The following is a 144,179-nucleotide window of genomic DNA, read 5'->3' on the forward strand; positions in this document are numbered from 1 at the left end:
CACACCCAGGGAACATATTTAACCCCTCCCTCGCACCTAGTGTTAACCCCTTCCCTGCCAGTGGCATTTTTTGAGTAAGCAATGCATTTTTTACAGCACTGATCGCTAGAAAAATGCCAATGGTTCCAAAAAAGTGTTCGATGTGTCCGCCATAATGTCGCAGTACCGATAAAAATCGCTGATCGCCCCAATAACTAGTTAAAACAAAAAAAAAAAAAAATTTGTAGACGCTATAACTTTTGCAAAAACCAAACACTAAACGCTATTTGCGATTTTTTGGAACCAAAAAGATGTAGAATACGTATCGGCCTAAACTGAGGGGTTTTTTAGTTTTTAGAATATATATTTTTGGGGATATTTATTATAGCAAAAAGTAAAAATAATTTTTACATACGCAAGTCCCGCCCACATATATAAACATCGTTCAAACCACACATGTGAGGTATTGACGCGTGCGTTAGAGCGAGAGCAATACTTTTACCACTAGACCTTCTTTGTAACTATAAACTGGTAACCTGGAAAAAAAAGAAAAAGGTCGCCTATGGGGATATTCACGGAATTCATTTTGGCCCCATTGCAGGAGTGTTTCCAATAGTAAAGCGTGACATGTAAGGTATCTATTTACTCAGTGTAACATCATCTTTCACATTATCCCCAAAAATTGGGCTCACTTTTGTGTTTTGTTAATTTTTAACCACTTGAGCCCGGACCATATTTCTGGTCAATGACCGGGCAAGTTTTTGTGATTCGGCGCGGCGTCGCTTTAACTGACAATTGCGCAGTCGTGCGACGTGGCTCCCAAACAAAATTGGCAACCTTTTTTTTCCCACAAATAGATTATTAAATGTGTGTGTTTACTTCTGTCTTTAACACCTCCCCTTCAGGCTGGAAAGCATCAGATCAGGGGAAACAAAACAAAAAAAAAGCTCTCATTCCATTGCAGCTTGGTTCCTACATGTGTGATGAACTGAGCATGCTCAAACACTTAGAAAAAAAATATCCTTTCTTTTTAAAAGGTGAAAAACACTCCTTGGATGCTCATAGAGCGCGGTTTCGGTTAATTGCAGGTGTGCCCAATTACAAGCTCACCCAAACTAGAGACTGCAATTTGTTCATGTGATTTCAATTGCTTCATTACTAGCACTGTTATAAAAAGCAGGGATCGATCAGTCCTCAGCTGCCCTCAGAAGGGGCAGGCTGGCAGAAATGCTGTTGCTAAACACAAATGTGGTTTGTTGCATGGGTTTTGTTTTATTTTGCCAATGGTTTTGGTTTATTTTTAAATGATGTTCACTTTGATGTATTTGTCTATGTGGCCTTATTTTATGAAAAATGTGTGAAGCTATGGTTATTTAGAATTTTGAAATGTATTTTTGTTTGTGTTTGTTTGTCTTTTTTCGCTTTCCTTGTTTTGTTGACCAATAAAAATTACTTTAAAATTGTTAAGTTTGTCTTTTGTTACTTTTTCATGCTACATATGTTGACAGCTGCAGCTGAACTAGGTTAGGGCCTAACAAATTAGGTGTGATTTTTGTCTAAGCTTCTTTCCTGGTGTGTAATCATGAAATGTTTGCCATGTTTATTCCCCATGACTTTAAAGACAAAAACTGGTAAGTATTTTATTTTTTTCTGCAGTGGTCCTCAGCCCTCAAGTACCCCCGACAGGACATGTTTTGTGGATTTCTCTTATCAAGAATTGCTGTCCAGACTGTATTTTAAAGCACATGTGCAAGATGAAGGAAAACCTGCAAACATGGCCTGGGGGGGGGGGGTGCTATTGGTGGACAGGCTTGACGTGCTGATTTACAGCACTGTGCTTAAATCTAGCGCAAGGCAATCCTATTCAAATTGTGGGTGTTTGAGGGAAGCCAAGTGAGTGTTAGAACCCCTGCTTTGTGTTTTTTTATTTTTGTGTTGAGCTTTGTGTCCCTTTTCTTAAAATTGGCTTCACTTCCTGTCACACAGCTGAACAGGAAGTGAGGTTAAAACCCTACCAGTGTCATTTCTTGGGGACACAGGTCAATCTAACTAGTGTCCCCATTAAGCAAATTGCACTCCAGCACTGTTGTGTACACCCCAAATCATGGGTCTTCAAACTACGGCCCTCCAGTTGTTCAGGAACTACAATTCCCATCATGCCTAGTCATGTCTGTGAATGTCAGTGCATTACAAGGCCTCATGGGATGTGTAGTTCTACAACAGCTGGAGGGCCGTAGTTTGAGGATCCCTGCCCCAAATGATTATTTAGTTTGGGGTTTAGTAAAGGCAAAGCCACTCTGCAGTACAAGCATAGTTGCTGAAAATCAGAGAGGAAGCACTGATGGTTTTAACATCCAATCCTGTAGAAGCAAAGTTGTTTTGTTTTCTTTCTTCCTTGCTTTGCACTTGTAGTGCAAAGTGGATTTGCCTTTAGTAAATGGACCCCAAAGTCCCTAATAATTTGGGGTGTACACAGCAAAATGCTAGAGTGCAATTTACATAATGGGAAACTATTTAGATTGATCTCTGTGTCCCCAAGAAAAGATATTAGTAAGGTTTTACCCTCACTTCCTGTTTGGCTATGTGACAGGAAGTGAATGAATTAGAAAGGGTGAAGACACCTCACAAATGTTCTCACTATCAGGGGTGCAGACATCCCCAAAAAAATTTGCAGATAATACTTATTTGCAAATTATTAATTTTTTAGTTAACATTGGGTGGGGTGCCCTAACACACACATTCCTACATATTAGCAACGCTCTATCCTGGCCTATTGGCATGGTTATATTTTCTTAGGGCTCTCAATAAAACTCTATGAAATTTGTGCTTAAACTAGAACCAGGGGCGGACTGACAACTCATGGGGCCCCTGGGCAATAGAAGATTATGGGGCCCCTCTGGCTTACAGATGACCACCACGCCAGGAGGTAGTGCAGAGGCAGGGCAGCTAAAATCTTGGGATATTCACATTAAAAGCATGTCATTTTCGGACATATCAGGGACAGATCTAAAAAAAACACAGATTTTTACATACTGTCCCTGGTTTTACTGAGCCTGGCAACCCGGATGGGGCCCCCTAGTGGCATGGGGCCCTCGGGCAGTGCCCGAGTGACTCAATGGTCAGTCCGCCCCTGACAAGAACTATAATCAACAAGTTTTATTTTCTTTAATTTTGGATAGAGTGAGGGAGGGTTATAGGCCCTGTCAGTTTATTTTGTATTATCTGTGTCCAATTGGGGAGATTTGCCTTCACTTCCTGCCCCATAGCCAAACAGGAAGTGAGAGAAAAACTATGCAAATTAACCACTTCCCGCCCAGCCTATGGCCGATTTACGTCCGGGAAGTGGTTACACAATCCTGACAGGACGTCCTGCAGGATTTCATGCCGCGCGCGCCTGTGGGGGCACGCAGCGCGGCGATCGGTGATGCGGGGTGTCAGTCTGACACCCTGCATCTCCGATCTCGGTAAAGAGTCTCTCGCGGAGACGGAGACTCTTTACCACGTGATCAGCCGTGTCCAATCACGGCTGATCACGATGTAAACAGGAAGAGCCATCGATGGCTCTTCCTCACTCGCGTCTGACAGACGCGAGTATTGGAGAGCCGATCGGCGGCTCTCCTGACGGGGCGTTCGCGCTGATTGTTTATCAGCGCAGCCCCCCCTCGGATGACCACACTGGACCACCAGGGATGCCCACCCTGGACCACCAGGGTGTGCAAAAAAAAAAAAATATAGAAAAAAAAAACAAAAAGCATTAAAAAAAAAGAAAAAAGATGCCAATCAGTGCCCACAAATGGGCACTGACTGGCAACCTGGGAAAATCAGTGCCACCCCATAGTGCCCACCTGTGCCACCCATAAGTATCCATTAGTGCCACCCATAAGTGCCGCCCATAAGTATCCATCAGTGCCACCCATAAGTGCCGCCCATGAGTGCCCATCTGTGCCGCCTATGAGTGCCCATCAGTGCCGCATAGCAGCGCCGCCAATCAATGCCACCTCATCTGTGCCCGTCAGTACTACCTCATCGATGTCCATCAGTGCCATCTCATCGGTGCCCATCAGTGCCGCCATATCAGTGCCCGTAATTGAAAGAGAAAAACTTATTTACAAAAAAATTAACCTAAAAAAATAAAAACGTTTTTTTGTTTCAAAATTTGCAGTCTTTTTTTAGTTGTTGCGCAAAAAAAAAAAATCGCAGAGGTGATCAAATAACAACAAAAGAAAGCTCTATTTGTGGGGGAAAAAGGACGCCAATTTTGTTTGGGTACAGTGTTGTATGACCGCGCAATTGCCATTCAAAGTGCGACAGTGTTGAAAGCTGAAAATTGGCTTGGGCGGGAAGGTGCGTAAGTGCCTGGTATGGAAGTGGTTAAGGGAATCCAGTGCCCCCCCAGAACTAGTGTGTGGGTCCCCTGAAAATTACTGGGCGGGTCATACAAAAACAGGGTGTGGCTTTGACAGGAAGGGGTGGGTCATTTTTCTATTAGGAGGTGCAGATATGTAGTCAGGCCTAGGGCAGAACAAAACCTAAATATACTACTGCATATTAGGGCTTATTTAGACCAGATCCGATTTACAGCGTTTTTTTATATTGTGGGAGGAAACCCACGCAGGCACAGGGAGAACATGCAAACTCTATGCAGATGCTGTCACGGGCGGGATTCGAACCAACGACTCTTTTGCTGCTAGGTCAAAGTGCTATACACTACACCACTGTGCTGAACGAACATGATTGCAGCTGAAAGCATGAGAACGTTTATTTTTTTTTTCAATACCATGCTTTCCAGCCTTATTGACCCCGCCTCTCTCCATAAAGAGGACCTGTCACACACTAGTCCTATTACAAGGGATGTTTACATTCCTTGTAATAGGAAGAAAAGTGATCCAAAATAAAAAAAAGTGTCAAAAAAGTGCAAGAATAAAAATATGAGGTAAAAAAAAAAAAAAAAAAAAATAAAATAACGCCCCTGTCCCTAGAAGCTCGCACTCAGAAGCAAATATGCATGTAAGTCCCGCCCACATATGTAAACACCATTCAAACCACACATGTGAGGTATTGACGCGTGCGTTAGAGCGAGAGCAATAATTCTAGCCCTAGACCTCCTCTGTAACTCTGAACTGGTCACCTGTAAAAAAAAAAAAAAGCATCGCCTATGGATATTTTTATGTCCCGAAGTTTGGCGCCATTCCATGAGTGTGTACAATATTAAAGCGTGACAAGTTAGGTATCTATTTACTCGGTGTAACATCATCTTTAACATTATCCATAAAAAATTGGGCTAACTTTACTTTTTTTTTTTTTTTATTCATGAACCGTGTTTTTTTTTTGGGCCAAAAAAAAGGCGTTTGAAAAATTATTGAGCAAATACCGTTGGAAATCAAATAAAAAATGACCGCTAACTTTATTCCCTAGGGTGTCTGCTAAAAAATTATATATAATGTTTGGGGGTCCTCATTAATTTCCCAGGAACAAAATATAATTTTTACATGAAGGAGAGAAGTGCCAGAATAGGCGCGGTATGGAAGTGGTTAAAGTGAAATAATAAAAGTGAAATATTCCTTTAAATTTGATACAGGGGGGGGGGTACACGCATGTTTCCCGTGCTTAGAACTGTCCCTGTACAAGATGTCATTTCTGAAGTGAAACAAAAAAAAGGAAGTTTAAAGTACTCATGGCTATAAAGAATACAGTCATTGCTCATTAAAAAAAAAAACAAAAAAAAAAAAGGGGGGTCCCTCCAAATTAAATTACCAGGCCCTTCAGGTCTGGAATGGATATTAAGGGGAACCCCGCCGTAAAAAACCCCCCAAAAAATGGCGTGGGGTCCCCCCAAATATCCATACCAGACCCTTCAGGTCTGGTGTGGATTTTAAGGGGAACTCCACCCCAAATTGAGAAAAAAAAATGGCGTGGGGTCCCCCCAAATATCCATACCAGACCCTTCAGGTCTGGTGTGGATTTTAAGGGGAACTCCACCCCAAATTGAGAAAAAAAATGGCGTGGAGTCCCCCTAAAAATCCACACCAGACCCTTATCCGAGCACGTTGACCTGGCCGGCCGCAGAAAAGAGGGGGGACAGAGTGCGGCCCCTCCCTCTCCTGAACCGCACCAGGCCACATGCCCTCAACATGGGGAGGATGTCCCCATGTTGATGGGGACAAGGGCCTCATCCCCACAACCCTTGCCCGGTGGTTGTGGGGGTCTGCGGGCGGGGGGCTTATCAGAATCTGGAAGACCCCTTTAACAAAGGGGACCCCCAGATCCTGGCCCCCCCTATGTGAAATGGTAATGGGGTACATTGTACCTCTACCATTTCACCCCAAAAAAAATGTCAAAGTGTTAAAAATGACAGTAGCCGGTTTTTGACAAATCTTTTAATAAAATCTTCTTTTCTTCTTTCCTTCGGGTTTCTTCCGCTGCTTCTTTCTTGGGTCTTCTTGTCCACATCTTGCCCGACGTCTTCTTCTATCTTCTCCGTCCGTCCTTCAGCCTTCTGGTCCCGCATCTTGCCCGTTGTCTTGTCCTGTCTTCTTCTCCGTCCGTCCGCCAGCCTCCTCGTCCGCATCTTGTGTCTTCTGCAGTCTTCTTCTCGGTCCGCCAGCCTTCTCGTCCCCGGACCCAGCGTTTGAATTTGATTTGGCCGCCGTGTTCCCGCTCCTGGGACCCGCCCCCCTCTGACGCCACAAGTAAACTCCTTAGAAGGTCATGTGCGTCAGAGGGGGGCGGGGTCACATGAGTGTGACACGGCGGGAACTTCTTCTCCGGGCGGCGCGATTGAAATTGAATTCCCCCGCTGTGTGACGCTCTGTGATCCCGCCCCCCTCTGACGCACATGACCTTCTAAGGAGTTTACTTGTGGCGTCAGAGGGGGGCGGGTCCCAGGAGCGGGAACACGGCGGCCAAATCAAATTCAAACGCTGGTTCCGGAGAAGACACAAGATGCGGACGAGAAGGCTGGCGGACCGAGAAGAAGACCGCAGAAGACACAAGATGCGGACGAGAAGGCTGGCGGACCGAGAAGAAGACCGCAGAAGACACAAGATGCGGACGAGGAGGCTGGCGGACGGACGAAGAAGAAGACAGGACAAGACAACGGGCAAGATGCGGGACCAGAAGGCTGAAGGACGGACGGAGAAGATAGAAGAAGACGTCGGGCAAGAAGACCCAAGAAAGAAGCAGCAGAAGAAACCCGAAGGAAAGAAGAAAAGAAGATTTTATTAAAAGATTTGTCAAAAACCGGCTACTGTCATTTTTAACACTTTGACATTTTTTTTGGGGTGAAATGGTAGAGGTACAATGTACCCCATTACCATTTCACACAGGGGGGGGGTCAGGATCTGGGGGTCCCCTTTGTTAAAGGGGTCTTCCAGATTCTGATAAACCTCCCGCCCGCATACCCCCACAACCACCGGGCAAGGGTTGTGGGGATGAGACCCTTGTCCCCATCAACATGGGGACATCCTCCCCATGTTGAGGGCATGTGGCCTGGTGCGGTTCAGGAGAGGGGGGGGGGCCGCACTCTGTCCCCCCCTCTTTTCTGCGGCCGGCCAGGTCAACGTGCTCGGATAAGGGTCTGGTGTGGATTTTTAGGGGGACTCCACGCCATTTTTTTTTTCAATTTGGGGTGGAGTTCCCCTTAAAATCCACACCAGACCTGAAGGGCCTGGAATGGATATTTGCCGGGAACCGCACGTCTTTTTTTTTTTTGTTTTTACGGCGGGGTTCCCCTTAATATCCATTCCAGACCTGAAGGGCCTGGTAATTTAATTTGGGGGAACCCCTACACATTTTTTTGTTTGTTTTATGAATGAATCCCTTTAGAATTGTCAGAGCCGACAATTCATTATAGCCGCGTGTGAATTTTTAAATGACTTTTTTCCTTCTGAATGTCATTTTGTGCAGGGGGAGTTCTAAGTGCGGGAAAAATGCGCTATTTCACATGCTGACATTACACCCCCCCTAGGTACGAAATTTAAAGGAATATTTCACTTTTATTGTTTCACTTTAAGAATTATTAATTTCACTGCTCCCGAAAAAACGGCCGTTTTAAAAAATAAAAAAAGCATTGATACATGTTCCCTGGGACAGGACTGAGGTCCCCAAACACTTTTTAGGACAAAACTTGCAGATTAGCCTTTAAAATGAACACTTTTGATTTCTCCCATAGACTTCTATAGGGAGTTCGGCGCGGCTTTACATATTACTTTCAATGCGCCGGCTGCTACGCTGGTTCATGCGCCCAATTAAGCCTCCACCCGGAGTACTAATTAACGCATGAACCAGCGCAGCGCACAGAGCATAGTAAATCAGGCCCCATGTCTCAACAAAGACTCACTGGACTTGCTTTGTTAAGCATAGAAAATGAGAGAGCTAGAAGACTCAACATTGAAAGCATTGTAGATGACTTTGCTGAAGCAAAAGCAAGGCGTCGTCATTTTTAATGACCGTAGTAAGTTTGCAGTTATATCTGTTCTGTTATAAGTTACACTATACCAGCCTTTCTCAAGCTTTTTACCCCAGAGGAATCCTTTAATACATTTTCAGGTCTTGGGGAACTTTTACTAAAACCTATCCATTAGGGGTCATTGGGAGGAATGAAGTCTATATTGGTGGTCAGTGGGAAGAATGTCTTTCTTACAGTGGTGGTCAGAATGCCACCCTTCAGATGGCTAAATAGATCAAATTGCCCTGGATCAAAGCAAATGCCATCATATAGGAGGTCAATCAGCCACAGCTCATGGAACCCCTAACAACCTCTGTGGAAACACTAGGGTTTCTCTGAAGCTTTGTTGAGAAAGGCTGCCCTAAACACTTTTTCAGTTTTGTTACCAGTTACACTAACCCATTTTTATGGTTGAACCTTGCATGCTTGGTTCCAAGTTAAACTAACCAGTTGAGTTGAATGCTTGCTGTTATCAATAAACCATGCTAATATATATACACATTTCTATATTACAGGTCTTTCTTCACAGAAACAAAGTTAAATGTGTGAATAGTTTTAAGTTCTAAAAAAAGTTGGAAGCTATTGTTGGCCCTGTTGTGGACCCTTTTTTTGAAGATTTTGTTCTACCTTTGTGAAGATTTTTTTACTTGATGTGATTGTAGCCTCGGACAGTACTCAATTTTCTCTGAAGATTTTTTTGTAAGTTTGTGTGTCTATACATGTACACTGTTTTATATTTTCCAAATTAATCTCATTCAAAATGTTATTTTTTATATATTATAAATAAATAAATGTGGATCTTTGACTATAACTTTGTCCAATGGATGTATATATTTTTGATTTACGGTTGTTCTTCATGATATTTTGCAGGTTCCTTCTGTGACCTGTTGTGACCATGTCCTATCCTAAAGCTTCCTCTCGACAGTTATGGTAAGTTGAAATCAGAAACAAATGTTTTACTTAGTTATACAGTGTAAAAAAAATAATGTATCAAAATATTGCTTTTCGGGGGGGGGGGGGGGGGGGGGGCCTTCACGATTTCTTGCACCGGGGCCCAGAAGTTTCTAGTTACGCCTCTGACAGGAACTACAAGTCCCAGCAGTCTGTGTGTCTTGTATACAGGAACTACTAGTCCCAGCAGTCTGTGTGTCTTGTATACAGGAACTACTAGTCCCAGCAGTCTGTGTGTCGTGTATACAGGAACTACTAGTCCCAGCAGTCTGTGTGTCTTGTATACAGGAACTACAAGTCCCAGCATTCTGTGTGTCTTGTATACAGGAACTACAAGTCCCAGCATTCTATGTGTCTTGTATACAGGAACTACAAGTCCCAGCATTCTGTGTGTCTTGTATACAGGAACTACAAGTCCCAGCATTCTGTGTGTGTCTTGTATACAGTAACTACAAGTCCCAGCATTCTGTGTGTGTCTTGTATACAGGAACTACAAGTCCCAGCATTCTGTGTGTGTCTTGTATACAGGAACTACAAGTCCCAGCATTCTGTGTGTGTCTTGTATACCGGAACTACAAGTCCCAGCATTCTGAGTGTGTCTTGTATACAGAAACTACAAGTCCCAGCATTCTGTGTGTGTCTTGTATACCGAAACTACAAGTCCCAGCATTCTGTGTGTGTCTTGTATACAGGAACTTCAAGTCCCAGCAGTCTGCGTGTATCTGTCTTGCATACAAAAAATACTAGGAATACAGGGGGTATAGGGGGGTCTGGTGTTATCTAGGAGCAGGGCTTTTTTTCAGGGGGAACTTGGGGGAACTCAGTTCCACCACCTCTGGCTCAGACCCTTTGGTGCCCGCTCACCACAATCACTTGTAAACACAGAAGTCTGGTTTCTGTGTTTACAAGTGACAGCTTTGTAACCCCCCTGAACTCTAAACTCTGTATGTAATGAAATTCTGGTATTTAATGCCCCTTTAAGACCCTTCTACAGTTTGTGAAATCTGAACGGGTCGTGGTTGAGTTCCTGCACCTATTTTCTGAGAAAAAAAGCTCTGTCTAGGAGTATAGAAGGTATGTGTTTGTGTGACTCCAGCTTGTGGCACAGCAATCAATGTACGCTGGAGGGATGATTTCAAATTGCCCTCTATGGAGATGGTTCACATCTCCACGCCGAACGCCGTACGCCTGCCGCCTGAAAACAAGTCCCGGACCTTTTTTTCAGGCGGTGTTCGGCATAGGAGATGTGAACCATCTCCATAGAGGGGGTGAAGGCTGCATTCACAATCGCGGCGTTTTGTACCGCGATTTGCGGCGACAAAACGCAATTTGTCGCCGCAATTCGCAGGACAAAACGCCGCGATTTTGGACGCCAAGGTGTGAATGCAGCCTAAAATGTCCCTTATTCTCAAGTTCCAAAGTTGGGAGGTATGCACTGGTCCACAACATGTTAATGCTAAATAGCAAGGAAAGTGCCAAAAATAAACATTTACCATTACCAACCAGGGTGTCTGCAGCTGTCCAGGCATGCTGGGAGTTGTAGTTTTACAACAGCAGGAGACACAATGTTTGGGAAATACTAAGATCTGATCTTATGTACTAACTTCTAAACTAGTCTAAAATGCAGTTAAAGATAATGAAATAACAGTGGTGATTGGTGAATACTTACACTGATCAACAGTTTCTCCTCACTAGCTGAAAAATTACTCGCAGTGCAGCTTAACCACTTAAGGACCGCCTCCTGCACATATACGTTGGCAGAATGGCACGGCTGGGCACATGTACGTATATATACGTCCTGTACTTGTACCCAGCCGTGGGTCGCGGGCGCGCGCCCACGGCGCGCTCCCGCGACCCGGTCCGAAGCTCCAGGACCGGGACCGCGGGTCCCGCGGACCCGATCGCCGCTCGAGTGCGGCGATCGGTCCCCGGAGCTGAAGAACGGGGAGAGCCGTGTGTAAACATGGCTTCCCCGTGCTTCACTGTGGCGGCGTATCGATCGCGTCATTCCCTTTATAGGGAAGACACGATCGATGACGTCACACCTACAGCCACACCCCCCTACAGTTGTAAACACTAACACAGTGAACCCTAACTCCTACAGCGCCCCCTGTGGTTAACTCCCAAACTGCAACTGTCATTTTCACAATAAAGAATGCAATTTAAATGCATTTTTTGCTGTGAAAATTACAATGGTCCCAAAAATGTGTCAAAATTGTCCGAAGTGTCCGCCATAATGTCGCAGTCACGAAAAAAATCGCTGATCGCTGCCATTAGTAGTAAAAAAAAAAAAAAATGCAATAAAACTATCCCCTATTTTGTAAACACTATAAATTTTGCGCAAACCAACCGATAAACGATTATTGCGATTTTTTTTACCAAAAATAGGTAGAAGAATACGTATCGGCCTAAACTGAGGAAAAAATAATATTATATATGTTTTTGGGGGATATTTATTATAGCAAAAAGTAAAAAATATTGCATTTTTTTCAAAATTGTCGCTCTATTTTTGTTTATAGCGCAAAAAATAAAAACCGCAGAGGTGATCAAATACCACCAAAAGAAAGCTCTATTTGTGGGGAAAAAAGGACGCCAATTTTGTTTGGGAGCCACATCGCACGACCGCGCAATTGTCTGTTAAAGCGACGCAGTCCCGAACTGTAAAAACACCTTTGGTCTTTAGCCAGCATATTGGTCCGGGGCTTAAGTGGTTAAAGTAGATGCGAAATTAGACTGGCATAGATCCAGGAAGTGCTCTCCGTTTCCGCGTGTTGTTCGCGCGTCTGCGCATGCACAAGATCGCAATAAATATCGCATTCGCACTTGCGAAATTTCGATAAAATATCAGGAATATTCGATTTCAGAATGAGCCAATCAGAGTGCTCCTACAGCAGTTCTCGAAATTCCGCAATCAATTTCGCATTCGCATTTTGCGAAATTTCGATAAAATATCACGAATATTCGATTTCAGAATGAGCCAATCAGAGTGCCCCTACAGCAGCAGTTGTCGAAATTTCGCAATTATTTTCGCATTCGCAATAGCGAAATTTCGCAAAAATTTCATTTCGATAAAATATCACGAATATTCGATTTTAGCGAATATTTCTCGAATATTCGGCTATATATTCGTGATATATCGCGAAATCAAATATGGCGTATTCCGCTCAACACTAAGGCCCCATACACACGAGAGGATTTATCCGCAGATACGGTCCAGCGGACCGTTTCCACGGATAAATCCTCTCAAAGATATCCGCTGATTTCGATGGGATGGAGTGTACACACCATCGCATTGAAATCCGCGCGGAAATCCTCTGCCGATGACGTGTCGCGCCGTCGCCGCGATTATGACGCGGCGACGGGCACGACGCTGTCATATAAGGAATTCCACGCATGCGTCAAATCATTACGACGCGTGCGGGGAATCCCTTTGGACGAATGGATCCGGTAAGTCTGTACAGACGAGCGGATCCATCCGTTGGAATGGATTCCAGCAGATGGATATGTTGTGCAGCACAGCAAATATCCGATCTGCTGGAATCCATCCCAGAGGAGATTTCTCCGCGGAAACAGATCCGCTGGCGTGTACACACCATAGGATCTATCCGCAGAAACCCATTTGCTGGGATTTATCTGCGGATGGATTCTATCGTGTGTACGGGGCCTAATCCTCCTTGGGGACATCCTGACGCAAAGCCGTCTCAATATTATATGTCCAAGATCTTATGGCATTTGATACCGATGTGAGGGCGATAGCTGGCTTACACGCTGCTCCCGCGGCTAAATAACTCCTCTTCAGCTCCAGGTTGGTTCGCCTGTCTAGAGGGCTTTTGAAGGAAGCGGAATCCTCCAGCTTTTTTTTTTTTTTTACGAATCGCACCACCGATGCGTCTACCACTGGCATGGATCCTGTTAATGGGTATAGTTCATTGAACCAGCCCCATGAAAGTTTTCTATCAGTTTTTGACCATTCATTCTGAATGACCTGACTAATGTCGCCTCAACAAGAAGAGAACCTGCCTCCCTTTGAGGCTGGGAAGTAACTCGTAGACTCTTGGGGAGGCTCTTCTGCGTCTTTTCAGGTGATTGCAGTTTTGACTGCCTGGAAGAACAGCTTTACCAAGGAGAGACTGAAGCCAGAAGGTTGACTCCTCTGAAGAGTCTACAGGTGGTGAATCTCTAGCTGGTCAGCCTGACAGTGGCAGAGGTGTACTGACTGCTGCAGGACCAGGGAGATTAGGTTCTGTATCCTGAACCTGGGACATCTGCTGAAGTGGTTGAGCGGGGACCCAAGTCACAAGCTCGGAGAAGGAGTCCTTCATTGTTCACTTGAGCAGGTCTACAGCGTGCTGATTTTCTAGCTCGCAGCTGGACTCATAGTCCATAAAACAGTCCTTACAGACCACTCTGTCTGGTAGTGGTGTGGCCCCACCTGTCCAGCATTTCTTCTTTGAATAGGTCCTAGGAGAGGGGGAAGGATCTTGTCCTCTGGATCTTAATCTCTCTGATCTATGACGTGAAGAATGGGACCTGGGACCGGTGGCGTGAAGAATGAGACCTGCGGTCTGATCTGTCGTCATCACGGTGTCTTGAAGATTTTCTGGACCTCTTGGAGTGGGCAGGGCCACGGTGTAAGGAACTCACATTAGACCAGTTAGCGCACTTTTTTTTTTTTCTTAATACTCAGATATAGTTGGTCACATACCTAATAGGGGTGCGAGGATCTTTGTTGCAAGATAAATGACTAATTGCGGAGTTAGGCAGAAGGATCAGCTGCGGAAATTTAGTAAGAAAGGGGAAATAAAGGAACTATGGAGTTTTTTTGACACTTTTTTTTTTTTTTAAATAACATAAATTTTTTTTTTTTTTCCTCTATCACCATTTTTCCTTTTGAGAATAAAAACAAAAAGGTACCTACCACAGAGCAGCATCAGTGAAACCTAGCAGGGCACAGCTGAGGAGACTCTGACAGCTAACCCTGAATCTGAACTTAACTAGGCTCAGGTGGATGGGCTAATAATCCCATAAACCACCATTGCAAAGTGACTCTGGAAGAAAAAGGGCTAATCTGGCCCCTCTTCCAGAATCCAAGATGGCCGCAGTGATGTCGAGTGATATACAAAACAAAACAAAACAAAAACTGTAGCCCACTGCTGATTTCTGGGGAAACAATCAACAACTGCAAGCCTGTCAGGACAAAAGGCACCTGCCCCATCAAACTGACCGGACTTAAAGGGAGCATCACAAAATAAAACAACAAGCACACTTTTTTTTTTTTTTAAAAGGAGACCTAACAGGCAAGTTAAAGGAAGGGATGGGAGAGGGGAGAGACAAAAAAAAAACAATCTATGCCTAAAAATAAAATGGAAACCACCAGCCTGGAAAGATGTGAGCTGATCCTTTTGCGACTCCACTGCATTCATCATGGATGCGATAGCAGACTGCGTTCCTGTGAGGAAACTCTGCGAAAAGACCCCAACAGATCCACAGAGGGGTTCCCAGTCTTATTAGCGCTAAGAGCGGCCCAAGAAAAGGGACTGCACCTGGGAAAGGCTAAACCCGGCGGAAGCTGCCGACTGCAGAGGTATGGACATACATCTACTCTTCACCAGCACAAGAAGGTATGAGGAAAGAAAGGAGAAAGAAGAATGTTGGGGGAGGGGCTATGCCTTTAATTTATTCTATTCACTAGTCCTGAAGGAGGAGTCGAGGCGGAGCTCTATCACAAGTATGCTGCCATGGAGGCACCAGGAAAACCCCATTGAAAGCCGAGCAATAATTGAAGGCAAACAGTGACCGACACAGAATATGGTCTGACTCCTGTCTCAAGTTTATGGACGTACGATCTTGGGAATAGCAGCAATACAAGCCACGGCGTTAATCACAGTGATAGTGATTACCCTACAGGAAGCTACATATCCACAGTGTAAAGCTTCAAGTTTGTCTCCGTGCTAGCTGCGCTTAAAAAGATCCCTCTGCATGATCGAAAACGGCTCTGGAACCGTCTTTAAATTGTCTAACAGGATACACAGACGCTGCAATTTTTTCCTCTGTGGATTTCAATTCCCAATAGTAGAAGCAAAGACCTCAATGACTCAAGACTGGTAAAGTACCCACTGTGGACCAGTGTCTTTTTCTCCTATATTATGTGAGAACGTATAACCTGGAGTATATTTAAACCATATGTCGGATCCTTAGTGACCCTTTGAATACATGTCGGTTACTCTGCCTTAAAAGTCAATAGAGATACCAATGTCTGAATTTATGCACAGCGGAATTTTTTGCATTTCTACTTTATGAGGACGTATACAGGCAGTTTCCTGTCCCCACCACGATTGCCACAGATTTGTGAATACATGTCAGTCACTTTTGTCCAAATAAATCAGTAGAGATACTAATGTTTGAATCTACATACAGCGGACTGCACTTTATATCTACTATATGAGGATACATACAGGTTTCCCTGTTAGCTCAGCGAAGCTGGCCCCCCTACAATCAGCACAAATAAAAACTCAAGTGTGTTTCTTTAGTGCTACGTTTGTGCTGTTTTGTGCCGCAAAAATTTACGTTTGTGCTGCTTTTATTTTGAAGATATTAGCAATTGTTTTTTCCAGACTATGACATCACACAGCCCCCCTACAACGCCCAAATGACACGAAACTGGTCTCGTTGGTTAGTGCTACGTTTGTGCTGTTTTGTGCTGCTATTATTTCTGTTCTATCTTTTATTGTTTTTGCGTTATTAATGATTTATTAAAGGTCACCAAAGGTCACACATCCCCCCTACAATGCCCAAATGACACGAAACTGGTCTCGTTGGTTAGTGCTACGTTTGTGCTGGTTTGTGCTGCAAATTTTTTTATTTGTGCTGTTATGGTTTTAAAGTTATAACAGTTTATTTATTTTTTTCAAACCCCACTCACTTTGCCCACCTTACAATCAGCACAAATAAAAACTCAAGTGTGTTTCTTTAGTGCTGCGTTTGTGCTGTTTTGTGCTGTTTACATTTTCTTTCTATCTTTTATCGTTAAGGTCACCAAAGGTCACTCAGCCCCCCACAACACCCAAATGACACAAAACTGGTCTCGTTGGTTAGTGCTACCTTTGTGCTGCTAAAATTTATGTTCTATCTTTTATTGTTTTTGTGTTATTAATGATTTATTAAAGGTCACCAAAGGTCACTCAGCCCCCCTACCACCCCGAAAGGACACAAAACTGGTCCAGTTGGTTAGTGCTACGTTTGTGCTGGTCTGTGCTGCTAAAATTTTTAGTTGTGCTGTTATGGTTTTTAAGTTATAACAGTTTTTTTGTTCTTTTCAAACCCCACTCACTTTGCCCCCCCCCCCTGTACAATCTGCACAAATAAAAAATCAAATGTTTTAGTGCTTTGTTTGTGCTGCTAATATTTTTATTTGTGCTGCTATGGTTTTTAAGATATAGCAGCTTGTTTTTATTTGATAACAACCCACTCACTTTGCACCCCATGTTATTAAATCCTAAAAACAAACACACTATTTGTTAGTGCTACGTTTGTGCTTTTTTGTGCCATAAAAATACAAATTTGTGTTGCTTTTATTTTTAAGATATAAGCAATTTTGTTTTTTCCCAGACAATGACATCACCCTGCCCTCCTGTCCCATACCTGGTTAGTGATCTCCTGGTTAGACATCAGCAATTGGAGCACAGCGAGGTATGGGTGCCTGTGATCAGTCCAGTAGACTGCGTGGTGGCAGCAGAACCGGCTGGTGGCATATAAGCTGGCACTGAGCTTGGCTGGCAGCATACTGTGGGTAAGCAGCTGGAAGCAGGAGACAGGTGAGACCTTGCTGGACTGAAGAGCTGTAGCAGGCTTGATGAGCAAGATGCAGGGTCAGATGAGCTGGGTCCATAATGGTCGGGCAGATCAGGCATAGACGGCAGACAACAGGATAGTCGGGTCACAAGCCAAATCAGCAACGGGAGTTAGATCATGCAAGAACAGAAGGCAGAATCCAGAGACAAACCATGGTCAGGGCAGGTAGCAGTCGAACTCTGTTTTGTTTGTTTGTTTTTAAGATTTAATAACATGGGGTGCAAAGTGAGTGGGTTGTTATCAAATAAAAACAAGCTGCTATATTTTAAAAACCATAACAGCACAAATAAAAATATTAGCAGCACAAACATAGCACTAAAACATTTGAGTTTTTATTTGTGCAGATTGTACGGGGGGGGGGGCGCAAAGTGAGTGGGGTTTGAAAAGAACAAAAAAACTGTTATAACTTAAAAACCATAACAGCACAACTAAAAATTTTAGCAGCACAGACCAGCACAAACGTAGCACTAACCAACGAGACCGGTTTTGTGTCCTTTCGGGGTGGTAGGGGGGCTGAGTGACCTTTGGTGACCTTTAATAAATCATTAATAACACAAAAACAATAAAAGATAGAACATACATTTTAGCAGCACAAAACAGCACAAACGTAGCACGAACCAACAAGACCAGTTTTGTGTCATTTGGGTGTTGTGGGGGGCTGAGTGACCTTTGGTGACCTTAACAATAAAAGATAGAAAGAAAATTTAAACAGCACAAAACAGCACAAACATAGCACTAAAGAAACACACTTGAGTTTTTATTTGTGCTGATTGTAAGGTGGGCAAAGTGAGTGGGGTTTGAAAAAAATAAATAAACTGTTATAACTTTAAAACCATAACAGCACAAATAAAAAAATTTGCAGCACAAAACAGCACAAATATAGCACTAACCAACGAGACCAGTTTCATGTTATTTGGGCGTTGTAGGGGGGCTGTGTGACCTTTGGTGACCTTTAATAAATCATTAATAACGCAAAAACGATAAAAGATAGAACGGAAATAATAGCAGCACAAAACAGCACAAACGTAGCACTAACCAACGAGACCAGTTTTGTGTCATTTGGGCATTGTAGGGGGGCTGTGTGACCTTTGGTGACCTTTAATAAGTCATTAATAACGCAAAAACGATAAAAAATAGAACGGAAATATTAGCAGCACAAAACAGCACAAACGTAGCACTAACCAACAAGACCAGTTTTCGTGTCATTTGGGCGTTGTAGGGGGGCTGTGTGACCTTTGGTGACCTTTAATAAGTCATTAATAACGCAAAAACGATAAAAGATAGAAAGGAAATTTAAACAGCACAAAACAGCACAAACATAGCACTAAAGAAACACACTTGAGTTTTTATTTGTGCTGATTGTAAGGTGGGCAAAGTGAGTGGGGTTTGAAAAAAAAAAATAAACTGTTATAACTTTAAAACCATAACAGCACAAATAAAAAAATTTGCAGCACAAACGTAGCACTAACCAACGAGACCAGTTTCGTGTCATTTGGGCGTTGTAGGGGGGCTGTGTGACCTTTAATAAGTCATTAATAACGCAAAAACGATAAAAGATAGAAAGGAAATTTAAACAGCACAAACATAGCACTAAAGAAACACACTTGAGTTTTTATTTGTGCTGATTGTAAGGTGGGCAAAGTGAGTGGGGTTTGAAAAAAATAAATAAACTGTTATAACTGTTATACGCTTCCTGAAGACGGTTTAACTGAAACGTGACGTCGAGGCGGTATCCGAGCGCACACGCATAGCCACGCACTTCCGGTCTCACTGGTTGATGGACAACTAGCGGTGGAACGCACGCTAGTGGAACAGGACGCGGCCATCTCTTATCTAGTCTTACTATCCCTACAGCCTCAGTGCCGGGAACGGGCACCAGCAACAGTAAGAGGCCATTTGGCATTGTAATTTTAACTTTTGTATATTAAATGGTTTTACACTATGGTGGTATCTCTTCTCCTTTCTTGGTACACCATTTGCTGCAATCGCTGACATTGGAACCCAATGAGACCCTGCTGATCCTCATTTAAAACAAGCCTGATCGACCATATTTTAAGTAATCTGGTCAACACCGTGTGGTAAGGAGCCATCCATTATTATTCTGGTGACCTATAGGTGAAGGCGGATCACTTCTTTCTCGCACTTTGGCTATTTTGAAGATTCACAAGCACTTTAGCATTTGCACTTTTCTCTGCGATTTGGGATTGGATTATTTGCATTTTGCACCTGGACTTGATACAACACTGGATCCATTTTGCACTTAACTATTTATTTGCTGGACATTCTTTTACATTTTTTTTTTTTTTTATATTTTATTTATTTTCCACAGCATTTGGCACTATTGTACTTATAGAGTTTAGACTATAATCTGTTTGGTTTTTCACATAGATTTGGGTACACAGTTACACTGTGTACTACTCAAACGCACATTGTGACACGCATCCACTATTTTGATATAGCGCCCCTCACCTCACTATATGTTATAACTTTAAAACCATAACAGCACAAATAAAAAAATTTGCAGCACAAACGTAGCACTAACCAACGAGACCAGTTTCGTGTCATTTGGGCGTTGTAGGGGGGCTGTGTGACCTTTGGTGACCTTTAATAAATCATTAATAACGCAAAAACGATAAAAGATAGAACGGAAATAACAGCAGCACAAAACAGCACAAACGTAGCACTAACCAACGAGACCAGTTTCGTGTCATTTGGGCGTTGTAGGGGGGCTGTGTGACCTTTAATAATTCATTAATAACACAAAAACGATAAAAGATAAAAAGGAAATTTAAACAGCACAAAACGGCACAAACGTAGCACTAACCAACGAGACCGGTTTCGTGTCATTTGGGCGTTGTAGGGGGGCTGTGTGACCTTTGGTGACCTTTATTAAATCATTAATAACGCAAAAACGATAAAAGATAGAAAGGAAATTTAAACAGCACAAAACAGCACAAACATAGCACTAAAGAAACACACTTGAGTTTTTATTTGTGCTGATTGTAAGGTGGGCAAAGTGAGTGGGGTTTGAAAAAAATAAATAAACTGTTATAACTTTATAACTTTAAAACCATAACAGCACAAATAAAAAAATGTGCAGCACAAAACAGCACAAACGTAGCACTAACCAACGAGACCAGTTTCGTGTCATTTGGGCGTTGTAGGGGGGCTGTGTGACCTTTGGTGACCTTTAATAAATCATTAATAACGCAAAAACGAAAAAAGATAGAACGGAAATAATAGCAGCACAAAACGGCACAAATGTAGCACTAACCAACGAGACCAGTTTCGTGTCATTTGGGCGTTGTAGGGGGGCTGTGTGACCTTTGGTGACCTTTAATAAATCATTAATAATGCAAAAACGATAAAAGATAGAACGGAAATAATAGCAGCACAAAACAGCACAAACGTAGCACTAACCAACGAGACCAGTGTTTTGCCATTTGGCTGTTGTAGGGGGGCTGTGTGATGTCATAGTCTGGAAAAAACAATTGCTAATATCTTCAAAATAAAAGCAGCACAAACGTAAATGTTTGCGGCACAAAACAGCACAAACGTAGCACTAAAGAAACACACTTGAGTTTTTATTTGTGCTGATTTTAGGGGGGCCAGCTTCGCTGAGCTATAAGGAAGTGCATTGGTATGTCCAGATAAGCATTCCTTTATCAGTTACCATGCAAACACTACAGACTCAAATCCAACTTCATTGCTATGGAAGACATGAGCAATACACCAGTACAGATGCAAGTTTCAGGAAGTGGAAAACAGTTAAAATAATGGCTTTAATTTCAGTTAAAGAATACAGTACAGAAAATGTGCTTTACTTAAAGCGGTAGTTCACCCTGACCCACATGATGTTACCATCGAGACAGGCATTGTAGCGCGAGCTACAGTATGCCTGTCCCGATTTTTTTAACCCCGTACTCACCTCGTAGTCGTCCATCGTAGATTTCGGCTCCCGCGGGGAATGGGCGTGCCTATGGAGAGGGAGGATGATTGACGGCCGGCCCTGGCACGTCACTCTCCCCGAAGACAGCCGGAGTAGGTCTCGGCTCTTCACGGCGCGTGCGCACAGGCTATGCGCACGCGTCGTGAAGACCAAGCCTATTTCGGCTATTTCCGGAGAAGCGTGACGCGCCAGAGCCGGCCGTCAATCATCCTCCGTCTCCAGAGGCACGCCCATTCCCCGGTATCTTCGATGGACGACTACAAGGTGAGTATGGGGGGAAAAAATTCGGGACAGGCATACTGTAGCTCGCGCTACAGTGCCTGATTTAAAGGTAAAAGAAAAAAAAAAATTTTTTTTCCTGTCGATAGGGTGAACCCCCGCTTTAAATGTACATCAAACCAGTGATGCTGGTAAAGTAGAGGGGGATCTTTCTAATATTAATAGCTATACATATGTGGACCTGATGGTAAAAGAAAATCCCTTTAAAAAAGAAAACAAACAGGAAAAAGTTCACAGTGGTTTGTATAAACAGGATGCAAATTATAGCTGTGACATTCCTAGTCTGACCAGCCCGCAAGTGCCATCTTTAAGTACTAAAGTAGTAAACAAGCATTTACAAATAATGTGAATTGTACAAAGCTACATGAATAATGAAGATAAAGATCGGAGTGTACAGTAACACTGGCATAAAATAAACCATATTGAAGCAACAGAATAAGTTTGAATTTCAGATTAAAAGTAAAGAACAGAAAATAGTAAGCATTGTAGCAAATACATTTCTTGAAATGAGGAAAAAAAAGTCGCCAACATCTAGATGGAACAGACCAGTACAAGTTACACAATTTAAAATAAAAAAAATGATTATATACTATAATACAAGTCCAAGCAGGCCAAGAGACCCTCATTTTTTCGCCTGTTTCGTAATCATGCCTCGTGGTGGCGTTACTGGTCGGCTTGCATTGGGCTTCTTTTTCTCTGTAGGTTTTAAAATCTGAGAAAAAAAAAATAAGTTTACATTAATGATTCCGTGTAAAAAAAGAAATCGTTTAACCACTGAACAAGCCAACTACTGTGCAAACATTTTTAACTGAAACAACTGGAGTTCTATGAAATGCATATGTTCAAGACCCTACCATTTTTCAATGTTTCCAAAATAAAAGGCACAAAGTAATGTGTGAGTGTTAATTATGCAAGACTACACAGAAGCAGCATGGCACATTAAGTAAACTATTTTCAAGTGGTTGTAAAACCCATACATATTCCCACTGAAGTGACAAGCCTCAGGCGATACAAAGATGAAAATTCCTACAAGTTCGATCTGTTTTTAGAAAGCTATAGAGAAGGCTGCAGATGAACAGGTCCAAGGCCATGTCTCCGCTTGCTACAGGACATTCTCTGATCTGATATATGAACACAAGCAATGACTTTGTCAATTCTGGTTTTAGAGTGGTCATTCACTGGCTCATTTAATAGACTTCCCCTTTGAGGACTCCATAAGAGTACTTGTCACCTGCCAAGCTGGTAGCTTGGCTCTGAGGAAGGGGGTGCATCCCCGAAACACATCAGCTTTTACCCCTTGTGATACAGCATGTGTCTGCACTATTCCACACTGGTTTTATGGCTTATTTGAGAGTTGCACTTTGCGATTACCCATTTTTTTACTCCATTCAATAAATGTCATTGGCAATTCACTAGGCGTGCACACCTTCCATTTTGCTTTGTTTTCGTAGTTTCCACCGAATTACCCGAGGAAAAGTTCAGCAGCCACCTAGTCTTGGAATACCGATGCCCTTGTTGCTCTTTAACATAGAAGGCCTCTAGAGCGTTGGCAGTGACTATCCCCATGGCCTATGCTTTCAGAGGATCTAGTGTTTGGGGGTTTAAGCAATTTTCTAGCAAAAGGGGGGGGGGGACCCACACACAAAAGTGTCAGATACCTGGTCATCCTCTGGTTCCATCCACCAGCCCTTAGGTCACTATAAGACAGCTTTCCTGGTGCCTCCATGGCAGCATACCAATGGTCATGGCTCCGCCCCCACTGACCCACAGGACCACGTAACTCTCTCAATAAAAAAGAGCTCCCCCCTCAGATAGGCATTCTTTTTTCTGTCCTCATCCCGCAGGATCATATTTCAGCCCTACCTCACCATCCATGGTGTAACCGTTGCAGGTTCATGCTCTCCTGCAGGACGGAGTCCTATGGCTTGGGCTGCTAAAGGCGCCAGATAAGTATAGGAGCCCATTTTTTTTGAGGATTTTTTTTGGGGCACTTGTGTTACCTCCAGGAGCTTATGCTATCTCCTCTTCAGGTATTTAGGCTGACTATTCCACATCCCGGGGGGTGCTCCTCCAGTAATAGGGCTTTACCACTATGTATTAGGATTTCCAGCTCTTACCGCCTGTATGTCTCTCTCCTCGGTGGGACGCCGAGCGTCTGTCCTCCCCACGAGCTGCAAGCGCTTCGCGCGGGTCACATGACGCAGTTTGTCATCTCGGGGGGGCGGCGACGCGGCCGCGCATGCGCACTGCGCGTTTGGCGGCCATCTTGGTACTCCCAAGACTTTAAAAGCAGCCTGTCTTTTTCAGTTGAGAGCAGACTGTCAGTGGGATAGCATCGCCAGCACTTGTCTCCTGCTGGATTTCCTCTACCAGAGCAATATGGATCCTTGCCAAGGTACTTTTTGGACGGGGCAGTGGTAAAGGAAGTGTGTGTGTGGGTGTTTATCATGTATATATATGTGTATATGTGTATATATATATATATATATATATATATATATATGTATATGTATCTTTAGCTGCACATTATTTTTTTTTTTCTCTTCTTCTGCTCTTCTTGCACTGGTCTTTGTATATCAGGGGAGTTAGTTTGTTTCTTCTTTTTTTTTATTTTTGTTTAAAACCAGATAGTAACCATAGGAAATTCTTAATTTGCCCTTAGCTGTCCTGGACATAGTCATGCCAATAAAAGATCCTCAACATTCCACTAGGTAAGGGCTGCTACAGAACAGGTAAAGTATTAGTAATAGTAAAAAGAGCACTATCACAGACATACTATAAATCCTATATTCTGGGATTTTGTCTCCGCAGCCCGCAACGAGACGCATCTTACAGAGCCTCCCGCGACAGAAGCTCAGGAGGCCATAGGAGTTCAGGCCATCCACACTCTTCAGGCCGCAATTCCAGCAGCCATCGAAGTTCTTCCCACCAGTCCTCTTCCAAACCTAGGGGGGATGACTGTTGGGTCTGTGGGAAAAAAGCCCTGCCAGGCAAGTTAGCCTGCGGCCAATGCTTCTTGGAGGCTACTGCAGAAAAACAGGTGTCCACAAGCTCGATAAAAGACCTTATCAAAGAATCCATCAGGGAATTGGCTGCAGCACAAAGCACTCCTTCTCCTCCTTCTCCCTCGGCTGAGCAAGAGATCGCGGGTCCATCCACCCCATACCCGGGGGAAGAGGGCCTGGACGAGGACTTGGTATCAAATGAGGAAGAGATTTCAGCCTTTGACTTTGGTCTGGTGGAGCCATTTGTAATGGCAGTCAAGGACGCCATTCAGTGGGAAGAAGAGGGCCTGGAGCCTCCGTCCAAAACAAAAAAATACTTTCCGCATTTAACAAAGAGGGTGTCTAATTTTCCACTTATGGAGGAGATTAAAGGGATCATTCTAGGAGAATGGCAGAAAGTTGATAAGAGGCCTGTCGCCTTTAATTGTCTTCAAAAACTGTATCCGTTGGCCGAATTGGATGCTAAGATCTTTGAATCCATTCCAACTGTGGATGCCTCAGTCATGAGGCTGGCAAAAAATTCGACCCTACCACTAGAGGACTCGGTCTCCTTCAAGGATGCTTTAGACCGGAGGATCGATGCAGATCTTAAAAAGATGTACCAAGCAACTGGCGGGGCTTGCAAACCGGCGGTAGCCTTATCGTCTGTTTCCAGAGCCACCAGGGTGTGGACTGACAACATTGAGACAGCTCTCAGAGCAGGCATAGACACCGAGGAAGTCATTAAGGCATTAGATGAGTTAAAGCTGGCATCAGATTTCATGGCAGAGGCAGCGATAGATGTCTTAAGAAGCTCCTCCAGGGCCATGTTGTATTCAATCACGGCCAGAAGAGCCCTATGGTTAAAACCATGGGCAGCAGACCCATCTTCGAAGCAATCGTGGTGTCGCATTCCGTATGATGGGAAAGCACTTTTTGGGGAGAAGATGGATTCGGCAATTTCAAGAGTCACAGGAGGAAAGAGTGGTCTGATCCCTCAAGATAGAAACAGAAGGAAGAGATTTTTTCCCAGGCCTGGAGCTCAGCAGAGAGGAAGGGACTCAAGATCCTATCGCCCGGGTTATAGAAGGGGCTGGAAGGGGTCTCAAGCTTCTTTCCTTAAGCTGGGGAAACCAAAACCCACAACTTCTGTGGGTGATTCCCAAAAGTCTTTTTGACTCCCCTGCCACCCAGACCAGCCTAGTGGGTGCAAGACTCAAGGCCTATGCGCAGGTCTGGGTGGAAGGGTGCACCGACCCATGGGTGGTGTCCACCATCCTCAGGGGACATTTTTGGAGGTTCAAATCTCGCCCTCCTCCATACTCTTTCCAAGACACCAAGATCCCGGCGTCCAAAGAGAAAAGGGCAGTATTATTTCAGTACATCCAAATACTGTTACAACAGAAGGCAGTGTTACCAGTCCCAGCTTCAGAGACGAACTCGGGATTCTACTCTCCCGTCTTCTTAATTCCCAAGAAGACGGGGGGATGGAGACCCGTACTGGATCTAAAAAAACTGAACAAGTATATCAGACTGGAACGCTTCAAGATGGAGTCTCTGAACACAGTAATCTTATCAGTCCAGCCCGGGGACTGGATGGTTTCCATAGATCTCCAGGATGCATATTTGCACATTCCAATAAACAGCCAGTTCCAGCACTTTTTACGGTTCAAGGTGGGCGGCCTATGTCTACAGTTCCAATGCCTCCCGTTTGGAATCTCATCAGCCCCCAGAACGTTTACAAAAGTACTAGGGGCCATTCTAGTGCCTCTTCGGGAAAAGGGGATACGAGTACTATATTATTTGGACGATATTCTAATCTTGTCTCAGCAAAAAGACCTCTTAGAGGAGCACACCCAAACAGTACTAAGCACCTTGTCCAGATTCGGTTGGTTGATCAACATAGCGAAAAGCCAGCTAAAGCCAACACAGAAAATGGGTTACTTGGGGGCCCTATTCAACACCCCGGAGAAATCAGTTTCTCTTCCACCGGAAAAGGTTCCAATGTTGGTTCAAAAAGTAAAACGAGCAATGAGTTCCCGCTTCATGTCAGCGTCAGAGTGTCTGAGCCTCATAGGCTCCTTCGCTTCATGCATCCCAATGGTAAAATGGGCCAGATGGCACCTACGGGAATTTCAGCTAGGGTTCCTAGCCCAATGGGGGAAAGAACATCTCAAGCAGAAGATAATTGTGTCCTCTTCGATGAAATCCAGTCTATGGTGGTGGACAAGACCCTCCAATCTATTAACTCCGCGACTCCTAGGTCCAATTACATGGACCATTCTTACTTCAGACGCCAGCCAACTAGGTTGGGGGGCACACACCCAAGACAAATTAGTTCAAGGGAAGTGGCCATTCAGTGCGGAGGGAGTGATATCCAATATACTGGAACTAAGAGCGGCCTGGATGGGGTTTCTACATCTAGCACCTCTTCTCAGGGGCAAACTGGTCCTTCTTCAAATGGACAACCGTGCGGTGGTGGCCTACGTCCAGAACCAAGGGGGCACGCACAGCAGGGCATTATTCAGCGAAGTAACTCCAATAATCTCGTGGGCAGAGAAGAATCTGTTCGACATACGGGCATGCTATATTCCGGGTCCAGAGAACCAGTTAGCCGATCACCTATCAAGGTCGTTCTGCAACAACAACGAATGGTCTCTAGACCAAGAGGTCTTCAACAGGATCTGCCAACAGTGGGGGACTCCCCAATTAGATCTTTTTGCCTCACCGCTCAACGCAAAGACTCCTCGGTTCTTCTCAAGAGCACCATGTCCGACAGCAGTGGGTACAGATGCTCTGATCCAGCCTTGGACATTCCAGTTGGGATATGCCTTTCCCCCAACTCCCTTGATTCTGAGATTCCTCCAGCGTCTGACAAAGGAAGAAGTAACCATCCTAGCGATCATTCCATATTGGCCAAGGAGGCCGTGGTTCCCGCTATTGGTCAGTCTATCCCTGGGCAATCCGACAGCTCTACCTCTCAAGAACAACCTGCTGACTCAGGGCAGTTTCATCCACCCGAATCCAGAGATTCTGGATTTGAGGGTCTGGATATTGAAAGGAGGAGGCTGGGGGATATAGGGTGTTCACAAGAGGTCATCCGAACCCTTTTGCTCGCAAGAAAGTCTTCCACGAACACCACTTACTACAGGATTTGGAAGAAATTTGTGACCCTAGCGGAATCCAACCAGTTCAATCCACTGTTTCCGGAGGTTCATAATATTTTGTTATTTTTACAGTCAGGCCTAGACCTAGGTTTAGGACACAGCACTCTAAAGGTCCAGGTGTCTGCCATCTCAGCCTTAACAGATGTCAGATGGGCACTTAATCCACTGGTGGACAGATTTTTGAAGGCGGTTCTGAGACTTCGCCCGCCCAGGAAATCTCTATACCCCAAATGGGATCTGACAATTGTGCTGGAAGCCCTAACACGTTCCCCATTCGCTCCTACAGAAGGTTGCTCACTAGAGGACATTACCTGGAAGACAGCCTTCCTGATTGCAATCACATCGGGGCGCAGGGTGTCGGAAATCCAAGCCCTGGGAGCCCAAGAGCCTTACATCACATTCTTTCCAGACAGGGTAGTACTACAGCCAATACATCAGTTCATTCCCAAAGTACCTTCGGTCTTTCATTTCAATCAAGAATGGGTACTTCCAACATTTGAAGGAGAACAAGCATCCACAAACCTGCATGAGCTAGATGTGGCCAGATCCTTAAAACATTATCTTAAGGTGACACAGGAATTCAGAAAGGACCAACGCCTCTTCATCATGCCAAAAGGGGCAAGGAAAGGAAAAGCAGCCTCCAAGTCAACAGTGGCAAGATGGATTGTAGGACTCATCCAGAAAACCTATCGGGCTAGTGGTCTTCCTATTCCCAAGGCAATAAACGCACATTCAACGAGAGGAGTCGCCTCGTCCTGGGCAGCCCTGGCAAGGGTCTCCCCGGAAACTATCTGCAGGGCAGCAAGCTGGTCTTCCTTCGGCACCTTTATGTCCCACTATAGCCTTGACCCGGCAGCCCTCACATCGAGAGACTTTGGGAGAAAATTGCTAGAACGCTCTACTCTATAATTATTAAATATATTTTTTTTTTGAGCAGTACCCTCCCTGTAAAGCGAGTTATTTGACCATTGGTATGCTGCCATGGAGGCACCAGGAAAATGGAAAATTGAATACCTACCTTTCTGTAATTTTCCTTTCCTGGTGCCTACCCATGGCAGCATACACCCTCCCTTATGGACTGCTCTGCGGTCTGAGGGCTAGTAACTAGAATGCCTATCTGAGGGGGGAGCTCTTTTTTATTGAGAGAGTTACGTGGTCCTGTGGGTCAGTGGGGGCGGAGCCATGACCATTGGTATGCTGCCATGGGTAGGCACCAGGAAAGGAAAATTACAGAAAGGTAGGTATTCAATTTTCCATTATAAGGCCCAATGGAAGAAGCATGGCATGCAGTGAAGCACTACACATCCGACACCTGTTCTCCTGGATGTTAAGTACATTTTTTGCAGGCAGGACTTTTTATAGAAAAAGTAGGGATGCACTCCCAAGCCTAACATTAAAGTATTACTTGTACATCTATCAGTTTCACTACAAATGCATTGAGCTCTGTAGACTGAACTGACAACTTTCATCAACATTTCAAATTTCCCGATATAAAAGCTATAGAGCAGATCACTTTCGTAGAAAAGATCTTTCAGATGGACACAATGGGGGAGATTTACAAAAAAACTAGAGCACCCAGGAATCTGGTGCAGCTGTACATGGTAACCAATCATTTAACTTAAGCTTTAAAACCTGGAAGCCGATTGGTTTCTATGCAGAGCTGCACCAGATTTTGCACTCTCCAGTTTTAGCAAATTTCCCCCGATGCAACCATGTGTGCAGCCCAAAATAAGAAATAAGGTTTACAACATACCTGGAAAGAAAAAAATTAATATCCATCTTCAACCACCTACAACAGAAAAAAATTGATTTACAATAAGATCAGGAGGGAAGACAAACAGCAAAATCGGCACACAGTCATTATCCTTTAACCCATAAAAACTGATCAGACAATATGGATTGGGGGGTAGGCAAACCTCAGTTTCTAGTGTCACTCATTGCAACCATTTTTGAACCACCACTTTTAAAGCCGTTCTTTGCCATTGACAAAACAGTTAAGGGATTTTTTTAGTCAAAGGGGTTGTAAAGGTTTGATTTTTTATAACCTCTTACTGGCTCTGTGCAAGGGTTTTGCACAGAGCAGCCCCAATCCTCCTCTGAGGTGCCCTGCCGGTGCTCCTGGATGCTACCCTTCATCGGGCGCCCCCACTGAGTTGCTCGCCATAGGGGCACGCTCCGTGTCCCATCATCAATGGATGCAGCAGTGTGACTCACCCCCGCCTGTGCCACTGGGCTCATAAGCATCGCTGGAACGGATGGGATCAGGTAACAAAAAAGGGGGGCTCTGGGGGGTAGCTGCGGCAAAAGTTTTTCACCTTAATGCATCAAGGTGAAAAACCCATGAGATTTTACAATCCCTTGGAAACAAAAAGGTTATACTAAACAGTGGTGTGCAATTTATGGCATTTATATGGAGTTTTTTTTTGTTACTCGAAATGGTCGATCTGCGATTTTTAGCAGTATTGCAACATTGTGGCAGACAGGTTGGACACTTGACACATTTGAGACCATTTACAGAGCGATGAGTGCTATAAATATGCACTGATTATTATGTAAATGTCACTGGCAGGGAAGGGGTTAACACTAGGGGGTGATCAACTGTGCTCCCTATGTATTTTCTGTGGGGGGATGGGACTAACTAGGAGAGATGACAGATTGTGTTTTTTGAAGCTCTGAATTTCAGGCACCATGCGCCGAACCTTCAGAGCGCATGTGCCGCTGACTTCAGCGGTTCCATGCAGGGCAAATATCTCCTATACAATACAGGTTTAGGAGGAGATGTCAATTAGAACTTTTTAACTTCTTTTAACCAATTAGAGAAACAAACACACACACCTCAAAAGCATAAAGACAGAAATTGATACATGCAGTGGGCCAAGTCAAACAATTTTAGTAGATAAACCACAAAATGTATGTTTAAAACAATGACGAACAGACAAACGTCAAGACCAAGAGAAGTGCACCTTATGCAGACCCATGAATAAGACCAAGATAACAGCAGCATGTGGCAATTATGCAATAATAAATCTAGTGTTCACTGTTATACCCTTCAGTCCAAAAAAACAAAAAAAAAGGTCAATGCTCATGGAGTAAAATGTGCATATCCCCAAAGTCAGTCTACTGCATAGCTGGAACCAATAGGGATAAGGGTAACTGGTTAAACAAATTGTGCCGACAGTGTCCTGATTGTGTTTGGACAACCCAAGAAGGGGGGGAAACATTTTCCAATGGTCTAGAGGAGGCATGTCAGACAGAATGGTTGTGTACACATTGTAGAGCCACTAAAAACACTCAGTGGCATATCCACTCCAGTATGGCCTCCCTCGCATTGTAGCATATGGCTGCAAAAAGCAATGGGACCATTTGTAATCCAAAGGTTGTAAATATTGCAGTTCCCAATTTCTTGGAGGGAAAAGTTCACTTATCTGATTGAGAAACCTGGCCAACTCCTTGATGGTGCAGCAATCAGTATTACATTGCAGGGTGCATTCAAAAGCACTGACAATTGGATGTAGTCACAAGGTCTACAGGGTCATAAGGCTAAGACTCTGGCAAGTCCTGACCAGTTGAACCAGTCGTCGCCAGCTGCTTCAGAGGCTCGGTCAAGTGCAGTCCTGTGCAAAGGCAGTGCTTTAAATGGCAGATATCCGCATGGTCATACTTGAGTAATGGACAATGAGAAAAATATTAAATCTCCACAAGAGGGAGACAAAGCACCAAAAGCCAACTAGTTTGGAAACATGACATGGTGGCAAGAAAACCTCATACTATTAATTAATGGATTTATGATTAAGGCCCCTTTCACATGGACAGGGGGATCCCAGCGGGGTTGTTTTTCCCCAGGCAGACCACTAATGACTATGGGCAGGTAGATATCTGCGGAGATGACACCTGCCTGCCATCAGAACCACTCAAAACAGATGGTTATACGGTCGCCATCTGTCCAGCGGATCAGATGAAAGACAGGCAGATCCATTTGATCTCCCATAGAGGACAGCAGAGCTCCGACAGGTCTGTAATAGTGAACAGAGACAGCTGACACCCACCGGCTCAGCAGGGATCTCCCACTGGGTGGATCCACTTTGTGTGAAAGGGGCCCTCAATAAACAGGTACTAAATATACATGCAGTGAGCTAAAAAGTGAAAAGAGAAATTACACACACTTTAAGGAGTTGTAAAGGAAAAACATTTTTTTGCTGAAATGACTGTTTACAGGGTATAGAGACATAGGGCCAGATTCAGAAAGGAGATACGACGGCGTATCTCCAGATACGCCGTCGTATCTCTGAGTCTGGCCGGTCGTATCTATGCGCCTGATTCATAGAATCAGTTACGCATATATTTCTATTAGATCCGACTGGCGTAAGTCTCTTACGCCGTCGGATCTTAACTGCATATTTACGCTGGCCGCTAGGGGCGTGTACGCTGATTTACGCCTAGAATATGTAAATCAGCTAGATACGCGAATTCACGAACGTACGCCCGGCCGACGCAGTACAGTTACGCCGTTTACGTTAGGCTTTTCCCGGTGTAAAGTTACCCCTGCTATATGAGGCGTATATGCGGCGTACCAATGTTAAGTATGGACGTCGTTCCCGCGTCGAATTTTGAAAAATTTACGTTGTTTGCGTAAGTCGTCCGTGAATGGGGCTGGACGTCATTTACGTTCACGTCGAAACCAATACGTCCTTGCGGCGTACTTTGGAGCAATGCACACTGGGAAATTCCATGGACGGCGCATGCGCCGTTCGTGAAAAACGTCAATCACGTCGGGTCATGGTTAATTTACATAACACACACCCACCTCGTCACAATTTGAATTATGCGGGCTTACGCCGGCCTATTTACGATACGCCGCCGCAACTTTCTTTTGAGAATACGGCACTTGCCTGAAAACATACGCCATTCTACGTGAATCTACCCCATAATAGTTAACGGATTCCTTTTAAAAATGATTAAAAATAGATAAAAATCAATCATATAATGTACCTGCAGTTTCAGTTTCGTTTTTGCATGTTTCCTGCTTCTCTGCTGCACAGAGCCAATACAGGGCAGTGATGGTTTGGAAAACGAAACTGATTGGTGTTGAGGGGTATTAGACACACAGTAATCACACCTCCTTGATTAGTGACCACAGAGAGAAATCTCCCATGCCATTTTTCATCAGGAAACAGACAACCAGAAAGTGTTCAGAACAGAGAAGGATTAGAGCAAAAACGAACAATGAGGACATGAAACCAAGACTGCAGTAAGGTAAAGGAAGCTATTTAGCTAAAAAAAAAAAAAATTCCTTTAGTGACCCTTTAATCAAAAAAACAAAGCTTAATCATTCAAGCCAGGAGCCTTGGCTGCCTCAAGCTCCCAAATCCATCAGGCTTCCCACTGGAGGAAAAATTGGTCGAAGTCCACCACCTTGTCATGTGGGATCACCCAACATTTCAGGCCTCAAGGGTCTGGTATTAAATTCTGATATGTTCCTGGAACCGTTTCAGTCCGTTTTTCCCCCCCACAAAATGAATTACAGGAGCAAATGGTCACATGTACCACCCTCAAAGTTTGTCTCTTGCCTATATTGCAGGAGTCTCCATGTAGGTAGCTGTAAGGAGTCACCCTCAGTCATAAACAAGCAAAACTCACAGAAAGTCATTCCCACTTGCCTTGGGAGGCCAGAGGGTTTCCAGGTAATATGATGTACCAGGTCACCCAAAGAGCAAGCCCTCATGTAGATTAGTTGTGGATCCCTGGAAATAAACTTACTGACATATCCTCCCTTAGAAAGCATTGTGCTGAGCAGATGCCTCTAAATTGACTAATATTTTTGGTGTATTGTAAACAGTATTGTGGGGCCTGGTTTATTGTCCCTGACCCCCCAAATCCCCCCCCCCCCCCCCAGTTGAAAAATGAGGGAGTTGCTATCACTGTTCATTGCCCTACTATGCTTTAGCAAGCCACTTACTATGGCTCCTCAAATGAGATCTATTCCTCAAAATCCTGACTTCCTGTTCAAAATCACTATCTTCCGTACAATTATGGCAGGCCCTTAGATACTGGCCAACCAAAATAATTCCGATTAACGTCATCTACAGATTTGTGGACCTTTGGTAGTGCATAGAACACTGGCACCCAGTCTACTTGGAGGGTATTCCACCTTCTCCTTACCATTGACCAAGGCACAGTCAAGGATGGCACTTTTTTTGGTCCCTTTCCTGGTTAATACTGGGAATGGTATTCCATTGTCCATCACCAAGTATACGATGACACATCCTTAGATATCCAACCCGATCCATGAGAACCATCCCCTCCCCCCCCCTGCAGCCTTGTTGATCAAATCTGTATTTGACTATAAGGACTAAGGCTGCCCCCTCATGCTGTGTCAGGTTATACTGTGGGGGGGGGGGGGGGGAATGTTCCCATCGCAGGCTCACGATATCTTTAGTGACTGCCTCAAAGCAAATCACCTCCGAAACTGCAGACGGGGGGGGGGGGGGGGGTGTTGACGGACCCTGGATCTATTGTATAGTCCCAAATCCCTTAGGCCCCATACACACGGGAGGATTTATCCGCGGATACGGTCCAGCGGACCGTTTCCGCGGATAAATCCTCTTGAGGATTTCAGCAGATTTTAATGCGATGGAGTGTACTCACCATCGCATTGAAATCCGCGCCGAAATCCTCTGGCGATGACGTGTCGCGCCGTCGCCGCGATTATGACGCGGCGACGTGCGCGACGCTGTCATATAAGGAATTCCACGCATGCGTTGAATCATTGCGACGCATGCGGGGGATCCCTTCGGACGGATGGATTCGGTGAGTCTGTACAGACCAGCGGATCCATCCGTGGGATCCGATTCCAGCGGATAGATATTCTGTGCATGTCGACAAATATTTATCTGCTGGAATTCGGAAATATCCGCGGATAAATATCCGCCGGAGTGTACACACCATAGAATCTATCCGCTGAAACCCATTCGATGGGATTTATCTGCGGATAGATTCTATGGTGTGTATGGGGCCTTAGTCTCAGGATTTTCCTTGAAATGGCCTGTGCGTCAGTGTTACCACAGATCTCAAATTCACCATAAACTCGACAGGATCTTCAGTGTCAGCTTTCTGATCTACATGTCCCTCATCCCAGAGGTCAGTCGGGTCCCCAAGCGCACAATATTCACACCTAGTTAGGCCTGACCAAAACCCCAAGGGTCCCAGAGGGGTATTTGTCTTTTTTCCCCTATCAAGTAGGACCTGAAAATCTATTTCCTTGCAAAGAGATGACCTTAGAGCGGAGGTCCACACAAAAAGTGAACCTCTGCTTTTTGGAACCCTCTCCCTTTTTGGAACCCTCCCCCTTCACATTTGGCACCTTTCAGGGGGAGGGGGTGCAGATACCTGTATAATACAGGTATTTGCACCCACTTCCAGGAATAGACTCCTGCGGTCATGCGCCCCAAAAACCAATCCTATCCCCCCGCGCTCTGTGTTTTGGGAAACAGGTCCCAGAAGAAGCTGGTGCAAGATGCGGACGAGAAAACCCAAGAAAGAAGCAGAGGAAGAAGATGGAGGAAGAAACCCGAATGAAAGCAGAAAAGAAGAAGATGGAAGAAGAAGAAGCGTGGAAAGAAGACATTAATAAAGGAATTGTCAAAAACCGGCTATTGTCTTTTGTTTACATTTTTGACACTTTTTTTTGGTGAAATGATAGAGGTACAATGTACCCCATTACCATTTCACACAGGGGGGGGCGGGATCTAGGGGTCCCCTTTGTTAAAGGGGTCTTCCAGATTTCGATAAGCCCCCTGCCCGCAGACCCCAACAACCACCGGCCAGGGTTGTGGGGATGAGGCCCTTGTCCCCATCAACATGGGGACAAGGTGCTTTGGGGGGGACCCCAAAGCACCCTCCCTATGTTGAGGGCATGTGGCCTGGTACGGTTCAGGAGAGGGGGGGGTCGCACTCTGTCCCCCCCTCTTTTCTGCGGCCGGCCAGGTTACATGCTCGGATAAGGGGTCTGGTGTGGATTTTTGGGGGAACTCCACGCCAATTTTTTTTTAAATTTGGGGTGGAGTTCCCCTTAAAATCCATACCAGACCTGAAGGGCCTGGTATGGATATTTGGGGGAACCCCCACGTCTTTTTTTTTTTTTTACCGCGGGGTTCCCCTTAATATCCATACCAGACCTGTACGGCCTGGTAATGGAATTTGGGGGGACCACACACTTTTTTTTATGAATGAATTTGCTCAGAATTGCCGGGAGCCGACAATTCATTATAGCCGCAAGTGATTTTTTAAATGACTTTTTTTCCGTCAGAATGTTATTTTGAGCAGGGAAATCACGGGAAACACGCGCTTTTTCACATGCTTACTTTACACCCGCCCTAGGTACGAAATTTAAAGGAATATTTCACTTTTATTGTTGCACTTTAAGCATTATTAAATTCACTGCTCCCGAAAAAATGGCCATTTTAAAAAATAAAAAAAGCATTGATACATGTCCCCTGGGCAGGACTCAGGTCCCCAAACACTTTTTAGGACAAAAACTAGCATTTTAACCTTGAAAATTAACACTTTTGATTTCTCCCATAGACTTCTAAAGGGAGTTAGGTGGCGGCTTTACATATTTAATTGCATTGCGCTGGCTGCCCAATTAAGGATTCATCCGGCGCGCCAATTCAGCCATGAACCGGTGCAGCGCATTGCTTTCAGTAAATCAGTCCCACAGTGTATCTAGACATTTTAGAAATTGTCACCAGCGGGATCCAAAAAGCCTTAAGTTCTGGGGTATTGAAAAAGTGCCCAGACACTGGAGGGGTGGACACTACATACGCCAACTCAGTCGTAGGGAATCTGTCTGGATTTTTGAAACCAAGGTTATGTCGCCCGCAGGTCTTAATGTAGATTTTAATTTAAATTGTTTTATTTCTAACAGATAAAAAAAAAAAAAATTGTTTTGCTTTTTATTGTATTGTGTATTTTACATTTTTATTGTATTATAAATGCATAAGTGTTTATTGTTTATTTACGGTGGTTGTGGATGACGTCTTTTTTGTATATTCTTTATATATATATATATATATATATATATATATATATATATATATATATTACATATTTTAAATAGTTTTAATTAATATTTCTAAGGTTTTTTATATATTTACATATTTTTAATTATTGGTATGTTCCCCTTTAACGTTTACGTTTAATGTTTACGATTTGCATAGATTGTGGCCAGTCTATGTTATTTAGTGGTGAATCATATATCATAAGCACCTTAGTTTATTTAATTATATGCATAGCAACCCTCTCTTCATTTGCATCCACTCCCCTGGTTTAATATGATGTTATTGGGATTAGTAACGGTCTGTGATTGGCCGACTCTCTCAGTGAGTTGCAGTATGGTTGCCATGCCCCTGTATTAGTTGTTATGAGCAGGACGTCTTTGTGTCATCCTACCTTGCGCTGATGAAGTCCCGCCTATGGACGTAACGCGTACGAGGGGGAGGAGTCACGACAGACGTCACCCACAGCCATCGCTGTTGCAATTGTTTTCTATGCTGTCTGTAAGCACTCGCGTCTGAGTGCCAACTTTGTGAGTAGTTTCGCTTTTGTTTTATCTTTGCAATTAAACACTCCTTATACAGAGAGCACTAAATTGTCTTCATTTATGTTTCATATGCATGTTGGAGACAAAGCTCAGGACCTTGATCGACACCTTTGGTATGCTTAATCGATTAGATGTTCTAAGTAGTTATACTGGGAATGAGTTACATGCCATGTGACCTATTATAGGTCGAATCAGTGAGGTGAGAGGCCACTGTGTGCGGTGGAGGGATTTCTGGCCACGTTTCATCCACATTGCATTCCGTCATTTTCATTGTGCCTTTTCACAATCACTTGTGGACTGTTTCTTCTCATGGACATTATTTATTAGTTTATATTTACATTTTAGGTTGCGCTGCACTGCTTTTATTGTTATATTTCTTGAGGGATTTTATATGAATTTACCTTAAGTGCTGGCTTGCAACCATTATTTACTGTTACATTATTTTCAGCGCTGAATTATTTTTCCTATTTACTAATACACTTTTGCACACTGGTATTCCAATGTTTCTCTTCTCCCTCTTTTCCCCCCATCACTCAGCTAATATGACCCCAGTGCTGACAGAGAGGAGGTGGGTTAGTAGTTAGGACTCTGGTGGCTAGAAGGTTGTAATGGTGCATAAGAATATTTTATGAGTATTATCAAATGGCAATTTAAAGAATATAAAAAAATTGTAGTTGGTCACATGACCAATAAGTAGCATATTACCTGCTGGGAACACTGCTGTTCCAGTTGAGATACTCTTTCCAGTAAAATCTCATTCTTGTCCTTGAATTTTTGGATTTTGTCTTCTGCTTTGATCACTGACAAACTGGAGCCTTTTTAAAAACAAACAGGAAAAATAAAGATTTAGATATTTATACATGAATGCATACATGCTGTGAGCTGAAGTGGCAGGCTATCAAAAAGATAATTTGCAGTCCTCTGTACCCCCTGTGACACCACTCCATACGTGGCACTGTTGGCATGGATTATTGTTCAAACTTCTGGTTACCAATGCAGAACCAAGTCTGATGTGGTTCCACAGTAAATTGTGTGGCCATATACATGATGCTGATAATACAGGAGTATTCAGCTCTGTTATCACCTTTCTGCAGCACAGATTAGCATACTGTTGAAGGGCTAAATCTCCAACAGTTCTACTTAGCGAGTACCATTTTTGTGGATGTCAGTTCTTGGACTAATGTTTCCTAAACCTGTCCAATCCTTGCAACAGAGTATGTACAGCTAGAATTGTAAAATGTCTCAGCACAATTTGGCTACCTGTGTGGAAATCCCCAAAACATAAAACTACTGGTCTAACATTGAGCAAAGAAAATAGGTTTTCAATGCTTTGGTACATGGTCCCTTAATGTACTGTATAGTCCTTTTCAAGTTTCTTTTTAAGATGCACATCTAAAAGCCAAGTTTGATTTAAGAATACTGGTATTAACCACTTGCCGACCAGCCGCCACAGTTTTACTGCGGTAGAATGGCACGGCTAGGCAAAATAACGTTATGTTACGTCGCTTCGTCTTTTGGCCACTAGGGGCGCGTGCCGCCAGCAGCTCGAAGCCCAGCAGGCGCGATGACTGCCGGGCACCCACAAAGTATGAACACCGATCTCTCTCTCTCTCCCCCTAGAATGTCCCACCCCCCCCTACAGTTAGAACACTGTTAACCCCTTGATCACCCCCTAGTGTTAACCCCTTCTCTGCCAGTGACATACAGTAATCAGTGCATTTTAATAGCACTAATCGCTGTATAAATGTGAATGGTCGGCGCCTAATAGAATGCACCGTAAGAGGAGTTATTATGTGTGTAATATGTCTATAACGACTTTACATGTCTATTCGAAATATTGATTATTACTGAGAGTTGGTGGCCTTTTAATTGTATTGTTCCTATTACTGTGTGAGGACTGGAAAGAGGGGGCAAGAGCCAATGCTGAAGAAATGTACATAGTTTATTTTTGTGTGTGGCCCGTCGGGCCTTGTATGTATTTGTTATGTCAAAAGCAATAAATACAACTTTCAAAAAAATAAATGTGAATGGTCCCAAAAATGTGTCAAGTGTCCAATTTGTCTGCCGCAATATCGCAGTCTCAAAAAAAAAAAAAATCGCAGATCGCCGTTTTTACTAGTAAAAAAATAAATAAATAAAAATGCCATACATCTATCCCCTATTTTGTAGATGCTATAACTTTTGCGCAAACCAATAACTATAAGCTTATTGCGATTTTTTTTTTCCTACTAAAAATATGTAGAAGAATACATATCGTAATATCAGCCTAAAATGCAGAAAACACATTTTCTTTTTAAATGTGGGATATTTATTATAACAAAAAGTAAAAGATAGTGTTTTTCAAAATTTCATTTGAGTACATCATTGCACGACCGCGCAATTGTCAGTGAAAGCGACGCAGTGCCAAATTGTAAAAAGTGCTCTGGTCAGGAAGGGGGGGGGGGGTAAAATCTTCCGGGGCTGAAGCGGTTAATGTTTCAAGAATCTGGTTATGTATTGTTTGTAATGACAAATCTATTCCAGGGCAGGTATATTTGCTCATTATATACTCGGCATGTATTGTTTCTTCTGACACTGCAAGTCTGCTGCATTGAAAACAATGCAACCCCAGTAGGGCTGATAACTTTTTCTTTTTAGGCAATATACCCTGCCTATACTGGACAGTATAAAACCTGCATACAATATACTGTCCAATATTTAATCCATTAACAAAAATAGAAGGAAACAAACATTTATCATGTCATATCAAAAGCAAAAATATGTGCACTGAAATGACTCTATAATTTACTTTTCGCATGTGTGCCAATGCTTTTTTGTTTACAGGTTTTGCATGACTATACAAGTCTATAGGTATGAAAAAGCAACTTGAGGCAGGTCAACGGAATTCTGAATGATCTCAGGAGCGTCGCAAACTGATATCATTGCCACTGGCTTTAAGGCGTTCTTTTTATAGTATTATTGCTCTCAATAGAAAATTCCCACTGTGGTTTAATATGTAATCAGATGGATTCTAGGCTCAAAATTTACCTTTCTGTAGGTATATAATTGTTCGATTTTATAATGTGAAAAATTGCTTAGTGCACCTGCTTCAATGCTGTATAAATATATATTTTTAAGCCTAGACTCATTTGGAACAATTCTGTTTTACACTATATTACCAAACGTATTGGAACTCCTGCCTTTACACACACATCAACCTTAATGGCATCCCAGTCTTAGGCCCCATACACACGATAGAATCCATCCGCTGAAAAATCGCAGCAAATGGATTTCAGCGGATAGATCCTATGGTGTGTACACTCCAGCGGATCTGTTTCCGCGGAGATTTATCCCCTGGGATGGATTCCAGCAGATCGAATATTTGCTGACATGCCAAACAAATCCATCTGCTGGAATCCATCCCAACGGATGGATCCGCTGGTCTGTATAGACTCACCGGATCCATCCGTCCGAAGGGATCCCCCGCATGCGTCGTAAATGATTCGACGCATGCGTGGAATTCCTTATATGACAGCGTCGCGCACGTCGCCGCGTCATAATCGCGGCGACGGCGCGACACGTCATCGCCAGAGGATTTCAATGCGATGGTGTGTACACTCCATCGCATAGAAATCCGCGGAAATCCTCGAGAGGATTTATCCGTGGAAACGGTCCGCTGGACCGTATCCGCGGATAAATCCTCCCGTATGTATGGGGCCTTAGTCCATAGGGTTAAAGATTGGGTTGGCCCACCCTTTGCAGCTATAACAGCTTCAATTTTTCTGGGAAGGCTGTTTGGTCAAACATTCCCATAGACACACTCGTATTCTTCCATAAGCACATTTGTGAGTTCAGGCACTGATGTGGACGAGAAGGCCTGGCCTTCAGTCTCTGTTCTAATTCATCCCAAAAGGTGTTATATTGGGTCAGGTGCAGGCCAGTCAAGTTCCTCCATATCTTTATGGACCTTGGTTTGTACTGGTCCAAATCATCTGGTGGAGGGGGGATTATGGTGTGTGGTTGGGCTTGGTCCCTTTGATCCAGTGAAGGGAACTCTTAAGGTGTCAGCATACCAAGGACATTTTGGACCATTTCATGCTCCCAACATTGTGGGAAGAGTTTGGGGATGGCCCCTTCCTGTTCAAAACATGACTGCACACCAGCGCACAAAGCAAGCTCCAGAATGACATGAATGAGCGAGTTTGGGGTGGAGGAACTTGACTGGCCTGCACCTCAACCCCCACAAATGCACTTCTGGAAGAATGGTCAAATATTCCCATAGGCACAGCCTTCCCAGAAGAGTTGAACAGAAAAGAAAGGTATTTTATTGCACGCATGCATTTTCCCTTTCATTTCTATTTTTAACTGAATCGGTTTTTATTTTTAAACAAGGTAAGGGTTCACATACTTTACACACAATACATTACATTATTTTTTTTATAATGTTTTCTATTTACCAAGTACAATCCTAACCACTCTCCACATCCTGAGTAAGATCAGCAGCCCGATTGCACGGAATAAATCTTCCCGTGTTGAGTAAATTACTTCGATAATGAAGGATACACCCACAATGGCTGCATCAAACACCTCACATTTATGGTGGAAAAATTCAACGCTGAAAGCAATTATTTTACACAAAATTTCCAACACGAACAAGGACACGATGGCCAAACTCATGTAGTGAAAGATCTAGAAGAAAAAAAATAATAGCAACACATTTGTTAACTGGACACTCAGCAGATTACATGTTTTACATATCAAAGTGTTATCATAATTGAAGGAATGATTACTAGCTTCAATTTACTGGATGTAATATAACCTATGGTGACCAATAGGTTACATCATTATTTTGCACAATTTCAAAAAAATCCCAAACATTAATGTATAATCAAAAATAAAAAAAGGTATGTGGTAACAGGATGAAATAAATCAGTGCAATGTTCTGAAAGCTGTAGATGGATTTACAGTACAACTGAACCTTCCAGTAATAAACGTTCAAACCAATAAACAGGATGGTGGCACATATTTTGGCACATGAACACACATTTAGAGTGGCAACACTACTACATTTATAGGTTAAGGAGGTGAACTTCAGACCTAGAGGAAAATAAAAACGACATGAACCCTCTCACATGATACAAGGGAAACTATTTTACTAATGAGGTTTTAGGTACATTAAATTGTCAGTTTAGCCAAAATGTTGGGATATGTTCCACTAAGGAAGTCAGTTGGATGAGTGATAGAAAGTCTTCAACATAACAAGTCAAGCTAAATATGCATATGTCATAACCTGGATAAACGATGTTGTAGTGAAATAGTGTCCACCATGTGTAAAAACTCCAATGAATGCCGTCCATCGGCTTCAGGTGCAGGCGCTGCCATCCTTACTAAGGAAAACAGGAAGTGAAGCCTTTCGGAATGGTCTTGCCGTCTTCTGGGACCTGTCTGTCTCCCAGAAGGCGGGGGGAGGCGGAGAGGGACTGTAAATACACGGAAGTGGAAGCAGGTACCTGGTGGGCCCCACCCAACATGTTTACCACACATGCATCTCAGGGGATACACCGGTGTGCACACAACGTATCTCATGATAAGACCGAGCCTCTGGAATCGCTCTGCTAATGCTCAGTTTGGTGTGTATTACTAGAGAGATTTTTTGGGAGGGTACTTGTGATCTGCACTGCCAAGACAGAGGGTCAGGGGACCTGAAGCCTCATATGACAGTTAGAGTAGAATGAAAATTCATCCTACAAGCTTTAACCAGACACTGATACAAGTCACAAGACTGCTATATACTGCTGATGAGAAAAGTTTTATATTTATTAAAATAATTGCATTTCCATGTTCTGTGGGAGACCGGATATAGAAAATGTAGAGTCCTGGGTTTAGTAACACTTTAAAGTGTTGGATATTCTGCCAGAAAGCAGCATTTCAGCAGGGAGCATGCCATTTCATACATGAGAGACTTCACAAGTGAGGGCATCATCCACAATTTCATACCATCACACTTGAGGGTATCCTCCCCAATTCAGTACCATCACAAATGAGGGCAGCATCCAAATGAGGGAATTATTCACACTTTTGCAACACCAAACATGAGAGTATCATCCATACTCCTGTGCCATCACACATGTGGGTATCATTCAGTATTCTGTGCCATCACACATGAGATTATCAGCCACAATTTCATACCATCACACATGAAGAATCATCCACAGCTCCGCATCACCACACATGAGGGTATCCTCTACAATTCTGTAAAATCATACATGAGGGTATTTATAATTCCATAATATGCCAGTGTTCATGGCAACAACTCCGTCATGGAATGTCTAATGGTTTTATTTTTGCCATTCGGTCACACAACGTTTGCAAAGTATATATAGAGTTGATGCAAAGCTGTATATGACCTGCTGTTTATCAAGCAACTATCTTGTAAGCATTTCTTGTATGCGGGGGATTACCTTTTTATTAATAAATGGTTTTACACTATGTAGAGCATGCCCTTGTATCCTTACATGTCCGCACTAATACACGCATTCATCCACTGTCAAGGATCATCATGTATACCGAGAGGAGCCATTGTTGTATCCAGAGAGGATTTATCAGGCATTAACTGACTTGGCGTCTGGTGAGTAGATTACCACAGGGGAGTGCATATGTTTTAATGGTGACGGAACTGAGGTTATCTATCCATCCACTATCATCTGTTGGGAGACGTCACACCGGGCTGTTGATTACATGAACTACCTGGGTGCCTTTCATTGTGAATGAGATCTGAATGGAATCCCACATTTGATCGCTTTTAATTGTGCTACAGTTGGATTTTGGACCTCTTAAAAACTGATCATCACCCCTGATTTTTAGTGGGGCAATTGGAGTCTTTACTGCAGGATATGAACTCGTATTTTTTGGAATCAATCAGATTTCAGTTCAAGTTCTGTTAATGCTTTATATAGGAGGTAATCCACAAAAGGGATACGCCGGCGTATCTACTGATACGCCGTCGTATCCCTGTTTCTATCTATGGAACTGATCCACAGAATCAGTTTACCATAGATAGGCAGAAGATCCGACATGTGTAATTGAATTACACTGTCGGATCTTAAGGATGCAATTCTAGGCCGGCCGCTAGGTGGCGAGGCCATTGCGGCTGGCCTAGAATATGCAACTGAACACTTAAGGCGATCCACGAACGTTCCCGACGGGCCCGTCGCACTAAATCTACGTCGTTTACGTCGAGTTGCGCCGCGTAAAAATAGGGCTGAGTCCTATTTGACTAAGCCCTATTAAGTATGGCCGTCGTTCCCGCGTCGAAATTTTAAACTCTACGTCGTTTGCGTAAGACGTTCGTGAATGGCGCTGGACGCCATTTACGTTAACGTCTAAGCAAATGACGTCGGAGCAACGTCAGTTAGCGCAATGCACGTCGGGTAAGTTACCCAACGGAGCATGCGCAGTACGTCCGGCGCGGGAGCGCGCCTAATTTAAATGGGACTCGCCCCATTAGATTCGGCACGCCTTGCGCCGGACGGATTTGAGTTACACCGCCGCAAATTTCCAGGTAAGTGTGTTGTGGATCGATACTTAACTTAGGAAATTTGCGGCAGTGTAACTTAAATCACTTAAGTTACGTTGCGCTGCGGGGCTGTGGATTTGGCCCCTAGTTCTTACCTGAAGCATACGTTTTTTTTTTATTATTAACTTGTTTGTATTATAATAGCAGCTTCATTGCAGGTTACTTTTTATACTATTGAGCGCTGGGATCAGAAGCACCTTTGGAAGTTATTTGATACTCATTTATACATACATATATATGCAGTGCCGGCCCAAGGCATTGTGCTGCCTGGGACCAAGAATAAAATGCTGCCCCCCCCCCCCCCCAGAAAAAAAATCACGCCAACCAAAAGGCCCCCACATTCATTATTTTATATCATGATAACTAAAGGGGACCTGTCATGGCTCTATACATGTATAAAGGAGTATAAAGAGGACCTGTCACTGCTCTATACATGTATAGGAGTATAAAAAGGACCTGTCATGGCTCTATACATGTATATAGAGGACCTGTCATTACTCTTTACATGTAAAGGAATATCAAGAGGACCTGTCATGGATCTATAAATGTATATAGGACTATAAAGAGTACTTGACATGGCTCTATACATGTATAAAGGAGTATAACGAGGGCCTGTCATAGCTCTATAGATGTATAAAGAGGACCTGTCATGGCTCTATACATGTATATAGAGGACCTGTCATTACTCTTTACATGTAAAGGAATATAAAGAGGACCTGCCATGGCTCTATAAATGTATATAGGAGTATAACGAGGGCCTGTCATGGCTCTATAGATGTATAAAGAGGGCCTGTCATGGCTCTGTACATGCATATAGGCGTATAAAAGGACCTGCCATGGCTCTATACATGTATCCAGGAGTATAAAGGGATCTGTGAATTGCCGGCAGCCACAATGTCTTTTGCGCAAACTAATCAATGTACGCTAATTGTGTTTTTTTTGTACCAAAAATATGTAGAAGAATACATATTCGCCTAAACTGAAGAAAATTGTTTATTTTTCTAAATTTTGGGGATATTTATTATAGCAAAAAGTAAAAAAATATATAGATTTATAGCACAAAAAATAAAAAACGCAGAGGTGATCAAATATCACCAAAAGAAAGCTCTATTTGTGGGAAAAAAAGGACATCAATTTTATTTGGGTAGCGGAACGGGCTGGTAGGCATCAGTATGCTGCCCCCCTAAAAGTGCTGCCTGGTACCCATGGTACCACCCGGTCCCATCATAGGGTTGGCCCTGTATATATGCAAAATTAGATAACAGATAACTGAATAAAAAAAAGGCCATACCAGCCTTTAATACCATATGTGATACCACGTCAAAGTGGTATGTGCAGGTTCTGCTGTAGCAAGAAGTACCATTGTGTAACATCCCCATATGGAAATAATCATAGTGTGTTGAAAGTAATGAACTCACAAAACAGACACTGCACAATACAGCACTGTTTGACCAGTTCATAGTATGGACTCCTTTCTTTGGTGGAAGAAATATAGGCGACACCATGGCAGATCAGCTTCTAAAAATGCTAGTTTTTTGTCTGTCATACCTTAGCATGAAACATACATTGTAAAACCTAAAACTACTGATCTGTGCACTTGTTCCAGGTTAGTCACACAAAAAGTACTGCAGACACTGAATTATGACAGCCACGCAATAAGCATGCACAGAAGGAGAGGAGAGCAATGTAAGTCTACAATTTTTCACTGCAAGTTTCCTTTACGCTTCCTCACAGATTCTCTAGAAGTAGGATTAAACACACTTATTTCTAATTCTATTACTGGAATTAGTTGCTTGTTATGTAATATGCAATAACCATATTTTAGATCAGTGGGATAGCATCTTTGGTTGAGTTGCTACATGTGACTTGCATGATACAGATTATTCTTGGCACTGTGACATATGCTCACTTATTATTACATATCAAGATGCCTACTCTGGAGGTATTCTCATTCATTGTAACCTGCTATCCCAAGATAAATGTATTATCTCCAGCATACAACAGTATAATCAAACATTAGGCGGGGGGGGGGGGGGGGGAGGGCATGCTTACGCAGCAAGAACAAAAGGCCAACCTGTATAAAAAGTAAGTGTCAGACACAATTCCACAATTAAAATTATCCAAAATATTCGATGTGCAACCAACAGACTTAAAGTGGTTGTAAAGTCTCAAGGTTTTTCACCCTAATGCATTCTATGCATTAAGGTGAAAACCCTTCTGTGCTGCCCCCAAAACCCCCCCTTTTTCTTACTTGAGCCCAATCCGATCCAGCGATGTGCACAAGCCCAGATGCTCCAGCCACTGTCTCTCTCCTCATTGGACAGATTTATAGCAGCAGGGGCCATTGACTCCCACTGTGGACTATCAAATCCAGTGACACAGGAGCAGGGCCAAGTCCCGCTGTCTGTGTGAATTGACGCAGCAGTGGGAATTGGGAGGGAGCCTGCACAGGTGCCCCCGTGGAAAGCAGCTTTTGTGGGGGCACCCGTTAAAAGGAGAGCCAAGAGCGCCGGTGGGGCGCCCCAGAAGAGGATTGGGGCTGCTCTATGCAAAACCCTTGCACATAGAAGGTAAGCATAACATAAAAAAATAAAAATAAAACCTTTACACTTTAAACACACTGGGCCAGATCCACATACATGTAGATCGGCGCAGCGTATCAGAGATACACTACGCCGCCGCACCTTACCTGGCGTATATTCGAATCCTCAGCGAGTTTGCGCCGTAAGTTACGGCGGCGTAGTGTATTTCTGGCGGCGGATTTCAAATTGGGCGGGTTTCATTTAAATGAAGCGCATCCCCACGCCGAATGAACTGCGCATGCGTAGTCCCGAAATTTCCCGACGTGCATTGCGCTAAATGACGTCGCTAGGACGTCATTTTTTTTACTTAGACGTGAGTTACGTCCATCCCTATTCACGGACGACTTACGCAAAAAATAAAAAAAATTATAATTTTGATGCGGGAACGACGGCCATACTTAACATGGCAAGTCTAGCTATACGCCGCAAAATACCAGCTTTAACTATACGCCGGAAAAAGCCGACTACAGACGACGTTAGAAAATGCGACGGCCGCGCGTATGTTCATGGATCGTCGTAAATCGCTAATTTGCATACCCAACACGGAAAACGCCACCCAGCGGACGCCGAAGTATTGCATCTTAGATCCGAAGGCATACAAAGACGTACACCTGTCGGATCTAACCCAGAAGCCGTCGTATCTTGTTTTGAGGATTCAAAACAACGATACGACGCGGGAAATTTGAAAGTACACCGGCGTATCAGTAGATACGCCGGCGTACTTCGTCTGTGGATCTGGCCCACTAAATTCATATGAAAATCTAATACACTTGCCAAAAATAATAAGTAGTCGCCCTTGGTGGATAAGAGCTGTATTCCAGCCAAGCAGCAAAAACCTGGGACTTCAAAATTACTTAGATTTCTAAAAAAAATCTAATATGTAGCTGAAAAAAAGGGAAAAATACCTAGTAGCTAATACAAGATGGAAAAATGCTAATAAAAGAAGAAAAAAATAAGGAAAAAATAAATAAAACACAAACAGTTTAAGGATAAAATACATCTATTGTAATTTAAAGGGGTGGTTCCCCCGAAATTCATTTTTAAAAAAAAAATCCTTTCTCCCGCTTAGTACATGTACAATAATGTACTCACCCGTCCCAGGAATCTAGGCGCCAGCATTCTTAATTCATCAGAAGGTAAACTTTATAAAATACAGCGATGGACGTTTCCATCTTGGCTCCTGGCATTCTGAAGCAGGCGCGCCGTCAGCACTGCACAGTACTGTGACAACGGCGCAGCGTCCTGAAAAGGACTCGCCCGCCCCCTTCAATGTACACACATCGTGACGCTGCGTAACGCTGCATTCCCAAGAAGCATAGCGGCTATGCTGGAAAGAAATAGACACGCCCAGCCCCACTCAGACAGACCAGGAAGTGCCTGCTTCACAGACCATACAGACAGGTAAACAAACGTTTTAAAAAAATTTTGTTTGGAGAACGTTTTTTAGGCTAACTGTGCCCTTGTGTTTAAGGTTAAGTTGTTAGATAGGTGGAACCTCCACTTTAACCTGTGTATTCCAATAAAAGGTGTGCAATTTTAATATTTTTATTGAATTAGTCTATCAGCTGCATATGGACTAGAATATTTGTAAAAGAAGATTAAAATGTTGGCTGGTAATATTAGGCATTAAAGGTAAACATGTTTTCCCCTTCTCTGCGCAGCCTCCCCTATCTTTTCATAGCTGCCCTCCACATTGTCCTTACCTTTGGTATAATATGGTCAACTTTGTCCACCAAGAGTTCCAAGTCGAGAACGATTTCAGTTACCACAAATAAGGCATCCAGAACAACAAGGCACACAATGACAATCTGTAAAGATAGGACAGCAATATTTAGTACATTCCCCCCCCACATTTGTACAGTTCAATCACATTAATACTACGAAGGAATCACAAGGGAATACAATGAGAAAGATACCAGGGAAGAGTTTGATTTTGCCTTGTCCCTTACATTTTACATGAATATGCAAATAAATCCATCACTGACATGCTAAGAGAAGAATAAATCTCTATAACCATCTGTCTCCATTACCAGACTTCCGTTCACTTAGCGTTCAAACAATGGTCAAATGGTTCTAACCCATACTTTTGTAGTTAAAAACAGGGTTACTATTTAAGGCAGGCAATACAGTACAGTAGGTGATCCCGATATTGTATTTCTATCACAAGCCCATCACGCTGGTGCTCGGCGCTGCAGCTTGTACTTCTCGTGCTTGATGTCCCCGAGACCATCCGCGATGGGCTTGCGCTGTTAATCAATACATTCTTAAAACTGTTGATGCTACATGTTACTGCAGGGTGGCGCTGGACAAAAACCTTTGTGCGCATTTCAGCTTTTGTTCAGGCCTCCTCTGAGCCCCCGGTTCGATCCCAGCCATGGCCAATCTTTTTTCAAATCCAATACTTCAGTCGGCGCAGGACGCCATTTGGCAACGCTATGAATTATGGTCTTTGTAGTTCTGCCATGCAGTTAACTGTTGTCTTTGTGGTGGAGGGGCCGTTATCCAATACAGTAAGGATTATCATGGGTGGAATTCCATTTTAGTTATAGTGCCAGGACCTTTCATGTTCACACTCAGCGGTCCTCCAATGGGTATCTCTAGCCAAAATCATTTTTGTTGGGGTCATACAGTTCTAGGAAACACTTTTATCAATTTTTTTATTGCTGCCTACAGTACAGTACAGTACATACAGTATGTATCTATTGGGAAGATTCATTCTCTCCTTATACTGGAGGTCTGAGCCAGTACATACAGTATATGCATTGAAAGAAATGTTGGTTTTCCCACTTTTGAATCCAGAGATCTTTGAGAAGTTCAAGATCCAGCCACCCAGGGGATGTTTATTTTACGGACCCCCTGGAACGGGAAAAACCCTAGTGGCACGAGCGCTGGCCAACGAATGCAGCCAGGGTGACAGGAAGGTTTCTTTCTTTATGCGCAAAGGAGCAGACTGCCTCAGCAAGTGGGTGGGAGAGTCGGAGCGTCAACTGCGACTTCTGTTCGATCAAGCGTACAATATGTGATGAGGCCATCTATAATATTTTTCCATGAAATAGATGGCCTGGCTCCAGTTCACTCTAGCAGGCAGGATCAGATCCATAGCTCTATAGTCTACTGTACAGTACTGTAGGTCATGGTGACCGTTCTTTCAGTGGGGATACTTAGAGTAAAGTACGGTTTTCAAGTGTTACAGTAACGTAACTATTTATGATGGATTTCCCTCCACTTTGGAGAGAATTCTGTTCACTTTCTGCTGTGTACTGTAGCAAGGACAGAAGGTTTACGGAAATTTACTAGACAGACCACAAAACAAATATTGACCAAACAATAAAATGACCAAAATGTTATACTGTATTACAATGTATATATTTGTTCAAGGAGATTTTTATAGCTATATTTTTAGATGGAATTCATGTTAGACCACTGTACCTGTAGATCATTAATGAAACTCTATTGTAGTGATTTTCTATAGTTTCAGAATGAAATAAATATATATAAATATATATATATATAATATATATATATATATATATATATATATATATATATATATATATATATTTATTTCATATATATATAATATATATATATATATTAAAAAATAAAAAATAAAGTTCTTTTCTGCTGTTCATTAAGTTGGTGGCTAGTAACTCTCCTGGTCTAGCAAGTACAGTAACTTACTTATGCCCTGATGAAGTTGGAGCATAAGGAAGTTCAAAACGTGTTGAATGTCTTTAATGCAAGCCAATAAATCAATTTGGGCTATTATCATTGGTCTGGCACTCCTATTGGTACTGTACAGTACATGCTGTACATTTTTTCTGCTAACCGTATGGGCACCCACTGGAAGTTATCGATGTCTTTTAAAAATAATTGAAGGTTTTAGATTAGCCCATTTACTGTATTCTTACCTTTTTTTTTTCTTACAGAAACCATTCAGCTGGTTGACCAGCACGCCCCAAAGTCGAGCGTGTTTTTTTTGGGGTGGTGGTGTGTGAATTTGTCTATTTTGTGTTCTAATTTATGTTTTTATTAGATAGATTTCATTATGGACTGATTTTTTGTATAGTAATTGTTATATTTTGTATTCTAACAAAAAAGCAAGTAAAAGCTCAATTTTAAAGATACCTGTACTTTTGAGTATTTGTTCTTTTTTATTTATGTTATTTATGTTTGTGTACCACACCATCTTAAAGGGGATCATATCTGGCGATCTGCACATTCAGGGATCATGTACAGTACTGTACACTACTGGACAGTACAGGAATTATATATTGGTTGCACCAGCAATAGATACATACTATATGGTACTGTAGAAAGTACAGTACCATACACATACTGTACTGTAATGGACAGTAGGAAACATACTGTACAGTATTTTGAAACACCCCCCCCCCCTAACAACTCTGCCAGTTGGGGTTTTGGGCCAGTTTACAGGCACCGCCCATGGCGCCAATTCTCTTCCCTCCTCGGCTCTCAAGGTTGCAATGTGAACAGAGTGGGGGGAGGGGAGCTGTAATTTAAACTTGCTGAGCCAGAGCTGTGAAAAAAAGATTCTGTTACTGTAGGCAGGCCACAAGGTTGTCTACTGTAGCACTGAAAGGTGTCCCTCCTCTCACCCACACCATCCAACAGCACAGAAAAATAGTACTGTACAGTACAGTGCACAATATTCTCTACAGTATTTTAATGTAGTTCAAACAAACAAAAAAGGCAATCGTTTTTTCACATATAATGTATATTTATTTCTGCAGTGTCCACAGCACATTAACTACTGTACATGATACAGTATTATTTAACATTGCAACTCAAGTGTCTTTATTTCAACTTTGACCAAGGGCATTCTCATGACATCCTGAGGAATTTGTTAACTTTGTCCGTACAAGCTTGCACATTGTCCCCTTGGAATCTTTGGTGGACAAAGTCGAGAATGGTTGCTTTTAGATTTGCGGGGATTCCCGGTTTGTGGTTATTACCATCAAAATTAACCCTCTTGGTCCACTGCTGGTATTGTTCCCATGAAATTAAATGTTTCAAAACAAGCCGGGCCATATTCCCCGGTTTGTTGAGCGAATGCAGGACTATAAGGGCTGTATCCTCTTTGGTTATGACTGGGAGGGCAAAGTCTGGTAATGGGCTTTCTACTCCTTGCCACCGACGATACAGTACAGTATTGGTATGTCAAGGACACTGGCCTTGGATAGTTTCTGACTGGGGTGGTCATTGAATCCAAGGGTGTGACAGATGTGAAGGAAACTGGGCTTGGATTGCTTCTGACTGGGGTGGTCATAGAATCCAAGGGTGTGACAAATGTGAAGGACATTGGGCTTGGATTGCTTCTGACTGGGGTGGTCATAGAATCCAAGGGTGTGACAGATGTAAAGGACACTGGGCTTGGATTGCTTCTGACTGGGGTGGTCATAGAATCCAAGGGTGTGACAGATGTGAAGGACACTGGGCTTGGATTGCTTCTGACTGGGGTGGTCATAGAATCCAAGGGTGTGACGGATATGAAGGACACTGGGCTTGGATTGCTTCTGACAGGGGTGGTCATAGAATCCAAGGGTGCCACAGCAGTAACTTTGTCATACATTGGTGGTGTCAGAGGTGCAGTGAGATGTCTCCGATCGCCAACATCTGTGGGTATTTGCAAAATAGGAGAAAGAGTAATCTGTGAATCGCCACCTATCTCTTGTGGTGCCATGTAATTCTCTTGCAAATCCATCAGGCTAATTCTGTGCAACCGAGTGTGTGCAAACTCCTGCTCCAGCCTCTCTTGCCCAGCCTTGAGTTCCTCCTGTCCAGACTTAAGGTCTTCATGTCCAGTGTGGATCTGCAGTACACACTCCACTGCTCCCGCCAGTGTTTTACGCAGTAAGCGCACCTGACGTTCCAGCCGCTTGAGATGCATAAGGTGTTCACTATTATGATGTCTGTCAACTGTCTGCCTCGAAAAATTCCTTCTCTTTTGAAGTCCATGAACCCTTTTTACTCCAGATGCAGGGAGTTTTCCAACTTCAAGTGTTGCTGGCTGTGCAGGGGCCGTGACGTCATCGCGTTCCGTCCTGAACGCCGGCTGTGTTTCCTGACTGAGTAGCGAGAAGCATGGGAACACGAGATCGGAGACGCTTCCTTTTACCAATGTTGTACTTTTTCTACTCAATTGTAAGTGCATTGTTTATTAAATCCTCCCCGTTTTAAAACGTTATAAACTATGAGAGGTCCTTCTTTTTTTGTTATATGATTTTCTGGATTATATGCTAAGCTACATTGAGATCATCCTGATGGTTAAGGTACTGGGAGACCAGACTTCCCCAAGTCATTGAATAATGACCAAAAAAAAAAAATTACAAAACGTTGTCACTAAATGATATATTTCTCACACATGCCATGGGCATATGTGGAATTACACCCCAAAATACATTCTCCTGAGTACGGGGATACCACATGTGTGGGACTTTTTGGGAGCCTAGCCGCGTACGGGGCCCCGAAAACCAAGCACTGCCTTCAAGATTTGTGTGAGTGAAATCAAAAATGTATGTCCTTAGAAATCTTGAAGGTGGTGATTGGTTTTCGGGGGTACCATACGCGGCTAGGCTCCCAAAAAGTCCCACACAGGTGGTATCCCCGTACTCAGGAGAAGCAGAAGAATGTATTTTGGGGTGCAATTCCACATATAACCATGGCATGTGTGAGAAATATATCATTTAGTGACAATGTTTTGTACATTTTTTTGTTGGTCATTATTCAATCACTTGGGGCAAAAAAAATTAACATTCCATGGACTCAACATGCCTCTCAGCAAATAGCTTGGAGTGTCTACGTTCCAAAATGGGGTCATTTGGGGGGGTTTTGTGCTATTTTGGCATTTTATGGCCTTTGAAACTGTGATAGGTAGTGAGGAGTGAAATCAAAAATTTGCGCCCTTAGAAATGCTGAAGGCATGGCAAGGCGGTGCTTGGCGGCTAGGCTCCCAAAAAGTCCCAAACAGGTGGTATCCCCGTACTCAGGAGAAGCAGAATGTATTTTAGGGTGCAACTCCACATATAACCATGGCATGTGTGAGCAATATATCATTTAGTGACAACTTTTTTTTTTTTTTGTCATTATTCAATCACTTTGGACAAAAAAAAAAAAAAAAATCAATGGACTCAACATGCCTCTCAGCAGTTTCCTTGGGGTGTCTACTTTCCAAAATGGGGTCATTTGGGTTTTTTTTGGGCTATTTTGGCATTTTATGGCCTTCGAAACTGTAATAGGTAGTGAGGAGTGAAATCAAAAATTTACACCCTTAGAAAGTCTGAAGGCGGTGATTGGTTTTGGGGTCCTGTACGCGGCTAGGCTCCCAAAAAGTCTCACACATGTGGTATCCCCGTACTCAGGAGAAGCAGCAGAATGTATTTTGGGGTGTAATTCCACATATGGATTGATCGGTGGGTATGCCCACCATTAGAATACCTCCCTTCATCCACCCACTTCTAATGATGGGCATACATGCACCATTTATATATGCCGAAGCATGGGGGCATCCTCCCGCAAAAAAGTTATGCCGCGTACACACGGTCGGACTTTTCTATGCCGTGTACACATGGTCAGACTTTTCCACGGGAAAGCCTCCGTAGGAATGTCAACCGTATGTACGCGGCATTAGGAGCAAAATCGCTCCTCCGCCCCTAATGCCCCCATGCTTCGGCTTATATGCTCTTTTTTTAACTGTGGTGGTGAAATCACCTCCTACAGCATTGGAGTCGCGGCTTTATATATCGTGGGAGCAAACGCTGTTGCTGTCAAGATAAATAAGTCCGCGCAACAGCTGAATGGCGTACCTGAAAACAGTAAATTACATACCTGAAAAGCAAGCATGAAAAAAACATACCAATAAAACTTTGCAGAATAGAATACAGTAAAAAAGAGAAGAACAATAGGGAGAGAATAGAGAGGGAGAGAACAATAAAACGACAACTATTTTTTTTTTTTTTTTTATATATATTTTTTTGTGTTTTTTTATTTTTTACTTTTTTTTTTTTTAACACTTTTTTTTGTAACTGTAACTGTTCAACTTTTCGGTTCCAGGTTTGGGTCTCTCAAAATGCGATGGCATCTTGGGAGACCCTGTGTAATGCCGCGTACACACCATCACTTTATGCAATCTAAAAAATCGACGTTTTCTGTGATCTAAAAAAACAACGTTTTTGAAACTTCAATTTGAACAACGACGTAGCATACACACCATCGCTTTTTCCAAACGCTCTAGCAAAGCGCAGTTCCGTAAAGCACGTACGACGTCCCTATAAAGGGTCGTTTCCATGCGGAAGACGGCCTCTTTTGCTGATATCGTGTTGCTGCGTGTTAGTAAAAGTTTGGTGAGAGACGATTCGCGCTTTTCAGTGTTTGTGCTTTAAATTTCGTTTTCTGGTGTACAGTTTGTGTATTTGTCGTCTGATCTGTGATACAGTGCTTGTATTCAAGACGTATTTGTTTTGGCATTGCGTTTTGGTGTGCACGGTGCTGTTTAGCAGGTCGTTCTTCAGATGCTATTCTGTACTTCAGGGCGTAATTTTTAGTCTGATCTGATTTGACGACCGTTTTCTAGCCATGTTGCGGGTACGAACTCGTCGCTGAGATCGTGCTGTGCTTGTTGTTAGGATGTGTGCTGCATCCCGGCAACTGTCCATGAAAAGGGTGAGGAGGAGGTTGTGGACCAAGAACTGGTTGCTACGCAGGGACCAGTTCTGTCATATGCCTCTGCTGCGGGAGCTCCGAGAAAATAACCCTGATGATTTCAGGAATTTTCTTAGGATGTCTGACCCCGTATTTCAGCAGCTTTTGGCTTCGGTGTCGCCATATATCACCAGGCAGGACACTGTTATGCGGGAAGCCATCACTGCTGAGCAGAGCCTAGTTGCCACGTTGCGCTACCTTGCAACAGGGAGAAGTCTGCAGGACTTGAAGTTCTCGACGGGCATCTCCCCCCAGGCTCTGGGCCTCATAATCCCGGAGACCTGTTCGGCCATCATTCAGGTTCTTCAGAAGGACTATGTTAAGGTAAGTGGTGTCCTTTCAATGCCCAAACTATGCCCAAACTATGCCCAAAAACACTCCCTAATTAACCGGTTTGTAATATGCTGAGAATGTTCACTTGGTCTCTATGTATGGTGGTTTTCAATTTTTTTTAAGCCCTACATGTTTATTTTATTTAGCCAACCTGTCCAGCATTATTTTTTGTGGCCAAACCCACCTAGCCTAGTCCCTATATCCCGCTTTATTTGTGTCCTCCATTGTAGTGCTGCATTTTGTGTGTCCCTATATCCCCCTTTATTTGTGGCCTCCATTGTAGAAACCCCCCCCCCCACATTTTTAAGGATTACATTGTAATATTTTGACAAAATATATTTTAAGGTTATTATTTTTGGGGGTTGTTTGTCAGGTCACAAACTCATCTTGGGCCCCCCCTCCCCCTAATTTGTTTTATTGCACATCAGAGGGGGTGATTAATATGCTTAGTGATCCCATATTATTTTGTAATATTAACAGATTTTTTAATTTTTTTGGGGGATCCCTTGAATGTTTTGAGATATTCTGTTCACAATTTTTGTTTGAATGTATTTTTTCTTATATTTCTATACAGTTCCCCACCACGCCACAGGAATGGCAGACTGTGGCAGCGGACTTTTCCCAGCGTTGGAACTTTCCGAACTGCGGAGGAGCCATTGATGGCAAGCACGTCCGCATCGTGCCCCCACCCCATTGTGGATCCCATTTTTACAACTACAAGGGGTTCCACAGCGTTGTTTTGATGGCGGTGGTGTCTGCCAACTATGATTTCTTGTACGTGGATGTTGGGAAAAATGGTCGGATGTCGGACGGCGGTGTCTTTGCGGAGACGGAGTTCGCCCAACGTCTTCAGTCAGAGGACCTAGGGTTGCCACCTGCGGAGGATAACGAAGAGGGTATGCCCTTCGTGTTTATTGCAGATGAGGCTTTTGGTTTGGGTCCCTACCTCATGAGGCCATTTCCCCAACGCATCCTCACCCATGAGAGGAGGGTTTTTAATTATCGGCTGGCCAGGGCAAGACGTGTGGTAGAGAATGCCTTTGGAATCATGGCCAGCCGATTCAGATTGTTTTTAACTGCAATGAACCTTGCGGAATACAAATGGAATCACATCATCTTATGTTGTTGCATTCTACACAATTATTTAAGAAGACATTTGCCAACTTACCTACGGTATTGCCTGATGAGGCAGATGTTGTGGCTCCGGAGCCGGGCCGTGAGGCTAGCCATACAGGCTTGGCCCCCCAAACTGCACGTGCAGTGCGTCAATCCTATGTGGATTTTTTTATGGGGAGGGGGGCCATTGCAATGCCCAATCTTGTGTAAAAAAAAATAAAAAAAAATTCTTGAATAAACAGTGTAATTATTTAGATTAGAATTGCTTTTTGTAATTTTGGGGAATGGTTATTTTTCGTAGGTTCTCATCGAGCCATGTGTTTGAGATGTACAAAATTCCCATCAGTGTCAATCTTAACAAACAAAATATACCTGAGTTATTTAATGAGTCAGCATTGATACAAATAACTAGCCACACATTTTTTAGAGTACAAATATGTTTATTTTTTTCCCAAAATTAGGGCAAAATATAATCACTTTTTTGTTTATTTTTTTCTTCTTTTTTTCATTAGGACAAAATATATTCACTTTTTTTTTTATTTTTTACATTATGACAAAATATAATCACTATAATCAACATTGATAACATTTTTAAGCTGGCGTTCCAGCGTTTTGGCTTTGTGCCGAATTTCACGGCAGGCAAGATGGATGTCCTCGACTTGGGCCCTGCATGACAAGACCTCTGCGATGAGGAGCTGGGCACTATAGGTGTCAAGTCCCTCACCTGCCCGATTTCTTCCTGAAATGTGTGACCAAAACATGTATTAAAATTATGTAGGCCTACATCTACATTACCTGAAGCTGTGGTATATGTTACTTTACCCGATGTTGTGGCAGGTTCCCCTTCGTCTACATCCCTCGGAGGTGTGGCTTGGTTTGCTTGTGCCTCCTGCCTTGCTGCTTCATTGTGCCCTATGAGATTGAAGAAAGGGAAAACATGAGCTTAAAACATTATAGCGGCCTGAAAGTCAAAGAACATATATTATTAAAAATTAAAGATGGCAATATTGTTGTTTTTAAAAACCATTCAAATAAGATAGACCAGTATTTTAACCATTCACAAAGTAATTATAAATCTTGGTACATTTGGTCTCGTTTTCTACATGGAAGCTAACCAAGTATCCACTGGATCTGCTCACCCCTGTGTGACACCCGACATAGGTTGTGATTGTGACAAACAATTGTGCTACTGAGTCCACATGTGTAATAAAGAACTGCTGAGCAAACCCTCCTTTTTCTGTATATTAAGGTATTTTTTATTCCAAAATTCGAGTTAGAAACACATCTACATCAAAACCACAATTGATGACACCTCAAACCAAAAAGATGTCACAACTTTCATGTTTCTGGGTCGAATAATTGGTCCTAGGAGTCGTCGTTCATTCGCCCCAAATTACTAAAATTACGCTCTTTTTGTCTGACACAGTGATTCAACTCCCCTTTGCACATGCAAAATAGGCATGATGCCCTTTTTCACAAATATGGCATTTTATGATTGAAAGTCAGCGAATGAACGACGACTCCGACGACAGAATCATGCGCCCACAATCATAAGAACAATTCTGGTCAACCTGAAAGAAAAACCACATGGCACAAAGAACACACACAAATAATTAATACACATGAAAAATACTTACTTCTTCTTCGAATCACCCTATTTATTTTGGCAAGTTGCTGTGGTTCTCTCTTCTTCAAGTCTGACCACCTTTTGCGCACTTGCTCTCTGCTCCTGTGTTTTCCAAACTTGCGCTGGAGCCTCCGGATAACCTTCTCCATTATTGTGGCCTTGACTTTGTTCGGATGCCTGTAGGGGCCATGCTTGGCATCATAGTCCTCCCTCCTGAAAATGGTGACCATTTCCACCATTTCGTTGAACGACATGTTGGAGGCTCTGCACCTGTATCTTCTGCGTGGTTGGGCCTGGCCTGCCTCCTGGCTTGAGCTGGAATTGTCATTCATGTCGTCCATCATTTCTCCCTCACAAAACGTTAGAGAAGGGGCGGGGAAAGGACGATTCCGAACGTCAGGGGCGGGGTGTCGTGCGGAGCGTCACGCGTGCGTAGTGTAAAAAGGGATCGGAAATGTTTGTAAGCGGCGTGCAGAGTCTGGTGAAGAAGGTGGAAGTCACGATCTTTGCAAACGACGGTACGTAACTTAATTTTTTGACTTTATTATAGTGAACAGGGAATGAGTTTGTGGGCTATATATGGTGAGAAAGCTAGTGGCTTTACTGACATTATGTTTTTGATTATATGTTTGATTTGCAGAAATCATGGATCCCTTTAAGGATGCGGAGTTCATGACTGAATTCATTCAGAAATGGAAGGAACATCCTGTTCTGTGGCAAACCAAAAAAACAATCAATAAAAACAAAGATGCCAGGGAAAAAGCAAAGGAGAGCATGCTGGATTTTGTTAAAACAAGGGTCCCCCACGCCACAACAGACACAGTCAAGAACAAAATAAATTCCATCAGGGGCACCTACAGGGCCCAACGGGTCCAAGTCCTGGCCTCAATGAGGTCTGGGGCTGCAGCTGACTCCATCTACAAACCTAGCCTGTGGTACTACAGTCAGCTGCAGTTCCTGGACGACCACATTGAGACCAGGGCATCCATGTCTACCCTTCCCCCAAGAGGGAGCTCACAGCTTCCCTGCAGACAAGAGCAGGCAAGCTCGGAGGAAGATCAAGAGTTCCTGGAGGACCCCAATTGTGACCCATGGAGCCAGGTATGTAATTTGTATAGGAAATTTGTATATGACAAGTATAATAATTATGTCAAATTGAGGTTACTAGTGTTCTAAATTCAAAGGGAATGTTAATTTTTTTGTTTAAATAGCAATAGACAGTAGTGTCAAAACAGGATGTGGACAAGATAGAAAAATGAACGGGTCAGAATGATTGTGTGTCATTTTCTGGTAGGCCAGTAGGGAGGGGGGGACGCAATACACATGCAAGGGGTCCCAGATGACAAACACACTTTTTGTGAAAAATCTAGTTGACAACAAATATACTAGTTTGCATTTTGGTGTAAAGGCACCCTAATTCAAAATGTCAGCCTGCAACAACCCCCACAACTCCAGGGGGACCATGTCTGAAGGTGTGTAAGGGGCCACATAATTAGGGATAGCGACCCTGTGGGTAATATACAGTGTATTGGCATTCAATTTGCATCTCTCATGATTGTAAAAATGTGTGTGCTTAATGAAAAAGAAACCTAAACTATGTCCCTTTTTTGGATACACAGGCAGAGCAAAGCCAGGAGGAGGCAGGCCCCACAGGGAGCCAGGGAGAGCCAGGCCCCACAGGGAGCCAGGGGGAGCCAGGCCCCACAGGGAGCCAGGGGGAGCCAGGCCCCACAGGGAGCCAGGGGGAGCCAGGGCCAACTGCAAGGCAGGAGGTGGCAGAACCCACTGGGAGCCAGGAGGTGGCAGGCCCCAGTGGGACCCAGGAGGCACGCCGGCGGGATACCATCTCCCGGATCCCTCCACTCCGCACTCCCGCAAAAAGGCACAGAAGTCTGCGCCAAATGGAGGAGGAGACCCAGACCCTGCTTCGCCAAGCTACTGCGGCCATCCGAGAGCCACCCAGTGAAGTAGAGGGGTTTGCAGCGCTCATTGCAGCCAAGCTCCATAATCTGGAGCAGAGCCAGCGTGTGCGCTGCGAACTCCTCATTTTCAAAGCCATAAGCATGGCATCCCTGGGGCAGCTCGATGACGACACCGACATTGTGTGGATTGCTCCTCCTGTCCTTGCTGCTCCTCCTGCTCCTCCTCTTCCTGAGGCTGCTCTGGCTCCTGGCACTACATCGCCTCCAGGAACCCAGCCCACAAGGACTCGGGCTGCAGGGAAGACTGCAGGGAAGGCTGCAGGGAAGACTGCAGGGAAGGCTGCTGGGAAGAGAAAGCCCAAAAAATGACACGGTGCCCCTGATGGAATTTATATTGGACTCACAGCCTGGATTGGTGGCTTGGGGGACACTTGTTTTAATTAAGTTCAAGCACGCTTTCTAGTGCTGGCTTCCTTGGCATCTTTGTTTTTAGGAAGTTGTTTTTTTGGTTTGCCACCATTTTATTATTTAATATTTATGCATAATAAATGCAATTTTGATTTATCAGCCAAATTTGAACATGTGTATTTTTTAGGAAGTTGAGAGATCATTAGTGAGTGGGCAGACCCATTTGCCCAAAATTGAAGAAAAAATTTACAAGGTTGAAAAACCTCCTTGTGGGTAACTTAAAAAACAAATATGTTGTTGCAGCCACTTCACACACTCCAAAATCAAAAATTTAAAAATATTTCACCAAAAGTTTAGGCCAAAAGAAAAACACACAAATAAAATGTTGGCCAATATATATATTTTACATTTAGAAGATGGAACATACACCTAAATAACACAACACAAACCAAAACATTAGCTAACAATAAATAATGAAGTTAAAAGCTTGACATAACTATGTAACAAGATCAGCCGCAAAAAACGAAAATATTTGAGTAGCATTTAAAAACAGGGTGTAAAGAAGCGCATTCTTTTCTTCTTTACAAGTTAAAAATGACCTAATGAATGTACTTAATCCATTCTGAACAGTAGTTTTACCAGAACGAGCGCCGACGTCTCCTAACTTGCGCGGGCCAAAAACTACGTTTTTACCTACACACGGTCAATGTTTTGGTCACAAAAAACGACGTTGGGCAAAAACGACACATAAAATTGAAGCATGCTTCAATTTTTTTCTGTCGTTTTTTACAAGACATAAAGCGATGTTTTCCCCAACACACGGTCAATGAAATTGACGTTTTTAAAAACATAGTTTTTTTACATCGCATAAAACGACCGTGTGTAAGCGGCATTAGTGTGCCTAGCCTGTGAAATGTTTTACCCTACACTAATAATTAACTCGTGTGTGGAAGCATTCAAAACATTCACCAATACAAAGACCAGGATCGGCAGGACATTGGGGACAAAAATAATGGGTGTCACGCCTAAATCCGTGCTTGGTACAAACACGACATCTTCTTTGGGGGGCTCGTTGGGTAGGGGTACTCTCGAGGGCATATGAAAAATGCCTCTCATGCAGTCGGCTTACTGCATTTGGTAGGGGATGGTGAGGTACAGAACCGCCTGGATACAGGAGTTCTGTGATGATATCCCTCTGGAATTGAAGGAAGGATCCATTCCGTCCTGAAGCTTTGTATAAGACAAAAGCATTCAGTAGAGTCAATTGAAATAAATGTAGAGACACTTTTTTGTACCAGCGTCTCGTCTCATGGGCAATATGATACGGCGCCATCAACTGGTCGTTGAGGTCCACCCCTCCCATATTTTGGTTATATTCGTGGACACAGAGGGGTTTCTCCACAACACCAGTCGCCTTACGAATTTGTACTGTCGTGTCTGCGTGAAGGGTGGTAAGAACGAAAACATTCCTATTGTCCCGCCACTTCACAGCGAGCAAATTTTTACATCTGCAGCAGGCTCTCGCCCCCAGCCTAATACGGGCATCTACAAGCCGCTGGGGAAAGCCCCGGCGATTAGGTCGCATGGTGCCACATGCTCCAATCTGACGATCAAACAAGTGACTAAAAAGTGGCACGCTGCTGTAAAAATTGTCCACATACAAGTGGTACCCCTTTCCGAATAAGGGTGACACCAAGTCCCAAACGATCTTGCCAGCGCTCCCCATGTAATCTGGGCATCCTTCTGGCTCTACCTCACTATCTTTGCCCTCATAAACCCTAAAGCTCCATGTGTAGCCTGTTGCTCTGTCACAGAGCTTATAGAGCTTGACCTCGTTTCTGGCACGCTTTCTGGGAAGGTACTGCTTGAAAGACAAGCGGCCAGAAAATTTAATCAGGAAACTTGTCAACGCAGACAACTTGCTGGGGATTAAACAAGGCTGCAAAACGTTCGTTGAAATGGTTTATGAGGGGCCGAATTTTGTAGAGCCAGTCAAATTCAGGGTCTCCATGTGGACGACAAAGTGCATTGTCACTGAAATGCAGGAACCGCAGGATCGCCTTGTATCGTTTCCTGGCCATGTGAGCAGAGAATATGGGCATATGGTCAATTGGATGTGTGGACCAATACATCTGCAATTCCAGAAATTGGTGTATGCCCATGTTGAGGATAAGGGCCAGAAAGGTCTTAAATTTGGAAACCTCAAGAGGTTTCCATTCTTTGGCAAGGAGGGTCTGGGGATTAGCGGCGATGTAGGTACCAGCATATAAATTACTCTGGTCCACAATAGATCTATAGAGATCTTCCGTGAAATACAGCGAATAAAAATCAAGTGGCATAAAATTTGCTGTATCCACCAGAATACCGGGTTGGCCAGTGAATGGGGGAAGTACGGGTTCTGCAGAAGTGGTGGGGACCCAATCAGGATAGGCGAATTCTGCAGGAAGGACACTATGGGCACGACTTTGTCTTCTTCTTGGTGGCAGCGGGACACTACTTGTGCTTGCCACCTAGCCAGCTTGAACTGCACTTATGGGACTCGCCACGTCACCACGTGATACTGCAGTGCTGGATGAACGACCAGGGTGTACTAGGCCGCTGGTGCTTGCCAATCCACCAGAAGGAATAGCGGCGCTAGTACTTCTCTGCTCCATACAAGGGTCCTGCGGTTCTTGCTGCTCAACAACATCAGAACGGGGTCGGGTACGCCTGGCCTTAGCAGGGACCACAACTCCGTCGTCAGAGCTATCTGACATGGAGCCGCTGTCGTAAATAGGATCGTATTCTGAGCCCGAATCTGACAGATGCGTGACCTCCTCCTCTTCACTATCTGTCATGCTCAGGATCCTAAAAGCCTCTTCACCAGTGTACATTCGCTTTGCCATTTTGGGCTCTAAATTTAGTCGTAGACTGGTGATGATTCACAGGTAAAAAAGCACCTGACTATAGAAAGGAAAATGTAGAAAACGCTTCGAAAAAAACTGTTAGCAATCGCAGGGATCAGGCCTTTCTCTGCGAACGCTGCAGTTATGTGTGTTGTGTTTTTGAAGTGACAGTGATCGATCGATACTGCACTTGGGTGGGTTGGGCTGGGCGACAAAACACAGGTGCTAGCGGGTATCTGGGCTGATTCCGCTAACAATGCGTTTTTGGATACCCTAAACTGCTGGGTACGCTAGTATAGATCTGATCAGATCAGGTATCGATCCGTTCAGATACTATACCACTAAGGGGGGTGTATGCTTTGCGAGTGGCTGTAAGCGTTACTGGCACTAACCTAACGCTGCCTGGGGCGACGCAGACCCTGACTGACGCTAACATTTTATTGATATCAGGGGGTTAAACCTTTATTTGGTTATATACGGCGGGTGCCCTGATGCTATAAACAGAAAACTAACTAACCAGCGTCAACCGTAACACTTATACGGTGATCACTGGTGAAAGGGTTAACTAGGGGGCAATCAGGGGGTTAAAACCTTTATTAGGTAATATATGGGGGTACCTGACGCTTTCTAAAAACCTGGCTGCGAACCTAAAATAACTAAATAACGAACTGGCTAACCCGCGTCACCAGTGACACATATACGGTGATCACTGGTGAAAGGGTTAACTCTAGGGGCAATCAGGGGTTAAAACCTTTATTTATGGGGGTACCTAACGCTATAGAACCTGGCGGCAAACCTCAAAAAAAAAAATAGCTATCTAGCGGCAACAGTGACACTAATACATCGATCAGAAAACCGATCGCTTAGTGACACTGGCAATAGGGGGTGAAAGGGTTAACTAGGGCGGTAATCAAGGGGTTAAACCTTTATTAGGGGGGGTAGGGGGCTACCCTGGACCTAAAGGGGCCTAAGACTAACTGCCCTAACACTTTTTTCTGTCACACTGACACTAAATGCAGTAATCAGAAAATAAATGATCACTTCATTCAGTGACACACTGTGACAGGGGACTGGGGGGGGGTGATCGGCGGTGACTGGGGGGGGGGGGGGGGTAAGTGTGCCTACGTGTACCTGTGTCAGTGTAGTGTTGGTGCAACTTACTGTGTGATGTCTTCTCTCCTCAGCGTCGGACCAAAAGACCGACACGAGGAGAGAGCACATCACTTCCCTCCTGTGTTTACAGTTAGCACAGGAAGAGGCGGGGGGGCGCGCGCATTGGCTGAGAGCGATCGCGAGGGGGTGGCTGAAAACGAATAGCCGCCCCCTCATCCTGGATCGCTTCTGCAGCCTACGGAACCGCCGCATGTACCGGGGGGGGGGTCCCGATCGGACCCCCGACCCACGTCTAGGCAGGCACGTACAGGTAAGTTGATGTGCCTGTCCGTGCCATTCTGCCGACGTAAATGTACATGCAGCGGTCTTTAAGTAGTTAAATCAGGTGTCCCTATCACAGCACCCCTTTACATCAGGTGTCCCTATCACAGCACTCCTTTAAATCAGGGGTCCCCATCACAGCACTCCTTTAAATCAGGGGTCCCCATCACAGTCCCCCTTTACATCAGGGGTCCCCATCACAGCACTCCTTTACATCAGGGGTCCCCATCACAGAGCTCCTTTACATCAGGGGTCCCATCACAGTGCCCCTTTAAATCAGGGGTCCCCATCACAGTGCCCCTTTACATCAGGGGTCCCCATCACAGAGCTCCTTTACATCAGGTGTCCCCATCACAGCACCCCTTTACATCAGGTGTCCCTATCACAGCACTCCTTTAAATCAGGGGTCCCCATCACAGCACCCCTTTAAATCAGGTGTCCCTATCACAGCACCCCTTTACATCAGGTGTCCCCATCACAGCACTCCTTTAAATCAGGGGTCCCCATCACAGTGCCCCTTTACATCAGGTGTCCCCATCACAGCACTCCTTTAAATCAGGGGTCCCAATCACAGTGCCCCTTTACATCAGGGGTCCCCATCACAGTACTCCTTTACATCAGGGGTCCCCATCACAGAGCTCCTTTACATCAGGGGTCCCCATCACAGTGCCCCTTTACATCAGGGGTCCCCATCACAGAGCTCCTTTACATCAGGTGTCCCCATCACAGCACCCCTTTACATCAGGTGTCCCTATCACAGCACTCCTTTAAATCAGGGGTCCCCATCACAGCACCCCTTTAAATCAGGTGTCCCTATCACAGCACCCCTTTACATCAGGTGTCCCCATCACAGCACTCCTTTAAATCAGGGGTCCCCATCACAGTGCCCCTTTACATCAGGTGTCCCCATCACAGCACTCCTTTAAATCAGGGGTCCCAATCACAGTGCCCCTTTACATCAGGGGTCCCCATCACAGTACTCCTTTACATCAGGGGTCCCCATCACAGAGCTCCTTTACATCAGGGGTCCCCATCACAGTGCCCCTTTACATCAGGGGTCCCCATCACAGAGCTCCTTTACATCAGATGTCCCCATCACAGCACCCCTTTACATCAGGGGTCCCCATCACAGTGCCACTTTTGTGTTCAAAATGGGTTTACATGTATATCACTTTATATACACCCATGCATCTTAATACGTTCCATATACGTGCACTGGTCCTTGGTTTTGACACAATCAATTTTTGGCACCTGTCATTATTCAGGCAGTTGTAGAGACGATGTGTTTTATGTTCACCTTTATTTTTACATTTAGTTTATGCTTATGTTTACCTTTCATATATATAAAAAAACATATATATTTTTGATACATTTATTTCCCATATTTGTACTATGTACACACTATTATGTATTTTATATATCATGTATAGCATTTCACTGTATTGTGTGTGTGTGTATTGTTTTATATAATTGTTGTTTTTATGCATTTTTTGTGGATCATTTTTGTACATTTTTAATTATTTGGATTTTGAAGGTTCGTTCACACACTTTTTGGTATGCACAGGTGAACTGTGACTCCCATCTGGTCTGGGGTGTGTCTCCCAATTATAGACTCCTCCCAGCCAGTCTTTGATGGGAGTCACATGTTCACCTTTATATCCTATATATATATGTCAAACAGTCCATTTCGCACATTAGCCATGAATAAGCACTAATCCAGTGCGAAACGCGTCGGCTGTTCCCTTGTTCCATTGCTGTAACCCTGTGATGTGATGTATCTGCTGTTCGATTGAATAAAAGACAACCTCAACGGTCATTGGAGTGCGGCTATCCATTCTTCTCTTTAATTCCTATGCATGTCTAGTGCACTGCCAGCACCCACGGTATCCTGAGTTAGTCTGCAATCACATAGTTGACCCACCTGGAGCGGTGATTCCTTCTTCTCAATTTGTTTTGGATTCTGCACTCATCGTCACCAGCTCGGGGGTCCTATCTACAGACTTTGTTCACCTATTGTGAGTCCTTTCTCGACCACACTTCCACTCAGGATCATCTGTCTTTCATGGATAACAGCATACCCACACCGGTTGCAGCGGAACATGGTTTTAGCAGGACATTAACAACATCAGCAGAGAACCCTTTCAGATCGGGAATTCAAGCCACCCTGCCTCTTCACGCCGGAAATGAACTTTCACTTCTTACTATGTTTAGGCAGCTTGAAAATCTTATGGCTAAAGAAATCCGATTATATTGGGATACATATTATTTATCTGATTATGTCAGAATGACACAAATTCCACGTGGATTACGTATAAAAAAGTTTCCCACCACAGAGCTGTGCAACAATGAATTGAAAAAAGAATGGACTGATACTCTCAGCACCTGTTCATCAAGTTTAATGGACATACTAATCAGGTCTAATTCAGAACACACAGAAAAACTACAGGCTGAGATCAAGACCATTCAAAGTGAACTCATTCCTTTACAAGCACATCCCGAGTTTACCAGCTTGGACGGTAAACTTAACAAAAAATTCGATAGCGAGGTCGCTTACGATAATAATGCAACATCAGGCTCAGAGTCTTCACCTGATCGGGGTGCTGCACCAACAAGATCTTCTATTAACCCCTTAACGCCCGCCGCACGACTATTTACATCCGCAGAATGGCACGGACAGGCAGAAGGGCGTATATATACGTCCTTGCCTTCTAGTGGGTGGGGGGTCCGATCGGGACCCCCCCCCCCCCCCGCTGTGTGCGGGTTCCCTCGGGGAGCGATCCGAGACGACGGCGCGGCTATTCGTTTATAGCCGCTCCGTCGCGATCACTCCCCGAGGCTGAAGCACGGGGAGAGCCGTATGTAAACACGGCTTCCCCGTGCGTCACTGTGGCGGCGTATCGATCGAGTGATCCCTTTTATAAGGGAGACTCGATCGATGACGTCAGTCCTACAGCCACACCCCCCTACAGTTGTAAACACACACTGAGTGAACACTAACCCCTACAGCGCCACCTGTGGTTAACTCCCAAACTGCAACTGTCATTTTCACAATAAAGAATGCATTTTAAATGCATTTTTTGCTGTGAAAATGACAATGGTCCCAAAAATGTGTCAAAATTGTCCGAAGTGTCCGCCATAATGTCGCAGTAACGAAAAAAATCGCTGATCGCCGCCAATAGTAGTAAAAAATTTTTTTTTATAAAAATGCAATAAAACTATCCCCTATTTTGTAAACGCTATAAATTTTGCGCAAACCAATCGATAAACGCTTATTGCGATTTATTTTACCAAAAATATGTAGAAGAATACGTATCGGCCTAAACTGAGGGAAAAAAAATGTATATATATGTTTTTGGGGGATATTTATTATAGCAAAAAGTAAAAAATATTGATTTTTTTTAAAAATTGTCGCTCTATTTTTGTTTATAGCGCAAAAAATAAAAACCGCAGAGGTGATCAAATACCACCAAAAGAAAGCTCTATTTGTGGGGAAAAAAGGACGCCAATTTTGTTTGGAAGCCACGTCGCACGACCGCGCAATTGTCTGTTAAAGCGACGCAGTGCCGAATCGCAAAACCTGGCCTGGGCATTTAGCTGCAAAATGGTCCGGGGCTTAAGTGGTTAATGAAGAATCACGGCCTGGGGGACACCCTCGTGGTTCCAACAAAGAAGCGAGGAAGAAAGGAATGGTGACAAGAAAACCCGACGGGGGGATAAAAGACACAAAGATAAAAAGCACTCCATATGCTCCACGAGGAGCAACACAGAAGTAACATCTAATGTCATCAATATTTCACAAAGAATTCTCAACACCGCTGAAACTGAGCTTTTATCTAAGGGACTTAATTTCTGTCCATCCAAACACTTCGATCTCTTTCAGACTATTTTGGACGTCAACAAGTTCTGACGTGGACTTATGCCGCGTACACACCATCACTTTATGTGATGAAAAAAACGACGTTTTAAATCATGAAATAAAACGACGTTTTTGAAACATCATTTTCAAAGACGAAGTTGCCTACACACCATCGTTTTTTCACAATGCTCTAGCAAAGCGAGGTTACGTTCACCACGTTTTTCCATTGAAGCTCGCTTCATAACTAGCTTCTGGGCATGCGCTGGTGTAAAAACGTTGTTTTAAACGACGTTTTTTGCTACACACGGTCAATTTCTGTGAAGTAAAAAATGACGTTTTGAAAAACGACACATGAAATTGAAGCATGCTTCAATTTTTTTTTTGTCATTTTTCACAAGACATAAAACAACGTTTTCCCCCACACACGGTCATTTAAAGTGACGTTTTTAAAAACGTCGTTTTTTTTCATCACATAAATTGATGGTGTGTACGCGGCATCACTCTCAAAAAACATTTTTCCAATCCATCATCGGATCCGGAAAACATTTCTGCCGACAGCTCGGGGTCAGGTGAGTTGGTCTTGTCCCCCTCTCTTTTCAAATAGGTCTGCGCATTAAATGATCTTACAGACTTGTTCACTGAGTCAAATCCATGTCCCGTGGACCCGGTGGATGATTATAACACTATTTCTTTCAAATTGAGATCCAATTTCTATCTACTGGGGTCCAGGGGCAAGGATCTTGATTCTTTCCAATCACTAGTGGAGAGGGACCTCACACACCTGGCCCGTACCTGTCGCAGAGATAAGTCTTCCGATAATTTAACACCAGTAGAGAGACAAGCCTTGGACACTTTGAGAAATGATGTTAATATCACCATTCGTAATGCTGACAAGGGAGGCTCTGTTGTTGTTTTAGATTCTTCAGCGTACAGAGAAGAGGCCGTTCGTCAATTATCAGACTCTAATACTTACCAGCTTCTTAAATCTGATCCAACTGTGCCATTCACCAAAGCACTTACCGTCATTCTTGACAGAGGTGTGCAAGCTGGTATTATTACTGACTCAGACAAAAGCCTTTTTCTTCCCAGTCATCCTGTCATTCCAGTGTTCCATCATTTACCGAAAGTACATAAAGGTCTATATCCCCTAACAGGGAGACCAATAGTAGCGGGTATTGGATCACTGAATGAAAGACTGGGGGAATGGGTTGACGGTCAGTTACAACCCCTGGTATCCGGGCTCCCAGGTTTTGTACGGGATACTCAACAGCTCCTTCAGAAATTTGATGGGTTTTCATGGGATGATAAATATAGGTGGATCAGCTGTGATGTGGCGAGCCTGTATTCCTGTATCCCACATCATTTAGGTCTGTTGGCCGTTAGTCACTTTTTAAAGGAGTCGGGCAGGTTTTCGCTAGCTTTACAAGAGTTCATTATTTTGTCTTTGGAGTACCTACTCACTCACAATTTTTTATGTTCGATGGGGACTATTACCTCCAAAGATGCGGGGCCTCTATGGGAGCCAAGTTTTCCTCCTCCCTGGCCAACCTCTACATGGGATGGTGGGAGAGGTCCCGCATCTTCGGATGTAATAGCCCCCGCCGTCAGGATACTGTTTTTTTCTGCCGCTACATAGACGATTTACTGTTCATTAGTTCCGATAAGTCTGCCAGTCTTGACACATGGTTGTCACATCTTAATGATAACAATCTTAATTTACGTTTTACTGGCAACCTGCAACCAATCACTATTGATTTTTTGGACGTCAGACTCACCGGCACTGATGGTTCTATTACAACTAGTTTATTTAGAAAAGACACAGCGGGCAATGCCCTATTGCGTGCAGATTCCTCTCATTCTCAGCATACCATTAAAGGGATCCCCTTTGGCCAATTTCTTAGGCTTAAACGGTTGTGCAGCAATTCAGAGGACTTCACTCGAGAGTCCCTGGACATGGCTCTTAGGTTTAAAGCTAGGGGTTATCCTGCCAAAATTATCAACAAGGCGCTTCTTAGGGTAAAATCTATCCCCAGATCGTCTTTGCTTGTTAATAAAAATTCCAACAGGAATCTCCACAAAGCTTCACCCTTCTGTGATACCATCCCAATCTTCTCTACCCCTTATAGTCCAGAGTTTAATAACATTAGACACATTGTCAACAAATACCTCCCTGTTCTGTATAATGATACAACCTATCAATCTATTTTGGCTAAGGGTATAAAAGCAGTTAGCCGTAGAGCCCCCTCTTTAGGAGGCATTTTATCTCCTAGCTTATTCCAAACCAAAATAAATCGTGACAATTGGTTGACGTTTAAGGGTACCTATAAATGCGGCATAGGGGGTTGTAGGTATTGCAAATACATTACCCCTGGGCCTTTAGTGCATTCCCAATTATGTAATAAGGATAGTGACATCAAGCAGTTCATTAACTGCAACACTATGTACCTTGTGTATGTCATTACTTGTGACTAGAGTTGAGCGGACACCTGGATGTCCGGGTTCCCGACCCGAACCCGGACTTTGAAAAAAAAGTTGGGGTTCGGGACCGAACCCGGACTTTGACCCGAACCCCATTGAAGTCAATGGGGACCCAGACTTTTAACTACAAAAATGTCTCTAAAAAACTAAGGGAAAGGGCTGGAGGGCTGCAAATGGCAGCAAAATGTCGGGAAGAGCATGGCAAGTACTCTGAAAATAAATGTGGATAGGGAAATAACTCAAAATGGCATAAAAAAATAAAAATAAAAAATTGCAAAATGTCGGGAACAGCATGGCAAGTACTCTTAAAATAAATGTGGATAGGGAAATAACTCAAAATAACATAAAATTACATAAAAAAAATAAAATCATTTCGACCTAGGAGGACGAGGTCCATATGTATTAGGAGGTTGAGGTGGATGTGGCGGTGTAGGTAGAAGCGGCGGTGGAGGAGGAGGTAGCTAACACAGCAGGTTTTGGTTTTTAATATATGTATTTTTTAAATTAGGGTAAACCCCAAAAGAGTGAGAAAGATCTAGGGTTGCTACCTCATCCCCTTAAACCAGAACACAGAGTAATTACACAGGTTCTGGGGCTAATTTACTGTCGATAAGGCACCAAGTGAGTTTAATTAGCAGCAACTTAATCAGCCAGAGAACCTGTGTAATTAATATGTTTTTGCTTTTAAAGGGATGAGATGGCAACCCTAGAAAGATCCGAAAAAAAACAATGGCTGGGTAAGGCCGGCCCGGTGTCTATTCTGCACAAGGTACGGACAAGTCCTGTGGGATCCATGCCTGGTCCATTTTAATGAACGTGAGCTTGTCCACATTGGCTCTGGACAGGCGGCTGCGCTGGTTTGTGATAACGCCCCCTGCCGTGCTAAGTACACGTTCAGACAATACACTGGCCGCAGGGCAGGCCAGCACCTCCAAGGCGTAAAGGGCAAGCTCAGGCCATGTGCCCAATTTGGAGACCCAGAAGTTTAAGGGGGCATAGCCGTCATTCAGTACGTGTAGGCGTGTGCACACATACTGCTCCACCATGTTGCTGAAATGCTGCCTCCTGCTAAAACGTTCCATATCAGCTGGTGGTGCTGTTTGTTGTGGCATGCTGACAAAGCTTTTCCACATTTCGGCCTTGCTAACCCTGCCTTCTGAGGTTCTGGCGGTGCCCCTGCTGCGTTGGCGACCTCTTCTTCCTCCTCTGCCTTCGCCTTCTGCTTCCACTGTGCCCCCGCTGCCAGGTGGGAATTGCACCAGCAGCGCGTCTACCAGCGTGCGCTTGTACTCGCGCATCTTGCGTTCACGCCCCAGTGAGGGGATTAAGGACGGTACATTGTCCTTGCAACGGGGATCCAGCAGCGTGGCCACCCAGTAATCAGCACCTGTCATAATGTGCGAAAACAGCGCAACAAAGCACACAGGTCTCGCATGGAGGCCCAGTTATTGGTGGTAAAGTGGTTCTGTTCCGCAGAGCGACTCACGCGTGCGTGCTGCAGCTGGAACTCAACTATCGCCTGCTGCTGCTCGCACAGTCTGGCCAGCATGTGCAAGGTGGAGTTCCACCTTGTGGGCACATCACATATGAGGCGGTGAGCGGGAAGGCCGAAGTTACGCTGCAGCGCTGCGAGGCGAGCAGCAGCAGGGTGAGAACGCCGAAAGTGCGCACAGACGGCCCGCACTTTCTGCAGCAGCTGTGGCATATCGGGGTAAGTTCTCAGGAAACTCTGCACCACCAAATTCAGCACATGCGCCAGGCAAGGGATGTGCGTCAAACCGGCTAGGCCCAGAGCTGCTACGAGATTTCGCCCGTTATCGCACACCACCAGGCCCGGCTTGAGGCTCACTGATGCCAACCACTCATCGGTCTGTTGTTCCATGTCCCTCCAAAACTCCTGCGCGGTGTGTGGTTTTTCCCCCAAACAGGAACGTTTTAAAACTGCCTGCTGGCGTTTACCCATGGCTGTGCTGAAGTTGGTGGTGAATTTGTTACGCTGACTGGATGAGGAGGCGGTAGAGGATGAGGGAGCGGAGTAGAAGGAGTTAGGAACAGGAGGCAAACTGAAGCGCCCTGCAATCCTCGGTGGTGGAAGGACATGCGCCAAACTGCTATCCGCCTCAGGCCCAGCCGCCACTGCATTTACCCAGTGCGCTGTTAGGGAGATATAACGTCCCTGACCGTGCTTACTGGTCCACGTATCCGTAGTTAGGTGGACCTTGGCACAGATGGCGTTGCGCAGTGCACACCTGATTTTGTCCTCCACTTGGTTGTGCAGGGAAGGGATGGCTCGCCTGGAAAAGTAGTGGCGGCTGGGCACGACGTACTGTGGGACAGCCAATGCCATCAGGCTTTTAAAACTCTGCGTCTCCACCAGACGGAATGACAGCATTTCAAAGGCCAGTAATTTTGAAATGCTGGCATTCAGGGCCAGGGATAGCGGGTGGGTAGAGGGGTACTTCCTCTTACGCTCCAGTGTTTGGGAGATGGAGAGCTGAATGCTTCCATGGGACATTGTGGAGATGTTTGGTGACCCAGGTGGTAGTGTTGCTTGCCGGTCCTCTAATTGAGGGGTGTCAGGTGGCACTGTCACTACGGAGGTGGATGAAGAGGCAGAGAGGCCCGAGACTGATGCAGAAGAGGAAGCAGGAGGCAACCAGAGACCTTTCTTGGTTTTTGAGGTGTCTACTCGACTGCAGCTCGTGCTTTGCACTTAGATGCCTGGTCATGCAGGTTGTGCTCAGGTTGAGAACGTTTATGCCTCGCTTCAGGCTCTGATTGCACAATGTGCAAACCACGCATGTCTTGTCATCAGCACATTGTGTGAAGAACTGCCAAGCTAGGGAACTCCTTGGACCTGGCTTTGGTGTGCTCGGTCCCTTGCTGCGTTGGGCAGTAGCAGGCGTACTGTCTAGGGGACGGACGCTCTGCTTTGGCACTGATAGGATAATTCTTCCCCTGTGATCAGTCAAACTTCAAGTGTTCCAGAAGCAAGATAGCTTTATTTCAGTTACACCGGTATAACTGGATGGAAGTCTACATGCTACGTGAAAAAGCAAAAAGTCCCATACAGACACGAGGTGTATGACCTTCTTATATGGTCAACAGAAAGTGTACTATTGGCTTAAAGACCACCGGTGGCTCATGACGCAAACAGCTTTATTGCCAATCACAGTGTCTCTTTACAACTTTTGATTTAAGGAAGTAAAACAAACAATAGAACAAGAGCTAAAGCAACGTGTCCTTAGAAGCCATTACAGAAACTGGACTCCATTTTACATTTTTATAAATAGTCACACAATGCACATAGAAAACTTTTCCAACAGGCACCCTGCTCCCTCTTCTGCTGTGCTGGTGGCTCTGTGCGACCACCGCCTCTTCCTCCAAACTACACGGGTCACCTGCATGAGGTTGATTCCATGTCGGGTCGAGGACCTCATCGTCCTGCACATCATCTTCCACCCAGTCTTCAACACTGCCCTCCTTGTCGGTCTGCACAATTGCAAAAGCACCAGCAGTTGGCAACTGTGTTTCATCATCATCCAAGACGTGCTGTGATGGTCCCCCCATGTACTCATCTTGAAATATAAGTGGTTGGGCATCGGTGCACTCAATCTCTTCCCCTTCTGGGGCTGGGCTAGGTGGATGGCCCTGGGAACACATGCTAACAGACTCATCAAAAAGAAGGAGAGACTGCTGCATGCTTTGGGGCTCAGACTGCTTGGCTGATTTGCAAGGGGGTGAGGTGAAAGACTGATGGTGGACATCGGCTGCAGGCGCCAACTCTGAACTTTCAGCACAAGACTGGTTGGAAAACAATGTGAAGGAACTGGAGGCACCATGTCAGCAACCCAATCTACTACCGCCTGTTCTGCTCCTGGCCTCAACATTCGTAGAGCTGGATTAGGCCCAACCAAATACCGCTGCAGGCTCTGTCGGCTACTCGCACCTGAGAAAGATGTTTCACTTGTGCTTGTAGCTGGCACAGATCGACCACGTCCTCTCCCTGTAACAGGAGCTCCACCAGCAACACCACGACCGCGGCCACGTCCCTTATTTGACGTTTTCCTCATATTTCTCAAATTTAGGGTCTTGCCCTAATTTTGAGGAATTTTGGCAGAGAAATAGGCAGAGATTCACCTATATATTTCTCTATCTATAGCAAGAAGCAGGAACCCAGCCCTAAACAATGTACTGGCGGAGTGCTGGTGAAATGGGCAGAGATTCACCTATATATTTCTCAAATTTAGGTTCTTGCCCTAATTTTGACAAATTTTAAATACAAAAATAGTGTAAACTGGTGAAATAGGCAGAGATTCACCTATATATTTCTCTACCTATAGCAATAAGCAGGAAGCCAGCACTAAACAATGTACTGCACAGACAGTATATCACAGGGGATAGGTGGAGTGCTGGTGAAATGGGCAGAGATTCACCTATATATTTCTCTACCTATAGCAATAAGCAGGAAGCCAGCCCTAAACAATGTAATGCACAGACAGTATATCACAGGGGACAGGCGGGGTGCTGGTGAAATGGGCAGAGATTCACCTATATATTTCTCACATTTAGGGTCTTGCCCTAATTTTGAGAAATTTTAAATACAAAAATAGTGTAAGCTGGTGAAATAGGCAGAGATTCACCTATATATTTCTCTACCTATAGCAATAAGCAGGAAGCCAGCCCTAAACAATGTACTGCACAGACAGTATATCACAGGGGACAGGTGCAGTGCTGTTGAAATATTCAGAGTCACCTATAGATTGCTGACTGCCCCTATAGGAACATTTCTGGAACCTGTCCCTGAACTATGTACTTGACAAAAAAAACACAGTATATCACAGGTAAACAGGTGGTGGCAGGTGCAGTGCTGTTGAAATATTCAGAGTCACCTATAGATTGCTGACTGCCCCTATAGGAACATTTCTGGAACCTGTCCCTGAACTATGTACTTGACAAAAAACACAGTATATCACAGGTGAACAGGTGATGGCAGGTGCAGTGCTGTTGAAATATTCAGAGTCACCTATAGATTGCTGACTGGCCCTATAGAAACATTTCTGGAACCTGTCCCTGAACTATGTACTTGACAAAAAAACACAGTATATCACAGGTGAACAGGTGGTGGCAGGTGCAGTGCTGTTGAAATATTCAGAGTCACCTATATATTGCTGACTGCCCCTATAGCTGAACAAAATTCCTAAACTATATGAAGCACAGCAGATGTCACAGGAATAAAGAGTGCTTGTTGAGATTTCTGGAGCAGGATACAACTAACACTGTCCCTAAGCAGCAACAGCAGCCTTTCCCTATCATAAGTGAAGCACAGTGACAACGAACCAGATACCATAAGATGATGCAGATATCAAAGAAATAAAGTGTGCTTCTTGAGATTTCTGGAGCAGGATACACCTAACACTGTCCCTAAGCAGCAGATTCAGCAGCCTTTCCCTATCATAAGTGAAGCACAGTGACAACTAGCCAGATACCATAAGATGATGCAGATATCAAAGAAATAAAGTGTGCTTCTTGAGATTTTTGGAGCAGGATACACCTAACACTGTCCCTAAGCAGCAGATTCAGCAGCCTTTCCCTATCATAAGTGAAGCACAGTGACAACGAGCCAGATACCATAAGATGATGCAGATATCAAAGAAATAAAGTGTGCTTCTTGAGATTTCTGGAGCAGGATACACCTAACACTGTCCCTAAGCAGCAGATTCAGCAGCCTTTCCCTATCATAAGTGAAGCAGAGTGACGATCTGTGCTGTGTGCCTCTATCTAATATAGAGGCGGGTCACATGATGGGTCACATGCTGCACTGGCCAATCACAGCCATGCCATAAGTAGGCATGGCTGTGATCAGTTCCCAGTCACAGTAGTAAAACGAATGGCGATTGGCTGCCGTGCAGCGCGCCAAAACATACCCGAACTCCAAACCCGAACCCGGACTTTTTCCAACTATTCGGGTTCGGGAAAAACCGAAAGTCCGTACCGAACCCGAACTTTACAGTTCAGGTTCGCTCAACCCTACTTGTGACATGTGCCATGTTCAATATGTGGGTCGCATGATTAGGAGGTTGAAAGACAGACTCTATGATCATCTCTATGATATAGAGAAAGACCACAACACCAATGTAGCCAGGCACTGGAACTTAGTCCATTTTAAGGACACGTCCAGTCTCCATATACAGGGCATGGAAAAAATTACTCGTCCTGTCAGAGGAGGTGACAAATTTAGGTTGCTGTGTAGACGCGAAGTGTTTTGGATTTTTCTTTTAAATACCAGGATTCCTAAGGGGTTAAACTTCCAATGGGACGTCTCTTATTATTATGATTAATGCAGAGCGTATGCCACGGCTATCTGTCTATCTGCTTGCTTATACATCAGTTCCGCTTTTTCTCCCCCTTTTTCTCTTCGTTCTTTTTCTTTTCTTCTCTTTTCTCCCGTGTTTACCTTTTCCCTTTCCCTCCCCTTTTCCCTTTCCCTCCCCTTTTGCACTTTTTCATTCATCTCGAACATTTAGTTGTGTTCTTCATACGCACTGTACATATACTTACCTTCGTTTTATAACCGTTTTGTGGTCCCTTCTAGTCTTTCCATAACTTTCATGGTGGTCATTCTGACATTCCCCAAATACCACCACATAGGCAGATTAATTTCTGCCATCTGCTAATGTTCAACAATGTTTTCTTCTGAAACACCCGCACTGGCTTATGTTGTTACACAACAAGCTATTTATACTGGGGTAGATTCAGGTAGATTTGCACATTTCTTACGCATGCGTAGCGCAGCTCAATTGCGCTGCGCCGGCGCAATCGTGTGAGATTGCCACCTGATCCAGGATGCCTTTTTGCGTAAATTTGCACCTGCGTAAGGTAAATTTGAGGGCGCAAGCCTGCGCAAGTGAAAGTGGGTGTGCCCCTATGCAAATGATGGGCTGACCGTTCAGCAGTGGCTTACGCCCGGCGTATCCTCGACGGAGCATGCGCAGATCGAACGCTTCCATGTGCGCATGCGTGCAACTGCGCCTGTCCTACTTCCTGGGCTACGCCGGCCCACTTGCTTACGCAGAGCAAATAAATAGGGGCAGACATGCGCAGGTCCTGCGCAAAATTACATCCTGCTTTTTTCACCCCCCCCTGAGCAAGGTAATTTTGCCCCAAAAAGAGGAAAAATAATTTTAATTCCTCAGAGATGGAGGTCATGCTGGCGGCACTCACTAAGCATAATGCTGCCCTGTATGGTGCCCAGCAGAAAAACACCACCATAGCCCAAAGGAGGGCTATCTTTGAAGCCATCACGCTGGACATCAATGCGATCGGGAATGAGGAGAGGACATGGGAGGAGATTCAAAAGAAACTGAACGACATGCGGCGTCGGGTCCGTGACAAACTTGTCATAATACGCAAACATGCCAGGGGCACGGGAGGAGGACCAGCCTGCCCATTGCTTTTGAGTGCGGAGGAGGAGGTTATCGCACAAAGTTTGTCGCAGGAGCAGGTGGAGGGAGTCCCAGGCTATGACTCCACTGTTGGGGACTTGGGGATAGGTAAGTGTGTTTTATCTCCTATTTGGTGTGTATCATGGGAGGGGGTAGACGGGAACATGTGACAAGTGTGTGGCTCCACCAACATGTGTTTTTTGTGTCATCCACAGATGTTGAGGATGAAGCTGGGCCGTCGTCGGCTGCAGGGCGACCCACGCCATCCCCACATCATCATGGGGTCCAGTCAGCCCCCATGGAGATCCTGGCCATGTTGGTGGAGGAGGAGAGCGCCCATAGGCCATCTATGGAGGAGGAAGTGGTGGAGGAGTCTATTGACCTCCACAAGGAGGACTCTATCTACCTCCAGGAGGATCCCACCATCCCTGACCTCCCCACCACCTCCCCGACCATCACGTCATCCCCCTCCAGTGTCCCTTCCACCAGTGTCGCCCTCTCCAGTGTCCCTCCCACCAGTGTCGCCCCCTCCAGTGTCCCTCCATCCAGTGTCGCCCCCTCCAGGCCAGCCCCCTCCCCTTCTTCTTCCTCAGTACGGGCCCCAGCCTCTCCTCCCAGGAAGGCTCTATTTAAAACGAGGGGTGTACCCTCAGGCCTCCGAGAAGGGCTGCAGGAGGAACAGGGCCGGCAGACACGCCATATAGGGGCCATGGTGGGAGACTTGAGGCGGGTGGCGGACAGCCTGGCCTCCTACTCCTCAGTACAGCAGGCCCTCACCCTGCATGCGGAGCTGGGGAAAAAAGACTCAGAGCCTGGAGGAAGTGAGCTCCAACTGTCTGGCCATGGTCACCTGCATGGTGGAGCAGCAGAGCGCCACAGCTTTGCTGACAGCGGAGGTGAGCAGGTTGGCAGGGGCGGTAGAGGCCAACACTGCCGCTGTGCGGGAGGAGGGGAGACTAACCCAGCGGCACCAGCAGAACAATACCACCTGGCAGCTTCGGATGCTGGCACAAACAAACTGTGTGCTCACCCGCCTGGCCAACGCCATGGAGGGCAGGCAGGCACCACCTGCCAGGAGTGACCAAGTAGGGGATGCTGCTCCTCCCCCCCCTCCATCCCCACCCCATGCTCCATTCTCAGCCCAGGCTCCATCCTCAGCCCAGGCTCCATCCTCAGCCCAGGCTCCATCCTCAGCCCAGGCTCCATCCTCAGCCCACGCTCCACCACGCCGACTGAGGAGCCAGAGCCGGGGCACCCTTGGCACCAGGATGTCAAAATGGAAAAAAAGATAATTTTCCTGCGGATCATTTTTTTTTTTTTGAAATATCGATTTCTGCTCATATTATGAGCTTTTTTGCTTTATTTTTATTATGCTCATATTATGAGCTTATTTGTTTTATTTTTATTATGCTCATATTATGAGCTTATTTGTTTTATTTTATGCTCAAAGTTTGAGTTTTCTTGTTTATTTTGTAGTCCCTACACACGGTGAGGAGTGTATACTACAGTGTGACTGGTGTGTGAATGGGGGGGGGGGGTGTCACTCCTGCTGGAAAAGGGGTGTCACCCTCTACCATGTGAAAGGTGTATGAATGTACAGCAACATAGTTGGAGCCTTGGCGCAGCGTTGCTGCTCCCTAATACCGTGCGGTATCCTTGGGTCTAATCCAATTTTTGGTGCATGTGGGGTGTGTGTGCTAGGGACCACAGTGGTGTGCAAGCGTGCATTCTACTTGTGACATGATTAATGTGTGTGTTTAACGTGCAAAGAGACGTTCCACGAGACAACTCCTGACTGCTGTTCCCTCAGTAGACCGGGTAGAGTTTCTTGGGGGGGGGATTGTCTGGTTGGGGGGTCAGGTCATCACGTAGCTCAATCTCCATGCCCTTTCTCATGGCGAAGTTGTGCAGAATACAACATGCACCGATGATCTGGCACACAAAGTTTGGGGAATACAACAGGGTACCCCCAGACTTATCCAGCCATTTGAAACGGGACTTCAGGAGGCCAAAGGTGCGTTCCACCACTGCACGTGCAGTGGTGGAACATAAAACACTTAACATAAAAAAAAGGTGCCCATCAGCGTGACCATTAATGATATATGCCCAGCAGTGTACACAATAACAAATCTGCCCATTAGTGACAACTAATTAACCTTTTTTTTATGTTAAGGGTCACTCTGATGGACGAATTTTATTTTAAGGGGCACGCTGATGGGTATATTTTTAATGTGCACACTGATGAGCATATTTTGTTAAGGGGCACACTGATGGACGAATTTTGTTGCGCCCATCAGAGGGCCCCTTAACACAAAATATACCCATCAGCGTACCCCTTAAAATAATTAAAATAAAATGTGCCCATCAGAGTGCCCCTTAACATAAAAGGTGCCCATAAGCGTGACGCTTATTTTATGTTAAGGGGCATGCTGATGCAAATTTTTTTTGTTAAGGGACACTGATGGGCATATTTTTTTTTTAAGAGCAACACTTGTCACATATTTTGCATGCAAGATGGGCGGAAGCTGCGCGATAAGGAGAGCCCGGGAAACGCAAGTAGCAGGGGGCGGGGCGCGCACGTGACATCACGCCCCAATCTCGCAAGGAGAGCCAGGAGTGGACCCACAAGCAGCAGGGGTCGGGGCACGCACGTGACGTCACGCCCCTACTCGCGGCCCGTGAGTGCAAGCTTGTCTTCTCCGCTCTCAGCGTCACTGGTTGCTGGGGAAACCCGCGGCCCCAGCAAACCAACGCTGAAATTGAAAATTATACTGGCGGCATGGTGGTCCGGGCATCAGCGCCACCCGGGCCGGACTCGGACCGCGGGCCGCCATTTAGTGACGGCTGCATTAGAGAGTGTGCCACCAAGGGTCGCTGAATATGCACGGGGATGCCACTTCATCTCCTCACACATAGAGATGCAAGCCTTCCACGTACGATGGTAAATCTTCCGGGAAGTAGAATTCCGCGCCCGCAGCATGGTAGAGATCAACGAGTCCGACAGACCTCGGTCCCTCAGCACCTGGCTTTCAATAGCCATGCTAGTAAAGCAGGATGAAAAATGGGACCCTGCGACAGAAGGTCCTCTCGCAGTGGCAGGCGCCAAGGAACATCTGCCACCAGATGCACCAGATCGGCGTACCAGGGACTGCGAGGCCAATCTGGAACAATTAGGATCGTCGGAATCCCTTCGGCTTCCACGCAGATGAGGAAGAAGCTTCAGAGGAGGAAAGGCATAGATTAGTCGATATTGACCCCACAGCGCCACCAACCCGTCTGACACGTCCACCCACGGGTCTTTTGACCTGGCCACGAACTGCAACACTTTTCGATTGAGCCGCGACGCCAGGAGATCCACGTCTGGCGTGCCCCATTTTAGACACAGACTCTGAAACAAGTCTGGGTGTAGCGACCACTTTCCTTGGTCTAGCGTTTGGCGACTTAGGTAGTCTGCCTGCCAGTTCTGTACGCCCGGAATGTACACGGCTGATAGAGCTGGTACATTCCGTTCGGCCCACCTGAGGATGTGAGCGACCTCCTTGTGCCCCCCTGATGATTGACATATGCCACAGCCGTGGCGTTGTCCGACTGGATCCTGACCGGGCGACCTTGTAGTCTTAGAGACCACTTGGAGAGGCACAGCCTGATTGACCGGAGTTCCAGGACATTGATCGGCAGGATGGATTCTTCCTGAGTCCAGCGCCCCTGGGCCAACTGAACTCCCCACACTCCTCCCCAGCCGGTGAGGCTGGCGTCCGTCGTGACCACCGTCCAGTGATACTGAAGAAACGACTTCCCGGCCCGAAGAACTGGAGACGTCAGCCACCACACTAGGGAAGACCTGACCGGGTGACTCACCCGGATCTGACAATCCAGAGACAAAGGGCACTTGTCCCAACGCAACAGAATTTCTATCTGTAACACTCGAGTGTGAAATTGCGCATACGACACCGCCTCGAAGGAGGCCACCATGAGAACCAGGACTCGCATGCAAAAGTGAAGCGACAAACATTTCTGGGTAGCCAACCACTGCACCGTAGCCCCCAGTGTGTGTAGTTTCGTCATTGGAAGAAAAACTCTTGCCTCTGAGGAATCCAGGACCAGCCCCAGGTATTCTAGGCATTGAGACGGTACCAACACCAACTTCTGAACATTTAGCAGCCTACCGAATTCCCGGAGGGTCTGGCAGGTGATAGACACATCTTCCTCCAATTCTGAGCCTGAAGAGGCTCTCAGAAGAAGGTCATAGAGGTAGCCTACAATAGCGATTCCACGCTGCCTCATCAGGGCCAGAATCGGGGCAAGCACCTTGGTGAAAACCCTCAGTGCCGAGGCTAGGCCGAAAGGGAGGGCCACAAATTGAAAGTGGTCTTCCCGACCGCAAAGCGCAGAAATCTCTGATGCTTGGAGCATATGGGGATATGCAAGTATGCGTCCTTGATATCCAAGGACGCCAGGAAATCCCCCGGATAGAGAGCCGCGACAACAGAGCGAACCGACTCCATCAAGAACCTTTGCACTCTGGCAAAGCAGTTGAGGGCCTTGAGATCCAGGATTGGATGGACACCTTCCTTCTTGGGGACCACAAACAGATTGGAGTAAAACCCCTGAACCTGCTCCTGTGCGGTACTGTACTGTGTGATGTGTTTTTAACATGCTGTTTTTCTGCCTAGTCAACCTCCGAGCAGAAGGATAATACACTAAGGTCAAGATGCTGCTGTGTCCGTCCATGAACGGAAGAGAAAAATCGCTGATCGCCGCCATTAGTAGTAAAAAAAAAATATTAATAAAAATGCCATAAAACTATCACCTATTTTATAAACTCAAAAATGTTTGCACAAACAAATCGATAAACGCTTATTGCGAGAATTTTTTACCAACAATAGGTAGAAGAATACGTATCGGCCTAAACTGAGTTAAAAATATGTTTTTTTTATATCTTTTTGGGGGATATTTATTATAGCAAAAAGTAAAAAATATAGATTTTTTTCTAAATTGTCGCTCTATTTTTGTTTATAGCGCAAAAAATAAGGTGATCAAATACCACCAAAAGAAAGCTCTATTTGTGGGAAAAAAAGGACGCCAATTTTGTTTGGGAGCCACGTCGCACGACCGCGCAATTAGCAACGCAGTTCCGAATCGCTAAAAGGGGTGTAGCGCCCCCCCTACGCTAAAGTTAGTGGGAATGGGAGAGTTACGTTACTCCCATTCGGTAATTTGTTCAAATTTGGGACTTCTGTCATTCCAGAAGGTGTCCGCTGGGTCGGTCTGTGCTTCAGGGATGTGGTGCCATCCCTGGTCGTCAGCTGACACCAGAGGGGTTTCTGGCAGAACAAGTTCTTCCCTAGCAGCCAATTGGAGGAGTTTTTCCCTTGCGGGGCATGCTGGGGGGGAGTATATCTGTGACAGGTGTCATGTGCTTTTTTAGTCTTCGCGGGGTCCCGGTTCCAGGTGCGGCATCCACCTTCAGGGTGCGCGCATCCATGGACCCCGCCAGCAGGGCCCGTCTGGCCGGAGTTGCAGGCTACACGGAACCTCATCCGGAGGTGAAAGGGGACCCCAGTGTCTTACTGGGTTCCCGGTTCTATTGAGAGGATCCCAGGCTGGGTGTCATTCGATTGGGGGGATCGGCTTGAGGAGGACCCGGAGGCAGGTTGTCCAACAGGGCTTGATCTGGTGACCGGAATGCTGACAGGTACTCTTTGCTGTCACCGGGTGACCTATACTGAAAATCTACTGGGAGGATTCGCTCAAATTTTCCACCTAGCTCGCTTAAACGAATTGGCCTGTGGCAGGGGCCCTAGAGCCGGATCTGTGAGAGAGATCTGTTCCTCCCAGCAAAATCCTAAGTGACACCTCGGCTGCCAGGTCTGTGTGAGAGGCCTGTCCGTGGGCACTTTACCCACTCAAGTAGAAGTGGCAACGAACACTGAAGTTGTTATTACTGGGGACAAGATTGTCCTATCCATATCCAGGCCTGATACCGCAAGTTCTCTGTCTTCCTCATCAACCTGTTCTTCCCTTAAAGCGGAGTTCCGGCCACAATTTCACTTTTTAAATATAAATACCCCTGTAATACACAAGCTTAATGTATTCTAGTAAAGTTAGTCTGTAAACTAAGGTCCGTTTTGTTAGGTTGTTACAGCATTTAGACACTTTATAAAATAGAAATTGACTGGGGCCATCTTAAGTGTGGGCATCATGAAGCCAGACTGTATGACTTCCTGGATTTCAGCCTTGCAGATCACGCACATGCTCAGTGCTGCACAAGCAGTGTAAGATCAGGTTTCAGCACCTGTGCTGTCCAAGTCACATGATTCTTTGAGACTGGGACAGACTCCTGGAAAGTTACACCCACTACATTCCCAGGAGTCTGTGCGGTGTAGGTTAGGAAGCATTAAGCACCTAGGCGCAGGAAGTGGGAAGATTAACTATTCTGCCTAGCAACAACACTTTGAAGGCATCTAAAAAAAAAAAAAAATTCGTAAAGGACTAATGACATTTTTTTAAAACTACTGATGTAATGTTATATTTATGGGTGGAACTCCACTTTAACTAATGTTGATGTTGGCCATGATAAATAAAGCATTGGAAAACCATTTATTTCACTGTCTGGACTTTCGCTCATTAACTGTTCCTGTCACTGCACTCCTAGACAACACCAGGGTAACTTAATAGGCCGATCCCAACAAGGTCCTTAACCTGCATATTTGTCCGGGCCTTAACCGGTTAAAAATGCAACGCACATTACTAAACATGCATTTTTATGGGTAGACTCCCAAGGCTGGCCGCACACTAGGTGATTTTTTTTAGAAAAGAGGAGACCATTAAAAGCCCTGCTTACTATGATCACATGCTGGTAACCCATTCTTGATTAATTACACATGTGATATAATATTGGAGCCCTTCCACTAATGGAAAATAAAAGAAATGTATGACGGAACAAAAAAAAAAACTCACGTTATATTTGGGTGAACTAAAAAGCCATTTCAGGCCATCCTTGAAGGATGACCTGCATTGATGAGGCTCTGGCTGCTCTGGCTGCTCCGGCTGCTCCTCATAGTCCTCATCCTCAACATCATCCACAGCCTCTTCAATGTTAAACTCGCTGTTAAACTCAGACATCCCTGTATAACAAGACAGAACAAAGCAGATATACCAATAAAGTTATTTACCTTGTTACACAAGTCTATTGCCATATACATTATTCCTCATTGCTAGCAATTGCGCCACCATTATTTGTTCTTTTTCCCATTTACATTTCAGTGCATGGGTGTATAATCAATTAAACTTATGGTATTCATTCTAGGTTTGACAACAGAGCACACATTACTGTGTGTGTGTGTGTGTGTGTGTGTGTGTGTGTGTGTGTGTGTGTGTGTATTGTTGCCTTATGGTTTTATGTCCATTAACAGCTGTATATAAAATTGCAATTTGATATATATATATTTCAGGTAGAAAGAAATGTAAAGTATTCAGTGCTGTGTATTTCTTACAGTAATTAGCTACAACTTCAAAGGGTGGCCTTTTGTTTTCATGTTTACATCGCACATGGGCTGTAAACAAAAGCCTGCTGTGACTCATCCAATCAGGCTGTGCCCAATATACATTTAGGGAGAGTTATATTAGCCACCCTACAGAAAGGAGGGGGATATATAATGCTTTGTAGGCAAGCTAAGCTCTTCAGAATTGGGAACAGAAAGCAGCCAACATGGGCTGACCTGAAGTTACCAGGTAATCTAACTCTATACTTGTATCTTATATTGTTGTAGCAGGGTCCTCCTGTCAGAGCTTCATGACAGGTCATCCCCGCTGGACTTATATTCCAAATTGTAAATATGTTGGACATTGTTATGAAGTTATGCATTGGGGGACTACTAGTAGCAGGAGACACGTACTCCAAAAGGATGTGACTTTCTCGCTCAGACCGGTGGAGGAGGTCACTTAACCACTTAAGCCCCGGACCAAAATGCTGCCTAAAGGTGTTTTTACAGTTCGGGACTGCGTCGCTTTAACAGACAATTGCGCGGTCATGCGATGTGGCCCCCAAACAAAATTGGCGTCCTTTTTTTCCCCACAAATAGAGCTTTCTTTTGGTGGTATTTGATCACCTCTGCGGTTTTTATTTTTTGCGCTATAAACAAAAATAAAGCGACAATTTTGAAAAAAATGCAATATTTTTTACTTTTTGTTATAATAAATATCCCCCAAAAACATATATAAAAAAAAAATTTCCCTCAGTTTAGGCCGATACGTATTCTTCGACCTATTTTTAGTAAAAAAAAATCGCAATAAGCGTTTATCGATTGGTTTGCGCAAAATTTATAGCGTTTACAAAATAGGGGATAGTTTTATTGCATTTTTATTAATTATTTTTTTTTTACTACTAATGGCGGCGATCAGCGATTTTTTTCGTGACTGCGACATTATGGCGGACACTTCGGACAATTTTGACACATTTTTGGGACCATTGTCATTTTCACAGCAAAAAATGCATTTAAATTGCATTCTTTATTGTGAAAATGACAGTTGCAGTTTGGGAGTTAACCACAGGGGGCGCTGTAGGAGTTAGGGTGCACCTAGTGTGTGTTTACAACTGTAGGGGGGTGTTGCTGTAGGACTGACGTCATCGATTGTGTCTCCCCTATAAAGGGGATGACACGATCGATGCGCCGCCACAGTGAAGCACGGGGAAGCCGTGTTTACATACGGCTCTCCCCGTTCTTCAGCTCCGGGGAGCGATCGCGACGGAGCGGCTATAAACAAATAGCCGCGCCGTCGTCCCGGATCGCTCCCCGAGCGAACCCGACCGCCGCATGTAGTGGGGGGGGGTCCCGATCGGACCCCCCACCCGCTAGAAGGACAGGACGTACATGAACGCCCATGTGCCTGTACGTGCCATACTGTGGACGTACATTTACATGCGGCGGTCGGGAAGTGGTTAAAGCGGGAGTTCACCCGAATTTTTTTTTTTAACATTAGATTGAGGCTCATTTTGGGAAGCAGAATCGGGTGTTTTTTTTTTAAAATCGAAGCAGTATTTACCGTTTTAGAGATAGATCTTCTCCGCCGCTTCCGGGTATAGGCTGCGGGACTGGGCGTTCCTATTTGATTGACAGGCTTCCGACGACGGTCGCATACATCGCGTCACGAGTAGCCGAAAGAAGCCGAACGTCGGTGCAGCTCTATACGGCGCCTGCGCACCGACGTTGGGCTACTTTCGGAAAATCGTGACGCACTGTATGCGACTGTTGATGAGGACAGGGCCCCTTCCCGACAACCCTGGCCGTTGGTTGTCGGGGTATGCGGGCGGGAGGCTTATCGGAATCTGGGAGCCTCCTTTAATAAGGGGGCCCCCAGATACCGGCCCCCCACCCTAAGTGAATGAATATGGGGTACATCGTACCCCTACCCATTCACCTGCAAGAAAAGTGGTATAAACACAAATAAACAACACAGGGTATTAAAATATTTTATTAGTCTGCTCCGGAGGCCCCCCCTGTCTTCTTTAGCTCTTTCAGCAGGGGGGGCTTCTTCTTTGACGTCTTCGGGTGGGGGGCGCTCTTCTTCCCGCCATCTGGTTCTCTTCCGCCGCCGGGGGGGGTCACTTTTATAAAAGCGCCCCGCCCAGGCGGGCGTCCTCCGACGTTTTCCGTGGGGGGGGGGCGTGGGTGGGTGCCGCTCTTCGCCGCTGTCTGGTTCTCTTCCGCCGCCGGGGGGGTCACTTTTATAAAAGCGCCCACCCTCCGTCGGGCTTCCTACGACGTGTTCGGCGGGGGGTGGTGTGCTTCTGTCTTCTTGCTGCTTCTTCTTCTGTCGCCTTCTGCTGTCTTCGTTTCTTCCCTCCTTTAAGTGTTGACACGTCGCTTCCTCCCGCTGCAATTCCGGGTGCGGCGGCTCGCACTGACTTATATAGGCCACCTACGACGTCACACTCCCATCATGCTCCGGTACCTACCCACGTGGGTAGGTATCACGTGGGTAGGTACTGGAGCATGATGGGAGTGTGACGTCGTAGGTGGCCTATATAAGTCCGTGCGAGCCGCCGCACCCGGCATTGCAGCGGGAGGAAGCGACGTGTCAACACCTAAAGGAGGGAAGAAACGAAGACAGCAGAAGGCGACAGAAGAAGAAGAAGACAGAAGAAGAAGCAGCAAGAAGCACACCACCCCCCGCCGAACACGTCGGAGGAAGCCCGCCGGGGGTGGGCGCTTTTATAAAAGCGACCCCCCCGGCGGCGAAGAAGAGTGGCACCCACCCACACCCCCCACGGAAAACGTCGGAGGAAGCCCGCCGGGGCGGGGCGCTTTTATAAAAGCGACCCCCCCGGCGGCGGAAAAGAAGAGCGGCCCCCACCCGAAGACGTCAAAGAAGAAGCCCCCCCTGCTGAAAGAGCTAAAGAAGACAGGGGGGGCCTCCGGAGCAGACTAATAAAATATTTTAATACCCTGTGTTGTTTATTTGTGTTTATACCACTTTTCTTGCAGGTGAATGGGTAGGGGTACGATGTACCCCATACTCATTCACTTAGGGTGGGGGCAGGTATCTGGGGCCCCCCTTATTAAAGGGGGCTCCCAGATTCCGATAAGCCTCCTGCCTGCATACCCCGACAACCAACGGCCAGGGTTGTCGGGAAGGGGCCCTGTCCTCATCAACATGGGGGAAGGGTGCTCTGAGGTGGGGGGGCCCCGCAGTGCGCCCCCCTGCCCCAGAGCACCCAACCCCCCTATGTTGAGGGAATGCAGCCTGGTACGGCTCAGGAGGGGGGGGGGGCGCTCGCTCGTCCCCACTCCTTTCCTGGCCGGCCGGGTAGCGTGCCTTGGATACGGGTCTGGTATGGATTGTAGGGGGACCCCCCTACGTCGGTTTTTCGGCGTAGGGGGGGCTCTCCTTACAACCCATACCAGACCTAAGGGCCCGGTATGCTCCTGAGAGGGGAACCCATGCCGGATTTTTATTTAAAATCCGGCGGGGACTTCCCCTTCAGGATTCATAACAAACGCTGCACACGTGTAGAATTGGCGGGAATCCAAGTCGGATCTCCCGTCGCTTCTATGACAGCTTTGTCTCTATCGCGGCAAGCCAGCTCGGTGCTGGCTCCCGCGATAGGGCTCGCAGGTGGTCAATCTCGCCGAGAAAGGGAGCGAGATTGACACAATGTCGCGGTCACCCACTGTAAGTGCTCAATAAAGGAAAGGGGCTATAAGAAATAGCTGTGTTGTACAGTGTATAATCAATAGGAAGACTACTGTTAGTATACTGAGGAGCACATAACTTACGTCAAAAGCTAAATATAATATAGAATTTGTACATGAAGAGTCCAGATGCATTAGAAGGAAAGGAAAAGAGCTGTTGCCCAATGTTGCTATGCATGAAGATTTAAATTAAAAAAAAAAGATGGCTGGGGAGGACAGACAGTCTTTAGAAAATGTGCTACTTGTAGCTAACACTATTGCCAGGAGTGCACATAACATTGCATGCAGACAATGTCTTGCAACGATGTAAATTGCTGGGAGTTGCCAACTCCAGAGATCAGGTTAAAGTTTTACTATTAACAGTTAACTTAAACACATGGGGCCGTATTCACATACATCGGTGCATATTTAGGCAGGCGTAGCGCATCTCATATGCGCTACGCCGACGTAAAGCAGAGAGGCAAGCACCGAATTCACAAAGCACTTGCTCCCAACGTTGCGCCGGCGTAACGTAATTTCGTAGGCGTAAGCCAGCGTAAGTGTAAGTGGGTGTGACCTTATGCAAATGATGGTCCAAGCGTGGTGCAATGCTTTACGCCCGGTGTATCATGAACCGCGCATGCGCCGTGACAGCGACGTATGGTCTGCACCCCTATGCGCATGCTCACAACTACGCTGGCGCAACTTCCTTAGATACGTCGGCCCACCGGTTTACGCCGAGCGCATAAGTACGCCCAGCCATACGCCTGTCCGGTGCAAAAGTACACCAGCTTTCTTCTCTTCCCCCTGGAGCAAAGTACTTTTGCGTGGAGCCATGGCTGAGGTTGAGACTGAGAGGGACAGGAGGAAGAAAAATTTCTCACCAGATGAGAAGGCTGTCCTTATCTCTGCCATAGAGAAATTTGATGTGTTCCTCCATGGCACACAGCGTTCCCGGACCAGCAGGGCCAGGAAACAACAGATCCTGGAGAACATCACCCTTGATGTTAATGCCCTTGGTCATGAGTCCCGGACCTCGAAGGACATTAGCAAAAAAATTAATGATTTGCGTCGGCTTGTCCGGAATAAAGTGGCCGCCATCAGAAGGCACCACAGGGGCACGGGGGGTGGATCACCATCTGCTTTGAGGTTAACCCCGGAGGAGGAGGTGATCGCCAGGTGTCTGGAGAGGACTTGGACAGGTAAGTGTTTTTTTATCCCCCATCCGGTGTGTAGCATGTGAGGGGGTGGAAGGGAACATGTGACAAGTGTTTGGGTCCACCAACATGTGAATGCTTTGTGTCATCCACAGATGTGCTGGAGGGAGCTGGGCCATCTGCTGCCGGTGGCCGTCCCACGCCATCCCCGGAACATCTGGCTCAGCCTGACCCCCTGGGAAGCCAAGAGACAGCGGTGAAGGGGAGTGCCCACACCTCTCCTCTAGAGGTGGTTGTGGAGGAGATGGTGGATCTGGAAGAGGTTTGCCTCTACTTTGAGGAGTCTTCCCTTTTGCCCGGGCCCTCACAGACCTCCCCCCCATCAGGGGAAGCCCCTCACCCTCCCCCCCATCAGGGATAGCCCCTCAAGGGCCTCCCCGTACAGACGGCCCCAAGCCACTCCTGCCCCCAGGAAGTCTACGCGCAAGACAAGGGGTGTTCCTGAATCCCTCCAGGAAAATCTTACGAGGGAACAGGCCCGCCAGACCCGCCATATGGGTGCTATAGCCGGGGACCTGCGCCATGTGGCAGACAGCCTGGCCTCCTCGGCCCAGATATCTGTAGACAACTGAGGAGCCGGAGCCGTGGCACCATGCCTGGCCCACGACAGGGCAAATGAGTGCCTTTTTTTATTTATTTATTTTGCTCAGGATATGAGCTTTTTTCTTTTGGAGTGTCGTGCACAGAAGGATGTGCCATCCTCCAGTAAGGGCATGCCATGTCGGCCAATGGCATGATCCCTTTTTTTTTGTTGTAGTGACTGCACACAGTCAGTAGTGCAGGCTACAGTGTGACTGGTGTGTGAATGTGGGTGACATTCCTGCCAGCAAGGCGTGTCACCCTGGGTAGTCCTTTGGAGATGTTATCCCCTCGACCGTGTGAATGTGGTATGAATGGACAGCAACACCATTGGAGCCTTGGCGTGGCGTTGCTGCGCCCAAGTCCTGCATGGTGGACTTGGGCTAATCCAATGTGAGGTGGATGTGGTGTGTGTGAGCTAGGGACCACAGTGGTGTGCATGCGTGCATTGTCCGGGTGCCATGATGAATGTGTGTGTTTAACATGCAAAGATACGTTCCACGAGGCAACTCCTGACTGCTGTTCCCTCAGCAGACTGGGTAGCCTCGTTCAGGGGGGAAATGTGTGGTTGGGGGGGTCAGGTCATCACATATGTCAATCTCCAGGCCCTTTCTCATGGCGTGGTTGTGCAGCACGCAACATGCACCGATGATCTGGAACACGAAGTTTGGGGAATACAACAGGGCCCCCCCGGACTTATCCAGGCATCGGAAACGGGACTTCAGGATGCCAAATGTGCGTTCCACCACTGCACGGGTACGTGTGTGTGCATCATTGTATCTTCTCTCTCTTCTGGTTTGGGGATTCCGGTATGGAGTCAGGAGATGGGGCCCAAGTGCATATGCCGAGTCACCTGGAAGGGAAAAGACAGGAGGATGTTAGCCGTGCATGCGCCCCTCGTGATGTCTGCATCATGGGGTCGGACAGTCATGCCTGACACCCATGTCACTCACCAACCAGCCAGCTGTCCCTGTACAAGTTCTGTTCGAATTCTGTTGGGATGTTGCTTTGACGGTATATGTACCTGTTGTGGCTGGCCCCTGGGTGTTTGGCACGGACGTGCCATATGAGGCATTGGGCATAGGCTATCACCTGTACATTGATGGAATGTCACTGCTTCCGATTGCGGTATATGTGCTCTGTAGCACGGGGGCCCGTAGTGCCACATGTGTGCAATCAATGGCCCCCACGGTGCGTGGGAATACGGCAATTCTGTAGAAATCCTGCATTGCCTTCTGCCGCAGATGCTAATGGTTGGGTTTAATAATGTGGTGGGACATGCGTGCGAGGATTGCGGGGACAACCTGGTGCACGCATCTGCTCATGGTGAATTGTGACATCCCAGACACAACTCCACTTGTACGTTGAAAGGATCCACTAGCGAGGAAATGGAGTGTTGCCAGTACCTTGACCAGTGGCTTCACTGCATGTGAGCGTTCTGTCTGGCTGGTGATGTCATCATGCAGGGCTGTGGCTAATTCCAGGATGGCATCAGGGCTGAATCTGAAGATGCGATACACCTCCGAATCACCCATGCCAAAGACGTTCATGGCCGTTCAGTATATCCTCTCCCGTGCCCTCCTACGTGCCTGTGGACACAGTAGTAGTGCTATGACCATGGCTGCCCCTGGCATGTTGGCATACGGATGTGTTGTCCTGCAAGTGTGGTTGCTCAGCTCGTCCGTAACAGTGCTGCTGCAGCTGCTCTCCAGCTGACATGTGCACGTCTGCTGCTGAGTTACACCTGCTTTATGAGGAATAACTTTGCGCCGGACGTACAACTTACGCGCACATCGAATAGCCTGCGTCGGGCGCACGCATGTTCGTGAATCGCCGTATCTCCCTCATTTGCATATTTGAATAGGAAATCAATGGTCGCGCCAGATGCGTCCAGCGTAAATATGCACCCACGATACGCCGGCGTAGGAAAGTTACGTTGGTCGGAAGAAGCCTATTTTCAGGCGTATCTAGTTCTGTGGGCACGGCGCACAGATACGACGGCGCATAGTTACACTTACGCGGCGTATATCGAGATACATGAATCCGGGCCATGGTCTTTCTTACCAGACCATGTTAAAGAAGGAAGAGCAGGGGGCGTGGCCTGGCTGGCATGGTGTGAGGAGTGTATCGTGGGAGCTCCGCTCGCCCAACATCCGTAATTGATCATCCTGGGGCTGCTACTGCCTGCTAATCTTTTTAAATTAGGGTACTTTACACCCTTCCTGGAGAGGAACATGTCGCCGCCGAAGAAACCCTCGGATGCGATCGCTAAACTCGCTAAATTCCGCCTGCCAGACAAGGAGGCCGCGGAGGAAGATGGCGCCGGCTCCTCTGTTCACGCGGGCTCGGCGGCTGACAACACAGCGAGGTGAAGGTGGATGTCTCTCTCATCAGGCAAGACATGCAGAAACTAAGGGACCGGGTGAGGCGGAGACCCGCGTCGGCCGCGTGGAGGACGAGATACCGCCATTGCAGATCGTGACCGAACGCTTGCAACATCAACTTACCATGGTCCTGGCTAAGCAAGACGACATGGAGAACCGTCTAAGGAGGTGTAACTTACGGTTTGTCGGTCTGCCTGAGGGTGCGGAGGGCTCTGATCCGCCGACGTTCCTTGAAGACCTCCTTGCGGCCACGTTTGGCCGATCCGAATTCTCCTCGTCTTTCGTGGTGGAGAGGGCCCACAGATTGGCTGGTAAGCCTCCTCCTCCGGGCGCCCCGCCACGCACGTTCATAGCGAAGCTACTAAATTTCCGGGACCGGGATGCTGTGCTCCGTCTCACCAGGATCAAAGGCAACATCCCCTTCAGAAATGTGGAGATCAGGGTCTTTCCGGATTTCTCCGCGGACGTGCAGAAGAAGAGGGCCCTCTTCACAGAAGCCAAGCGCCAGCTCAGACTCCGCCATTATGCATACGCTATGCTCTTTCCGGCCAGGCTCCGAGTCGTTGGCGAGGATCGCACACATTTTTTCGACACGCCTGAAGCAGTCATCACCTGGCTGGAGAGTGTGAGGCCGCCGCCTCGAAACCCCATGCAGGCCTGAGGGACCCTCCGTCTGGATCGCGGCTGCTGATTGTGGGGGTCTGGATCTATCCCTCTACTGCCCTCTTTGTTTACTCCGTTCGGGCTCCAGGTACTGTACATAACCCCCCCTCGCCTGGACTCCTACAGCCCATGGGATACTTTCTGGCTCCTTGTGGTCCCCTTCCCGCGGCCTGGTGCCCGCACCTTCACCCCCCCATCTCCCTTCAACTATTCTCCCTAGGCCTTGCCTGAGCCCCCCTTCCTGGAGCTACCATCCCTGTCACTTCCACATCACCTCCTGTGCCTTGCGTATCTCCTTAGTCCACTATGGACGCTATGCTGAGGACGACACACTGAAGTCATGTACACTTGCCCCTTTTCTTTCTCCCCCCCCAAAAAAAAAAAAAATTTCTAGTTGGCGAGCTGCCCCCCCGTGTTGGTGCCTGGAACGGGAACCCACACCCGCACATCCTTACTTTCCCCTTTTGTACATTCGCATGGAGTTCACGGACTGAGGTCCTCTCCCCTTGCACTATTGCTGGTTTTCCAGCGATTGATCGTCCCCCTAGTCGCAGAGTACCCATCGGGATCTGCTGTTCTAATTGTTGGGAGTCTTGGCTCCCTGACTCAAGTATGGTTTCCCTGGTCTGGCCGGGCCCGGTGGGATGCGTCGCACTGTTCAGTGGCGGCCCACGTGCCTGGACACCCCAGCGTACATCGCAACTTCTTTTATTTAGTTTATGTTTTGTTTGATGTTCTGTTTTTTTTGTTCGTTGTTGGTGTACTGCAGAATGACGTATATGATGCTACTAAGTGGGTTGATATGATTTTCACCGTTGCTACGTTGCTATATGTTCATTGGTCCTTGCTGGGGCCTGCTTGTCCGGGCGTTCTGGGCCCTGCGCGCGGTGTCTGCGACTTTCCCCTTGCTGAGGAGGGGGCTGGGGACGCCGTTGCGTGGGCTCATGGCGTCTGGTACAATGATATATGTCTATACTTGCTATGCCTACTGTGACATTTCTGACATGGAATGTGCGGGGCCTTAGGGCCCGTCCCAAGCGTAACGCAGTTCTCTCTTATTTAAAAGCCCAGCGCGCAGAAATCATGGTATTGGTGGAGACGCACTTAACGGGCCAGCTTATGATGACTCTCAAGAAGCCATGGGTGGGATGGGTGTACCAGGCTCCACACATGCCTAATTCAAGGGGAGTGGCTATACTAGTTGCTAAAACCGCACAATTTGTTCTGCTCTCACTACGGTCTGACCCCCTTGGTAGATTTTTATTTTTACATGCAAAAGTACATGGCCTGGAGCTCCTCATCCTTGCTATATATATACCGCCCCCCTTTCAGTTCTCTGTGCTGACGGAGGGGCTGGGGTTTATGTCTCAATATCCTACTCTGCCTGCAATTTGGTTGGGAGACTTTAATAATGTACCTAACAATGACTTGGACAGGATGTCCCTGACGCCCCCCGATCGTCCCCCACCGGCCCAGACTAGATTTGGCAGACTTCTCCTCGACCTGGAGCTCGTGGACACGTGGAGACACGGGCATCCGCTAGATAAGACCAATTCCTGTTTCTCCTCGGCGCACGGCTCCCTGTCGCGGATTGATCTCATCCTAATATCCCGCACTCTCCTCCCCATCTTAGGAGACGTGGGGTTTAACCCCCGAGTCCTCTCTGATCACGCATCCTATTGGATAAAACTTAATACCGAGTCCCCCCGTCCACTTATAACTGGAGGCTCAACCCCTTCTGGCTATCGGTCGTCCCCGACTTGGAGGAGGCTGGTGCCGAATGGGACCTCTTTTTTCAGACCAATGGAGATACCGCGCCCTTTGACATTGTCTGGGACTCCTTTAAATCCCATGCCCGTATGTTCTTGTCCCGGCAAATATCTCAATATCGGTGAAATTCGTCCCGGGTGGTTGAGCAGGCAGAAGGGTCCCTGGCCGAGGCGGAGCGGAGGTTTGTTGCCGCTACGTCCTCGTCCACAGCTGATGTACTGAAACTACAATCTCGGGTGGTGAGTGGCCTTCTCTTTGAGAGGGCTGAAAGGAAGATATTCTACAGCAAGCAGAGGGTGTATGAGTATGGGGAGCGGGCGGGACGATTATTGGCCTATTTGGCCCATCTGGATCATAGACCCCCCACGGTGGTTTCCCTCCGCAACGCGGATGGGGTGCTGCTCTCTGATCCAGATGAGGTGGTTGGGGAATTCCGCTCGTTCTTTGCAACGTTATACTCCTCGGTGGCTGAGGTTCCTGGTAGGGAATCGGCCGAGCTGTTGGCTGCTATAGATTTGCCTGTACTCTCGAGATCCCAAGTAGTAGCCCTTGAAGCCCCCATCACGACGGACGAGATAGTGCATGCAATCTCCCTGCTTAACTCCTCTAAAGCGCCGGGCTCGGACGGTCTACCCCTTGAGTTTTATGCGACATATAGTGAATCCCTGGTGCCTAGGCTCCACAAACTGTTCTCACATATCTTTCAATCAGGCTCCCTGCCCGCCTCAATGTCTGAGGCCTATATAGTACTTATCCCTAAACCGGGTAAAAATCTTGAATTCCCTGAGTCCTACCGCCCCATATCCCTTCTCCAACTAGATATCAAGATCCTGGCCAAGATCCTGGCACTGCGCCTGAACGAGGTGATCTTACCCTAATCCACCCGGACCAGGTCGGTTTCATGCCAGCCAAAAATGCGGCTTACAATCTGCGTTGTCTACATATGAACCTGCAGGCTGACCATGACCAAGTTGGTTCTAGAGTTGTAGTGTCCTTGGACGCAGCCAAGGCATTCGACTCAGTGGAATGGAACTATTTATGGGAATGTCTAGCGCGATTCGGTTTCGGGCATAATTTTATTAAATGGATCACCCTTCTTTATCAGAATCCAAGTGCCAGGATCTTGGTCAACGGTAGGATCTCTACTCCCTTCCCCCTTTCCAGGGGCACCAGACAGGGGTGCCCCCTCTCCCCACTGTTGTATGCCCTGGCGGTGGAGCCTCTGGCTGCATCTCTTAGGAATCACCCGGGCGTCGGGGGCCTCAGACGGGGGGACCTAGTGTAAACAATTAGTCTTTACGCAGACGATATGCTCTTATACCTGGCAGACCCGGGCCAACCCCTACAAACTGCGCTCGCGGTTATTGAGAACTTCGGTCACCACTCTGGTTTGAGGATCAACTGGGACAAATCTCAGATCCTCCCCATTGATGTGAGCGCACCATCCGAGATCCAGGCATCCTCCCCCTCCTTAGGGTTAGCTCCATGAACTACCTTGGGATTCAGATCTCTAGATCTCCTGAGGACTTCGTCCGCCTGAACATAGAGCCGTTAATGCTGTTCCTGAAGTCAAAGACACAGATTTGGGCCAGATTGCCCCTGGGCGTCATGGGCCGAGTGAACTTAATTAAGATGGTCCTTCTCCCCAAATTCCTGTATGTATTGTGGCACTCCCCTGTCTACCTCCCTCTCAAGATCTTCAAAACCATAGACTCAATCCTTAAGTCGTTCGTGTGGGGCCCCACTAGACATAAGTTATCCTGGCAGGTATTGAAGAATTCCACTGAGTTGGGAGGGGTTGCACTACCCGACTTTAACTCTTACCTGGCAGCGCAACTGTCTCATTTTTTTTATTTTGACAAGCAGGACCGAGACCGCTACCTCACGCTGCTATGCTCCCGCTATGCTCCTGGACTCACTCACCCCTTTCAGGTCCTCTTCAGGGGCTTGGGGGGGGCGCTTGGACTCTGGGTAGCCGTGTGGGCCTCCTCTATCACCATAGCAAAATTTGGGAGGTAATGGGCAGAAAATTGAAGACACCGGTCACCCATTCTTATACCCCCCTCTGGGACAACCCGGATCTGGGTGAACTGCTTACCATCCCGGATCGGGTTCTTTGGCTAGATCGGGGAGTGAGGTACCTATCAGATGTCTATCACGGCCCTATATTAAAATCGTTTCAACAGCTTAAGGATGACTTTGATTTACCCAATTCTATGCACTTCCGTTACCTCCAGCTTCGTCACGCCCTCCATGCCCAGTTTGGGGCCACGCCTCCGGGTGTTGAGCAACTTGAATTGCTCCGCACCATAACGGGGCGGGACTCCCGCAAGCTTATTTCGATTCTCTATGATTCCCTTCTTAGGCCCGGTGCCGTTGTTCTGGCCTACAGGCTTAAGGAATGCTGGTCTGGGGAGGTGGGGGAGCTGGAGGACGATGAGTGGGAGGACGCGTTGGATGCCACAAAGAAGGTCTCACCTAAATTATCAGATCGTCTTACCCACCTTTACATTTTGCACAGGTCATACTTGACCCCTGCCCGCATGGCCAAATACAAATTAGGATACAGCCTGCTATGCCCTAGATGTGACGGTACCCCCTGCACATTCTTTCATCTTATGTGGTCCTGCCCGGTCATACAGGGATACTGGTCACAGATTGTAAAGTTCATACACGACGAGATGGGGTCCCCCCTGACACTGTGCCCTAAGCAGTGCCTACTGGGGATATTCCCTGACCCCCGACTCGGACAAATATCACAAAATATTCCTCCAGGAAACATTATTCATGGCGCGATTATTGATAGCTCTCAAGTGGCTCCGTGCCCTGCCCCCGTCTATCCAGGAGTGGATTGTTGCGGTTAATTCTATCTTACCATATAAAAGGGAGATATATGCCCACAGGGGTTGCCCGGCCAAATACAACAAGGTGTGGGATGATTGGGTTGAGAGTGCCGCTACCTGTAATGCCCTGTCTGACTGAGCCTGGGGGCCCCTCCCCCCATGCCCACCCGTAAACAATGGCTGATTGTCTGCTTGACCCTTTGGCCCACATGGGCTTCTGTGTTTTTCTTTTTTGTTGTTTGTTTCTCTTTTTCTTTTTTATATTTACTTGTTGTGCTTGGGATGCCATTTGCAATGTATGTTCATTAATTAGTATATACGCTGACTCCTGTATTCCCCTTATCTCACCTGTGTGTGATGTATGCTTATGCGTTCTGTATGCCTTTTATTTTTTCAAATAAAAACACCAAATTTGTAAAAAAAAAAAAAAAGAAGGAAGAGCAGATTACAATGAAACGGTAGATGAATTACTAAAAATATTATATCCTTTTGACCTAGGCTTAATAGCAGCGTATAGAACAAAACAGGAAAATAATGAGAATCCACTTCTTTATGCAAACAGGCTATGGTCAGCTTATTATGTAGGCAAACGGAGAAACGTAGACAGAGAGGACCCAGAGTACAAAACCCTCCTAATATCTAATGCCCATCCAAAATTTAAAATTAAATGTGGATTTTATATAAATCCCCTTACAGATTCATATCAATGTATCATGGACTGCATGTACAAGCATTTTCATGTAGTCAGAAGGTCCAATTCAAGTCACACTAAAGGAGAATTTGTCAATTTTTCAAACAGGAAGAGGCACCATGACTAGTGTAGTACAATATTGCAACCCTACTTTTACCACCCCCCCCCATTGTAACCTTCCCCTTTCACCCACCCCCATTTACAACCTCTCTTGACCCACTTACCCAGTAATGACACTGACACAGTAAATTGGAGTAAAATTGGCCACAACAGCCATTTTATTTTTATAACCAAAATTAAATATTTAACCAAATTTGAAATAATAGGAATTTCCAACAATTCCAACTTTATTATTAACAATACTTTTACCAAAACTCTTTATTATTAACACCAGTCCCAATTGGTCTTTGACAGTAAACCCCCAATTAACCTTTTCTTCACCACCACACTGCGTTACCATTACCATACCAGGCCTCCAGCCGACTCCAGCTCGGAGACACCCCTTTTTAACCCGCAGTGCACCGTAACCGTATTACAGCGGACACCGTTCCACTGCAATAACCCCATAAGGGGGCCCATCCCACCGATGATCCCACCAACCATTTCCATTCCATCAGTTAACTGCCACCATCAAAGACCAAGGACACTGCCACAGCCCGAAAGGCAAAACCCCTTTTCCTTACAGGCCCCTCCACACCCGCAGGGCCCTCTGAATTCCCTCCTGCACACCTAGGATTCACAAATATGTACCCACATCGGTTAGGTGAACACCATCCATGAGCAGGTACAGCCCCACATTCAGCTCCGATTCCCTGTGTCGAACCACTAACCCCCCATGTTTGGCCACAAACCGCCCCAGCACCTTATTCACTTTTACCCTCCCCTTGTTGACCCGATCGACTGACCTTGCCATACGCCAAGTGGTCCGCGCGACAATGTCAGACCAGACTATCAACATTCTCGGGAAAGATGCCCGCAATGTCAAAACATCCGCCTTGACTGCCGACATCATATCCCCTATAGGCCGGATCCCCAGGTCGTTCCCCCCGACGTGTAACAGTAACACGTCCGGAGGTCGGTCGAGCTGAGCATAGCGCTGCACTTCTGACAGCACCCTGCCCCAACCCATCCCAGGGATACCCAACCACCTAAACGTTGCCTCCCACCTGGAAATCCCCAACTGCCTACCTTCTGGCCTAGCATCTGCTCTCCTGGCACCCCTACAAACATATGAATGCCCCATGATCCACACGAGGCGTGCCTGCTTTCCACCTGAAAAACAAAACAGTAACAGTGACTATCAAAACTCTACCCACAATGATATATTCCGGACTTTCCAAACACATCCCGCACCCTACATTAATCCAGCACCAAGTGTGGGCGTACATAAGAGCGAAATCTCCTAGATTCCCATCTCCCAATCCGTTTCACTGCCGCCTCATCCAACCCGCACCGGGCCGCCGGAAGGAGTGCGAGGCAAACAGTCGCTCGTCCAACCCCACCTTCTTCAAACATTTCCTAAAAATTGTTATGAATTGAAACCGTGATACGAAAGAACCATTCCCATGTATCAAGAACGGGCCACCACCCCCAGGGCGCACCCCCCAAAAATTCCCTTACCGCCCTTACCGGACACACCTCCGAACCCGGCAACGGATACAAAGACACATCCACCCCTTTTTCCCTCTGATCCGTTTTTGACCACCTCAGCCTAAAAACCACCTTGTCCTCCGATGACCTAACGTCTTCCATCAATAAGCCCCCGGCCACCCGCTTAGAGGGACTGACTAGCTCCCCCACCCGAAACGCCCCGAAAAATGCTACCGAAAAAAACGCCCGAAACAGCCGTACTTCAAAGTCGGACGAACAAATCTCCCCCAATACCCCAAAAATCCTGCGCAACACCGAAAAGGACACCGGCCTCCGCGCATCACTGCTCTGGCGTCCCTTCTTGTACCCTTTTACCGCCTGCTTTACCCAAAATATCTTTGTAAGATCCTCCCGACCCTCCATTTTAAACAAAAATGCCAGGGCCATCAGCTTCTTCTCCAAGGAAGACACGGACCCCACCTTCTCCATGTGTCTAGCCACAAAATAAACCACCAACCAGCCCATCTCCACGTCCCCCAGCTCAGCTTCCGCCAACCGTTTGTAACCAGCCCATTCCTCCCATACCTTCGAGTATGCGGCCCATGTCGGCCCACTCACCGACCTCCTGATCCAGTCTGCTGCGACTCCAATGCAAGTCCCCACATCCACCCCGGGCCAGGGACCCCTTCCGCATCCGCCCCTGGAGCCAGCTCCCTGAACCTGTCCCACTGAAATCGAGACAAGGCGTCAGCAAGCCTGTTATCCACCACCGGAATGTGCACCGCATACAGAAAAATATTCCACTGTAAACAGCGCAACACGAGGTGGCGCAGCAATCGCACCACCGGAACAGACGAACCGTAAATACGATTAATGACCTGCACAACCCCCATGTTGTCGCAATTCAACCTGATCTTTAGATCTCTGCATTCTGCACCCCATAGCTCGATCGCCACTACCACTGGGAAAAGCTCAAGCAGCACCAGGTTCTTTTCAAAACCCGCCGCCACCCAGGACTCAGGCCACGCCTCCGCGCTCCAGCGCCCCTAAAGAAGGCCCCGTAACCTGTGGACCCAGCCGCGTCCGTGACCAAGTCCAAATCAAAGTTGCTGACGGGCCCCGACATCCAAATGGCCCTCCCATTGTATGTCTCCAGAAATGTGTGCCACACCTGTAAATCTGCCTTCAACTCCCCCGTCAACCGAATATAGTGCGTAGGTGCCCTCACACCCGCCGTTGCTGCTGACAGCCGTCGGCAGAAAACCCTACCCATAGGGATAATGCGGCAGGCAAAGTTCAATTTGCCCAACAAGGACTGCAAAGTCTGCAACTGAACCTTGTCTCGCCCCAACATCCCCCGAATTTCCATCCAGAGATTCTCTACCTTGTCCCTCGGAAGCCTGCACTCCATTGCCTCGGAATCAATCATGATTCCCAGAAAACTCAGAGCCATGGCCGGGCCCTCCGTCTTGTCGGCCGCCAACGGCACCCCGAACCTGTCTGCCATGTGCTGCAATGTTGCCAACAAGATCGCGCACACGTTGGATGACGGAGGGCCCACGCACAGAAAGCCATCCAGGTAATGGATAACTGAATCCACGCCTGCCACATCCCTGCCACGTTTCAAACAATGCACAGGAAATCGAGCAGCCCATAGGCAAACACCGATCCACGTAAAACTCGTCCCGCCACCGGCAACCCAACAGCCTAAAACTGTCAGGGTGCACCGGCAGCAAGCGAAACGCAGCCTCAATGTCCGACTTTGCCATAAGAGCGCCCCTTCCATAGCGCCGCACCCACCGTACCGCAGCGTCAAATGACATATACGATACTGTGCATGCCTCTGGGTCTATCGCGTCATTCACCGACCCCCCCTTCGGAAAAGATAAGTGGTGAATGAGGCGAAACTTGTTTGGTTCCTTCTTGGGCACCACCCCCAGAGGCGACACCACCAAATCCGGCAGTGGCATCTCCGTTAACGGCCCCGCCATCCTACCCAGCTCAACTTCCTTCGTTAATTTTGCTGACACCACTGCAGGGTTCTCCAAGGCAGACCGCAGATTCTTAGCCAAGGGTGGCGCCTTCGACAAAGAACTGGGAACGACAAAGCCCTCGGAAAACCCTGCCGCGAGCAGCCGAGCCGCTGCCCTATCCGGGTACCTATCTACAAAAGGTCCCATCCTTTCCCCCTTCACTGGCGTTGTCCCCTTTGCTAGCAGCGTCCCCCGCCCGCTTTCCTTTTTTAAAGCACCGTGACAGGGGGTGAGCACCCCCGCATCCGGAGCACTCATGTTTAAAACGGCAGGTTCCCCCAAACTTGCAGGAACCCTCGTTGAACTGCCAACACACCCCCCATTTTTTCCTGGCCGGCCATCCAGAGGTGGGAGTACCCCCGGCCCCACCCTGAAAAAACTGAGTATTAGTCCGGGGCGCGGAAATCATCCATCCATCTCAGCCATCCCGTTCCCCCATAAACCCGATGCGCTTCCCCTATGGCGTCCATATAGCAGAAAAGAGCAGAACAGTGTTCCGGGCTCTTCTCCCCTATGACGCTGGCCATTATAGCAAATTCCTGTAACCAATTACTAAACGTACGAGGAATCAACCTATAACGTCTCTTCTCCTCGTCGTCTTTTTTAGTACTATCCGGCTTTACCTAGACTAAATTGAATTTCTCTAATGGCAACAGGGAAAAAATCTCCACATACTCACCTTTTTCGATCTTTTCCCTGATCTCCTGCTTTAGATGAGCCCCCAGCGGCCCCTCAAAGCAAACATACACCTCACCTTTAGCCGCATCAGCCATCCTCACCACGTCTGTCCTGACCCCCCCCGGGCTTGTCACCACCCGCGTCGCTTCCGTAACTACTATCCGGCACCACCCCTGTATCCCCCCCACCCTGGGCAGGTGCCCCCCCTGCCACGGGAACCCCCCCAGCAGAACCCCCTACCCAGGGTGCAGCCTGAGGCGGCGTCCCCACCCCACCCCCAGCAAAGCGCTGTACCAGGTCCCTCAAACCACCCAAATCCTGCAGGCCCCCAGAGGAACCCTGGGCGGCAGGCGACACACCCGCCACCCCGGGCCCCCGGGTTGGCGGCAGCACATTTCCCCCCACAGCACCCGCAATCACAGGAGGCCCCCCACCCCCAACAGTGAACACAATGCAGCTGCCACATCCCCAGAAGTAATATTAGTGGACTTACCAAGCTGACCAGGAACGTCCCTCACAGCCGACACCGGCACCTCCACCGCTGGCGAATCCTCCAAGCGACACTCCTCCTCCGATCCCTCCCCCTCCGATCGATCTTCCGAGGCCGGCGTTCTCGGCGACGTCAGCCCCCCAGGCGCGGAAGGCCTGGAGGCCGAAGATCCCAGCCTCCTGGCGGATCGTCCTCTTCCCTTCAACCCGGCCGTGGACGCCTCAGCTCTGCTGCTCTCACCCATGGACCTGCGATCGACCTCCCTCCTCCGATCCGGAGACTCCGGCCTCCCCCCTGCCCTGGAGCCGGTGGTCGCGATCCGGGACGACCCCCCGGCCGTTCCACCGCGTTTTTCACGTTGGGATTTCCCCTTGATGTCCCCGCGTTGTAGTGGGGACCCGCTCCTTCTTCTCCGCTCCGTTGCGTGGGCAAGGATCGGGCGCCATTACTAACCGAGGCCCCGCCCACAGAGCCCAAACTAAGCTGCGAATTCCGTCCGCCAGCACCCCCGGCTGAAGCATGTGAGCGCTTGGCCGGCAGGGGACGACAGGTCCTCATGGGGGCTCCGACTAGGCCGCTGGGCCCTGGCAGTGGGTGAGGGCGAATAACGCTCCGGCGGTCGCGATCGCTGAGCACGTGGGGAGACTACATCCGCGGCCTGCGACCCCCCCCCGCCTCGTCCGTTAGAAGGCCGCCCACCTGCTCCTCGAGCCATCCAGGCTCCCTACTAGCCGCTGCAGCTCGCAGCCGCGCTAATAGCAAGTCAATGTTCTGCATAGTTAGGGAAAATGTTTCAGGGAGCTGAGTCAAAAACCTGCCTCCTTGTGCTGATCTTCCCAGGCTGTGCACGTGGGCCGCCCTGCCTCCCCCTTTATACCGCTCCACCCCCTTCCAATAATTAAACTCCCCCTCCCCTGAGAGCACATCCTTCCTTTAACCCCTTGTTGCCTTCCTCCACACCAGTCATGCCCGGCCCTCCATTATTCTTCCTTCTGTCCTTGTCATTCAGGGCCTCACTTTACAATTACAATGCCTCCAAAGATAAGATCTATAGGCATGGCTCTGCAGTTACTAGCCAGAGGCAAATAGCCTCCTGCTCCCCTTTGGATGTAAATTCCATGGAAAGCGATCTCAGATTACAGCACAGGAGAGCTGTCCTGAAAGAACTTAAATTAATTACCACAATCACCTCTCTTGAAAAGGAGATTGAACTACTGCAGTCACATATTCATAATTGGGAAAATACCAATAAAATAATGGAAACATCACAACAAGTTTCTATGGTAAAAAAATGAAGCATGCCATGCAGATGTGGTACAGTGTAGGAAAGAACTGAAAGAGATAAAACAATCTTTGGATCAAATTGTTAAGGTCCCATAGAAAACCGTCTTCTGTTCCATTCAAACAGAAAATACAGGGGGGAGGCCCAACCTATCTATTTTACCTATCTGCCAGGACTTCACCTTACTGGGAACAAAACTTAAATATAAGTAATGTAGAAACGGCGAAAGAATTACCAGATCTAATGTGTCACTCATAGGTCCATGATCTGCGTAATTTATTTCCACCAGATCCAACTGTGAATGTCAGTGAACATATACCAATGTAAATATGTAAATATAACAACGTGGCAGTGTTTGCTCTCTTTGGGTGTCAAAGAAAGGAAAAAGGGTAATAACTAGAGTTGAGCGGAATGGGGTTCGGACCCGAACTCCGAACCCCATTGTTGTCAATGGGACACGGACTTTTAAAAAAAAAAAAAAATGCGCAGAGGTCCCCGCAAATTCAATAACCAGACCCTTTAGGTCTGGTATGGATATTAAGGGGAACCCCGCCGTCAATTTAAAAAAAAAAATTACGTGCGGTTCCCCCTAAATATCCATAACCAGACCCTTCAGGTCTGGTGTGGATTTTAAGGGGAACTCCACCCCAAATTAAAAAAAAATTGGCGTGGAGTTCCCCCTAAAATCCACACCAGACCCCTTATCCGAGCACGTTGACCTGGCCGGCCGCAGAAAAGAGGGGGGGACAGAGTGCGGCCCCCCCTCTCCTAAACCGCACCAGGCCACATGCCCTCAACATTGGGAGGGTGCTTTGGGGTGCCCCCCAAAGCACCTTGTCCCCATGTTGATGGGGACAAGGGTCTCATCCCCACAACCCTTGCCCGGTGGTTGTGGGGGTATGCGGGCGGGAGGCTTATCAGAATCTGGAAGACCCCTTTAACAAAGGGGAGCCCCAGATCCTGACCCCCCCCTGTGTGAAATGGTAATGGGGTACACTGTACCCCTACCATTTCACGGAGGAAGTGTAAAGTCTTGTAAAAAAAAAACACACACACCGTTGAACAAAATACTTTATTAATTAAACCAAGGAATAGGGCTTTCCCAGTGACGTAGCACAGTGTGCGTCAGAGGGGGACGGGGTCACGTGACGCGTGGCCCGCCTCCCCTATAAAAGAAACGTCAAGCTCCAGAGCGTCATTCGTGGAGCTGTGCTCTGAATGAACGGACCTTCTCATCGCTGGACCAATCGTGGGCGAGAACACCCGTACACCCGTCGCATGAGAACTCATCCGCCGCGGGATACAAGACAACGAGGGATCAGCATGGATCGTCTATTTTCACCGCTGGGTTTTTATTTGGTTTAATTAATAAAGTATTTTGTTCAACGGTGTCTGTGTGTTGTTTTTACAAGACTTTACACTTCCTTCGTGAAATGGTAGGAGTACAGTGTACCCCATTACCATTTCACACAGGGGGGGGGTCAGGATCTGGGGGTCCCCTTTGTTAAAGGAGTCTTCTAGATTCTGATAAGCCTCCCGCCCGCATACCCCCACAACCACCGGGCAAGGGTTGTGGGGATGAGACCCTTGTCCCCATCAACATGGGGACAAGGTTCTTTGGGGGGCACCCCAAAGCACCCTGCCAATGTTGAGGGCATGTGGCCTGGTGCGGTTCAGGAGAGGGCGGGGCCGCACTCTGTCCCCCCCTCTTTTCTGCGGCCGGCCAGGTCAACATGCTCGGATAAGGGGTCTGGTGTGGATTTTAGGGGGAACTCCACGCCATTTTTTTAAAAATTTGGGGTGGAGTTCCCCTTAAAATCCACACCAGACCTGAAGGGTCTGGTTATGGATATTTAGGGGGAACCGCACGTCTTTTTTTTTTTTAAATTGACGGCGGGGTTCCCCTTAATATCCATACCAGACCTAAAGGGTCTGGTTATTGAATTTGCGGGGACCTCCGCGCATTTTTTGTTTTCCCGAACTCCGAACCCGAACTTTTTCCAATTATTCGGGTTCGGGAAAAACCCAAAGTCCGTACCGAACCCGAACTTTACAGTTCGGGTTCGCTCAACTCTAGTAATAACTTTTTGTCTATAAGTTATAATTTTCCAGGTGCAGTGAGCTCATGAAAAAGTATTTACGTATTAAGCAGGTGTATCAATATAGATGTATATATACATAAATGCATACACCAAACTAGGGATGAGCCGAACATACCCGGGTTCGGTTCGCACCAGAACGTTCAAACAGACCGCGGGTTCGCACGAACATATAGAACCCCATTGAAGTCTATGGGACTCGAACGTTCGAATTCAAAAACGCTCATTTTAAAGACCAATACTCAATTTAATGTTGGAAAACGTCTTTCAGAACCCGGGTCTTGCCCCAGGGAACATGTATCAATGGAAAAAAAAGGTTTTAAAAACGGCCGTTTTTCCGAAGCAGCGATTTTAATGATGCTTAAAGTGAAAAAAAAATATGAAAAATTCCTTTAAATATCACACCTGCTGTGTGTCTATAGTAGTGGCACGTGTTTAGAAATGTCCCTGCACAACATGAAATTATTATAAGAACAAAGTAATTTAATACTGCTTGCGCACGTGCTGTGTGGCAACAATATCTCGATTATTTTAGGGGTGGTGGGGGGGGCCATTATTTTTTTGTGAAAGCAAAATTGTAGAAAAAAGGGCACCCCTCAAACATACTGTAATTGGAGCGCAACAAAGAGCCACGTGCAAAGTATTGCATCAAAAATTGTTATTAGGCGCCCCTGTTACACAGGGGAACAAAAATTTGTCCGTAGGCACAACACAACACTGCAACCCCTCCCAATATCTGTAATTGGAGCGCAACAAGGAGGCACGTGCAAAGTATTGCATCAAAAATTGTTATTAGGAGCCCCTGTTACACAGGGGCACAAAAATTGTGCCTTAGGCCATGTGCAAAGTATTGCATCAAAAATTGTTATTAGGCGCCCCTGTTACACAGGGGCACAAAAATGTGTCCGTAGGCACAACACAACACTGCAACCCCTCCCAATATCTGTAATTGGAGCGCAACAAGGAGGCACGTGCAAAGTATTGCATCAAAAATTGTTATCAGATGCCCCTGTTACACAGGGGCAGAAAAATTAGGCCTTAGGCACAACACAACACTGCAACCCCTCACAGATACTGTAATTGGAGCGCAACAAGGAGCCACGTGCAAAGTATTGCATCAAAAATTGTTATTAGGCGCCCCTGTTACACAGGGGCACAAAAATTGGTCCGTAGGCCACGTGCAAAGTATTGCATCAAAAATTGTTATGTAACAAAACAGACGCAGTGACACCAACTGCGTTCAGGTGTTAGTAAACTGCACACACTCAGTAAGAGCGACTGCGTTCAGGTGCTATGTAACAAAATAGTCGCAGTGACACCAACTGCGTTCAGGTGGTATTAAACTGCACACGCGCAGTAAGAGCGACTGCGTTCAAGTGCTATGTAACAGCACACACGCAGTGAGACCAACTGCGTTTAGTTGCTATTAAACAGCACACACGCAGTAAGAGCGACTGCATTTAAGTGCTATGTAACAGCACACACGCAGTGACTCCAACTGCGTTTAGGTGGTATTAAACAGCACTCGCGCAGTAAGAGCGACTGCGTTCAGGTGCTATGTAACAGCACACACGCAGTGACACCAAATGCGTTTAGTTGCTATTAAACAGCACACACGCAGTAAGAGCGACTGCGTTCAAGTGCTATGTAACAGCACACACGCAGTGACACCAACTGCGTTTAGGTGGTATTAAACAGCACCCGCGCAGTAAGAGCGACTGCGTTCAGGTGCTATGTAACAGCACACACGCAGTGACACCAACTGCGTTTAGTTGCTATTAAACAGCACACACGCAGTAAGAGCGACTGCGTTCAAGTGCTATGTAACAGCACACACGCAGTGACACCAACTGCGTTTAGGTGGTATTAAACAGCACCCGTGCAGTAAGAGCGACTGCGTTCAGGTGCTATATAACAGCACACACGCAGTGACACCAAATGCGTTTAGTTGCTATTAAACAGCACACACGCAGTAAGAGCAACTGCGTTTCTGTGCAATTCAACAGCCCACTTGCATTAACAGCAACTGCGTTTCTGTGCAAATAAATTGCACACGTGCAGTAACAGGTAATGCGTGTATGTGCAATTAACTAGCACACTTTGACTAACACGGAGTACTAAGTTTAAGCTAAACCCTATTGCAGGCAATACAACACGTTAGAGCACTGCATGTAGAACAATCTCCTGCCTGACAGATACTAATAGCAGATCTAGCTGAGCTATACAGTTTATACATATATCGACAACTCCTAGGGATGTGAATATATTCTCTACAAACTGTAGATTTAACTATACTGACTAGCCTTCCTGCTCTATCTATCTATCTATCTGGTAGAAAAGACACTGTGTCTCTATCTCTCTCTCTAACTGTCTGACTGACTTCTCTCTAACAAAAGCCGGAACACACTACACGAGGCCGCCGTGCAGGCTGCCTTTTATAGTGTGGGGCGTGTACTAATCCCCCTGAGCCATAATTGGCCAAAGCCACCCTGGCTTTGGCCAATTATGGCTCTTCGTTTTTTGCGCGCTGTGATTGGCCAAGCATGCGGGACATACAGCATGCTTGGCCAATCATCAGCGCTCAACGCCGCAGTGAATTATGGGACGTTTTGCGTCACTCGAATTTGGCGCGAACGACCCGTTTTGTTCGAGTTTCGACGAACGGTCGAACGACCGATGTTCGAGTCGAACATACGTTCGTATCGAACGCGAAGCTCATCCCTACACCTAACAAAGGTAACGTATATTAGACTAGGTATTCAAACATGGGTATTAGTAATACAGGTGTTTATCTTCCCCAAAGGATCAACAGTCTGCCATAAATATTTAAAGATATAAGGTACAAGTATTGCCTAGTACAGAAGCTTACTCTTGCTTTATTTTTAATTATTTATTTATTTTGTTGTTTTTTTTTTGTTGGTGTTCTTGGCTGTTTATTTTTGTTTCTCCTATTCGCTGATCTACGTGAATCTGGCCCTTTATGTTTATTTGATACATTTTTTTTTCTCTCTCTCTCCCTCTCTCTCTCGTTTGTAATGAGCTCAATACTGGTACCAGTTTAAATTTAATTGTAGCGGGGTCATCCTATCAGAGACCATGATGGGCCTAAATCCCCGCTGAAACTTTATCCACGCTTCTAAATATGTAAGATACCTTTAACCACTTCCCCACCGAGCCATAGTAAAATGACGTCGGTGGGGACCTTTCGTCCTTCAGACTGGACGTCATATGACGTCCTGTCTTTTTCGGCCGCTAGGGGACGCGCGCGCCCGCCGCATTCCTCGGGACCCGGTGAGCGTGCCCGGGGGCCGCGATGTCCGCCGGGCACCCGCGATTACCCGCAATCACGGCAGGACCATGGATCTGTGTGTGTAAACACACAGATCCATGTCCTGTCAGTGGTGAGGAGACCGATGTGTGTTCCCAGTACAGAGGAACACACATCGATCTCCTCCCCTTGTGAGTCCCCCTCCCCCTAACAGTTGGAACACACTTTAGGGAACATATTTAATCCCTTCAGCGCCCCCTAGTGTTAACCCCTTCTCTGCCAGTCAGATTTACACAGTAATCAGTGCATTTTATAGCACTAATTGCTGTGTAAATGTGAATGGCCCCAAAAATTTGTCAAAAGTGTCCGATATGTCCGCCGCAATGTCACGTCCACAATAAAAATAAAAAACGCAGATCGCCGCCATTACTAGTAAAAAAAAATGCCATAATTATATTTCCTATTTTGTAGACGCTAGAACTTTTGCGCAAACCGATCAAATACGCTTATTGTGTTTTTTTACCAAAAATATGTAGAATACATATCGGTCTAAACTGAGGAAAAAAAACGTTTTTAAAAAAAAATTATGATATTTATTAAATCAAAAAGTTAAAGATAGTGTTTTTTTTCAAAATTGTCGCTCTTCTTTTGTTTATAGCGCAAAAAATAAAAACCACAGGTGATCAAATACCACCAAAGAAAGCCCTATTTGTGGGGGAAAAAGGGTGACAATTTTGTTTGGGAGCCACGTCGCACGACCGCACAATTGTCATTCAAAGTGTGACAGCGCTGAAAACTAAAAATTGATCTGGGCAGGAAGGGGGTAAAAATGCCCTGTATGGAAGTGGCTAAGAAGTTATGCATTGTGGGACTAGAAGTAGCTGGAGATATGGACTCCATTGACTCTTCGGAGAAACAGACTACGCTTCTCATAATGCCCTGCATCATTGGAGCATGTCACACCACCGCACAGACTTATGGGAGAGGTTACTTAAGGAAAAGGAGGGGCTGAGCTCGCTCTCGGAACCTGCATCTTCTCCTCTGCGAAGCTGTGGAGGACAGCACAGCCGTGCTGCTAGGCCTGAAGCCTGGGCCTAAATCTTTCAAGAGACCAATCATCCGGAATGAAGCAAGACAACAATACCCAGCTCGTGATCCAGGAGACCGGAGGGGCCATCCAGCTGACGACTGAAACAGTGGAGAACCTGATGCCGGAAACCTCTTGCTGTGGAGCAGTGATCTACCAACACACCTTTTTGAGAAGAACTCAGGCGGATCGGGCCTGTCGGGTGAGAGAGCACATGCTCAACTTCCAGCTCTTCCTTTAGACAGTCTACCTAGTGCCACCCTGCAGGCCAGACATGTGTTTGGCCTCTAGCTGAAACTTAGAGGCCCTCTAACTTGATAGTTGTTATACAGAAGTGCCTGACGCTGACGAGTGATCAGTTCACCAACGTTGTTGTTTGGAATACTTTGTTTGATTAACTTCCTCCTTTCACTTACCACTTGCGGATTACAAAACTAAAGTGCACCACCGGCCGCAACGTGGATTTGGGTCTCGAGACATTCTTTAGCTGTTCTGCAGGACTGCCCGGTAAGGGGAGCCCACAAGCATAGACTGCCTACATTAGTTTAACTGAATTGTACCATTCTTTAGTTTAGATCTTTTCATTTTCATTATTTACTGATTCCCGCAAGGGCCCTTGCAGAGTCACATTGTGTCATTTCATAACAATAGTCTAATTGTGATTTAAACCCATGTTTGCTTCCTCTAGTCTATATAAAGTAAACTCATTGGCCCGGATTCACGTAGCACTTACGCCGACGTATCTCGATATACGCCGCGTAAGTGTAACTATGTGCCGTCGTATCTGTGCGCCGTGCCCACAGAACTAGATACGCCTGAAAATAGGCTTCTTATGACCGACGTAACTTGCCTACGCCGGCGTATCGTGGGCGCATAGTTACGCTGGACGCCCCATTGCAAATATGCAAATGAGGGAGATACGTCGATTCACGAACGTAGATGCGCCCGGCGCATAATATACGCTGTTTGCGTAAGGCGTAAAGTTAAGCCTCATAAAGCAGGTGTAAGTCATGCAAAGCTATGGGCGCGGGAACAGCCATCGTATTTTACATTGTTTACAATTACGTATTAGGCAGTGATTCGACGTATCCTAGGCAGTTGTTTCGACACGATTCTGAGCATGCGCACTGGGATGCGTCCACGGGACGGCGCAAGTTAGGTCGGCCCATCATTTGCATGGGGTCACGCTTCATTTAAATGGATCACGCCCACTTCCACCTACATTGAATTAGGCGGGCTTACGCCGACGATCTTACGTTGCGCATCGTTGGGAGCAATTGCTTCGAGAATTCGGTGCTTGCCTCTCTGCTTTACGTCGGCATAGCGCATATGAGATGCGCTACGCCGGCATACAAATGCGCCGAGGTATGGGAATCCAGGCCATTTTCTTTGGTTTAAGTATATTGACTGTGTGAAGTGTATTTTTCTCGTCTGGAGGAACCGCCCATAAAAGGAGGTAATACTGTTACATTGTCATTGCATGTTGTATTCCTGCTACTGTGACCACAGCCCAGTAGAGGTCACAGTACACTCACCAAACTTCTGATGTGTCAAGGGAGGGTTCGAGTTAGTTAAATAGGGGTGAGCCAAGTAAGAGAGTAGATCCCAAATCAATCAGCGGCTCCTTCGGGGGTAGCGCTACACGTGGGGGCTCGTCCCGGGATTCTACTTCTCAACAATTAAACTCCCCCCCATACTGAACCTCACCCTTGCCAAGATCAGCCATGGATGCAGTCGCTGCATCCAAGTGGTGCATAGAAGAGAATGTCCCTGTGAAGAAAGGCCTAGTGGTAGAAGTGCGGGGAGAAGCTTGGACCGAAGAAGTATTCTTATTCCTGAAAACTTTGTCCCCAGATCAGAAGTTCTGGGTGACGAACACAAGGGTGGATGATACTAATCCACACACCTATGCCCTATGTGAATGGAAAGATGGAGTTCCAGACTGTTTTAAAAGCCCTAGTGTGGAGACCACCGATGGCACAGAACTTTTCCTGATACAACCTGAAGAAAAGTCAGCTGTTCCTACTTCTTCTAGTACTCTGGCACCCACTGGGGCTTCAGGAAAAACAGTGAAGGGGTCTGGCAATACACCACTTAAGGACCTCAACTCAGAGTTATGTGCTGTTTTGGAAGAAATCGTAGCCCAGTGCAAGAAGGATTCTCCGGATTACTTGATGACAGGATATAGAAAACTGAGAACCTTTTCCGGGAGACACCCTGTACCATCCTCAGAGGATGGTTTTGAAGAATGGATGGATCATGCCGCCCAAGCTCTAGAAGAGTGGGGAGTCCCAGAGAAGAATTAGAAGCTGACGGATTATGGAAAGTCTCAGAGGACCAGCTTTAGAGGCTATACGCAACCTCAAGCTTAGTAAAGATAATTGCTCTGCCCAAGATTATCTAGACGTTTTACAGAATGTGTTCGGGAGGATTGAAAACACCAGTGAGCTCCGCTGCCAATTGGAACACTGTTTCCAAAAGAAGGGAGAAAAGCTATCTGAATTTGTCGGCCGCTTGGAAAAGATCCTGCACCGGATGTTGCTAAATAAAGGGATAGATTCAAGCCAAGTGGATAAAACACGCTTCCAACAAGTGATAAGGGGAGCCCAGCCCATGGACCCCATCGTTTTTCAGTTACGAACCCAACAAGGAAGTGGGGTGTTGAAGTACCCTGATTTGATCCGGATCATTCGGCAGGAGGAAGACCTAGATCAAAAGAACAAGTACCAAGCCACAGAAACTCCTGCACGAGTGTGTGTTGTAGCCACCGAGGACCGTGATCCCCAAGTTGAGCTCCTAAGGACACAAGTGTCACAATTGACGGAAATGGTAGCTGCTCTAACCGGCCAAGCGGAGTTTTCCCCTTACCAACCCAGAAGGGAGAAAGCCGAGAAGCCCGCCTATGGGCCTTATGATCAGCAAACTAAACCACAAAGGTTTATCTTCTGTTTCAACTGCGGAGGAATAGGACACACAAGGGAAGTTTTCCCCAGCCCGATCTAGGCCAACCAGCCCATGTACAAGCCGGCGGAAAACTTCAGGGGGCCCCGGTGAAGGAGTCAACCGGGAGCCCACAGATCGTAGACAGCTCCAAAATGAAACAAGAGAAAGAGAAACTTCCCCCGAAACCACCTCCCAATTCCCGCCCACGTGATTGGATAGGGGCAAAAAGGGATCCTCGCAAGAGAGGAGTGAGAATACAAGTTACCAGAGGAAGAGGGAAAACTGCACCTCAAAAGTTCCCTGAGAATTTAGTGGGACCTTCCCCACTAGTACCAATTAAAGTGGAAGGGATCTACACCAAAGCCCTCCTGGATACCGGGGCACAAGTGACTCTTCTGTATAGAGACTTCTATGATAAGTACCTTTCCCACCTGCCTTTACAGAAGCTAGAAGAGCTAGAGATATGGGGCATTGGAACCCAGAGTTTCCCTTATGATGGGTACCTACTGTCACGATCGCGCTCGCCAGCGGTAACTAACTAACCGCGGCGAGCGTACCGTGACGGGGTATATGAGGAACTAAAGGAATAAGGGGGAATTTCTACTGAGCATGCAAGACTGGCTGTGATACTTTCACAGCCCGCACTACCTTTGGCCACCACTAGAGGGAGACTTCACTCCAATCCAGCTAGCTGACCACACACACGCAGATAAAAATCTTACATACAATCTGGTGCACGCTAAGGGTTGGGAAACAGTCTAGCAATTACTACACACTTCTAGGGTTCCTCCAGCTATCCTGTAAGCTTGAATCCCAGTGTTCATCACTCTTCCCACTGTCCCCACACACCCACACACCAGACACACAATAAACGATAGCCTGCCACCACCCAACAGTTTGTCCACAGACTGGTCTGCTGAGCCACCACACACACAGATCTCCGTCTGGCAGATCTGTTAGCTTACAATCTGCATGCAATCTGCCAACATACAGGCCAACTGCATACCGATTGGCACGTAACATAGACTGAGCACTTAGGCACTAAAATATAATAACCTCTCCAGAGATATGAGTCCTTAGCTTAGTACACAGAAGTCACTTATTAATTTTATCATTTAATATCCCGAAAATGGGCAGCACATACTAAGAAAAAAGTTACCAAAAAGATACAAAAAATACAGAAAGACACAAACTTGGCAATTTGCTATGAAAATAAAAAAGGGATAAAAAAGAAATAAAACTTTACCAAAGTCTATCCTTTAGCAGAAGCATACTGGAACATGTGGGCACTCCCCAGTGTGTAACTGGCTTCATGGAAGAACCCTGTCCATATCTCAGGCTGCTCGATTTATTGAGATATGGATGTGGGCTAGGCTTTAGCCCTTGGCCAATCAACTCTGGGGGATGTTCCTGTCTCGGCCCACAAGATGTTTTGTGTTCTAAAATTACCAGAGTCGAATTGGCACAGAATGGCGCTGATTGCTAGGTCATTGATTAGATTTCCGATACCAGCGCATCAATCCGATTGCAAACGCATACCTCCCAACCGTCCCGGATTTTGCGGGACTGTCCTGCGATTCGTGGTAAATCCCGCGATCAGTCCTAGCGTCCTGCGATTCCGCGGCACCCCCACCCCCCGCGATTAACGGTAAATCCCGCGATTCGCGGTAATTGCCGCGGTCCCGCAATTGGCGATAACCCCCCCCCACTCAACAACTCTGATCCACGTAATTTCCCCCCCGCTCAACAACTCTGAACCGCGGAATCCCCCCGCTCAAAAACTCTGATCCGCGGAACCCCCCCCGCTCAACAACTCCGATCCACGGAATTCCCCCGCTCAACAACTTCGTTGGGAGGTATGCTCATTTTCCCTCATTCTGAAGTTGAAAAGTTGGGAGATATGCAACCGTACTAATCACTGCTTGCTTGCCGCAATCACCCGCTACAAATACAGATTGACATGTACGTGTAGCCCAACATGTGTACGATCAAAAGGAATTATTTTCATCTCTCTGCCGCTAAAATTTTAGCTTTTATGAGACATAAAATAGATTCCTTAGATCTGATGATATAAATCAACGTACACAGACTGGCCAGGGCCTTGTGAACGCCCCCTGTGGATCCTTGTAGTCACAGTGACTGGGAGCCCCTTTGAAGATGTCTGAAATGTGCCAATCTATGTTTACTGAAATGGCAACTTTTATTGGCATCTAGGTGTCAACTCTGGCCTAGAAACTGGTCCTGTCCTTTTCAAATGCTAATGAAAGAACATATGTGGCATGACTGATAATTAGGGCTGTGGAAATTAACTATTAATTCATCAATTAATCTTTAATTGTTTTGATCGATCAAAATTTTTTGGATCGTTCAAAGTTCTTTTGATTGGTACTTACCTCTCCGCCGGCTTCCGGGCCTTCAGGGAGTTCCGTCGGAGATCCGGTGACGTCATGAACACCGGCGGGGCTTGCCGTGTCCATCTGAAGGGCTCCTTTGCTGTGCGTTCATATCTGCATGCCGGCGGAACCTTACTATCTGCCACACGCAAGGGCTGTTACACTTCCCTCCATCAACCTGGGATTCTACAACCATCCACTGGGAGTTGTGATAGTTCCCTTCACGGGACATCTACATGCCGACGGACTGATGTTAACCTCTCCTCATCTGGATTCAGCAGTGGTATCGTTGTACACATTTTATACAAGTATCATTTTTGGATACATGTTTTTATGACTGCTTTTGCTACCGTTTGGTATTACTCTCACCATTTTTACAGTTTATGTAGCTACATCGATTTTATCTCCAGTGCAATATTTATTTTGTTACCTACCGTATTTATCGGCGTATACCGCGCACTATTTTGCCCTGAAAATCAGGGCAAAATCGTGGGTGCGCGATATACGCCGATACCCGCTTTCCCGCCATGAGTTTGAATACTGCGCCCGCGTATAGCGAGCGCAGTACACTCGTGAATCTTCGGCCAGTCTCGGCGCCTCTCGTACTGACGTCCTGACGTCCTGAGCGTACAGGACGTCAGTGCGAGAGGCGCCCGAGCCTGCCCGAAGATTCACGAGTGTACTGCGCTCGCTATATGCGGGCGCAGTATTCAAAGTCGTGGCGGGAAACGAGCGGGAGGACGCCGCCGAAGGACGCCGGACCCGCCGAAGATGGACACCGGACCCGCCGAAGATGGACGCCCGACCCGCCGAAGATGGACGCCCGACCCGCCGAAGATGGACGCCCGACCCGCCGAAGACGGACGCCCGACCCGCCGAAGAGGACACCCGACGAGGCCGCAGAAGGACGCCGGACCCGACGAGGCCGCAGATGGACGCCGCGCAAGACATCAAAACTGTAAGTACAAAACAACAAAAAATCTTTTTTTCCCACAGGATTGGGGGCCACTTTGGGGGTGCGCGGTATACGCCAGAGCGCGTTATACCGCGATAAATACGGTACTTGAAGACTATAAAAGTTTTAATGCTATTCCCATCGAGCGCTGCCTTTGTTTGTTTTTTGTATCCTGTTATCCATTTTTCCAGTGGTTGGTAGCTGCACTGGGAATCAGCCTGCAAGGAGATCAGCTAAAAAGTAGTTGGATCTGTCTGTGCATTATAATTAATCAAAATTAGTCGATTAATCGATTTTAAAAAAATCGATTAATTGAACACAAAAATTTTGATCAGTAACAGCCCTACTGATAATGCCTACTATATTTTTTAATAACCCAGAATTAAACTACATCTACCATTACACGATTTCTATAGTTCACATCACATCTCGTTAAGGAAAAACTATTTTACGCTTACATTTACGTCACACCTACCAATACGCCTGACCTTTGATCCCTCAATAGCTGGAGCTGCAGAAACCTTTGACACCTTGGCGATAGTCTGCCCCCGGCCACAAGGGGCCCACAAGAGCTCCCTCATCATAGGGACGAACATGGCTTTGGTCCAAAGACTCCTGGCCCCCTTAACTGAAGTAGTAGGGGCCTCAGCTCAAAGGGTTCACCCGATGTTAAGAAGAGTGTACCACCAGCTGGTGATGGAAAAGAAGGCCCCTGAAGAGGGAGTGGGGAGGATCTGGCGGTTAGGAAAAACCATGAGGGTCCTACAGCCCGGAGAATTGACCTGCCTCAGGGCCTCAGTCAAGCTTACCTGGTCTCAGCCGGGCCCGTTTCTCGTCCTCGAACCCGACCCGGATGGACCCTCAGAAGGGTTGGAGGTGATACCTGAAGTAATCCCATTGAAGGTATTGGAGAAAAATCATGGAAGGGTATCCGTGAACATCAGGAATACCACTACAAACCCTGTGAGTGCCAGCCAGAGTGCTACTGGGCCGGGTGCATCAAGCCACCCCTGTTGGCCCTTCCGACCTAGAGGAAGGCGGGAAGGAAGAAAGCTTAAAGAAGAGCCATCACCCTGATGGTGTTGAACTCCCACCAGGATGGAAAGAGAGGATGGAGGCCCAACTTGCCAGGTGGCAGAAGATATTCTCGAAGACTGAGTTTGATGTCAGATGTGCTAAAAGCGCCACCCACAAGATCTGACTGAAAGAGGACAAGCCTTTCAGAGAGCAGGTCCGAAGAGTTCCCCTGACGGATTTGGAGGATCTCAGGGAGCAGCTTGCAGAGTTCAAAAGGACCGGAACTATCCGAGAATCCAGGAGTCCTTATGCTTCTCCCATAGTGGTGGTGAGGAAGAAAAATGTCTGTTGTGCATCGACTATAGAACTCTCAACAAGCGGACTATACCTGATCAGTATACTACCCAGGGCCGCTGATAGGGCAGTACAGGCAGCCCTGTTGTACCGGGCCCGGCCCCCAGCAGCTCCACAGGGGGGCCCGGGCAACTTGACAGTTAATTTCTGGCTATTAAAAAATAGAGCTTTCTAAATTTCACCTCGTCTCCCGCTACTACTTGCTTAAGAAAAGGGGGTGTAATTACATTTTCCTGGGCCCCATCAGGTCATCAGAGGGGCCCAGGAGGTGAGCGCAGTGGTCGGACTATTTTTTGTATTTCGGGCGGATGTACATAAGACCGCACCACACATTGCTCTGCTTTTTAATTAGTCCCAGATGCCGATGCACACTGCCTTCACTGACGGAGTAATGCTACGATGCCTCCGCTCCGCCTCCCGTCCTCATGTGCCGACTTACCAACTTGCCGAGACTGATGTGAGGCACAGGCTCCTCTGTGGCTGGCAAGGGAGCAAGAACTTGGACACCGTGGCTGCAGTACACACAGTGAGTGGAGCACAGAGGATAGACTCCTCACTGTATATCGGCGCTTACACACAGCATGGCAACTTATGATTATCAGCATTATGATACTCATGCAGGCAGCACAGTCAGCATGTGCTCTGTAATGGATCTGTCACAGTGTCATATTGCTGGTGGGTGCTTACTTTGTTATGGCTGTACTGGGTTAATGTTTGTAACACAGTACAGCCAAAGTCAGAACCCAAAAGCCATTTGACACTGACAGATCCATGACAGAACACATGCTGACTGTGCTGCCTGTTCATAATGCTGGTGAAGATGAAGTGAGATGCTGCTTTACACTTGTATTTGGGGGGCAGTAAACATGTGCCCCCAACCACTCCCCTTTAACCACTTCCTGTCTAGCAACATACTGGTACAATGCTGGATTGTAAGGGTGATATCTTGATCATCGCTACAGCAATGATCAAGATATCATTTTTTAGCCCCTGCGATTCTGCACAAAGTAAAAGTAATCTTAGTGGCTAAGAAGCCCCTGGATTACTTTTACAGGCAAAAAGTTGAAGGGGGTTCCACCACCATCCTGCCACTGCCTTTACTGGGCTCTCCAATGCAATCAGGGGTCCTGTTAATGATGTGAGTAGCGGCATCCAGTTCCTGGGACACAGTGAGTGGAACTGATGTCGTTCCTCCCACTGTGTGACATCAGAAACCAGAAGAAATGACCGGCTTAAACAAGCATGTGATCAAACCGATCTACATTTGATCAGATGCTTTGGAGGCCAGAGGACAGATATGGGGTCTAATAGACCCGAAATCTCTCCATAAAGGGGACATGTCACTGTCACTGCAATAAAAGAGATACAAAAAAATGAAAGACACAGTGTAAAAAATTATTGTTAATAAAATAAAATTTTACATTTTTTTTTAAACCGTTGCTGTCCCCCTGTACTGATAAGCCACAATAAACGCGTGTGCATATGTAAACAGTGACAAATCTGCAGAGGTGAGGGCAGGGTAGTGGCCTGGGGGGGGGGGGGTTAAAGGCAGGATTAATGGGGGCCCCATCAGGTAGGCTGTACGGGGCCCCATGACTTCTAACAGCGGCCCTGATACTACCCCTCGGATTGAAGATGCACTACAGAGTCTGTCGGGAGCTAAATGGTTCAGTGTAATGGACCTGAAGAGTGGTTATTACCAGATTCCCATGCACCCAAAAGACAGAGAAAAGACGGCCTTCATCACCCCAGTGGGTTTCTTTGAATTCAATCGCATGCCCAGCCACCTTCCAGAGATTAATGGAGAAAACTGTAGGTGACATGAACCTGATCAAAGTGTTGGTGTACTTGGACAATGTTATTGTGTTCGGGAAGAATCTAGAAGAACACGAACAGAGATTAGAAAAAGTGTTGAAGCGGCTACATGATGAAGGCCTGAAGCTGTCCAGGGAGAAATGTCAGTTCTACCAACCGTCTGTTCTCTACCTGGGACACATAGTCTCTGCAGAGGGGATATCAACTGACCCAGAAAAATTGGAGGCAGTTACCTCCTGGCCGAGGCCCACCAATGTGATGGAGTTGCGGTCATTCCTGGGGTTCTGCTCCTAATACAGGAGGTTCGTAGAGGGATTCGCCAAAATCGCCAGACCCCTAAATGAACTATTAAAGACAGAGGATGGAGATGACGCTTCTGAGTCTGTGAAACCGCAGAAGCTCAACATGGGCCCCCGGAAACCCAAAGAATCTATCCGTGCTCAATGGAGTCCTGAATGTGAGGAGGCGTTTGTTCAGCTCAAGAAGAACTTGACCACTGCCCCTGTTCTGGCCTACGCAGATACTTGAAAACCCTACGAGTTACATGTAGATGCCAGTAAAGAGGGGCTAGGAGGGGTGTTGTATCAAGAATACAGTGGTTGTTTACACCCAGTGGCCTATGTGAGCAGGAGTTTAACTTCATCTGAGAAGAACTATCCCACTCACAAACTCGAATTCCTGGCATTGAAATGGGCTGTCATAGATAAGCTGAAAGATTACTTATACGGAGCCGAATTTGTGGTGAGAACCGATAACAACCCACTCACTTACCTGTTAACCACCGCCAAGTTGGATGCAACGGGACATCGATGGTTAGCAGCCCTCTCAGGTTTCAATTTCAGCCTGAAGTATCGCCCAGGAGTGGGAAACAAAGATGCTGATGCCCTCTCCAGGAGGCCCCATGGATCAGTTGCCCCAGAAATAGAATGGACGCAAGTGACCCCTGAGGGGGGTACGGGCACTGTGCAAAGGGACTGAGTTTCAGATGAAAGGAGGGTCCCGAGCTGAAGAGATAGGAGTTTTGGCGGTGGGAGTACCCAAGTTCTATTGCAATGTGACCCAAATGGGGAGTGGAGACTTGCCCAAATTATCAAGGAAAGATCTAAGGCAAGATCAACAAGAAGATCCCCTTGGTAAGCTGATAGTAGAGGCTTTGGAAGATCAGGACCCGAGTGTGCTTCTTACCAGCCCTTCAAAAGGAGCACGGCTGGTGCATAAAGAGTGGGACTGATTGCGGCTCCATCAAGGAGTGGTCTACCGAAGGGGCCCCTCTGATGGTCACGAAGAGAAATGGCAGATGTTCCTGCCCAGTAAACACTGAGAGACTGCCTTAACTGCGCTTCATGACCAGCATGGCCATCTGGGCCCCGAGAGGACTTTCCAGTTAGTCAGAGACAGGTTTTACTGGCCTGGCATGAGGGCTGAAGTTGTATTCAAAGAAAAACTTTACCTTGTCAAGCTGCCCCAATAGGCCATCTTCAAAGTCAGGGTCCATTGGAGTTAGTGTGCATAGACTTTCTTTGCTTGGAGCCTGATATGAGTGGAATAGGAAATGTTCTAGTAGTGACCGACCACTTCACCAGGTATGCCCAGGCATACCCAATCAAAGATCAGAAAGCCTCAACAGTAGCTAAAGTCTTGGTGGAGAACTTTTTTGTGCATTATGGATTACCACAACGAATCCATTCTGACCAAGGCAGAGACTTTGAAAGCAAGTTAATACAAAAGCTGTTGGATATGTTGAACATAGACAAAACCAGAACTACCCCCTACCATCCCCAGGGAGATGCCCAGACTGAACGGTTTAACCGGACCATTTTGAACATGCTAGGGACATTGAGTTCAGAAAAGAAGCAACACTGGAGCAAGCACGTGGCAGCTATTGTGCATGCATACAATTGCAACATGAATGACGCAACCGGGTACTCACCATACCGATTAATGTTTGGGCGAGAGGCTCGATTGCCAGTTGACTTAGCTTTCGGGATATCCCTGGATCATACTTCCGCAGCCTCCCACAAAGGTTATGTGGATCGCTTGAGAAGAAGTCTAAAAACAGCTTATAAGAAGGCTCACGCTAACTCTGAAAAATGGGAGCAGAGAAACAAAAGAAACTTTGATCTGAAAGTTCGGATTCATGACCTACAGCCAGGAGACCGAGTCTTGCTAAGGAACCTAGGCATCCCTGGAAAACACAAACTGGCTGATCGTTGGAAGTCTCAACCATATGTCATATGTCAGCAGATACCCGGCCTTCCCATGTACCAGATCAGACCAGAAGGAAGTGTGGGCCCTCTAAAAACCTGGCACAGGAATCACTTACTGCCCCTCACTGAAGCTGTTCGATTACCCTTGGTCTCTGACCCTCTGGACCTACCCTCTACTTCCAGGCCCTCTTGGGCCAGTTACTAGGTCTCAAACAATACCTCCAGATTCAGAAGATGAAAAGTCCACAGATGAATGGATAGGGTCAGAGTGGTTATGGTCCTCTCAACAACCAGAGCCTAGTACTTCGTTCCTGCCCTCATCTGAAGTGACAAGCAGTGGGACACTTCGGTTAGAGGCCCCTGAATTTATACCTCAGAATGTGCTTAATGAAGAATTGGAAGGTGAGGTTGATTCGTACTCTACAGAAGGTTTCATGGAGGCCTCAGGCCCGCCAGAGACTTAAATGATTCAGGAGATGTGGAATCTGTTGTGTCAGAAACAGAGGACGATGCTGTTCTTCAGAATAAGGAGACAAACCCTGTTCTTCTTAACTACTCAATGCCTGAAGAACCAAAGGAAAGAAGAGCTATTCATCCTCCAAAGAGACCTATAGTCAATTGGGAGAGTGTTCTGAAGAAACTATCCTCACTTCCAAAAGATCCAATGTTCTGCGTACTCCTCCTGCTGCAAGTTTAGTGGAGGATGACCCCTGCTCACCCCCTGACACATCTGAACCTAATACCTCAATGTTAGTAAACAGTGGACAGAGTAGCCTGCCCATACCCAACGATTGGTGGGAGGATCCCCTGTCCACTCTATGTCAGACAATGAGCAACGTTAGAAATAATGCACAGTGTTTTTTGCCTTGCATAATCTAACAAACTTTTCTCCGCTTGTATTTTGAGAAGCATGTATCAGGATACATACTGTCGCCCTCTTTGGGGACCAAAGAGTTGGAGTGGGGGGGAGTGTGTAGCGGGGTCATCCTATCAGAGACCATTGATAGGCCTGAATCCCCGCTGGAACTTTATCCACGCTTGTAAATATGTAAGATACTTTTAAGAAGTCATGCATTGTGGGACTAGAAGTAGCAGGAGATATGGACTCCATTGACTCTTTGGAGAAACAGACTACGCTTCCCACAATGCCCCGAATCATTGGAGCATGTGACACCTCCGCACAGACTTATGGGAGAGGTTACTTAAGGAAAAGGAGGGGCTGAGCTCGCTCTCGGAACCTGCATCTTCTCCTCTGCGGAGCTGTGGAGGACAGCACAGCCTTGCTGCTAGGCCTGAAACATGGGCCTAAATCCTCCAAGAGACCAATTATCCGGAAGGAAGCAAGACCACAATACCCAGCTCGTGATCCAGGAGACCGGAGGGGCCATCCAGCTGACGACTGAAACAGTGGAAAACCTGATGCCGGAAACCTCTTGCTTTGGAGCAGTGATCTACCAACGCACCTTTTTGAGAAGAACTCGGGTGAGAGAGCACATGCTCAACTTCCAGCTCTTCCTTTAGACAGTCTACCTAGTGCCACCCTGCAGGCCGGAGACATGTGTTTGGCCTCTAGCTGAAACTTAGAGGCCCTCTAACTTGATAGTTGTTATACAGAAGTGACTGACGCTGACGAGCGATCAGTTCACCAACGTTGTTGTTTGGAATACTTTGTTTGATTAACTTCCTCCTATCACTTACCACGTGCGGATTACAAAACTAAAGTGCACCACCGGCCGCAATGTGGACTTGGGTCTCGAGACATTCTTTAGCTGTTCTGCAGGCTAAGGGGAGCCCGCAATACAGACTGCCTACATTAGTTTAACTGAATGGTACCATTCTTTAGTTTAGATCTTTTCATTATCATTATTTACTGATTCCCGCAAGGGCCCTTGCATAGTCACATTGTGTCATTTCATAACAATAGTCTAATTGTGATTTAAACCCATGTTTGCTTCCTCTAGTCTATATAAAGTAAACCAATTTTCTTTGGTTTAAATATATTGACTGTGTGAAGTGTATTTTTCTTGTCTGGAGGAACCGTCCATAAAAGTAGGTAATACTGTTACATTGTCATTGCATGTTGTATTCCTGCGACTGTGACCCCAGCCCAGTAGAGGTCACAGTACACTCACCAAACTTCTGATGTGTCAAGGGAGGGTTAGAGCTAGTTAAATAGGGGTGAGGCAAGTAAGAGAGTAGATCCCAAATCAATCAGCGGCTCCTTCGGGGGTAGCGCTACACGCAAATTTGACAAAATCAAGAATGAGAGCAACATAACTCTCTCATTCCCCCACTATATTTAACATAGCGTCCTTTCTGAAAGTAAAGGGGCGCTACACACTCCCCCCACTTGAAATTACACTGTCCCCAGTGTCCTAAGGCATTCAAGCCTGAATGTCAGCCTGATATCTGCTAAACAGTAAAGGAAAGTAGGAAAAGAGAGAAACATAATTGTAAACATTGGATTACAAATATTAGTGCTTTTGAGAACGTTATAATTACAATATCACATTACGCAACATACACAACCCTATCTATCTATGCCGCCCATTCTCTGCAGTGTTTATAGTAGGTGGGTCCAATAACCTGCATGAAAAATATAAAAGAGAATATACACAAAAATATACATCCTGATATATTATAAAAATGTTCTATTTACAATCTCCAAGGTCGGAATTGAAACTGCACACTCGGGCCCGAGCGTGAAATTTCCCTTCCTCCCAGGGAGTTTAACCATAAATGCCAAGCATAATTTACTTTTACCCTGTTTGCAAGAAATAAAAATAAACCATATATACATTTCAGTTCTGCATTTAAAATGTTGCAGAACACTGCCCCTAGCGGTCAGTGCGCTGGTACTACGGCAGTCCAAGCTCAGTAGCAAGAAAAAGCAGCAAAAATGGAAGTAAAAAAAAACATTTCTTTCGCTGAATCTACCTTCAATGCTGTGGAGAAGTTGGCAAGGACCCCCTCTAACTGGCTGAACCCAACCCCCCCGAAGTTCTTCACATAAGCCGCAATGTGGATCCGGAGAGGCCAGGGGGAAAGGGTAAAAGGAGAAAAATCAACTTGAGTGGGGGCGAGAACCCTTGTCCAGAACTTCTTGAAAGTAAATAGGTCAAGCAAACTAGGCATATAACCCATTTCAAAAAAAGGCGGGCCGGGGAGAATGACAATGTCACCATCTGCAGTGGTCGTGGTGACCAAAAATACCTGGTCTTCTTTCCCAGGAGACTTCAGCACGCCCAGGTCACTGTATATGTGCCGGCCCCAGCTCCACTTTTGGTGACAGCGTTCGAACCGGGGGTTCAAATAAGACAAACCCAAATCCGCACCCTTGAGAATGCGGGGCACTTTCAAATGTGTCCAGATGGCTTCCTGGCACCATGCCTCTCGCTCTCGGTCTATTTGATACAAGAGGGAAGACGGCACTCAGGGGTACTCATACCCATGGCTGGTGGCAATCTTTTGTATTACCAGGCTCTGCAGCCTGGCCAAACTAGGCAATGTACGTGGGTCCCCGCGTCCCGGCAGCACTATAGCATCCGGTGCCCTTTTCAAAACTGGCATGGCAAGGGGCATGGGGGCAGTGAGAGAGGAAACTGGAATAGACTCACCGACTCCCCAGGTCAGCTGCGGGATGTCCATGGACGAAACCGGGAAACCACGCGATGCGCTCCGGCCGGAGCGTTTCTTCTTCCGAATAGCGTAGGGGGCACGGAATCCTCCGAACCCCTGTGACTCTGGAAACCTCGGTTCAAACATATCATCATGAAGGTCACCATCGTCGGAGAGGGAATCAAAGTCCGAGGAATTAAATTCTTCCCCTGGCAGGTAACCGCAGGGTTTGGATGTAGCATCCGTTGGCCAATCCGGCCAGGAGCGGCAGGGAGGTAGGAATCGACCACGGCTGTGGGAGGTTTGAGCCGGGCCTTCTCCTAAGGAGGCACGCCACACGGAGACCACGGTAGAAGTGGTGGTCTCCGATGTGGTTTCGGCCTGTGTGCTGGTCACGTCAGTTGGGTCATCTTCCTGGCCTTGTCCAGTCATAGGTCTTACCTCCGGTGAGCGAGGTGGTGAGGTAGCCTAGGGTAGGGTCAAGGTTGATGAGACCGAGATGACCTCGATCTTTGGAGCCTCCGGCTCCACGATTTCCACTGACGGGGAGGGCTGTGGCCATATGGTTTCTTCCTCCGCAGTGACAACTCCGGTCAGGTAATTCACCCGGTACTCCCGAGGAGCTCTGGCGGGTGGCTTTACAGCGAACGGGTAGGCCCGGCATTTCTGGCACCAAGCGAACCGGTGGATCCGGACCGATAGCTCCTCGCAATGAGGGCAGGACAAGGCCAAAGTCTCCGATCCTCCACTGGACAAGAGGACAAACTGACCCTCAGTGGACATCCGAATGCCCGTATCAGTCACGGGCACTCCAGGCGAGACAAGCATGCTGAAGACTCACGGAGAAGTAGCAGGGGGTCTCAATGGCCGAGCAATAGCATACGGTACTGTAACAGAAACAGTAGACATCATGCACGTGGTTTCTCTTCTTATCGCTGGTGGGCGGTGATCTGCTGAATTACGCGAAGACTCTGTTATACGTCTCACGCAGGGGTGGGTGACTCCTCCCACTTGAAGAACCTGTCTGGACTTGTTTCAGGCGCGTGCTCCGCTGCACGTACGCCCAAGCTTAGCTGTGTGAGGATTAACTCCCTCGTTGCCGGACAGTTCAACACAAGACACTCTTTGCTCTTAATAAATCTTTACTCACGATTTCCGTTGCCAGAGGTCCCGGGTTCAAATCCCGGACGAGCCTCCATGTGTAGCGCTACCCCCGAAGGAGCCGCTGGTTAGATCTGGGATCGGCGTATTAAGTTACCTCTATGTAGTGCAGGGCTCGACAAATCCCGGGCGCCAGGTCACCATGGCGACTAGAAATAGGGTCCTGGCGACTTGGCTTGGAAGGGGGGGCAAAAAAAAATATATATTTTTTTTCATTTTTTTTTGTGAGCTGGCGCCATCTGGTGGTGAGCCGTTGGTATTACAAGTTATTACCACCAGATGTGTAAGCTGGCGCCATCTGGTGGTGGCCGTTGGTATTACAAGTTAAGCATTACAAGTTAAACAGCAATTCTAATGTAATTTTTCACTATTTCACTGCCATCTTCTTCCCTCTAATTAGAACCCCCAAAAACATTATATATATTTGTTATCCTAACACCCTAGAGAATAAAATGGCGATCGTTGCAATACTTTCTGTCACGTTGTATTTGCGCAGCGGTCTTGCAAGCGCACTTTTTTTGGGAAAAAATTACACTTTTTTTTATTAAAAAATAAGACAACAGTAAAGTTATCCCCATTTTTTTTTATATTATGAAAAGATAATGTTACGCCGAGTAAATTGATACCCAACATGTCACGCTTCAAAATTACATCCGCTCGTGGAATGGCGTCAAACTTTTACCCTTTAAAATCTCCATAGGCGACGTTTAAAAAAACTCTACAGGTTGCATGTTTTCAGTTACAGAGGAGATCTAGGGCTAGAATTATTGCTCTCGCTCTACCAATCGCGGCGATACCTCACATGTGTGGTTTGAACACCGTTTACATATGCGGTCGCTGCTCACGTATGTGCTCGCTTCTGCGCGCAAGTTCGTCGGGACGGGGCACGTTTTCTGGCTCCTAACTTTTTTAGCTGGCTCCTAGATTCCAAGCAAATTTGTCAACCCCTGATGTAGTGTCTAGGGGTGATGGTAGTGAGTAGAGCAGTAATCGAATGTCTAATCTGTAGATAAGGTTTTCTGAATGCTTTATTTTCTTGGTCCAACACGACCAACACATCAACTTGAGGTAGACAGGATAGGTTGATGAAAATAGAGGAACCTTGCAGTATCAGGCTTTGGATAAAGAAAGCAGTCCTGCCTTCTGTAATTGTATCAGTACGTCGCCACTCTAGCCAGAGTGGGGGAAGTGCCCCTGGACAGACCTCTGCCACAGGCCTGGCAGCCAGAGCGTCACTTTAGGTTGCTGGGAGGAACAAGTCTCTGCCACAGACTTGGCTCTGATTGAGTGTTGAGACCTCTGCCACAGGCCTAGTGCAAGTTTAAATTGAACGACAGAGCGAATCCTCCCAATAAATCTTGTTAGGGTCACCGGTTGACAGAATAAGTGTACCTGTCAATGTCCGGTCACCAGTTCCCCGATGGTTCGTTCAAGCCCTTTTGGATCACCTGCCTCCGGGCTCTCCTCAAGCCGATCCCCCATCGAATGGCATACAGCCTGGGATCTTCTCAGTAGAAGTGGGGACCCAGTAAGTCACTGGGGCCCCTTAGTGGCATCAGTTGCTCCAGGCCAGGAGGGCCCAGTCAGGAACTCCGCGTAGCACGCGACCCCAGGCCAGGTAGGCCATAGTGGTGGGGCCCGTGATGTGCGCACACCCTAAAGGTGGGTGCCGCACCCGGAACTAGGAACCCGTGAAGAACCCAGAACAACGGCTTCCGCCACAGAAATACCCCTCCCCAGCATGCCCCGCGAGGGAAAACTCCTCTCATTGGCTGCTGGGGAGAGGCGGCTCCGCCTGGATCTCTCCGGCGCCACCTGCCGCCCAGAGATGAGACCACATCTCTGAGATACAGACTGACCTACAGAACAATCCAGATTTGGCGACAGCCAAATTTGACAAAATCAAGAATGAGAGCAGCATAACTCTTTCATTCCCCCACTAAATTTAACATAGTGTCCCTTCTGAAAGTAAAGGGGAGCTACATAATCAATAAGTATTTTTTCTACAATTGAAATATATTCGCGAATAAATAACCTGTGCACAGATACGAGATACGTTTATTGTTGTTTTTCTCTCTCCTTTTCCTGGGGTTAGAGTGAAGTGTCATTAGTGGGAATGCTTTAATAAGCATTCCCAGTATTGATATTCGTTTTTTATTATTAGTGGGAATGCTTTAATAAGCATTCCCAGTATTGATATTCGTTTTTTATTATTAGTGGGAATGCTTTAATAAGCATTCCCAGTATTGATATTCGTTTTTTATTATTCTTAATTTTAATTTTAATTTTATTATTCCGTACGTTTTTTGGCTCTGCGTAACTTCTGCATACTTTCAGCTGTTGAGACCATTCAACTTTTAAAATGTTCATCTCGTTCAGCTAACGATGGGACTTCTTCAAGTTTTTTTGTACTATTTATACTTTTTAAAATATTAAGCTTTTAGACACTTTTTTTAACATTGAAGTCAATGAGAACATCCTTTTTCCTGCTTCAAAACACACGTTCTGCCAAAAGTTTCAGCTCCTTCATACTTTCACTTACAGACACCAAACAAACTTTAAAGCGGTCACAAAATATTCAGCTATCCAAACATGACTTTTTAGATTGATATCTTATACGGTTTTTGTGAAAACGCAATTTACGTTTAGTGATTTTTTTATCGGTTATAATGTAATCCTATGGAGCAGGTTTAGAGTGTGTCATGTGACCTTTAGAGTGGAGATCTTTGAAAACAAAAATTATCTTTAAAAAAAGGGCGAACAAATTGCTCTCACGCCCACAAGATCTACTTGTCATACACAATTTATATATCAAAACGTAGGTATGCTTGTCTGGTTTCAGGCAATGTGATCAGTTTTGCGATAGGCATTTGACTTTTAGTTCCAGGAGCTTCTAAAGGACAAGTGCCTCAAACGCCCTCCCATTGACCGTCATGTTAAAAAGCCTAAAAAAAATTCCTGCAAAACACACAAAGACGCTCTTTTCTAAATCGCTGACATGGCCACATTTTTAAGTTTATCAACATAAATTTCATATCGATGCGTTCACAAAAGCCTTGTGTTTCAAATGGTGTAGTCGCTGTATCGATCGCATGTACGGTTGTGGATTTATTACGTTTTGTTTGAAGGCTACGATAACTGATTTTGCGTGTGGATGAAAGCGTTTCTAATGGTATTTTGATTCCCTAAATAGCTTTCCTTACCTCAGTGCAGTCCTCCTCCCCCACCTCATGTGGAGAAAGCCTCTTGAGGGGGGAGGGGCGACCAGGCAAGTCAGGACACTCTCTATATTGCAGATAGAGAAAGGAGCTGTGTGATATTAGGCTTTATAAGTACTGAAGGAACACTGCTTGTATGTCCTAAATATACTGTAGTGGTTATGGTGAATGGCTTTGGTGCGGGCTCAGCAATTCAGCATTCCCACTCGCATTTTCCTCAGGAAATGCATTGTCTAGTTAGTGGGAATGCTTTAATAAGCATTCCCAGTATTGATATTCGTTTTTTATTATTAGTGGGAATGCTTTAATAAGCATTCCCAGTATTGATATTCGTTTTTTATTATTAGTGGGAATGCTTTAATAAGCATTCCCAGTATTGATATTCGTTTTTTATTATTCTTAATTTTAATTTTAATTTTATTATTCCGTACGTTTTTTGGCTCTGCGTAACTTCTGCATACTTTCAGCTATTGAGACCATTTAACTTTTAAAATGTTCGTCTCATTCAGCTAACGATGGGACTTCTTCAAGTTTTTTTGTACTATTTATACTTTTTAAAATATTAAGCTTTTAGACACTTTTTTTTAACATTGAAGTCAATGAGAACATCCTTTTTCCTGCTTCAAAACACACGTTCTGCCAAAAGTTTCAGCTCCTTCATACTTTCACTTACAGACACCAAACAAACTTTAAAGCGGTCACAAAATATTCAGCTATCCAAACATGACTTTTCAGATTGATATCTTTTACGGTTTTTGTGAAAACGCAATTTACGTTTAGCGATTTTTTCAGAAAATGGAATCGGTTATAATGTAACCCTATGGAAGGGATTTAGAGTGTGTCATGTGACCTTTAGAGTGGAGATCTTTGAAAACAAAAATTATCTTTAAAAAAAGGGCGAACAAATTGCTCTCACGCCCACAAGATCTACTTGTCATACACAATTTATATATCAAAACGTAGGTATGCTTGTCTGGTTTCAGGCAATGTGATCAGTTTTGTGATACGTATTTTAGTTTTAGTTCCAGGAGCTTCTAAAGGACAAGAGCGACAAAACCACTCTCATTGACCGTCCATGTTAAAAAATTTTAAAATTTTCCTGCAAAACACACAAAGACGCTCTTTTCTAAATCGCTGGCATGGCCACAATTTTAAGTTTATCAACATAAATTTCATATCGATGCGTTCACAAGGGCCGTGTCTTTCAAACGGTGAAGTCGCTGTATCGATCGCATGTACGGTTGTGGATTTATTACGTTTTGTTTGGAGGCGTAATTAATGTATTGGTCTGTGAATTAAAAGGCGTTTGTAATGGAATTTCTTTCCATAAATAGCTTTCTACCTCAGTGCAATATTCCTCCTCACTGACCTGGGGGAGGGGAAACCTCTTGAGGGGGGAGGGGCGACCAGGAAGTCAGCATACTCTCTACTTTGCAGATAGAGAAAGGAGCTGTGTGTCCTAAAGATAGTGTAGTGGTTATGGTGAATGGCTTTGGTGCGGGCTCAGCAATTCAGCATTCCCACTCGCATTTTCCTCAGGGAATGCATTTTCTAGTTCTTCTTCTTAATTTTAATTTTATTCCGTACGTTTTTTGGCTCTGCGTAACTTCTGCATACTTTCAGCTATTGAGACCATTCAACTATTAAAATGTTCGTCTCGTTCAGCTAACGATGGGACTTCTTCAAGTTTTTTTGTACTATTTATACTTTTTAAAATATTAAGCTTTTAGACACTTTTTTTTAACATTGAAGTCAATGAGAACATGCTTTTTACCGCTTCAAAACACACGTTCTGCCAAAAGTTTCAGCTCCTTCATACTTTCACTTACAGACACCAAACAAACTTTAAAGCGGTCACAAAATATTCAGCTATCCAAACATGACTTTTCACATTGATATCTTTTACGGTTTTTGTGAAAACGCAATTTACGTTTAGCGATTTTTTCAGAAAATGGAATCGGTTATAATGTAACCCTATGGAAGGGATTTAGAGTGTGTCATGTGACCTTTACAGTGGAGATCTTTGAAAACAAAAATTATCTTTAAAAAAAGGGCGAACAAATTGCTCTCACGCCCACAAGATCTACTTGTCATACACAATTTATATATCAAAACGTAGGTATGCTTGTCTGGTTTCAGGCAATGTGATCAGTTTTGTGATACGTATTTTAGTTTTAGTTCCAGGAGCTTCTAAAGGACAAGAGCGACAAAACCACTCTCATTGACCGTCCATGTTAAAAATTTTAAAAATTTTCCTGCAAAACACACAAAGACGCTCTTTTCTAAATCGCTGTCATGGCCACAATTTTAAGTTTATCAACATAAATTTCATATCGATGCGTTCACAAGGGCCGTGTCTTTCAAACGGTGAAGTCGCTGTATCGATCGCATGTACGGTTGTGGATTTATTACGTTTTGTTTGAAGGCGTAATTCATGTATTGGTCTGTGAATTAAAAGGCGTTTGTAATGGAATGTCTTTCCATAAATAGCTTTCTACCTCAGTGCAATATTCCTCCTCACTGACCTGGGGGGGAGGGGAAACCTCTTGAGGGGGGAGGGGCGACCAGGAAGTCAGGATACTCTCTACTTTGCAGATAGAGAAAGGAGCTGTGTGTCCTAAAGATAGTGTAGTGGTTATGGTGAATGGCTTTGGTGCGGGCTCAGCAATTCAGCATTCCCACTCGCATTTTCCTCAGGGAATGCATTTTCTAGTTCTTAATTTTAATTTTAATTTTATTATTCCGTACGTTTTTTGGCTCTGCGTAACTTCTGCATACTTTCAGCTATTGAGACCATTCAACTTTTAAAATGTTCATCTCGTTCAGCTAACGATGGGACTTCTTCAAGTTTTTTTGTACTATTTATACTTTTTAAAATATTAAGCTTTTAGACACTTTTTTTTAACATTGAAGTCAATGAGAACATCCTTTTTCCTGCTTCAAAACACACGTTCTGCCAAAAGTTTCAGCTCCTTCATACTTTCACTTACAGACACCAAACAAACTTTAAAGCGGTCACAAAATATTCAGCTATCCAAACATGACTTTTTAGATTGATATCTTATACGGTTTTTGTGAAAACGCAATTTACGTTTAGTGATTTTTTTATCGGTTATAATGTAATCCTATGGAGCAGGTTTAGAGTGTGTCATGTGACCTTTAGAGTGGAGATCTTTGAAAACAAAAATTATCTTTAAAAAAAGGGCGAACAAATTGCTCTCACGCCCACAAGATCTACTTGTCATACACAATTTATATATCAAAACGTAGGTATGCTTGTCTGGTTTCAGGCAATGTGATCAGTTTTGCGATAGGCATTTGACTTTTAGTTCCAGGAGCTTCTAAATGACAAGTGCCTCAAACGCCCTCCCATTGACCGTCATGTTAAAAAGTCTAAAAAAAAATCCTGCAAAACACACAAAGACGCTCTTTTCTAAATCGCTGACATGGCCACATTTTTAAGTTTATCAACATAAATTTCATATCGATGCGTTCACAAAAGCCTTGTGTTTCAAATGGTGTAGTCGCTGTATCGATCGCATGTACGGTTGTGGATTTATTACGTTTTGTTTGAAGGCTACGATAACTGATTTTGCGTGTGGATGAAAGCGTTTCTAATGGTATTTTGATTCCCTAAATAGCTTTCCTTACCTCAGTGCAGTCCCCCTCCCCCACCTCATGTGGAGAAAGCCTCTTGAGGGGGGAGGGGCGACCAGTCAAGTCAGGACACTCTCTATATTGCAGATAGAGAAAGGAGCTGTGTGATATTAGGCTTTATAAGTACTGAAGGAACACTGCTTGTATGTCCTAAATATACTGTAGTGGTTATGGTGAATGGCTTTGGTGCGGGCTCAGCAATTTAGCATTCCCACTCGCATTTTCCTCAGGAAATGCATTGTCTAGTTCTTCTTCTTAATTTTAATTTTATTCCGTACGTTTTTTGGCTCTGCGTAACTTCTGCATACTTTCAGCTATTGAGACCATTTAACTTTTAAAATGTTCGTCTCATTCAGCTAACGATGGGACTTCTTCAAATTTTTTTTTATACTATTTATACTTTTTAAAATATTAAGCTTTTAGACACTTTTTTTAACATTGAAGTCAATGAGAACATCCTTTTTCCTGCTTCAAAACACACGTTCTGCCAAAAGTTTCAGCTCCTTCATACTTTCACTTACAGACACCAAACAAACTTTAAAGCGGTCACAAAATATTCAGCTATCCAAACATGACTTTTCAGATTGATATCTTTTACGGTTTTTGTGAAAACGCAATTTACGTTTAGCGATTTTTTCAGAAAATGGAATCGGTTATAATGTAACCCTATGGAAGGGATTTAGAGTGTGTCATGTGACCTTTACAGTGGAGATCTTTGAAAACAAAAATTATCTTTAAAAAAAGGGCGAACAAATTGCTCTCACGCCCACAAGATCTACTTGTCATACACAATTTATATATCAAAACGTAGGTATGCTTGTCTGGTTTCAGGCAATGTGATCAGTTTTGTGATATGTATTTTAGTTTTAGTTCCAGGAGCTTCTAAAGGACAAGAGCGACAAAACCACTCTCATTGACCGTCATGTTAAAAATTTTAAAACTGTTCCTGCAAAACACACAAAGACGCTCTTTTCTAAATCGCTGGCATGGCCACAATTTTAAGTTTATCAACATAAATTTCATATCGATGCATTCACAAGGGCCGTGTCTTTCAAACGGTGAAGTCGCTGTATCGATCGCATGTACGGTTGTGGATTTATTACGTTTTGTTTGAAGGCGTAATTCATGTATTGGTCTGTGAATTAAAAGGCGTTTGTAATGGAATTTCTTTCCATAAATAGCTTTCTACCTCAGTGCAATATTCCTCCTCACTGACCTGGGGGGAGGGGAAACCTCTTGAGGGGGGAGGGGCGACCAGGAAGTCAGCATACTCTCTACTTTGGAGATAGAGAAAGGAGCTGTGTGTCCTAAAGATAGTGTAGTGGTTATGGTGAATGGCTTTGGTGCGGGCTCAGCAATTCAGCATTCCCACTCGCATTTTCCTCAGGAAATGCATTTTCTAGTTCTTAATTTTAATTTTATTATTCCGTACGTTTTTTGGCTCTGCGTAACTTCTGCATACTTTCAGCTATTGAGACCATTCAACTTTTAAAATGTTCATCTCGTTCAGCTAACGATGGGACTTCTTCAAGTTTTTTTGTACTATTTATACTTTTTAAAATATTAAGCTTTTAGACACTTTTTTTAACATTGAAGTCAATGAGAACATCCTTTTTCCTGCTTCAAAACACACGTTCTGCCAAAAGTTTCAGCTCCTTCATACTTTCACTTACAGACACCAAACAAACTTTAAAGCGGTCACAAAATATTCAGCTATCCAAACATGACTTTTTAGATTGATATCTTATACGGTTTTTGTGAAAACGCAATTTACGTTTAGTGATTTTTTTATCGGTTATAATGTAATCCTATGGAGCAGGTTTAGAGTGTGTCATGTGACCTTTAGAGTGGAGATCTTTGAAAACAAAAATTATCTTTAAAAAAAGGGCGAACAAATTGCTCTCACGCCCACAAGATCTATTTGTCATACACAATTTATATATCAAAACGTAGGTATGCTTGTCTGGTTTCAGGCAATGTGATCAGTTTTGCGATAGGCATTTGACTTTTAGTTCCAGGAGCTTCTAAAGGACAAGTGCCTCAAACGCCCTCCCATTGACCGTCATGTTAAAAAGTCTAAAAAAAATTCCTGCAAAACACACAAAGACGCTCTTTTCTAAATCGCTGGCATGGCCACATTTTTAAGTTTATCAACATAAATTTCATATCGATGCGTTCACAAAAGCCTTGTGTTTCAAATGGTGTAGTCGCTGTATCGATCGCATGTACGGTTGTGGATTTATTACGTTTTGTTTGAAGGCTACGATAACTGATTTTGCGTGTGGATGAAAGCGTTTCTAATGGTATTTTGATTCCCTAAATAGCTTTCCTTACCTCAGTGCAGTCCTCCTCCCCCACCTCATGTGGAGAAAGCCTCTTGAGGGGGAGGGGGGAGGGGCGACCAGGCAAGTCAGGACACTCTCTATATTGCAGATAGAGAAAGGAGCTGTGTGATATTAGGCTTTATAAGTACTGAAGGAACACTGCTTGTATGTCCTAAATATACTGTAGTGGTTATGGTGAATGGCTTTGGTGCGGGCTCAGCAATTCAGCTTTCCCACTCGCATTTTCCTCAGGAAATGCATTGTCTAGTTCTTAATTTTAATTCTAATTTTATTATTCCGTACGTTTTTTGGCTCTGCGTAACTTCTGCATACTTTCAGCTATTGATACCATTCAACTTTTAAAATGTTCATCTCGTCCAGCTAACGATGGGACTTCAAGTTTTTTTGTACTATTTATACTTTTTAAAATATTAAGCTTTTAGACACTTTTTTTAACATTGAAGTCAATGAGAACATCCTTTTTCCTGCTTCAAAACACACGTTCTGCCAAAAGTTTCAGCTCCTTCATACTTTCACTTACAGACACCAAACAAACTTTAAAGCGGTCACAAAATATTCAGCTATCCAAACATGACTTTTTAGATTGATATCTTTTACGGTTTTTGTGAAAACGCAATTTACGTTTAGTGATTTTTTTATCGGTTATAATGTAATCCTATGGAGCAGGTTTAGAGTGTGTCATGTGACCTTTAGAGTGGAGATCATCTACAAAAAATATTATCTTTAAAAAAAGGGGGAACAAATTGCTCTCACGCCCACAAGATCTACTTGTCATACACAATTTATATATCAAAACGTAGGTATGCTTGTCTGGTTTCAGGCAATGTGATCAGTTTTGTGATACGTATTTTAGTTTTAGTTCCTGGAGCTTCTAAAGGACAACAGCCTGAAATCTTCTCTCATAGACTCTCATGTTAAAAAGTCTAAAAAATGTTTCTGCAAAACAGACAACGACGCTCTTTTCTAAATCGCTGACATGGCCACATTTTTAAGTTTATCAACATAAATTTCATATCGATGCGTTCACAAGGGCCGTGTCTTTCAAACGGTGAAGTCGCTGTATCGATCGCATATACGGTTGTGGATTTATTAACTTTTGTTTGAAGGCATAATTCATGTATTTGGTCTGTGAATTAAAAGGCGTTTGTAATGGTATTTCTTTCCATAAATAGCTTTCCTTACCTCAGGGCAATATTCCTCCTCACTGACCTGGGGGGAGGGGAAACCTCTTGAGGGGGGAGGGGCGACCAGGAAGTCAGGATACTCTCTACTTTGCAGATAGAGAAAGGAGCTGTGTGTCCTAAAGATAGTGTAGTGGTTATGGTGAATGGCTTTGGTGCGGGCTCAGCAATTCAGCATTCCCACTCGCATTTTCCTCAGGAAATGCATTTTCTAGTTCTTAATTTTAATTTTATCCTTTATTCCGTAAGTTTTTTGGCTCTGCGTAACTTCTGCATACTTTCAGCTATTGAGACCATTCAACTATTAAAATGTTCATCTCGTTCAGCTAACGATGGGACTTCTTCAAGTTTTTTGTACTATTTATACTTTTTAAAAATATTAAGCTTTTAGACACTTTTTTTAACATTGAAGTCAATGAGAACATCCTTTTTCCTGCTTCAAAACACACGTTCTGCCAAAAGTTTCAGCTCCTTCATACTTTCACTTACAGACACCAAACAAACTTTAAAGCGGTCACAAAATATTCAGCTATCCAAACATGACTTTTCAGATTGATATCTTTTACGGTTTTTGTGAAAACGCAATTTACGTTTAGTGATATTTTCAGAAAATGTAATCGGTTATAATGTAACCCTATGGAAGGGATTTAGAGTGTGTCATGTGACCTTTACAGTGGAGATCTTTGAAAAAAAAATTATCTTTAAAAAAAAGGGGGAACAAATTGCTCTCACGCCCACAAGATCTACTTGTCATACACAATTTATATATCAAAACGTAGGTATGCTTGTCTGGTTTCAGGAAATGTGATCAGTTTTGTGATACGTATTTTAGTTTTAGTTCCAGGAGCTTCTAAAGGACAAGAGTGACAAAACCACTCTCATTGACCGTCATGTTAAAAATTTTAAAAATGTTCCTGCAAAACACACAAAGACGCTCTTTTCTAAATCGCTGGCATGGCCACAATTTTAAGTTTATCAACATAAATTTCATATCGATGCGTTCACAAGGGCCGTGTCTTTCAAACGGTGAAGTCGCTGTATCGATCGCATGTACGGTTGTGGATTTATTACGTTTTGTTTGAAGGCTTCGATAACTGGTATTTTGATTCCCTAAATAGCTTTCCTTACCTCAGTGCAGTCCTCCTCCCCCACCTCATGTGGAGAAAGCCTCTTGAGGGGGGAGGGGCGGCCAGGCAAGTCAGGACACTCTCTATATTGCAGATAGAGAAAGGAGCTGTGTGATATTAGGCTTTATAAGTACTGAAGGAACACTGCTTGTATGTCCTAATGATAGTGTAGTGGTTATGGTGAATGGCTTTTGTGCGGGCTCAGCAATTCAGCTATTCAGCATTCCCACTCGCATTTTCCTCAGGAAATGCATTGTCTAGTTCACTCTGACACTTGGAAACTACATTACACTGCACCTTGTGGCATCTTATGGATTCAGTAGGTCTTATGTTTGTCTGGTTTTCTCCTTCCAAATGGACGCATTTGCTGTGGTAATATGTGTAAAGGTTTTATGTCAACCTGGGGTCTTCTTAGACTGTAAGTACTTACAAATCCCACCACGTTTTCCTATAATTTTTGTTTGTCAGAATACAGATATGTGGGGGAGTCGGTACATGTTTCACTGTACTTACTGTTGATGGACTCATTACCTCTGCAGGCAGTCTGTTCCAAGCAGATACTGCCAGTTAGCCCATTAAACCTCTCAGAAGAGGTACAGTGTGATATTATTAATGGTTTGGACTTTTGTATTTTAGGAAGAAATACACACATGGACAGATGATCGAAACCAAGACTGATCAAATTACTTTGAAAACACAGAGGACCTTAAAACATTTTTTTTTTTAATGTTTGTTTTAAGGAAAATCCTTGAAAGGAATTAATTAAAATCAGGCCTAACTAAATTCTAAAATATTTTTATTTGAATTTTTTTTTTTTAAGTGGTCTGTTTCATTAAATAGGGTCTGGCCTATCTCTCTGATACAACTTCCTGTGGCCTGTAGGACTTGCAAATTGATTTTCACAGAAAATTTGCAGCTATACACATTGGCACGGATTCACATACATCGGCGCATATTTATGCCTCCGTAGCGTATCTTTTTTACACTACGCCAGCGCGGAGAGGCATGCACTGTATTCAGCAAGCCATTGCTTACCAAGATGCACAAGCGTAACATATTTTCGAAGGCGTAGGCCAGTGTAAGTGGGCGTGACCCCATGCAAATGATGGTCCAAGCGTGTCGCAGTGGTTTATGTCCGGCGTATCTTAAACGGCGCATGCGCCGTGACGTGGATGTATATCCCGCACCCCTCTGCGCATTCTCACAACTACGCCCAGCGCAACCCTTAAGATACGCCGGCCCACCGCCTACGCCCAGAGCATAAATACGCCCAGACTTGCGCCCGTCGAGCGCAAAAGTACACCAGCAGCTTTTCTACCATTGGTGTAGGTACTTTTGCAATCTCAGCGATGTCTGCTCCAGTGACTGAGAGGGAGAGGAGGAAAAATTATTTTTCAGCTGAGGAGAGGGCGATCGTGATCTCTGCCATCTCGAGATACGATGTTTACCTACATGGCGCACAGAGTCGCATGACCAGCAAGGTCAAGAAAGATGAGATCCTCCAGGAGGTCACCATGGAGTGCCCACACCTCACCTCTAGAGGTTGTTAAGGAGGAGAATGGTGCTCTTGAGGAAGGTGTCTACTTCGAGGAGGAGACCATCTTCTCTGGACCCTCCCAAACCTCCACCCCTATCAGGGTAACCCCCTACCGGTCTACCCCATCCAGGGTAACCCCCTCCCAATCTACCCCATTAGCCACCTTACAGAAAGGAGGGGGATATATAATGCTTTGTAGGCAAGCTAAGCTCTTCAGAATTGGGAACAGAAAGCAGCCAACATGGGCTGACCTGAAGTTACCAGGTAATCCAACTCTTTACTTGTGTAGTGCCCCCTTACTTTCAGTATGGGCACTACGCTAAAGTTAGTGGGGAATGGGAGAGTTATTTTGCTCCCATTCACAATTTGTTAAATTTTGGGCTGCTGTCATTCCAGAACTGCCCTGTAGGTCAGTCTGCACTCCAGGGATGCGATCCCATCCCTGGGCGACAGTTGGCGCTAGAGGGGTTCTGGCAGAGCCGCTTCTTCCCAGCAGCCAATGAGAGGAGTTGAGCCTTGCTGTGCATGCTGGGAGGGAGTATTTCTGTGGCGGAGGCCGTTGTTCGGGGCTCTTCGCGGGCTCCTGTTCCAGGTGCGGCACCCACCTTCAGGGTATGCGCACATCGCGGGCCCGACCACTATGGCCCGCCCGGCCTGGGGTCGCGCGCAACGCAGAGTTCCTGACTCTGGGCCCTCCTGGCCTGGAGTGACCAATTGCTACTGAGGGGCCCCAGTGACTTACTGGGTCCCCCTTCTACTGAGGAGATGCCAGGCTGTGTGCCGCATGGTGGGGGATCGGCTTGAGGAAAACCCGGAGGCACGTTATCCAAAAGGACTTGAACGAACCATCGGGGATCTGGTGACCGCAGCATTGACAGGTACACTTCCACTGTCAACCGGTGACCCTAGCACAATTTACTGGGAGGATAAGCTCAACCGTTTCAGCTCATCCAAGTTCTAGGCCTGTGGCAGAGGCCCCACTAGAGCCAGGCCTGTGGCAGAGGCCTGTTCCTCCCAGCAACCTAAAGTGACAATTTGGCTGCCAGGCTCGTGGCAGGAGTCTGTCCGGAGGCGCCTCACCCACTCTGGCTAGAGTGGCGACGAACTGTATCTACTACTATTGAGAGCAGGATTGTTCTCTTTATATCCAGGCCTGATATTGCAAAGTTCTCTATCGCTTCATCAACCTTTTCTCTCTACCTCATGTTGATGTTGGCAGGGGCGGACTGACCATAGG

General features: G+C 45.9%; 1 protein-coding gene across 2 annotated transcripts; it reads right to left on the minus strand.

The window, feature by feature from the left end:
• Positions 1–21,967: 21,967 nt before the first annotated feature.
• On the minus strand, positions 21,968–86,721 carry LOC120933357 (voltage-gated hydrogen channel 1-like). 2 transcript variants are annotated; one of them, XM_040346554.1, is made up of 6 exons: positions 86,527–86,721; positions 49,045–49,149; positions 41,641–41,872; positions 37,910–38,019; positions 29,360–29,395; positions 22,094–22,167 (listed from the first exon to the last, which is right to left on the minus strand). In XM_040346554.1, exons 1-5 carry the CDS (start codon positions 86,689–86,691, stop codon positions 29,375–29,377), a joined length of 633 nt encoding a protein of 210 aa, XP_040202488.1. In that variant the 5' UTR covers positions 86,692–86,721; the 3' UTR covers positions 22,094–22,167; positions 29,360–29,374. The 2 variants fall into 2 exon arrangements, with proteins under 2 accessions (XP_040202480.1, XP_040202488.1); XM_040346546.1 differs by lacking the exon at positions 29,360–29,395 and having other exon boundaries at positions 21,968–22,167; positions 86,527–86,706.
• Between the last annotated feature and the right edge of the window lie 57,458 nt (positions 86,722–144,179).

The sequence above is a fragment of the Rana temporaria genome, chromosome 1, assembly GCF_905171775.1.
Source record: "Rana temporaria chromosome 1, aRanTem1.1, whole genome shotgun sequence".
Classification (NCBI taxonomy): domain Eukaryota; kingdom Metazoa; phylum Chordata; class Amphibia; order Anura; family Ranidae; genus Rana; species Rana temporaria.

Coding starts and splice junctions, on each gene's coding strand:
- LOC120933357 (XM_040346546.1), bottom strand. CDS start 86,691: ATGTCTGAGTTTAACAGCGAGTTTAACATTGAAGAGGCTGTGGATGAT. Junction 41,873..49,044: donor TTGACCATATTATACCAAAG/GTAAGGACAATG, acceptor TTTTTCTTCTAG/ATCTTTCACTACATGAGTTT. Junction 22,168..37,909: donor AACAGCAGTGTTCCCAGCAG/GTAATATGCTAC, acceptor TTTTTTTCTCAG/ATTTTAAAACCTACAGAGAA.